The following is a 144179-nucleotide window of genomic DNA, read 5'->3' as shown; positions in this document are numbered from 1 at the left end:
ATCAGTAAAGACTTGAAGCTTTTTGTTTTTGAAGACACGGATGCAGGGATACGAAATGCAGTATATCGTGAAATCCTTATTTTTGTAAAATATGAAAAGAATGCAAACTGGAGCTTAAACAAATGTAAACTACTCGCAATGTCTTTGCAGATTGTGGATAGGTAGTTTGCAGTTGTATCTGTACAGCATGGACCCCATGCAGCCATGACATAATTAATAATGTATTTGCTTAATGAATTGACCTTGCTGAACTGCCAAAATGCTAAGTATTCAGCAAGTAAACTAAAAACCTAAGGAAACTTAGGGAAACTACAGTAATATACTTTTTTTCTGTAACCTAGGTCGTGCGTTCCAACCCCAACAACCCCAGTGAAGGAAATTCATTTTACTCAAACTGAATTTCATCATTTTGGATGAATTAATCTTTAAAAGAGGCTCTTTGACACTGTCTCATAACGTGAAAAATAGTTGGATATCTAAAGTAACCTCGGTAATCATTAATTTTCTAAATTAAGGTTAGAAGGGCAGTTTCAGATCCTTTTTTTTCTTCATCCTACTTTTCTGGTATTAATCAGCCTGTCCTCTGGCTCAACTGCATGGGCATTAAGAGTATCGTGTTACCATTGCAAACAAATGCAGCGATCAAAAAAAATATCTTTTCCACCTACATCATAGAAGCTCTGTGAGACAAAGACTCTTTTCTTGGTTACTTACTTCAACAGCGCAATAGAACTGGACTCCCAAATGGTTGTCAAAAATTATTCCAGATGAGGAAAGTTTATTACGTTTTTCTCTTAATTCTTTGCCCTTAAGATATGTCATTTGAAATCTGCAGTACTGAGTCCAGTTGTGGTAATTTGTATCTTTATGTAACTCATTGCAAAGGTTCACTGTTTGACTCTGCTATTTAAAAATGATAGCAAATATCTGATATCCACTCCCTAAGCCTCTGGAAGAGTTTCTCCATGTCTCTAAACAACTCATTTTCACCCAGCTCTCCATTCTTCTGTCTCCAGGAAGAACCAAGTGGATTAAAAATGTGGCTTTTAAAATATGCGTCTAACCAGCTGCTGTGTTATGTCTTTTTTTCTGTAATAAAGAGAAAAAACATTGCAGTTTGAGTTTGAGGCAAGTTATGAAATCTCTGATGTGCAACAACTGTGGTCCAGACAAGTTGAACGGTTTTGCCTGGTCACAAGACAGACAACATAAAAGAGGAATAGCAATGAAATTATCAGCTGGTGAAGCAGAACTTTTGGCTAAGAGGAAAGAGCTCTTAAAGAACACTGTAGCCACCTCAAGGCTTGACTAAAAAGACTAATAATACGGTCTAACTGCTTTTTATTTATTGTATTAAACCTATTCAGCAGCAACAGATTGTCTGACCTGTGCATGGGATTAGTTCCCAATGAAGCTGTTATATTTCAGACTCCTAAAAGCAAAACCCACTTGACATCTCGGAGAAAAGGGCAACAAATATATTACAAAATTTAATGAATCCAATAGAAGTAAGGGTTCAACTAAAGGTGAAAAATAATCACATTATAAATGTCAGTGGGTAGTATAGGCTATTACAATATTATTTTACTCTTGCTTTTACTAGTGTAGCGTTGCTGTTTTCAATTCAGTTGCAACAGTGTAAAACTGGAAAACAGAGCGCTTAGGCTGCTTTAATTTATAATAGGATATAAATTATTTGGAGCTGAAATTCCATCAGTTTAATGGCACAGTGTCAAGAAGTTTAAGCTACTTCCATGAAAAATATAGATTTTTCTAATTATGTACAAGTGTTAGCGCTTTTATTTGAGTCTGTATTTGACATGTCAATGAAGAAAAAAGCACAGATTTCTTTGCACTCAAAATCAAGCCCATCAACGCTACCAAACAATTGGACTCTGGTCTACCTCCATAAATCTGGTCTCATACCTTCATGTCTGTCTAAAGCCAGCTTAACTCAGGACCACATTGCAATAAGCCACTGAGAATGATAAACCATATTTTGTGAAGAAAGTATGTTTCTGATTACAAATGGAAGATGTGTACACAACACAGCTCCTGGAATGTCTGAATTAGCATCGCCACAGAGGACAAGGCGGCACAATTAAACCTGTATTTCACATCTTCCCTTCTTGTCCCAAAAGTGGATTTGGTGGAAAGCAGGACCCTCCCAACTGGCCTTGTCTTGTTGCCAATGCTCAGGTGCACCAAGGCCACACCAGCCAGCAGCCGGGAAAGAGCAGCGGTGGATCACCTCTTCCCTGCCTTGCCAGGGACAGCCAGCACTCCCCAAACATGGGGTATTTTGAGAGGAATGGAAATTGAATCCAAATCTCATAGACAACTGGACTTCCTCATGCCACATACCCGGGTAGGTATCCTAACAACACAGGTATGCAATAGTTTTCAGGATTTAGAACAAACCACCACTGGATCCAGAAGAGAGAAGGATCTCCAGAGCGCAGAGCTGGCATCTCAGTAAGGAGGCAGGGCAGCCAGGTCTGGCCACTGTTAGCCGCCAGAAATCAATCTCACACACGCCTGAATACTCCTCGTTTTGTGCCATTCAATTAATTCTGAGCATTTTACTGGATTTACAAATCACTTTCTTCAACACTTATTCAGAGAATTTTTTCCACCTAAACCACCTTAAAACTATTGAAATAAGGTTGAGAGCTTTCATCTCTCTCAAGTGGCATTTGCTGGCATCAAATCAATATTAATGTCTACCATCCAAGAGAAAAAATAGTTTCTGAAAGTGAACTGAGAGAAGAGTGTGCTTTGGGGGGGTGGAGGGCAGCAGAGGGACGATCAATGCCTATAAATACTTGTATATAAATACAGAGGAAAATAAAGACCTGCAGTGAGAAATGTGCTTTCTGTTACGTTTCGCAGCCTGTATAGAAGAAACATAAGATATACATGGAAACATACTGATTTTGGTTGGCTTCAATTGGGTCCAAGTATCTGCTGTGGAGGTAAAAATCTCCAGCTTCCAGTGCCAGCTCCCAAAAGACTTCAAACGTTCAAGATCTCAGGTGATCTGATCAAGGGGCATCTTTTCATCCCCAGTATAGTGGGCTTGGTACCAGTGGCTGCAGAAAGTGGTTTGCATGAAAAGGAAAGGCTGAATGAATCACAGCATTTGTGGGGAAAGGCTGTGGAAAACACTGCAAGGAGGAAAAGAAGGCTCTCCTGCCTCCCAGCCATAGTCAACAGCTATTTGTATAATTGCATTTGCTGACGTCTTTAAAAATAGATAATGCTGGGCATGGCTGATCTAAATAAAAAATTATTTTTACCATTAAGAGTATATGTAAACACTCACCCCTTGATGCTAAGGTTTTGCAAAACATAATCAGAAGTGTAATTCAATTGATATGTCTTTTGCTTGTCACTCTATTTCCAACAGTAAAATCCCATGCAATGTAACCACTATGGTGTCAAGTGAACTTTGCTTTGGTGAACAGCAAATGCTGTCAACTACACTGCAATTGCTGAAGCATCAGACACTGACAGTGTATTTTTCTTTCCCTTCGTAAAGAGGACGTGGTTAGTGACTGGAAGAATGTCCAGCTTTGAGGACTGGGCAGCCCACATCTCTTCTCCACTCTTCATGCCAATGACTAGCACGTGAGAGCTGAGCAGGAAAACTCCGTAGTCATGCTAAGAAGCTCCAAGTAAAAAAAAATCTGAAATATAATCCATACTTAAATAGCTCCAGTGGGATATTTCATGTAGCATTAAAAAAAAAGAAAAAGATAAATGATTCCACATGCTACTCAGTTTTCACAGAGCGGCACCTAAATTGCCACTTCCTATGTCGTAACATGAAGACGTAGGCCCTCCTATAGCAGTCTGAATAATGCGTGAAGAGGCCTACATCAGGAATTAGGGTAAAAGATTTTCTCTTGATATACTTTCTGAAACCGTTGGGAACTGCTAGTAAAAGAGAAGTTAGCTGATTTTTTAAAGGGGAGCCGTAAATGGAATTGATGTCTTCCTTCTCACAGCTGAGGCGGCTCAGAAAGACACAGACAAACAAGCATTTGTCTATAGCCTCCTGATAAACCGGATTGGAAATCAAGCTAGCAATAAAAATATGTCTCGTTAGCCATTTTCCTGTCCCAGTATCTTCATAACTTTTCCTGGTTTGCATGCCACCAAGCATGCCACTGATGGCCAAAGTCTGGTTAGTTCCTAAGCAAGTTTTACAGCTAGGCCTATTCCAACAGTCTGCGTAATCCAATGACGCTTTAGTATTTGCTTTAGTCCAGCCAATTTCTACACCTAGAACAAACCTAGATGGACTTTCTAACTCCGTCAGGAAAAAACCATCTGTCTTTAAAAAGAATAACTAATGTTATGATTTAACTGTGTTCTGCTAAAAATATCCCAAGCTAGTAGAATATTCCCTCATTGCTATGGAAGCTACAATGCTCCTGTATCCTTCAACGCGTCTTAACTAAATAACACCTATGATTAATTAAGGCAAAATTGCATTGGGTAGGATGGTTACCTTCAATACAATTAAAAAGAAATGTTCTGGTACAAAAGCAGCAGCATGCTATTCCTGTTCTCCCAAGCTCTGCTGAAAATATAGGCTGACAGGTTAATAAAAGCATTTCTAAACAGTTGTAAGAAATCAGCCATCTGACTCAAGAATTCTGTTCCTCAGTTAACTTATTATTCAGCTACTGAAATCTTCATTTTCCCATCTGTGAGATGACAAAATCCAACGAAAACAGTATTAATATTTATGTTCTAAATAGAAAAGGCTTTCAAAGCACGTTCATAAAGTGGAAAATAAAAGCAGAAGTTTATCCAAAACTTTCTGGCATTTCACATATTTAAAAATTTTCAGCCTTGCTGCCAGGATTTGCTGGCTTAAGAGCAAGAGGTTCTATTTTACAGAAGTTATTCATATGGGTGAATAGTGATTCAACTTCTATATCATTTGAATGGTAAGTTTCTATTATATGGGTCAGTTAATTTTAACTACAGTTCATTCCGTTAAGAATACGGATTCCAAAATTGCTCACAGGTGGACAAAAAAAAAAATATTATCGGTGCTATTTTAAATGTTTCATGACAGATCACTCAGTAGAACACGTGTGCATATGCATACGTCAGAGCTAGCAGTAAAAATGATATGGATATGAAAATCATTTGGAATTAACAGTGGACTTTTTTCTTTCATATACAGAGTCATGTTGTTGTTTGCTTATGAAACATGAGCAAAGTCCAATACCTTATATTAACAATACGAATTTGACAATCATTAGAAGTAGGTAATGGAGAATTAAATTTTTTTGTTTGAAACAATTTTGTAAGTCCACATACATGGAATACTTCTTTTGTATTGCAGCCTACCAATACTTCCCACTTTTCTGATTAGATATATGCTCAAAAATGGATACACCAATATGCCCAACTGCTAAGATTCCATGAAGCATCACTTTAACGATCTGTATTTACCCAGTGAGACACAAAAGAGCAGCAACTTCTACACATTTTTTCCTCACATTCTCATAATAGCAACTGTCAGCACAGGATATATCTATATTATTACATTAGTTTGCAGTTCAAGAGAGAAAACTCATCTTTTAGGCAAGAAACAGATGCCCAATGTGGGAACCCACTCACCCTCAGCTCTCCAGGTAGTACAAGCATAACTGGCCTAAAATATTTGGATCTTTGAATTCAAGCATACCTATCAACAGCAGCTCAAAATTAGCGACAGTTACTTCTGTGTGAAGGTTGACACTACTTTTTTCTTTTTCCATATTGAAAAAAAACCCACCACCACTGCACCCAGCACAAGGCAGAAAAACCCCAATCCTTTGTTTACAGTTTCCATGTGCAGAAGTGGCTACAATAAGAAAATTCAGGACGGTGAGTCCTGAAAGTGATGAAACGATAACAAGTAAGAGATTTCTTTCAGAATACTGTTACAATTTCAAAGCTTAATTTTGATCTTAAATTGCGGAGGGAGGGAGTGATGGGGTGTTTGTGTCTCAGAGGGAAAGTGAGAGATTCGGGTTTAGTTTTTACTATGGCTTTCAATAGTGATGCTCTGCTACCTTATTGCAAAAAAACTAAGTGCGTTCTTTATCTGAATTCCTAAAGCTATTCTAATTTAATGTGTAATGTATATTATTAACATATAAACCCAACAATGAAGATAAGGAGAGTCATTTGTGTTTATGCCCGTTAAAAAAAAAAAAAAAAAAAAAAAAATCTATAGCTGACCAGGGAACTGGGATAGCAAAAATGGTCTCGGAAATATTCATCCCTCCGACAGTTCATCAGGCGCTCTGGATTGCAGCTGCTGCTTTTGAGGCAAGGGGAACATGCAGTGGACTACAACAAATTCATTCCCGAAGTGGTGTATGTTGTTTATACAAGGCACTCATTTTTTACTGCTGTGATTTGGCACCATCATGTGGCCACTTTGAGTTTGCTCAATTTAAGTAACAATTTACATAGAAAAATGTTTGCCACAAATCAATTAGAATTTAAAAATTGTTTCAGACTACTTTAGAAGGAGATGGTACATATCTTAAATATATGTTCACTAAATTCTGAACACATTGTCTTCCAATTGTGCTTTTGTTCCCTGAATCTATGCTCATTTAATCATGCTTTTCCTCATGATCAGAAGTTGTTAGGCTACAAGACATTTTCTGTGGTTGGTCTTGGTCCAAACTTTACCAAGAGTGTACAAAAATTAGAATAATATTATAGTCAACTATCCTATTCCTCACTACAAGAGCTTTGGGAATGATTTGCAGGATTAAACAGGTCAGTATTTTCTGGTTTACATCAGGAATCCGAAATGATTTAGAATTTCAGTAAATCTCACAAGCATATTGTTTACATAGTGCCATCCAAACAGGTAGGGTACATATTAGGACAACTCAAGTTAGTCAGGTATTCCTTTTGCAAAGTTCCAGGGTCAAAATCACAAGTAAGGCATCACGTGATGTACATTTGTATTCTGATATGTTTGCATAATGTTTTTAGGTGGATATAAGAAAGTTTTACTAAGTGTTAATGACTAAAAGACTGAGGCAGAAGTCTCCATACATTCAGGTTGCTTACAGAGGCACAATTTTATGCTCACCAGCCAAAGGATTGCTATCATTTACTTCAGGGCAGAATAATGAGAAACAGCAGCTTAATTTATAGGAATGTATTTTCAGTATTTTTGTGAAAATATATACATCTAGAGTATTCAATAATGAAAAAGTTCATCATCTTTTTGAGTACAATAATGCTAAATTTGGTTCTGCTCTTTTTCTGATAAAATATATGGTTCAGCTGAAATACTTTAAAATATATACAAGTTATATACAAATACAAAATTACATTATAAAACTTCTAATTGCAGTCAAAAATAATCTAGATATTTTGCAATAATTTGTACACCCAGAGAGTTGTTCCGTTTCTAAAAAGACTGCAATAAAAGCAAATGTAGTTTTTCAGATTCCTCAGGCTGAGGTAATGCCCACTTCTCCTTTACATACTGTATGTCTATCTGTCCAGATTCTTTGGCCAGAGCAATGCCCAACAATCCATTTGTTTTTTCTGGTTCTCCCAGCAGAGCCATAGTCACAACACTGAAATCAAAAGAATGGGAGAGTGCTTTTAATTGAGGCAAAATGAACATAAATTGATGTTTTTAGCAGGTTACTTATTGTAGCAGTTAACTAAATGTTAACTAAATTATTCCTTTTTTCTGCTCATCACAGTGTAATAGTCCTCACTATTTCAAGCCCCAGCATGTTCTTCCGCTTTTCACCAGTTGCAATCATTTAAGTTAAACATAACAGGCAATTCTTCCCCTGTTCCGAGATTTCTAATCATGACTTAAAAATTATTTCAAGCATGTAAAAATGAACTATTTTTATGATATTTTCCAGTACAGTGTAGCAACTTTAAAAATTATGTTATTTTCTCCCAAAACTAGCAGCACTTTGCTATAGTTTACAAGGCTACAAGGAAAACTTTTAATTAGAGGGATATTCACCCAGACTAACAAGCCTAGGGAAGACAGAGTCTCCAAGTATGGCTTCCATCAGGTAGGAAAGAGAATCCTCAAGACTATAATTCAGAAAGAATAAATTAAACTACTTTTCTGCATCAGTCTACAGGATACCCAGATCTCTACACCGACTACAGGAACAGCATTGTGAGTCTTGGTGAATACATGCTAGCCAAAAATATTCTTGTTTACTTTGTGACAATGAACACAATATATTTCTTTATATTGGTAACCATACTATATATAGGCATTTTAAAATGTTGTCCAACATATCTTGCCTATTTTAGGGGTTGATCCTGATCCAGCAAAGCTATCTTTGAACTGGAGAACTCCAGTGATTTTAGTGGGAACAAAAAACTTTTCATATAAACAGCAACTGCTCCATGTACAGACGTCTGTCCCAACTGATAACACCATACATGATTTTGACTTATACTAACATTACTTCTCCTTTATCAGACTGTATAAAATAGTAAGTAAATAAGGATAAACTAGAATTTAGCTCGCTATGGTCTCTTTCAACACCTCCAACAGTTTAAAAAATATAGCTAGAAAAGCCAATTCCAATGAAGATTTCAAGTTAAGCAAAAAAACCCATCCAAACTCTAATCAAAATGTAGATGATAATAATATTAATATTTTGTTAAAATTAAAGAAATGTAATGTACTTACTGCTCTGATGGAATGGTCTGCTTTGCCACAGGCAGCAAATCATTTTCCAGAAGATCCCAAATGTAAATATTAGATGATGCATCCAGGACAAAAAACACAGCGGGTCTTGTTAAAGCCCACTGCAGGGCAATAACTGGCTGCCCATTGGTGCTGTCATTCCACTGCATGAGGGGATACTCTGATGTCATTTGGTGTAATCTAATACTTCCATCTGAACAGCCAACCTGTATCATAGTCAAAAAAAAAAAAAAAAACAACAACTTCCTGGGAACAAAGCAAAATAAGCAGCATAAAAATTGCAATTCAGTTCTTCAGAATATCAGGCATAGAAATAAAATTATTTATATGAGCCAAGTGGTACATCTCTTGTGTCTCACTCTATGGACTATCCGGATTTTAACTTTTAATGTAAATTTTAGTTCAAAAGCAGTAACTCTGTACTAAGCATACTAGAGTAATACTCTAATCCTGGGATGAAGTCCCAATTTCCTGCTTTAAAAAAAGTTCTCAAACTACCAACTTCACTAATACTATGATCCACCACAACTTGACAGTAGTCAGAACTGGGGCTAGGTCAGAGCCTGGAGACCAATTCAGATGGCTACTTAGTGACACATGTAATCTGTAAAACCAAAAATAGCTTTCAGTGGGACAGGCTGTACTTAACAGTATAATGATATTAAACTGATTCATAACGAACAGCTAAATCCAAAGACAGGCAGATGTCACTGCTTGCTGATATTTTGTTATAATCTTTGTCTTGCCTAGTATAACATTTACAAATTTGCCAAATTTGCTCTGATGCAGGTACAGAAAATCCTGTTCTATGAAAACAGAACATAACTTATTCTTACTACCCAGGGACATCTCTACATCAGGAAGACTTCCGAGAATTTTCAAATTATGATGACTTTTTACAGTGACTTGGCAAATTGTGCTTACATGTAAAAGGACTCTGCTGATACTGACTTCTAGAAGTCTGTGTCACTCTAAATAAATGCATTTGGGAAAAAGGTAAGAACATCCACACTGGTAAGAGAAAGTTCTGACTGTTCAGTGGTGACACAAAATACATACGCTGTACCCAAACACATTCATTTTATACCTTAGTCAATGCCAATGAAGTCATGTGAATCATGGCAAATTTAGAAAGAGAGCATTTTTAAGAGAAGATTAAGTACAAATATACGCAAGGATAAGCAGATGGAAAATCCTACCAAATTTAGATTCAACTTGCATTGAATAAACTTTCACAAGGGAGACAAATAAAAACAGTGGGTGTGTCAATACGAAGTGCTGAGGGCAGATTTGAACCCACCTGACCGCAGGGTACACTGCCAGGCGTACCCCAAGGGTAAGCCTGATGTGGAGAGGAAAGGAAAGCAAGGAATGCCCAGAGCTGCCCCACAGACTTTTATTTCACAGCAACACAGATATTGTGTCTCCAAAATGATTATGTCACTAAGACACATATGATAAGAGTGAGAAACAGCTGAGCAGAAGACCTGCTTGCAATGCTGAATTTCAGTAAAAACAAAGAATAAGTTATAAGGCTGAAGGGAGATTGCCATTTGTTTCTGTGAGCCAGATGGTCCACCTTTTACATAAGCAAAGTTCGAACACCAAGACACAAGATTCGTTGTCACTCCTCATGGCAGATTGGAATTAGTGAGGTAAATCAACTATCGCATCTAGTTAAATACATCAAATTAGAAATTCTCCCTCAGAAAGCAATTAAAAAACAAAACTTGTATTATATTAAAATGTTTTCATACCAAAAATAGTGGCTTTCCAAAAGGGAAGAAATCAATTGTGTTGATGCTTATTGATCTCAGTCCGCTCTCTTGGGGTCTGAATAGCTTTGGAAGAACTTTTAAATCATGTCTTGTACTATGGCCTACCAGCCCCTAAAGAACAATATAAAGAAAACTAATTAAACAAAACAAAATTTGCATTATTAGTATTACAAGAAAAAGTTAAATAATTCACAGAGGCGCTACCTTAAAAGATCTTAGTAGCTAACAAATTTTAATAGCTAATGGATTTTAATAATACTCTCAAACTACAAATTTTATATCACAGAATCACAGAATCACAGAATTATCAGAGTTGGAAGGGACCTCTAGAGATCATCTAGTCCAACTTCCCTGCTAAAGCAGGATTGCCCAGAGCACATCACTCAGGACTGCATCCAGGCGGGTCTTGAAAATCTCCAGGGAAGGGGACTCCACCACCTCCCTGGGCAGCCTGTGCCAGTGCACTGTCACCCTCACCGTAAAGAAGTGTTTCCGTGTATTTGAACGGAACTTCCTGTGTTCTAACTTGTGCCCATTGCCCCTCGTCCTGTCACTGGGAACCATTGAAAAGAGCCTGGCTCCATCCTCCTTCAACCCACCCTTTAGATACTCGTATGCCATAATAAGGTCTCCCCTCAGCCTTCTCTTCTCCAGGCTAAAGAGTTCCAGCTCTCTCAGCCTTTCCTCATAAGGCAGATGCTCCAAGCCCTTAATCATCTTAGTTGCCCTTCGCTGGACTCGCTCCAGCAGTTCCCTGTCCCTCTTGAACTGGGGAGCAATATACAGTGTACTGGTATAATTCCAAGTGGGGCAGCTTCCAAAACAAAAAATAACGAGATGAATTTCAGCACAGTACTCACAATGTTTGTTCCAACAATGAAATGATTAGGATTAGAAGGCAGAAATTTAATAGTCAGTGTCTGGGGCATTCTCTGGCGCATATCCTTTGGGAAAAGGCTAGGAAAAACATAAAGATGACATAAATACAGGAAGTTGTCTCCTAAAGCTATGCAAGTACATACAGAAACTCTTGATCTAAAATGTCTATGACCAGCTCTAGAAATAAGTGTATATTAAAAGAAACACAAACAACTAATGAAAATATTGTTAAATATATCTTACACAACAGCAAATGAATAAAGTATAGGAAAAATTAGCTTTGTGAGATACATGTGTAAAATCTAAATACTCCTGATTTCTTACCTGTTATTCAATTCCATAGTAGAGCTATGTACTAACTTCACTTTCCCTCCAGGAATTAAACCTAAAATTATATAAAATAATTATTTAAACTGATTCAAACACTTTGCATTAAGTAAGTGCTATCATCAAATAAAAACCTAAGCTAATAAGTAAAAGAAGATACTTCATAATTAAATTGTTTACTGTAGATGTAGCTTTTGATACATAAGAATTTTACACTATTTAGAACTATTCACTTCAGAATTCAAATCTGAAGAGTTGTAACCTTTGACAGAAATCAAAGAAAGAGGACAAAGGGAAACATGATTATATGTTTGCTTTATTTTTACAGCATGCATATAACATCCTGTAATATCACTCTATAAAACCCAATTCTATCAATGGTGAAAATGCACATTTATGTCACTTGGATCTTTGACAGTGAATTATAGTAATGAGAGACTGTAATACTTCCATGAAGTTGGTCTATGTTACTTCTTAATAGAGAATAACATAAATAATTTAAATCCTTCAACCACGAGAATTTTTGGAAGACAAAAAAATGAGTGCTGGTGGCAGTAAAACCATGTCAACACAAGACCATAGCTTTAAAATGTACCTCTCCACAGACATAATACCCAGCTTTAGCAGCTCAATATAGCCAGACATGGCACACGAGCTTGTAAATTAGAAAACTGATCAAAAAATCTAGTTTGTTAGTATTACTTCATTGTTTGTACAAGTATTTTAAAATGTATCAGGATTTTAATCAGTCTTTTCCACTTAGATAAGTATAAAAGTCTAAATTTGTTCAAAGAATAAAACCCGTAATTTTCTCATTCACATAACTCAAAAAGGGCTGAAAGGACTTAGTTCTTTACTTTTTTCATGGAAACTTTTTTCTCACACTAAATTAAGGACCTTACGCAAAGCAGAACTTTCAGGACAATTATCAAAACGGAGATATTGGCGACAACATTGTAACAGATTTGGTTAAAATAAAATAACTCTCATGATACCTAACCAATAACCCCACATATCAGATTCATGTCCTATTCAGAATGAATCTTTTCCTCAGTAATTTTTGCCTTCTAAACTATTTCCTGTCATCACTGACTCCTGCTTTCTTCAACTTCAGACTCAAAACTCAAACCCTTTATTCTACCTCTAATGTATAGTACTCACCTAAATCAGTTTGTGAACCAGCTAAATCCACTTTGTGTAATTCAACAACTACCTGAAAAGTCAATATTTAACATTAATAAGCAATAAATACTTAGCAGACTAAAATTTTTTTAAACTAGTTGTAATAATATATGACATAACTCTAAGCAAACCTTTAGATATGTAGGTCGGTCTAACATTACAATTACTACAGGTAGATTCCTTATCCCCTGCCAATGTCTGCAACGCTAAAAATAGCTTCACGTGCCTACTGGAAAGCAGAATAGGGGAAGTTACATTCTACACTTAATCACTACTTGGCTTCTTGTTAGTTTGGTGGGTCACAAAAAAAGCACCCTAAACCCCCACATAAGGGATTGTAACACTTTCCCGTGCTTTTCAGTATTCCGAAATAGAAAGGGTAGATCATTTGGCCTGAATCTATTGCTACTAAAGTTACTTAGAGCTTTAAGGGAGTTAACTAGCGATACAGAAGAGAAGTGCTTTTATCCCCTTATCATTCACTGAGCCTTTCAGTTCCTCAGGCAAGATCAATTCAGATGCAAACAAGTTCAGCAGCTAGGCCAAAGCTGCATCAGAAAGACTGAAAACATCTCATAGAAAGAAGAGTTGTCAGGACAGCAACTAAGAGCAACAGCCCTGGTGCTTACCTGACCATCATATTTTAGGCAGGGTAATCTTTTCCACAGATTTTCACATTTTGCCTCTTGAACATTTATTTTATATAAATTATGAATGTCATTTCTCACGTACATTCAGTACAGTCTCTGACACCACTGTGATTCAAATAAAATAAAGTAGGTGGGTGAAAGAGGACCGAGATCTATTATTCGGTTAATAGAAATATGTGAACATATATTCCTATAAAGCAGAACTACCGATTGCCTGTTTTCATGAATTCACGTACCTCTTTAATAGTTTCATCTAAGGATATCATTACGGCATTAGAGAGTCAGGTAAAAAAAATTGAGGAGGATTCCAACAGAACGGCTAGTGGTGCTGTAATTTTCAGGGAGGAAATTCTCATCAGAAATCCCAGATTTGGTTTGCTATATTTGAAGCATTTTGTTATTCCAACACGTGATACTCTCTTTTCATACATATATATTACTCACCCACATATTGAGGATTCCATTTTCATCCATTGAAGCTATCTGAAATGGAGGGCCTGACATTTCTATGGAAGGATTAGCAACAGTTTATAGTCACACACTGGCTTCATCCTGAAGAATATCAAAGGATTTGAAACACTTCCTAGGTTAATACATTCTCTGAAACTTCTATGATCCTCTCAGCTGCGTAAAAAGTGAAAGTGCCCTAATTCTACCCAAGATGAAAAAGGCATGAAACTTTCTTTACCAAGAGGGTGGTCAAACACTGGAACAGGCTTCCTAGAGAGGTGGTCAATGCCCCAAGCCTGTCAGTGTTTAAGAGGCATTTGGACAATTCCCTTAACAACATGCTTTAACTTGGTAAGCTCTGAACTGGTCCAGCAGTTGGACTAGATGATCATTATAGGTCCCCTCCAACTGAAATAGTTTATTATATATCTCTGTCTATTCTAGTATGTTCAGTTTGTCCTATCAGAAAGGCAGATGATCTCTGTCCGCATCTTTTAAAATGCCTGGATTCTGCATGGACTTTGGAATGGGACATAAAGTGCAGTAGATAAAATCTTGTAAAACCTGCAATATGCAGCACATTTCTTCGGACTACTATGGATTTCAAAGTGAAAATCTGCAATCGAAGCAATAACGTCACGTCTAGCACATTGCCTGAGAATTTGGGGGCACGAGAATTAAAGTTTCTTTGCAAAGGTTGCTCATAAAAAGACTAGGCAAAAGGCACGGGAAGAACGACCGAGTACAGTCACACATTTTAAGCGTTTGGCTATAAGCAAGTTGCTCCACTGGTTCAGACAGTGCTTCTATAATGTCTGAAAAAAACCCTAAGACTTCTCTGAAGGCAATTTTTGAATGATAACTTGTTTTATCATGGAAGAACAAAATGTCTTGAAAACAGACATTATAACAAGCATGCACCCACATCTGATGTGAAGCTGCACTGAATGAACATTACATAAAAATGAAAGCAGAAAATAAACATCAATGTTGTATGCAATTGATACTATAAACAAGAGGCAGAATGTAATTATAAAATGGATTTTGGCTTTGATACATTTGTTTTACTAGCCACATAAAGAAAGATCCAGACATATTGACACTTTGAAGAGCAGCTTACATACCCTCCCGATAAGAGAGGCTTGAGAGCCCATAATTCTGATCAGTGTCAAGAGAGGTTGAGACAGGTTCCACTGCTAGTATAGGAGAGGTGTGATTTACTGAGTTTAGAATGCCATCTGTAATTAAGGATAATGAAAGTTAAATACTATACTGTTCTCAACAAAAACAACAACAAAACCCTAATCACTTTTCAGCTTATGGAAGAATGGCGACTACAAAGAAAGAATGGCAAATAATGAACTTCACAAAGAATTACTTTGTAAAAGTCTCAAATACAATTGTGCAAACTGTTTCCTAAATTAACAAAATACTACTAGATAAATCAATGTTTCACCCTTTGTATTTACTTGTCATTTTCCAAATGACTGCTGCACTATTTATGCCACTGTACCAGACATTTCATTAAAATCTGCCATTTCAAGGTTACCATGAAAAGAATTATGTTAATTTCAAGCTCCATAAACAACCAAAGTAGAAATAAATCACTGCTCACTACACAAAAGATAAAATTGAAGAAAAATTACTCTTAATAGAAAGTAACTACCCTGAAACAAACAATTCACCACAAGAAAATATGTATTCACCCTTTCATAACATTTTAAAATAAATGTATATTTAAAGCAACTTCAATATGGATTCTTTGTCAGATATTCTTGATTTCTGGACTTGCCCTGTGCACTGAACTTAATCTCATTTAAGACTAAAGGCATAAAGCTTCCTAAGTATACAGCACTAAAATCTGCTGTCTTATATAAGCAACTACATGAAATTGTTTATATACATTTGAATACTAGCCCATTGTGCAACACAAGACCAACCATCTTTGATCTACTAAAAAAAATTAAGTCTATCAACCAACTAATGTTTATTTTTACATGGCTACTGCAATTAGACACACTTGTGAACAAAAGAGGATTTTGTGCATGTGTGGTGCGTTTTTTTTACAAAAAATATTATCTCGGTGTAAGTTAAACAGTAGCACATGCACACACAAAAAAAGGAAAAATACATAAAGAAGGACTTATTTTGCACTAATAAAATTATTTACAAAAATATTGCTATGTGTTATTTTTTAGTCTAGGGTACAATACAGTGGCAAGAAAAATGGCACCAATTTATAACTAAGACTGAGACAAATGCTGGTACGTACACCTCATTCCCAATCTCTCAATTTACTACTACATACAATGAAGACGTTAACAAGATTAATGACTTGCTCCTCTATTTAACTTTGCAATGACAAACATTGGTAATAGGCATAAAGATCCATTCATTTGCATCAGATCCATAAAATTTTAAGGATCTCGTTCACCAATTCAAATGCAGACTGAAGTACTTTGGACTACGTCTTCTAGTATGTCAGTCGTATGTCCTAAGTAAACTCCTGCAACTTTTGATTTTGTCGTCCATGGTTTATAAGAAAATTTACAAAAGCCTATGTTATTTTGATCATACATTAAAGGATCAGAAGCATAGAAAAAAAGAGAAATTCAATGACAAGAAAATGTCAAAGGATGAAAGGAGGTCACCCACAAGCACTTTTGCAAAGTAAACTTTCTTCTGGCTTCCCAATATGTACGCAACACTAATTTAGGCCATATCTAAACAATGCAGCAAATGAATTCCACATTATTTTTCATTGCTGTGCTTCTCTGACATTAAGAACCTGGAAAGCGCATGCTATAGCTCCTAACTGACCCCAGTGATAGAGATTTTGCTCATGTGACAAGCTGGATGACAGAAAAATGTATGTCCCGGTTTGGTTCCAACATGCAATTGGTACATTTCTAGAGATACTGAACCAGAGAGGTTTTGGGCACCAAAGTTTAGTTATAGCTTCAGAATTTCTTCAACAAAAGACTAAAAGTAACTGACTACTGACTGTGCAAGTTAGAATTCAACTTACTCCTTTATATAGATCGCCTCTGACATTTAGCCTTCAAAGACTACTTGTTTCCAATGATGTGATCCCCATACATGCTAAACCAGTAGTATCATAAACTAATGAGAACATGAGAAATTCCTAGATCTCACATTGCTACACTAATTGATAAATTGGCAATAAAACACCACAATCCTGACTCAACTTTTAGCGTATCTAGATAGAATCCAGAAATTATAAAGTTACATAAGTGGAATTTTAGAAATGAATAAGTGTGAGATTCAGACCAAAGATTATGGCACTTAAAATGGTATCTACATAAGACAGCTGGGTAATATCTGTAAGTGAACTAAATCTAATCAATACAATCAATCCAGCTAACCATATACAGATATCTCATCATTAGGATGAGACTAATAGCTCTCTAGATCCCACAGAGTAGCACTGCACTGTTTCCAACAGCGGTTACGCATGTATACACTTGGATCTTGCATGCAACCACATAGAAACATCAAAACTTAGGTGACAATTTATACTTATTGCGAATTTTAAATGATGTTTGAAAAGTTATATTTTACAGTCTTAAATTACTCTGATTTTTTTAAAAATACATCTAAATACGTGTGTTTAGATGTAGATAAAAAAGCAATGCAGGTTATATTAAGGGAGATAACATGATGAAAATTGACTAAGCTAGTAATTTCAGATGAGGTAATAGTTGAGTAGTCCATTGTAATATTACAATGCTCCTTAGGTTCTACATCTGGTCCACCTTTCTATCCTCATTGCTTGATGCATATTGAGCTTGCTTACATTTCTTTACAGCTATTACTGATTGGCAATTTTTACTAGACTAAATATAATCTCTGAACTGGCTAGACTAGGCTACAGGGAAAGAGTGTTCTTAGAAGAATTAGTAGTGGAATTGTTCCACTGCCTACAAAATGACTAATCAGAATGCATAAATACTAACCAGTGGAAAATGTTGGAACTCTAAATGTCCAGTCAGTTTCACTGATCATCATATGAGGGTGCATTCTTGAGTCTTCTCGAAGATCCCACACCAACAATGAACCATCTATTGTTCCAGCAAAAACTAATGTTGTTTTATTGGGACTAAAGCAGCAACATATCACCTGTTAAGCAGTAAAAATATGTATGGTTGATATTATGATAAAGGCCAGTGATTTGATTAGCCTGAAATATGTTTTTTTCTTCCTAGGCATGCAAAGACAGATTACAGGCATTTGCAGCAGAAGTACAGTTTATTTAAAAGGGAAATAGGATACAAGACTTTCAGTAGGCCTTCCCTTTTCAAGACAATTGTTGTGTAATCTGCATCTACTGCCACAAAGCTGAAGGGGGGTGACTCAACTCTATGATAGCGATGGGTAGAGAGAAGTCCTGACAACATCTGAACCAGCTGTTTTGCTTCCGTTCACTCTTCAACCATGAAATGGATTCAAAATTAAAAAAAAAAAAAAAAACACATAACAACAAAACACTATGACCATCATTACATTCTAGAACTGAAGCACAAAATGGAATGAGAATTCCAATCACTATGCTTAATTATGTTTCCTCAAAAGATGACATATCTTGCAGCAACACAAGAAAACTAAATACACATAATAAAGCCTTTTATTCAATGGGCAAATATACAGTGTTAAAACGTACCTCTGAGTCACATATTAAAACTTTCTGAGGACTAGAGGGCTGCCAGATGTTCCAAACACATATGATGCTCTTTCTGTTCAGTAAACCAACACCTGCTTTTTCAGGTAATCCATGAACAGAAAGGAGTGTCTGCCTCTGAACTTGAGAGACACATAGGCAAGATATTTTTCGGTCTAAACCATTAAAAAAAAAAAAAAAAAAAGAGAAAAGCAATAAATAAAAAAGTAAACACACTGCAGGTGAAAAAGCATATTTAGCTGCTAAGCAACAACCAAAGGAGCCAAGACGTAATTATGAAGAATATTTCTATTAGCAGTGGGTTGGTTTTGATTCTATGCAAGAAAAAAGGAGGGACTAGAGAAGAAATCCAAAAATCAGAAGTAGAAAGCAAAAAGGAAGAGAGCCAGAAAGTTAATAGAAGAATTATTCTGGGCATAAGCAAGCCAATCTGATCTGACGTCAGTATATATACTGAAAATGAAGCTAAGCCTCAAACAGGAAACAGCACAAGCCAGGCTTTTTCTGGTTCATCTCATGTGTTCACATTAGAATACGTATGGTTTTGTGTTATAATACGTCTTCCTAACATAATTAGAGATGCTTTATTTTTCATTTATCTTCTCAGCTGAACATCTACTGTTTATATGGGGAAGATATAACTGCAGTTCAAATATATCAGGCTATATTCTCCCTGTTCAATAACCTTGCTTTACTTGCAACTTTGGCTTTACTTAGGCATAAAGAGCCTAAATGAAATTACAGCCCTTGGGATGGCCCTCCAACAGCAGGGGCAAGAAACTACATCCAGGGCACCCCTATATCATGCTAATTGCTGGCTACGCATCTGGTTTCACAGCAGCTACGATGCTCTGACGTTCCCTACATGAAAACAATCTGCACAGAGTTACAGCAAGATTAGCACACTTAAAGAAAAGTGGGCTTTACATCATCTATATATCCTGATACGTGCTATTTGCACTTCAGTCATGACAAAGAGCATTTTGCATAAGGAAGAAGAGTTCACACTGAATACTAAAAGGTGTAGAATAAAGTTCCCTTACCATGTAGGAATGGCTGGTTAGTATTTAACTGGAAACAGCTATCACTAATAGACAGACTGGTTTGTCGAGATCTTAGTTTCCACCTGGGTTGTGTTGCAACTTGATCTTCCTCTAGCAAAACAGCAATCACCTTTCAAACATAATTACATTTATAGAAATAAAAGGGTCATCTTATCTTTCAGCTTTGCTATTTGTAGCTTTCTAAATTATGCGGATTAATTTAATTAACTTTTATCAACTCTTGTTAATTTCACATCTTTGCAAACACAGCTTTACAGACATAAAAGTTGCACAGCTCTGATTCCATTACTTTGCAGAGAGATGAAACTCACTGATAGTGAGTATTATTTAAGTAATTTATTTAAATCAGTCAGAACAAGTACTGTAAGTGATCTATCACATTGTATACTTATGCACACAACTCATAAGGGATATTAAGTACATAAGTGTACCTGACAAGCAGACCGGAGGAAACGTGCTAATCTTTGCGAATCAGTTTTAGCCATTAGAGCTCCATTCATTGACATATCTTCGCTGTTTGTGGGACCTAAGGAAAAACAAAAACCCAAACCAAACTTGACGTTTCCAAAGGGAATCAACTAAGAGAACCATAAGAACAATGTAATTTTTAAGCCAGAGGAGAGTGGTAGGAATCAACTTCTCTTCAGCAGAAGCAGCAGTACTGAAGAACAAGATCTGTTGGGGAATCGTATCTGCTGCCAACAGAAACAGCAATCCAGAAGGAAGAAACTATTTCTGCCATTTATTCTCCACCCCCTCTACAAGGAGATTCAGAGTGCCTACAGCAGTTTGCTATCAATGCAGCCCATTACATTACAAATTCTGACAATGAATTGGTAGAAAAGAGAAAGTTTACATGCATACATCCATAAATTAATGATTAAAATGTTCTTCACCTCCAGACACAAGGGCATTTTCTCCTGGATGCTGTGTCCATTTCTCGAGTGTCTCAACTTCCTCTGTCTGAACGTCTCTCTCAAGATTATCCTCGTTACACTGAACATATGCCTGAAGTAGAAAGATAAAGTGAACAATATATGGGTGACACAGCAAAGAATGACAGCACATAAATGAATAGAACTTAAACAGTCATTTTAATACTGATGTAAAGACTTTGTAAATTCAAACCCGATCATACTGACACAGTGTCGCTATTTGACATGCGTGCACATTTTACCACATTTCACACAAGAGTTCTAGACTTATTGCAAAAATAAAGAGTGCCTTACATGATGCATAAATAATAAACCCAGCATACTTGCGACAATGAGCCACAGACATATACAAAGTCTTTTAGAAAATGGGGAACAAACATGAGAAAGTCCTCTTTTAATACAGAAAGGAAGTGGCCTTTCTGGCCAAAAGTTTTTATATCATTGCTTTATGGTAATTAAGGGTTAGCTATTAGAATTATTACTTCATTACTTTACTGTCCTATTGGCTTTAGTAACTCTCTTTTGTAAAGAAAATTACTTCCCAGAACAAGAATCAGCACTTTCAGGATTTAAATATTACTTAATATTTGTTACCCACCTGTTTAGTGTTCGTTTTACCAAAATTCCTGATATACATGTCATACTCGTTTACAGGAGGCAAATCCAATAAGGAAAAACTAACTGAGAAGTCCAGATCAATTAGTGGGAGAAGTTCTGAACTCCGTTTTCTTTAGAAGGAATTACAAGAGAGAAACACAAAAATGGTTAAGACCAAGTATTTGGTATTCCAAAAGAAAACCAACCTGATTTTGTACAGTACGAGAGATCCAGCAATCCATTGATCTACGTGAATTGAAGCTGTACCAAACTTAATTAACAGATAAAAATATATCAAAGAAGTCCACATAATATTATTATTTGTCATTTAACGTTATGCAGAGATAATTATCATACTTGAAAAGGTAATACTCATTGCAAATGGCAAACTTATGTGGCTTATTATTAAACCCCAAACTGTCAAAGCCGAGCATAATCATCTTGCCTAAGTATTCAAAAGCTGTTCTGTGAGGTAACAGAAGAATATCTCTGTCTTCCTACAGTTAGGATGGTGGCTAAGTCTCCTAAACTCATTTTATTAACTTACATCACCTACATGTGTACATGCTTTATAAAGATCATCTATAATGTTCTCGTTTTGTTAGACTTATGCAAATGTATTTTGAATGACCTCCACTGGTAACAGACTGCCTGAATTCCTACCTCTTTACACCACTAGGGAAACAAATAACAATAGCAGCAATCCTAAAATATATTTTAAATATATACATGAAATGAATTTACTGTTGATAAATAACCTGTGGACACGAATGCTCACCTCTTCCCCAAAAAGCAGACCTCCAAAGACCATCACTTACTGGACTATTGAACTTGATCTAAATGGTACGAAAAGGAGTACTCGAGATCGAGGTATGTATTCTTCCACTTGTATTTTTTGTTTTAAATAAGATTAGCACATTGTACAGTATTTGAGATAACTGAATCTCTTTGTCCTGTGAAATACCAAATCTTTCCATCTTCCTAAATTCCCTTACTGGAATGATAAAAAAATAAGTCAACTGCCTTATCCAGCTTCCCTCAGTCCTTTTACTTCCTGCCTACCTCAATTCTTAATTTTTTAAACTTTACTCACAAATAAAACTATATTTTGATTCTTAATTGGAAAACAAGCCTACCTTCATTTGTTGCATCTTAGTCCGACAAGTAAAAAACATTTATGTGATATCAAAACATTTTTGTGACATTACTTGTTATCATCAACTACAAAGATATTCCTACCACTCTACTTGTATGGATGTGTGGATAATGAAGACACAGTCAATCTTTGTCACAATTCACACAACTATCTATCTATTTTAATGTCATAAAACTGTTAAGATATTTTATTTTAAGAGTTAACCACTTAAATTACATACAGATGTATGTTTACAAGTTAATTCCACGCTCTTGCTATAGAAGAGATTCCTTGACAATGAGAAATTTTTTTGTAGCCTTCCTCTCTCTCTCTTGCACTTTCAGGATTTTTTTAATATACTTAATATAAATACAAGCCAGATAAAATTATGGGTCTGCAGTAATTTAATATCTAAACAGTCTTACAGATGCATATTCTAGCTGCAGTTTCTTCTCAGTAAGACAGTCTTTGAACCAGGAAAAGATCAGAGCAACATGAGCTGGAATTTGTCTTCCAATATTTTAGGCTGTATTTTTCTTTATACATAGGGATAATTTTCACATCTCTTTTTTGCTGCTTGATGACATCTCTTGCATTTTCTTACCCACATTTTATTTTTACTTCTACTTCCTAATGCACCACCTCTTCACAAATATTGAGGGCACAGATTGCCGAGATCTAATTCAAACGTATTAAAGTTACTTCCTAGTTACAAATCTTAATGATACAGGCAGACAAATCCTTAAAATAAACTATTAAGCCTCTTATTAATACTTACAATTCCAAAGTGCCACAGGTCATTTATGGAATACTTTCAGTCTATTCACTGGTACCAATGTATTATCACAGCATTAAATTCCACAAACTCTTTCTCTTTCCATGAAAATGCTAGTTATCTTCACAGGCTACATACATTGTTAGCATGTACACAAAGTTATATGCATAGTCATAATCAGTCATAGCACATAATCAGTAAAGGCTGACAAACATTTCAGAAGGCAATTCTTCAGAGAGATGCCTTACTGAATTTCCTACTCTGTCTCCACTATCTAGAGAGGAAGCCCAGACAATGAACTTGTGTAAAATTTGGGCATATAAATTTAGGCAAGGTGAATTAAACAGCCTAGAAAATAAAATCTCCCTTATGTGAAGGTTAGCCATCAATGTGCAGCCAAGAAGCAGTGGAATCTAGTATTATAAAAAAAATATTAATATTCTTGCTTTATACATCCAATTGATGTAACAGAAAATTGGAGATCTATACAGTGCTTTAGATAAATCTGGAGCTCCTGGCAAGTTCCGCAAGAAACAGGCGTCAATTTGTTTCTTTAATACAGAGCTGTCTTAGATGTCTCAAATCTATATCAATTTTAGATCAGTAATAACATGTTTTTACACCAACTGGTGTTATCTCTGAAAGGGAACATGCTATTTTGGCAACAGCATGTACCATATAGAGTCTTAGTTATTTCAAGAAATTACAGTTCTGCAGAGCCCTGAGAGCAGATAAAAGGCTTGCTCTTTAGTACTATAGTCCAATTAAGTGACTGAAGAATAATACAAAGAAATTATAATCCTGACAACTCATTCTGTAATAAAACGATACACATAAACTGATATATAGATAAATTTCTGTTATCAAATGGCCTGTAGATTATATTTACTTAAGAACTAAATACTGTTAGCTTACAAAATAATATTTGCCTCTAAAAGTCTCAGGATTATAAACTGCACATATTTCAAATATAATAAAAAAATTACATCTCACATAGCATGGTGCCATTTTGTGTGGATTATTTAAAATGCACTTACTTCTGCTTACTAGCCATACTTCGGCTACTCTGTCGTTGGTTTGCCATTTGAAAATCCATGAATATTCCACAAGAGTTTCTGACAGAAGGGTATTCCCTTTCTGTGACAGTATAAAACATTATTAGTGTTATAATTCACACTTTACACTGCATTAAAATGTAAAGCAGTAAGTCTAAAAAGCAACAGATTTACTATGACACAGCTACTAAAAGTTACTAGTTTGCACATTACACAAAGTGCTCTAGCACAGTTATCAGTACAATAAGCTGCCTAACTTCAGTAATGGGTCAGCATTTTTCCCTTATTATGGTCCTTTATCAATCAATTCAAAATGACTATAATTTTTATTTTAGAAGAAAGTGCCTCTTTCTTTCTCCTGCCATTAGCAGGTCCTTTGTTCCCCTGTGTACAGTAAAACACTCTATGACCAATTCTAAAAATCCTATCAAATTCACACAGACTACACCATGTGCGTGTTACACCTCTGAATTCATCATTACAGCTAGTGGAGAAACTCATCAACACAAGCTTAACTGATGCCCTTGGATGAATAAACAAAACATTGAAAACTGTTGCTTTAAAAGCCACAGTTAATGGAACGACTACAATATCTGATGTCATGTGGATTTTACTCCCTTTCCTGGATAGGTGGTAGCTAATTGACCTTAATATCCAACTTCCAGTCAGGACCAATGCTGTTTCACTCCCTCAGAAGAAGACTGCCTTATTAGATAGTACTTGTAAAATGCTTTTAAACATCTAAAAACCACTACCAAAATGATCAACAATTTTAACCAAATGAGATCAAAACTTTATCCAAAAAGAGTGTGGTATAATTTACAATAAAGCAGTAAGTGCTACAATTCAGAATTTAAAAAATTGATTCTATATTAGAATTCCATCCTGTTCATTAGATCTATAACATTAATTGAATTATTTTCTTGATTTGACATTGTTTATTAGAAAAATAATAATTGCATAAATCTTCTGCATGAAGACATTCACAGAATCACAGAATCTCCTAGATTGGAAAAGACCTGTAAGATGATCTGGTCCAATCATTAACCTAACACTGACAAGCCCACCACTAAACCACGTCCCTGAGCGCTATATCTACACGACCCTTAAATAACTCCAGGGATGGGAACTCCACCACTCCCCTGGGTAATACGTTCCAAAGCCTGATGACCTTTTCAATAAAGAAATTCTTCCTAATATCCAATCTGAACTTCCCTTGGTGCAACATGAAGCCATTTCTTCTTGTTCTATCACCTGTTACTTGACAGAAAATGTCAACAGTATTACAGTATACAGGTTCTGACTTGCAAAGACAACTTAACTGAAAATCTATTGATACTGTAAAGACTTGCAGAAACTCCATGCTATTCTTCTGTGGCTGTACTAACTTTGTACAAACTAGAGTAAAAAGCTGTTTAAAATTCTTTTGCACAGTGATTCCATCCTGACATTCACATGAGTGGAGAGTGCAAAGGAGAACCACAGCTGCAGTTAGTTAACTAAGTACTGGCACTCACAGGTATCATCAGATCAACTGAAAACAAGACAATAATTCCCTACTCACATTTCAGAAAAAAAAAAAACAAAAAACCAAAAAAAACCCCACACAACTGAATTTTAAAAGTGATATAGAAGTACATTTTTAACTCGTATGTGTATTTCTCTTGCCTTCCCACCCAGAGCAGTCGCTTCAACTTTACTTAAAAGAAAAAGGCGAATTAATGTCACCGGAAGCCCCAAACTGTTCTAGCACTCCTTCAGTTTTCAAAATCCAGACTCTCATATCCTCCTCTTACCCAAAATAAGACATATTAAATGTCAGTCTGTAAATTTTTATACTTCACATTTTAAATGATTAGTAATGCTCTGAATCATTCTTAGGCAATGTGAAAGTTACAGTACTTACCCACAAACTTAAGTGACTCATCCAGAGGACCAGATTTCTGCCTCTAGGCAGACTTTTAGAAAAAATGGCCTGTTTACTCCAAAGTTGTATGTGTTACTCATACATTTAATAAAAAAAGACTGGTATCTAGTCACATACCCATGATTGGTTCCTTTTTTACATTTTCAATTTTCTTTGGCAGTGAAGTACAAATTCTATCATTTTCTGCACTAATTGCTCTTTGGATTTCTTCAATTTCTGCTGTTCTGGAAAATAGAATCTCTCGTACGTTTTCTTCTGCATCTCTTTCTTCACCACTTTTGTCTTCATCATTATCAAAATCATCTTCATAATCCTTTAAAAGTAACAGGACTTTCAATAACTAATAAACATAGATTATAGATGTATTTTTCAAGATCTTTTTAAAGAAACTATAAAATACTGCCAAAATAAAAATAAAATTCTCATACAGATGTCTATAAATCCTCTAACTGAAAGGCATTTTAAAATAACCGTTTGACAGAAAGAAAATGGTATGTCTTGATTGTGTGATAATTTTAATCAAGAGAAGACAATCGCACAGTGTTATTCTTCAGTGCTCAAAATAGATTCATTTGGGTTTTTTTTTTTTAAAGATCCTAAAGTAGGAAGTATATGTTTAGATTAATTATTTTTTATTTAAAGGAATAAAATGACAGATCTGTTTGCAGGTCCATGCACAAGGCCCATACTTTAATAATTACGTTAACTAAGACAATTCATCTCATGCTAAAATAATCACCTAACACAAATGATATGAACAAGTCGTAAGAGTCATTTCTCTCCACTGAATGGCAAAGGGCTACTACAGTGAACAGCTCAACAGTGGACATCGCTCCTAATGTAAGTGGAGACGAATTCTAGTTTCACTGAACAAAGATGTGGCTGGTTCAGCTATCAATGAAAGCACATTCAACACACTCTTCTATCTTAATAACTTTCAAGTAAACAACAGAGAGCTAAGAGTTCAATTAAAAAAATTAGTGAATTAAACAAATCAGTGACACACTGATGTGTATCAATACTTTTTCCTATGATATTTTTGCAATGAAAAACAATGAGAATATTTTTTCCTCCTGAAATTTATTATTTCCTAGCATTATTTAAAAAAAAAAAAAAAAAAAAAAAAATCAGCATTTTTCGCAGAAAATCCTTTCCATAATTGAAATTCAGGAAGACAGAAAGAGAATCTTGCGAAGACTTGAACTCAAAAACAAAAGTTGGTTCCAAACCCCTGATGAAAACTAAGTAAACACATAGCAGAGTGTTTCTAGATAAGATTTTAGTTAGTTATTATCTCTGTGATTTTTTTTTCTGTGAAAAAAATTAATCACTATTTTGATGCTTAAGAATTACTTCAAAAGGACAATTGTATGCTTTTACTTACTTCAAAATCATCTTCATAATTTGCTGAAAAGTTATCAAATCCTGTATCTGAATTATAGATGTGTCTATCTCTCACTTCCTAAATGAGAAAAATAAATGAAAGTGGAAAATAATCTTATAAAAAAAATTAAATCTTTATCTGCCAAATCTTAGCATAAATATAGATGTTCTTCTCAGATATTTCTACATTTTCAAGCAAACATACAACAAATTCAGTTTAGAAATATAAATAAAAGTGTATTAACAAGTGATAATTATTGACTTAAAATAATAATGCAGGAAGGCAAAACAGAACTCACCCTATGCAAAAGGATGTTTTCATTAGGTTCTACTACTTTTTCCTAGATTACGACCATAATCCTACAACGTTCCAAAACAGAATTTGGATTTTCGGGGATGGTCATGAATGGTTGAAAATATGACAAAATATTTCAAAACTTTTTATGGTAAAGTTAGGCTGTATCTGCACAGACTGGTCCAAATAAACCCAAGTTTTTACAGCGTGCACTTCAGACTTGCTGAAAACTTGGTTCTCTCTCTGCACTTGTCCACTCAAACATATAAAAATATCTTCCTCTTTCTTATGGCAACTGTTTTAAGAAACACGTATGAATTACATTGCTAGCTGCATTTTACTTGGTTTACACTACAAATTATTTGCCTATGCCCGCTGTTTATAGAAGGAAATAATATACATTCGGTATGTGTAAATTATTTGTAGATTATTTGTGCTACACATCTAAACTCTTTCCACTTATTGAGAATTATTTTTTCAAGCATAGAAGATAGTGAAATACAGTTGAATAGATGGCTACCTTCAATGCTTAGCAAATTTATATGGAATAAATCAACTTTCTAATGCTGTATCCAGAAACAGAGGTTAGGAGATAGCTGAAGACAAATATACATAAATCTTATCTTAGAATGGCATTATATTGAAATACATATTGTAATTGTTACTAATCCCAAGAAAAGCACAACATTCTACGTTCCAAACCCAAATAGTTTTACCTCTTGTCTTGTGTCTCTTTCCTCTTTTTCAATGAGTTTTCCTTTATCTCTTACAGTCCTATTGAAAAAAAGAACATAAATCTTATTGGTTAACTCAGAAGAAAGCACTAGTTTTGTTTTGGTTTTCTTTTCTGTTGGTTTTTTGTTGTTGTTGTTGTTGCTATTTTAGAATAAATAGGTCTTTTTTCCTGAAAAGGAAAAAATAGTTGAAAATTTCCAATAAATTGAAATAGTTCTACAAATACTTTTATAGATTTCTATTTATGATAATGAAAGAGCCAAGTGATTAATCATCTAAGAACTGCAAAAACCTTGTACAAATTTAATGCCTATAATTGCATCAAAGTGGAAGAAAAAGTAAAGAGGAAAAAACCTATTAAACCCACACATCTATTAGTTGTATTAACGGCTGCAGTAAACTGGAGATCAAGATCAGGTTGGTGTAATGTGCTCTAAAGCTATAAATAATACCGACATTCAAACCTGGTCTTTCATTCCGGGATTTTATTTATGAGGACAATACAATCAGGGTCAGAGAGCAGGAGAAAATCAACAACCAGCTCTGCTCCTTAATGATCTATTTGATTATGTTATAAGTAGAGTATTGGACTTCAAGAAGAGAATGTTCTGACTTCTTAAGTAAGAGAGTATCCATATATACTTCTGTTGGGACTGACAAACATAAGAAAATGCAACAATATAAATAAAAATGTGGCTGGAACCTCTCATAACAAATAAGAATGATTCAACGTTGACAGTGCTTGAAGCTGAAGCAGGGTTTTGGGACATCCCAATAAATCATATTGCCCTCCTTGCCTCCTTGCCATTCGGAAATGCCTATCCCCCCCACAACACCTTGACTCCCCCACAACACCCCATCAGCAACAGCTTCAAAATATAACCCGTATATTTGGCACTGCTTGACACAGTTGAGTGCTGCTGCTAGGAAGCATCCCAATATATGTATTCTGAACTATTTAATTTTCATCTTTTGTACAGGAATTCTCTTCCACAATGACAAAATCGCTTCAACTAGGTGATCTGTTCCATGCTTAAGAAACAGTAGTAATACTTAGCCAATAGTTGTAGTGACTTCCCTACCTCTGTCAGTGTTCCCAGAAGCCAGCACACCAGCCTTCTATTTAGCTAGGAAGCTAAACTAGGGTTTAAGAATGAGAATTGTGACTGACAACATATCTGGAGAGTTATACTTCAGAAAGTTGTATAGGAATTTCACATGGCTGAAGCATTAAAGAACACAAAGAGAACTAGAATATATACAGAACTTCTGTAAGATTTTATATTTGCTAGTAACAAAACTTAGAAATATCATCCTGAAATTTTACTGATCCTACTGAGGATGACCTGGACGTTTCCATTTCACATACAACAGTAAACTTGCTATATATATATAATGTTTTAAATGCTATCCAGAGCAGGAACTAAGTAGAGAGATTCAAATTAAAATAAACAATATAAGAGAGTCCTATGTAGTTCGTCATGAACCTTGCATCTGACCACATGACTGCATAGCGAATTTCCAGGTGATAAAATACAGCACTTCTGTCTCCCAAACTAAGTGCCCAAATTAATACATATGTAGTTTGCAAGGACTGCAAAATATGTCTTGCTGTCCTGGGGTAGGGAAAAAAAAAAAAAAGGAATACAAATACATACCTTTTTTTAATGAATCCTCTTAGAGGCAAAAAACAGATATTTTTTTTTTATTGCTATAGTATTGTACAAAGGGCCTACGAAAAAAAAATTATATTCACCCTACATATTTGAGATCAAGAATTCATTCATTTATGGTAGTAGATACCATACAGTATATACTTATTTTTAATATCTGAATTTACCTTGCATGTTGATGGCTCATTTCTTCTTGAATCCTCTCCTTTTTTTTGTATTCGCTGTTCTGGAAAAGAAGTCACAATATTAATGTGTCAGAAATGCTGGGAGGAAATAGATATATGAACCTGTATTAGTAGTAGTAATATTAAACAGTAAGAAAGGTTTCTAATGAATTATTTCAATGACATATTATTTTTTGAGTCATAGTTTGTAAGAAGTTCTGTGTAAGAACTAACATCAGAATAATCTTCTCCTTACATATATGGCAAGCAAAGGAAAATAAACACTCTTAAAAGATACGCTATACACATAATATGAGCTTCTCCTGACAATATTAAATACTTGGGAGAGAAGTTTAGCTACATCCCCTTCTGCAATGCATTTCAGAAAGGAAACAAGATGGGATCTTGAGTCTACTCCTTTGCTTATGTCCTGGTTTGCATAACACAGGACTAATTTCTCTTCTAATACTTGGGAAAACTGCACTTCTAGAAGACTCCAGTGTCTGAATTTGTGCAAATATTTACTTTACAGCCAGCTATGGTGTGTGGGTCTCAAGGTCTCAGTGTTTTCGAGCTAGCCAGGGGCAGGGATGAAGAGGAGCGAGACCCGGACACTTGACCCAAGCTGGCTAACAGGATTATTTCATACAATCAACGTCACAGTCACTATATATTAGAAAGTTTGCTGCGAAGTTCTCTCTCTCCCTTGATGACTGCCATCCTGAGAACTCTGTGCCCTGCTGCTGGAGCCCTGAGGCCTTCCCCTCCTCCTGAAGCCCTAGCGCTCGCAGTGTCCCACATTTGCTGTCCACTGCTGGGAGAGCACAGCTTCCTACTGATATAATTGGCTGAGTATAATCTTTGCATATTCTGTATTGGTGTTGGGATCAATATCAGTTCTTTAGTGTTGTTAATGTTAATTATCTAATCTTATTCTATTAAATCTGTTTATACTTCAGCTCCCGGGTTTCCTTGTTTTTCCTGATTTCCCTTTCCCAGGTGGGGAGGGGACATCAGGTGATAGAATGATTGTCTAAAAGACAACAAATTGTTATGGGTCTCTCAAACCATAACAGCTTAACAAAACCTTATAATGCTTTACCAGAGTAAATTCCAGCTTTTTTATAGGATACCTTCAAATTACGGCTTTAGTAACAATGGTCCAAAGTGCTCTGGATCCAGTGTACACTGCTTAAATTGTGAGCCCACAGCGCTTTTCTAAATGACCCCTTAGGTATGGCTGAGAAACTGACAGGGACCAAGGGCTGACCTCAGTAAGATGTGGCCAGCCTGTTTCAAAGAATGAGATTTTATCAGTATCAACTGTAACAATTCACACTAGTTGGACCCAAGGACAGAGAACAGTCTCAGGCACTTTTAATCCCCAGTACAGGGACTTGACTCTTAAATTCTGTATTATGAAGGTTTACCTAAGTTTGGAAATGTATTCAATAAGTTGTTTAAGATAAAGGTGCTTTTCTCTATCCATGAACATCAGAAAAAGAAACATAACTCTGAGACAGAAGCATCAGCATCAGTGTGTATATTCTGTAACAGCTACTTGAGTAAACTTCCAAGGAAGACAAACCTTGAGCAAGCTCTTGATAGACTTTTGAATTCTGCTGCAGAAAGTCCATTACAGGAATCACGTGTGGTGGGCCCCTACACTGAAGATGCCTAGTATTTTCACTACAAAATGTATTTCTGAAGTTTTCTTTGAGAAGCTTGTACACTTTCACTCTTTAGGCAGCAGAAGAAACTACCCTAGACCATCTGAATGGTTCTATGTTCCACAAAACTTACCTGATTTTAAGCGTTACAAATTAGTATATGTTTCTTCACTCCTTCTGGAATGAGTACTTGTATTATAAAAATCACTAAAAAATGTCGAAGTTTTGATTAAGTTTTTAGGATACAACATCATGCTCTGTATAAGAAACATAAAATATATTCTATGGCTTCAGAAGTAGAAGCAAAAAACATAAATATAAGGGATCTATACTCACGTGCCTACTTGTGAGTTAGATAACCATGCTCCCTTTATAGGCAACATTGAAAATAGCTTTTATTAAAATCATATTTACCTTCTATAAAGTCAGCCAGTACATTTTCACAGAATCACAGAATTTTCAGAGTTGGAAGGGACCTCTAGAGATCATCTAGTCCAACTCCCCTGCTAAAGCAGGATTGCCCAGAGCACATTACTCAGGACTGCATCCAGGTGGGTCTTGAAAATCTCCAGGGAAGGGGACTCCACCACCTCCCTGGGCAGCCTGTGCCAGTGCTCTGTCACCCTCACCGTAAAGAAGTTTTTCTGTGTATTTGAAGGGAACTTCCTATGTTCCAACTTGTTACCATTACCCCTCGTCCTGTCACTGGGAACCATTGAAAAGAGCCTGGCTCCATCCTCCTTCAACCCACCCTTTAGATACTTGTACGCCATAATAAGGTCTCCCCTCAGCCTTCTCTTCTCCAGGCTAAAGAGTCCCAGCTCTCGCAGCCTTTCCTCATAAGGGAGATGCTCCAATCCCTTAATCATCTTAGTTGCTCTTTGCTGGACTCGCTCCAGCAGTTCCCTGTCCCTCTTGAACTGGGGAGCCCAAAATTGGACACAGTATTCCAGTTGTGGCCTCACCAGTGCAGAGTAGAGAGGGAGAATGACCTCCTTCGACCTACTGGCCACACTCTTCCCTATGCAGCCCAGGATTCCATTGGCCTTTTTGGCAACAAGGGCACATTGCTGGGCCATGGATAATTTACTGTCTACCATGACCCCCAGATCCTTCTCCGCAGAGCTACTTCCCAGCAGGTCCACCCCTAACCTATACTGGTGCCTAGCATTCTTCCTCCCCAGGTGCAGGACCTTGCACTTGCTTTTGTTGAACCTCATTAGGTTCTTCTCTGCCCAGCTCTCCAGCCTGTCCAGGTCACGCTGGATGGCAGCGCGGCCCTCTGTGTCAGCCACCCCACCCAGTTTGGTATCATCAGCAAACTTGCTGAGGATACACTCTGTCCCCTCATCCAGGTCATTAATGAATATATTAAACAAAATTGGACCAAGCATTGACCCCTGGGGGACACCACTGGTTACAGGCCTCCAACTAGACTCTGTGCTGCTAATCACGACCCTCGGAGTTCTGTCCCGCAGCCAACTCTCAATCCACCTCACTGTCACCTCATCTAGCCCATACTTCCTCAGCTTCCTAATGAGGATGTCATGGGAGACAGTGTCAAAAGCCTTGCTAAAGTCAAGGTAGATGACATCCACGACTCTCCCCTCATCCAGCCAACCAGTTATAACATCATAGAAAGCTATCAGATTGGTCAAGCATGATTTACCCTTGGTAAATCCATGTTGACCACTTCCAATAACTTCCTGTTCCTCAACGTGTTTGGAGATGACATCCAGAATGAGTCGCTCCATTACCTTCCCAGGGACAGAGGTGAGACTAACTGGTCTGTAGTTCCCTGGGTCCTCCTTCTTGCCTTTTTTGAAGATCAGAGTGATGTCAGCCTTCCTCCTGTCCTCAGGCACCTTTCCTGTTCTCCATGACCGTTCAAAGATGATGGAGAGTGGTCTAGCAACGGACCTCTAGCCTAATCTCATATCCACTTCAAAGTCTTAGTAAAAATTTCAAAAGTTATAGCAATAAATAATTTTATGACGTTTCTAACATAAAGACAAGTTTCTACTTTCAATTTCATGGAAGAAATCAGCTGTGGGTTAGGATACTTAAATGCAGATGTAGTACTTTAATCTACCACTTTAGCCTCAAATTTCAGAAAATGTTGACTTACAATCCTAGTATTTTTATTATTCACCTTATCAATGATGACATATCAACAATTAAAGTAAGTTAAAAGGTAATGTTTTAAAGTCTTAAAAAAACTAACCCTTAGATCATGCTTCTTTCTTTCATTTTCTCTACTTTTTATTCTCTCAGTAGCTTCTGCTGGTTGCCCTTCCCTGTCTCCATGGGAAGATGCCTCTTTAGATCTCTTTAAATTATGCTTTTCTTCCTCTTCCTTTTCATAACGTTTATGACTTCTCTCTTTTGAAAGCCTCTCTTTTCCTGGCCCAACAGAATATTCTTTTTTTTCTCTGTGTCTTCTTTCTCCCTCTTTATCCAACTCTCGATCTTTCTGTAATTTGTGTACATGTCCACCTTCTTCAACTTTGTAGGCTAAAAATTTGTCAATACTCTTTTTAGTATCCTTATCCTGGAAAAACAAAAATAACATTAAAGAGTTCAAAAGCTCTCCAAGACTGTTTAATCTTCACAAATCTATGCAATTTTGGCCATTAGAATGATGGATTTATAAGTGCCTAATCTCCTTCTGTCATGTGGATCTTCTGACCATTTTTTTAAAATCTCTTACGATGGCAAGCTTCAAATTATCATATTACTTGAGTTTCTGATATTTATTCTGGGACATCACATACTCTGCTACAGAAAAATCTTTCTATTACATATTTTGCACACAAAAAAATAATTCTTTGTTTACTAGGTGGTCTAACATAAAATAGGATCTATATTTACCAAAATCCTTGTAATGAAGGCATAAATAGTACATGGGAAATGTTGATGTAGCTGTATGAAAATAAAGCAATGCTTGCTATGCAAATTTTATTTTACTTTTACTTTAAAAAAAAAATGAGGTATGTGCTTAAAATCAAATGGCTGGGATATATTTTTGTGGTGTGTGTTTTGTACACTTGTGTGGACCTTATTATCTATGCATCTCTTGGATTTTTTGGGAACTGGAGTCTGATCCAGTTTCTTCATTATTCTACAGTTTTATCTTATTCCATTATGATACACTTCATTCCCTTCCCTTACCTTCTTTTCCATATGTCTTCTGTCTCGCTCTTCACTTCTTGTTTTCTCCTCCTCTAGAAAATATATTTATAAAATAACGAACAAAATTTATTATACTCAAACTCTGGACATAATTAACCCTAGCATGTAGAAAATAGTATTTCAGTGATGTGGGTTTTCTAAAATATAAGAGCGTTCTGAAAATAAATTAATATTCTGTTGAAATCCTCTCTCCAAAGTTGTTTACTACTTTTTCTTTCCTAATGAATCCCTCTGTTCTCAGTTGTCTCATGTAATGGCAAGAGTAATGACACATGCTACTAACTTCAGCAAACACCCTGCAACGTGGGGACTCAAATGGATCACTCAACAGAGAATGTCTAGGCAGGAAGGTACTTATTCTCTTCAAGTCGAGTGATCTTAAAAACCAGTCACATTCACACTCTCTTCACAGGAATGGAAACAAGCACCGATTTTTTTAAAAGCACCAAAATAAAATGAGGTTACCACAAGATTCCATAAAGATACGCATTTCAGTAGGTACTCACACCTGCCTGTCTTTATCCTCTCTGAACAGATGGAGTACAGTTTCAGAGTATTTCTATTTAAATACCAAATATTTCAAAGTGCAACAGGAACCCAAAACAACTTACCTAAATGATGTCTGCTTTCTCTTCTTCTGTGATGTTCTTTATCTCTTTCTTCAAATGATTTCACATTATTTTGTGTATCTATTTGCTTTATCTCATGTCTTTGATGCTTTTTGTCTTGTTCTCTATTGCTCTCCCTGTCTTTATCTTTTGGTACACGGTATCTTTCCTTCTCCAAACTTGGTTCTTGAAGCTTATCTTTGTATCTCTCTCGGTCTCCTTCTCTCTGGTGTTCTTTTCCCCTTTCTCTCTCTCTCATTTTATCCCTGTCTCTTTCACTAGATTTAAATCTCTCTCTCGTTCTTTCCTTACTCTTCCCTCTGTCTTTGCGTTCATGTTTATGAGTGTCTATGTCATGAACTGACTTCTCTTTCTGCAGTTTCTTTTCTCTGTGCTTTTGGTCTTCATTTTGACTATCTGGCTGTGATGCCTGAAATAAAAAAAAAAATAAAAATTCTATTATTATAATTCAGCAATCTATTTAGATATAGTATATTCACGTGAACAAAAAAAATAGTGGACTGCTAACTACAAATTTAATTTCCCAAACTGTATTAAAATGCTGATATATTTCCAGGCTTACTTTGTAAATTGCTAACATTATGTCTGTACTTATTGTAAAAAGAACTAATAAATAAAATTATTAGCTGCATTTTCCATGTATTTGAAAAGAATTTGGTAAAAAAAAATTACTGTGAAACTGTGCATTCTGTTTAGAGCTAGGCTGAAAAATTGACTAAGCATCTTAAAGCTGTTAGCTCATGTAGACAAAAACTATGCCATCTTGCAAAATATGTTACAGCTATAAACAATAATGATAGATAACTGGGCATCCTGCAGCTGCCTTTAGAATAGAAGATTAGCTTTTACTTGAACAGAAAGCAGCATATAAAGACTGTGAAATAAAGTTTTTGGCCTGTATCCCTTGAGGATGGAACTATTCTTATATTTTTCTAAAGCCATAACAGATTATATTTTAACCTTCCTGAAGTAAGTAGCACAACTCCCACTGTTTTCACTATATCCACAATTTTGGCTATTTACTCAATGCAGAACAAACAGCACTTGGTTTGATTATACTCAATGAATAAAGTGAATTAAACCTTATCCATCTGTTTCACAGAAATGGAAGTCCAACCACACCACTTCTGTTGTAATTAAAGTATTTCAACTCAAATATTTCAACTCAAATTTGTTAGCTTTAGCCCACATAGAAGTAGTGGAAATGTTACTGACTATCTAAAAAATACAAAGTACTTATAGTGCAGCACTGGTACTGAAACAATGGGGAGCTAGGCAATAGAAAGCTAGGTAATAGATAAACAAGTAGGATGCTTTAGTCTATCAAAGGACCCATGAAGATCTGCACAAGACATAGAAAAGAAGATCCATATTGGAAAATACCTTTTAAAAAAATATAGCACAAAAGTAATACGAACATCAGTATTACTGACTGGAGCCTGAATGCCTATTTGACCAGTGAATAAATTAACCAGTTTAAAAGTGCATGACAAACATGATAGGTGACGATAATAAATGCAATACATAATATACATGCAGGAAACCTAGTAACTATATATAAAGCAGAGCTGTAACTTGGATTTGGGTGGCCAGCAAATCAGACCCCATTGTGTGCCATGTGATTACCACAACAATGGTATTTGTTCCATTTACCTAATTAAGAAATCTGTGGAGTAATCTTACATGACTTGTGTAGCTAGACGGTTGAATGGGCCAGCCTCCGGACACACTTGGACTGGACAGATTCCAGAACAGTCAGTTGTAGCAAGAAATTTAACAGCTACATATTAAAGACCCATACTGTCTGTATTCAGTGGTGCACATTTAAAGCGCCTGGTGTACCAAAAAGCCTTAAAGAGCTATTGGCTAGTAGAACAAGCAGTCAACCCTCTATGTTTAGACTGTTAATGAATTTCATTGCTATAAAGTAATGTAAATCAAAAACAATAGAAATAAAATAAAATTACCCTAAGATGTTTCCTAAGTTCTTCTGATTTCCAAGTATCTTCTCTGGTTCTTCTCTAGAATAGAAAAGACAGCAAAAGACTGAGCAATTTGCAATGAGAAGTAAACCACTCAAAGAATAGTTTTCAAAGGAAAGGATCAAGGTATTTAGGCAACTACCACTGAATTTTGTTATGCAAACATTATAACTTGATTCAGCTTTAATGTGCATACTTACAGTGCACTTGATCTGACTGGACCTGGAAGAAGCCTGAAGCTCAGACTATCCAGCTCTGGATACACACGGTAACCAGTTTTGAGCTCAGTGCATATGGCAGATCACAGTGTGGCGTTTCATAAAGACTGAAATTGCCCTTCCAATGATAGCCATTCAACTATGTTACAGAGCAAAAGGGTACACACAGTCAGGCTACTTTTGGAAAGTAATGAATGTATCAATGTCATTAGGTTCAGCCTCCTGCTCTGTTAGATCTAACTTCAAAATAAGTCCCAGTCAGGAATTTATTCAGGTGAGGTTTTAATATCTCTGAGGTTGGAGTTTGTCTGGGAAACCTGGTTTTCAGGTTTGATTACTCTCATTTGAAAATGTTTTCTTATACTGAGTGATAATTTCCCTTACTGATAGTTAGGGCCACTGCCTTCTGTCCTCTCACTGTACATCTCAGAGAAGAATTTGGCTCCATCTTTTCCACAGATCCCCTGTACATACTTGAAAGCAGCAGTTAGATCCGCTCTTAGCTGTCTTTTCTCTAGCCAAAAGCGCTCCTTAGCCTCCTTCTCACATACATCAGTGCTCCAGCCCCATAGCCATCTCAGCGCCTCCCTCTGGAATCTCTTAGTACCGGGGGCCCTAAAACCACACACAGTACTGCAGACAGGGCCTCGCAAGTGCTGAGTAGAGAATAGTCTTCCCTACACCTGTTAGCTATGGTCTTCATGATACACATAACCAGTATGTGGTTAACCATAACCACCTGAAGAGCACCCTGATGACTTACGTTCAAGTTTCTGTCCACCAGGACCCCCAGATTCTTCTTCTGCAGAACCACTCACAGAACCCATTCGCATGGCAAAGAATAAATACAGTATTTTCCCCTTAGATATATCATTTGAGCTGCCCCAAACTCAGCTATAAGAACATTTCAGGGGACAACTAACATTGACAAGTAGTGAATCTAAAAATACCATGACGAATGTAATCCTTTTTTTTTTTTTCCCCACCAGCAGGGACCTGGAATAGCCAGAATACATTTTTGTTAGACTTTTCAAAAATAAAAGTTAAAAATAGTTAGATTACTATGCATTTCAAGTGAACCAAGGAAGCTTCTGGTTTAGTAATTGCATGCATCTCAAAAATGCTGGCACTATTTTTCAACCAACTGTCACTTAATATTTTTAAATGGTTCAGACTACACGTGTAAGTTGATTGCCATATGAAATATTTGTATGTAGCACTGAAGAAAAAAAAGGATCATGAAAATAATCAGAGTATACATGGACGTTGTTTTACTAGTCTTCTTCCTAGTTAAATAGCTTATATTTCTTCTATCATCATTTGCAGAGTTACTGCCCTTAAACACTTCACTAAACTAAAAAAATCATATTGTCTGAGTTCACTAATATATTGATTATTTTTAACTATTTCATTGAAGGATGATGATTATATTCAAAGTGACACGACCAGGCTACACTTATTCTCAAATTTACACTTGGTAAAAGTTACTAAAGGTTAACACAATAATTGCTGATAAATATTTAAATGAGGAGCTGCACTAGTAGAAGGAAATAAACATATGGTGCCCATTTTTTGCTAAATTATTATACGGAAGCAGCATTTTAGTACTACATTTTAATTTTTTAATTTTTCTATATGAAAAAATTCTTGTCTCTTCAAACTTAGATTTTATAGAAGATTGTAGTGGACTGGTAAACTTCATCTAAAGTCAATCAGAAGTATGAAGAAAGCAGCCTTTGTAACAAAATGAAAGTGCCCTTTAAGTTTTATTCTCTTCTGATCCTTAAAAAAAAGTCAAAAAAGTACAAATGCTTACTACTGCAGAAAGTCAGATGAGAAAGGAAAACCAAAGTTGATTGTTTTCTTGAGTAAAGTTTTTTTATAGAGCCTAAGAAACTCAACAGAACTTGAATAAGGATAAGCTATAAGGAAGGATACGGATGGGAAGTGAACACTGCTGTATTATAGTCTCAAATAGTAACCTATTTAAAAATCCCTAATATATATGGTTATGTTTTGGTTTTAAACAATATTCAGGTACATATGAGCAAAGAAAGAAAGAATGCTAATGATGTTGATAGCCTAAAAACAGCATAACCAATAGACAATATCAGATAAGGTAGTTTGAGATCTATTTCAAAGCTGAGGCAAAAAGCATGCAGCAAACATTTAGAGATAATTCTCCGGTGCCCAAAAAGGTGCATGTGCCATTTTTCTGGGGTCTGCAGTTTTGATGTCCCCATCACGACTAGAATCTGTTACTTTTTATATATGATGATTTTCCATTTAATTCTCTGCTTTTGCAGGAGACTAACAAACAAACAAATAGAAAAAGAGAGATCTTTTATAAAGCTTAAAGAAACTTAACATCTTTGAGACCACTGTCCCTCTGTAAGTAGAGGAATCATTGTACACACAAAAAGAAATGTTTAAAACAAACTTTAAAAGGATTTATTGAAGTTTCTCACCAGTCTGCTAATTTAGAAGACCTTATATACTAACTTAAATCCAGATTAAGATTAGTTATTTAAACCACATTGGGGTTTAACTTAATTCATCCACCTGAGAGCACAGGGAGCTCATCAGCTGACATAAAATGCCACAGATTTACTGAACTCAAAAAGCGCTATGAAAATTTTTAACAGTTAAGAATCTGTCCTTTAAACTAAACAATAAGTATGATGCCTTATGAAGTCAGAGGAACAACAGATCTTGTTACTTTAGATAAAACCTTTAAGAGAGATCAAGTGGGGTTTCTTCACTCACAATTTAGAAAGACTGGAATTTTTCAGTATTCAAACTTAATATTAAACCCAGTTAACTATGATTCTAAATAAAAAGAAGCAGAAAAACAGTAAAATGTCTGTGGCCTTTAAGCCAAATAAAAGTGCCTTATTTTTTTACATATAAATATTTATCTTTCTTATTTCCAATAGGAGTTGCCTATTTCAAAGCCCTCAAATAAGTAAACAGCATAAGTGATAGACTTGTTTTGACAGAAAAGAAACAGCAAAAGGAGGCTTTCTCATGCAGTGTGGCTGTTAGTACAACTGCCTGCGGGTCACTGGCAGTCTTACACCAACACACCTGAAAAATTTTTGGTCCAAGTTTAACTTTGCATCACAATTCATTAACTCACCTCTTTTCAGTAAAGAGGTTATTGACGTACCACAGCTACTGAAATGACATCCAAACAGAAGTTTTTAGAGTGGTCCTAACATACTACTTCTCATACCCTGCCCAGCCACTCTATTTCCTACTCCATTCTCTATTCAGCATGACCACAAATTAGTTATCTGTAAAACCCAGATTCACACAACAGCAATAAAAGTTATTTGATACTTCTGCTTTTTCAAATGAATATGTAACACAATAATTGATGTTAGCATGTCCATGTGGCTTTGTTTCCTTTATTTTGGAGCTCTACAAACTTTTCATAATTTCACACAATCATGCAAAAGTTGTGTGGGTTCCTAAAGAACTAAACCTCAACAATTAGTGGTTACAGGAGTATCAATTATTAAGTCTGAAACATTAACAGCTTTGGAGATTTTCATTAACCACCTATCCTCTTCCGCAGAAAGGTCCATGGCTGATACGGCCTCATCCTTCAGCTACAGGAATAAGGACCTCCTCAATACCACTATTTGAGTGGGACTTACATCAGCGTGCTGACAAAACAAGACGACTTGAGCTGTCACAGGAGTGCCACGAGGGTTCTCAGGGCCAGCAGAAGAAACACTGGGGCTGTTTCCTACCTTTGCTCCCTCGCACTCCCTGGCTTATCCAACGCCAGGGGACACGAATGGCGGCAATGAGCCGCGGCCGGGTGAGGGGACGGCTGTGGCAGGCACCAAGGCACATACAGCATAAAGTGCCGGGAGCAGGGGGAAACCAAGCAGAAGAACAAGCCAGACCGGGCGGCGGCCGTGCCGTGCCCCGCTGCCGCTGGCGCCCCCTCAGGGCCCTCCTGCAGTGGGGCAAAGGCGCGAGGCGGGACGGTCCCTCGCGCGCTGCCCGCAGGAGCCGGGCCTGGGCGGCGTCGGCATACTCGCCCGGCTCCCTGGAGCCCCGACCGCTTCCCAGCGGCCCCTCACCTTGTCACCCTCCATAGCTGAGAGAGAGGGGACGGGACGAGCGGAGAGGCGCGTCCCGCCTCCGCCACCGGCCGCCTCCGAGCGGGCAGGAAACGGCGGCAACTGCGTCCGGGCCTGCCTAGCAACAGGCGGCCAGGGGGAAGCAGCCGATCGCCCGAGCGATGGATGAGCGCCGGAGCCCGTCGCCAGGACGGGCGGATGCCGCAGAGGATTGTGGGAAAGGGAGAGGGTGCCCGGTGGTGAGGGAAGGGGGTGTTTCATGGCGTAGCTCGCCGCGGCGTGGCAGGATGGTGCCCGGTTATCTCCAGCCCTTTCTTAGCGAGAAGCGGCGGTCTGGGATGTCTGCATGGCTGCAGGAAGGTTTTCCTCCTCCAGCCGGTGCCCGGTTGGGTTCCCTCGGGTGGCGGAGGCGGCCCGGACCTCGCCGAGCTCCATCCCGTGAGGCGGGATGGGGCACTCACCCGCGCGGCCTGCAAAGCACCGGTGTTCCCCTGTTCTCTACCGAGCTTTTGTAGGCCAAGGATACCATGAAACAATTTCTAATCGTAGCTGATTCACTTCTGGTGAAGTCATGCATGATTACTGGGGGAAAAATAACGTTACGGATAAGGGTGATATGCTTAACTTAATCTACCGTTTACCTAGATGTTAGGTAGAGGCAGGTATGAAGAACGCCTGTAGAAATAAAAGTGTTGATAACACTCCCACAGTAACAAATACCGGAGCTGTTTTCTCCACCAAAGAGCAAGCGGCAGCTTACCCAACACGTGAAACAAACTTGACGTGAACGATGACTGCCTGCAGGAAAGGTGTGTGCTATTTTCACAGCAAATATTTACAACCTATTAACAAGTGCGATTTAAAAGACCAGAAGAAAATTCCTCTAGGCACTTTTAACTTTGTTGCCCACTTTTTTTCTTTTTAGGAGTAAAAAAAAAAAAAAAGTTAATATGTAACATACTGCTAGTACTCAGTATTAATGTTTGTAGAAAACTGACTACTGAGGGGAAAAAAAAACAACAAAGGAAGAGGCATTTTTGCATTCGAGAAACATTCTTATGGTTCAACAGCAAGTCAGTCAGCCTGACTTCAAAGATAAAATTTAACCCTTTGTACTTGGCCTTAAATAGTTGACAAATACATACAAAGCCTTGATACAGTTGCCTCCTATTCATGTTTCCAGAATAAATTAAAAATGCTGTAAAAGTTGCCTCACTGTCCAGGCTATGACATACTTTCCTTTATCGTGTAGCAGAAAAGCAAAGGTAAGTTAAGCAAGCAATTAGGAGGAAAAAACCCCAAACCAACAAACCACCATTAACTGTGAGTATGACCTTTAAGGGCCAAATTATATCCACTAAATATAAGCATCTATGGATACTAAACTATTTATAAACATTCTTATGAATTATTTAGCTGTCTTTGGCAAACCAATAATAATCTATAAACATTTTATATCCTCTTCCCTGAACAAATAAAAATGCACTTACAAGCCCTCTCGGATTAACTCGAAGAGCTCTTTGGCCAAAGTGGTGACAGTGTTACAAACTCATGGAACTAGGCATCTGCTTAGTGAAGGATACGCTACAGAAATGCTGTCCTACTTATAGAGGCTGAAGGACAAAAATTACCTTCAAGTACTCTAATTGACTTTTGTTTTTCACAACAATATAGCAAATACACATAACTAAAACTAGCAACAGTGACAGTGATACCAAAGACTGGATAGAAAAAAAAAGGTTTTTTTCAAGTTCTGGTCTTACCATCTACTCTTAGAATATACATATGTATTTGTTAAAAAAAAAAAAAAAATCAGTTTTGGCTGCCAATAATTTGGCTTTTTCTTACCCCTATTAGAGTATACTAGTCGGACAGCTTTATGGAAAGAGAAAAATTACAGAGGTATGAAGGCACCACTAGAGGGTTTGGAAAGAACTCAAACCTTAAAGCCAGGGATCAAAATGAAGTTTAACTGCCACATGAGAATACAAGAAGGAGTAACCCCTCTGGGATAACATAACTAAAATTCATGCATGTTAAAGTGTTTCCACCATGTATTAAAATAAACTACAGTTTCTCACCAATGTAGTGCAAAAAATGAATACAACAGTAGTTTTACTGTTTATATAAAAATGGGTGTTAGAAATGTGTGAATACAGGCAATAAAATGGCACATATCTGTTGTATTACTAGACAGCATAGAAGGATGCCCTATCTTTTCTTGGAAAGAAGTGTTGTAAACGAGGCTTTTGGTAGCCCTGGGATTTTTAATACAATTTTAGCTTCTACATGCTTTTCTCTTGTTTGGCTTGGTACACGTATCTTATTCTTCACCTGCACTGTTATCTGAAAAATAGAAATATAAAATAACTCAGCTTTTGACGTTCTGTAGTAATAAGCTATTTTTTTGTCTTTGGATGTTCCTCTAATCCTGTGAAGCAATATTGTGTTTTTCTGCACCTCTGTATGGAATGACACACCACAGCATTGCACCAAAAAATTACTGGAAATATCAGCCGTCATACGGACAACATGACAGCTCTCCACCACACTTTAAAATTATGTTTCTTTTATCGTTATTAAAAAAATGGGGGGGGTGGGGTGAAGGAAGAGACTTGTTAGGATCAAGGCTTTGTAGCTATATTTTTTCCCTTTTTTTAACCAATTTCTGCTGAGGCCTTATGAAGATGAGAAGAAAACTCAAATATTACTCTCAGCAGGGGTGCATAAATGACCTCTTGCAAAGCGTTCAAAATGCTTATGTTCGTCAGTCCTCCAGGTTCATAAATAGAAACAGCAAAAATGTGGATCTCTGAAGTAAACTTTGTGCCTTTAGTTTTGAACTATAACTTGTAAGAATCCCATTAAGAAAAAAAAAAGGAGATTAAGGTTATTGTGCAAACTTCTTAAGAAACACACTTTAGTGGGAAGTATTTCTGTCTTCAGGAACAATAAATATTTGAGGCTCTTAGAATGAGAGTACAACTTATGTATTCAGTGAAACTGAAGCCAGATCGGGTGATACCAGGGATCAGACACGTATGGGTTTGTTCCAAAGAACAGAAGCTCTGTATACTGAACAGGTATGGTACAGTCTTCTGACTCTTCTTTGTGCTATATATTAGATAATTTGAAGCAGGGAGAAAATATTCTATATACTAGACAATCTGAAGCAGATTGAGATGGCTGGATAAAACCAAACACAGAAGTAGTGAATATTCCATCATGAGAATTTACTAGGATGAAACTTCACGTAAACTATGTTTCCATTAATAATTCCAAAATTTTTAGGAAAAAAACCTCCTGAGTAAACATTCTCAGATTTCTATTCTAGTTAAAAACCTGTAGAGAAAAGCATTAGACTGAAATAATGGTGTTGGGTAAAATAAGGTATAATATCAAATACTGTTCTTCAGGAAGGTTAACTGTTACTGAAAATGGTCAAGAAGCAACAACTAACATTGCTTCCAAAACATGATCCAAGGGCTGGAGCACCTCCCCTATGAGAAGAGGCTGAAAGAGTTGGGGCTGTTCAGCCTGGAGAAGAAGGCTCCGGGGAGATTTTATTGCGGCCTTCCAGTACCGAAAGGGGGCCTACAGGAGAGCTGGGGAAGGACTTTCTACTCAGGCATGTAGCAATAGGACGAGGGGGAATGGCTTTAAACTAGAAGAGAGCAGGTTCAGATTGAACATTAGGAAGAAGCTTTTCACTGTGAGGGTGGTGAGGCACTGGAACAGGTTGCCCAGAGAGGTTGTTGAGGTCCCATCCCTGGAGGTGTTCAAGGCCAGGCTGGACGTGGTCTAGGGCAACCTGGTCTAGTGGGAGGTGTCCCTGTCTATGGCAGGGGGGTTGGAACTCGATGATCTTCATGGACCTTTCCAACCTAAACCATTCTATGATTCTATGATTCTATGTTTTCTTGTGTGAAATCCAATGAAGTCGGGGAAACTTAGATTTTCTTTTTCACCATATAAACTGAATTTTGCCAATTTTTCTCATCCTCAAAACCCCAGATGTATAAATAAGATCTTTTGGGAAGTTATTCTGAAGAATAGTGCTGGTACTTACTGGAAAAAAAAAAAAAGCATCATGGCAAACTGATGTAATGCAAGGTCAAGATAATCACAGGACGACACTACCTTGACTCTAATGGAAGCTATTGAGTTTGAAAAAGTAAAAAAGGAATCCAATAAAAAGGAGGAACAAACAAATATGGCTACGAATGGGTATAAAGGAATAATGCAAGCAGAAAGTATTAATTAAAATTCTAAGATGGCAACAAAGCAGGATATGAAAAGAATAAATATTATCTAAATGAGATAAATATAATCAGGTCTGTAGGTGATACAATTCACTATAGCATACATGAGGAAAAGCCAGAGTAATCTCTGTGCCATAAATTAGAATCTTCAAGAGTTCCTGATGCATTGAAGACTGCTATTGCAAGTATTAAAAAATAGGATCACAAAATACATGAATTAACAATTCCAAGATTCTCAAGCAAATTATTAAATAATTTATCAGCACCAAAAAGATTAAACAAATAACTTGTGTTTATCCAGAACATTTTTTGAAAAACTTTATAACAGAGTAACTGACACTAATTTATCCCCTAGCAGCTGAGTTTATATCTGTATTTTAACAAGACTCCTTTGTCCCTATTATAATAGTGGCATGCTAATTTCATACCACCCAGTTTCTGCATCAAAATACTGTGTGGGGCCAAGTCAGTTATCTACAGAAGTTCTAAGAAGTCAGCAGTAACCTCATTATCAGAACTTTCTCTTGATGTTACAGATAAATGCTATCAAAATAATGCTACAAGATCTTGCTTCTGTGTTCCTATTTGATTGGCAGAGTATCACCCACCTTCAGTTCTGATTAATCAAAGTTCTATATCAACTAATTAATTACTCTGCCTGGGATCAATGCTAGGCTGTCAGGCCTACATTTATGTTTTTGTCATCCTAAATGCTACTACAAGATTAATATTTTTTTTTTCTGATGCACTTCTCCAGTGTATTAATACCGACTGTACAGGGTACTCCTCTACAAATTCTATATCCAGCTCATTTGCAGACTACACACTGAGACATAAAGGAGAGCAGAATAAGATGCAGCATATGGTAAAGTGTTAGTTGGCAAACATCATGTTAATTCAATCACTTTTTTTTTCTCATTTTGAATTTTCATTTTGGTTTGTGGTACAGTTGTATTCTGCTTCAGATACTGTGAACCAGATAGGGAAGTGAAATGGAACAATGGGGTCCAAGACTGAGAGCAAAGGGCTTGAAAAAATGAGAAAATATTAATAGTATTTGTTGTAATGGAGGGAGCCAACATACAATATGGCCATTTATATTAGGAGTTACTGAACCTCAGGAGTGAAGAATTCACAAGAAAGTCTATATGAGCAAATTAAGTAATTAGAAGAAGAATACAATAAACACACAAAAAAATCACCCACATTTACTGTAGTTTGATATTACTGGTATCCAAAGGAATCACGGAGTCATACTTGATACCGCCAGTTTAAAGTAACAAGTTTTAATAGGGTCTTACGCTGCCCTTCAGTGTCCCCCCCACTGTTACAGCCTGTAGGTGTTTTGAGTTCTCTAGAACTAAAGACCCAAGGTAAATAAATTGTCGTTTCAAAGCTTGGATTACCCTATAGTTGTAAATTGTTGAATTTGTTACTCCTTTTTTTATCATTTGATCATTCTGAATTTTCATCCTGACTAACCTAATTAGACAAGTGGAGAACACATGCTGTCAACAGTAAAGAGGGAGTAAGAAGAGCAACACGAATCTCCGGCGAGAAATTGTTTTTGCTTAGAGTGGTCCATTATGTCTGATCGCAGACATGGAGGGAATTTGGACAGATGATACAAGAGAACAGCACATTCAGTTGTCAAACTATGGATTCTTTTTCCAGTTCTGCTATGCAGCACTGAGCAAACAACTTTTCTTTTTGCACCATTGCCTTCCCAACTTTCCATTTCTCTGGATAATTGAGGTGAGGTTGCTTTCACTTCTTCAGGAAATGAAGCTTACGCGGCTTTCCTATTTGACCGTTTGTATGCGTTTTCATAACTTTTCAGCCTACTGGCTACATTCATTCTCCCTTCGTCCCTGCCTGCAAATACCAGTCTCATAAAGTCGTACCAGTTTTGTGAAAACTAGCAGCTGAAAAGAGGAAAAAGCACCCTCATTCCCACTACGTGAAAGGTTGGCTATTTAAAGCCGTAAGAAAAAAAAAAAAAACTCCTGGTAAATGCTGATTTTCATCAGCAAGTGCGTATCAGCAAACTGATTAGTAACACAGCTAAGGACAAGCAACAGGTGGTTACACCAAAATTAATGAAAAGATAAAGGAACGGTGGGAGGAATGATGTGGGAACCAGGTGTTACTGTGACAAGGGGATACAGGACGCAAGCCCGTAAAAAAAATCAGTTTCGTTTCACAGACCAGGGCTTGTGTAACCCCCAAGAGCCCGAGCGGCGGGTGCCACCCCGGGGACCCCTCTGCCTCAGCGAGGCGGCGGCGGAGCCAGCCCCAACCTGGGCATGTGAGGCAAAGCCTCAGCAAGCGCCTGCCGTGACTACGGAGTGGAGTCACCGGCCTCTGGTCCGTCCCATCGCTCGGTCCTTTAATAACCCTCAGTTGAGACCAAAGAAAAATACGAAGCTTGTTACTGAAGGCTGTAAGGGGTGGGAGCCGTCTCCCCGCACACACGGCTAACGAGGGCGGGGAGGCGCCGCGGGTTGCCCCTGAGGGAGTGCACACCGGCGGGGCCGCGGTCCCCGACGCCTCGGCCGGCGCCACCCAGCGAGAGCGCGCTCCGCCGCCGCGCTCCCTCTCCAGACCGCCGCGCGTTGCTCTCCTCGTCCCGGCGAGGCCCAGCGGCGATGGCCGGTGGCCCTTACGGGCGGGCGGTTGGGCCGGGTGCCCTCAAGCGAAGGCGGGCGGGGCTGTGAGGCGATAGAGGTGCTGGCGGCGCGGCTCGGATCCCCCGCTGGCCCGGATCCTGTCGCGCAGGGCAAACCCGCTCTTCCTAAGGCGGGCCTGGAGGGGAAAGGATGAGAGAGAGTCACCCCGGCCCAAGCCCGGCAGAGGGGAGGGGGCCCGCGGGAGGCCCGGCTGCCCGGGGCGGGGGGAAGCGGCAGGGCGACCGTTCCCGCGGCGGCCGGGGAGGAGGCGCCTCCGCGCTGTGGCACATCCCGGCACAGCCCACCCCTCACCCCCCCCTTCGCCCCCGCCGCACCGCCCTCCCCGCGGCAGCGGTGGTGGTTTGGGCCGGGCCGCCCCGAACCCGGAAGCGGGCGGCGGTTGGTGTCGGTGCGCGGCGAGCGGGGCCGGGCGCAGGATGCGAGGCGCCGCCGCCGCCCTGCCCCCCTGCCCGCTCGCAGCCAGCGCCCGAGGAGGAGGAGGAGGAGCAGCGGGAGGAGCGGCAGCAGCGGTAGTAGAAACCGCCGCTGCGATAGCATGAGCGGGGCCGCGGCTAAGCAGCCCCCCGGCGCGGGGTCCGCCACCGATCCCGCCGCCGCGGGGAAGGCGGCGGTTGGGGACCCGGTGCCGGAGCCGCCGCCGCCGCCGCTGCTGAGCGTGGACGTGACGGGTTTGGTGTCGCAGTTTGCGAGGAGCTTCGTGCTGATCTTCCCCGTGTACGTGCTGGGCTACCTGGGACTGAGCTTCAGCTGGGTCCTCATCGCCCTGTGCGGGCTCTTCTGGATCCGCAGGCACCGCGGCGGCAAGACCTCCCGCCTGGGCCGGGCGCTCGCCTTCTTGGAAGACGAGGAGGAGGCGGTTCGGCTCAGCGTCTCCTCCGCGGATCTGCCTGCGTGGGTGAGTGGCCAACACCCTTCGGCGCTTCCGAGGGAGCACCCGCGCCCGGCGGGCAGCGCAGCCGCCGGGCGGGCCGGGGCCCGGCACCTCCCCGGGGACCCGCGGGGCAGCCCCCGCCTCGCCGGGCTGCGGGGGACGAGGTTCGCTGCAGGCCGGAGCCGGCCTGGCGGCAGGAAGGGAGAGAGAGGGGTGAGGAGATGGCATCTCCCGCGCCCCTGGGCTGCTCGTCTCGCTTTGCCGGCCCCTTTCGGGACTCGGCGCCCAGCGGCGGGAGCGGCGTTGCCGGACGCGGGCAGGCGGAGGGACCATCCCTCCGCCGTGGGGGGGGGTCTGTCGCCGCCGCCGCTACCTGGTCCGTTAGCGCCGGCCGCAGCCGCCTCTGCCGTGTGGTGACAGCCCCGCGGCGCTGGACCCGTCATGGCCGGGCTTTCCCTCACAGAAATAAACTTTACCTCAGGGTTTGGGTTTTTGGTTTGTTTGTTTGGTTTTTTTCTCCCCTCAGATGGGAGTGATACGCGCGTGGTGGATGTAGCCGAGTCCCCGCGGCGCACAGATTTCGCCGCTCGGGCAGGAAGCTTTTCTTAAAAAGTTGAGATTAGAGGCAGCCAAAATCGGTATCTTAACTGTTTTACGGTTTTCAGTGTTATTTAATAGGGAGTGACGGAAAGATGAGGCGGTGTTTCTGGCTGGTTTCAGGTTTGTGACGTTGAAGATGGAGGTAAAGGGGTTTTGGTGGCCTTATCTGTGCATTGCTGTGGTTGGTTCTAAAAGGCTTTCTTTGAAAGTGGAGTCTTCCTTTGAAAGTTTCGGGCTTTTTAATAAGTCTTTAGAACAACTTTTTTTTTTTTTTTTTTTTTAGCTGAAATTCAGCTTCTAAGTTGAATACTCTTTCTTTGTAAGTTTTACTTTGGAGGTTTAATAATTTTTTTAAGTACGGCTGACAGCTAGCCACTGTACAGCGTCCGTCAGTGCTCATCCAGGCCTCCGAACGCCCTGGTCTGCCCCGGTGATCTGCTCTGCGGCTCTCTTGGTCTCCGTACCTGAAGTTTTGAGGGTTTCTGTTAAATCTTTCCCTGTGATTTCTTTGTTGCCTGCACTCAACTCCTCAGTAACAGCCATCCACATCTCTGCTAGGTACTCTTTGCGGTGACTGTGCATCCAGCAGTGTTGCGATGATAGATGATAAGTATCCAAGTAGCTGTTTTCGTGAGATCAAATTGCTGTACCTGGTGTGACCTGTCTGAGCTCTATTAAGGAAGTTAGAGGAGTTCCAGACATCTGGAGAGAATATGGTGTGTAGGTATGAAATGGGACGGTTTTTTACTCCTGTTTCTTCATGTCTTTTACCCAAGTTCTAGTGGAAGATCATGGTAAAAATGGGGACAATGTTTAAAAGAGATGAGGTAATTTTACTGCTTGAAGCTGAGATGTGAGTCTTAAATAATGTGGTGAATACCGTTAAGCCTATGTTGTTTTTCCCCCCCTGCAATAATGCAGCCCTATAATGCAAGTGTTCTGATTTGACGCATTTAAAACGAATTAACTGAAGCTAGATTTGTTGTGGAGAGTTGTATATAGTAACTATCTGCTGGTAACTAAGCAGTAGATAGTCAAGCTTAGCACTGTGTGTAAATTTTATTTTAAGTAACAGTTTGTTACCTTTGATAAAATGGCAATTAGTTCCTGTGTGGAGTTGTTCAAATAACTAAAGATTTAGAAAGGGGCCCCTGGACTGAAGTCAGAAGCAAAAAATCATAGAGAGGAATGAGTGCTGGCTGCGAGCACCTGCATATCCTATGCTGTTATGAGAAAGCAACTGATCAATATGCAGGCTTTCCCCAAAAGTGTGACCTTCTGATACAGCAGTTGGCAGACGTATTGTAAATCACTCTTGCGTTTTTTGTGTTGTGTTTTGTTTTGTTCCCCCCCCTCTTCTTTAATCATGTTCTTAAATTTTAAAGGTCTTGGTTCTTTCCTTTCTGCTGACATACACGCTGTATTCTGGAAGTATCATGCTTCCAAATGTAGCTTCCAGATGAAATGCAATCTGGAAAAGAGAAGTCTTCTGAGAACTGAAGACCCACTTAAATCAAAAGTGGTCTTCAATGTCTCTTGTCATAGTCATTAGGCTTTATATGATTCTTTTTGCTCTGCCCGTAATGTGTCTTGGAAAACTGCTCTTTTCCTTCCTTCTGCTTAGTGTGTTGTCTTGGAGATTCACGGATTTATATCATATTTCAAATAGGAGCTACTGGATGGTATATGGAGCCTGACATCTCTTTAATAGCTATTGAGTTTATCCATCTCAATATGAACTCCAAACTGGCATATGTTCCTTTGGTTTCTGGTCAGGGAAATAAACTTTAAATCATTTGAGTAGGACAGTGCTGTGTTTTAAATATAGGATTTTTTTTTTATTCTTCTGGGACTGAAACTGAGATGTATAAACCATTTTTCAACTAAAATTATGTAACATCCCAAACGTTTATTTGACACGTGATCTCTTTCTGGATATTTTTGATTGGAAAAGAACTTTAGCGGTGTATGTAAGGTGTGATTTCCTTCCCTCCCCACCTTGGGATTGATTGCTGCTTTAGTGATTCATATTAAGTATTCAGTAATACTGCATCGAGTTATTTATTTTTAAGAAAGCGGTTATTGCAGGAGAAGATTTTGCTGCTGGTAATATGCTCAGTTACGATTTGAAAGTGATGCTGTTGTGCTATCACACTAGAGTTCATAACATTAATTATTAGTTTCCTAAATTAGATTCTACTTCTTCCAGAAGTGGGTGGTTATACAATACGAATATTCTGTACTGTGAATGTGAAATGAATTAATTCAACATGAATACAAGTTATGTTATTTAAAATGTCAACACTGAATTCTTTAAAAGAAATATGAATGTGCTGCAGAAATGTTTCATTTACTGTCTTTAAAGAATAAGATCTGTACTCATAGACTTGCTAACATGTAGTTATCGCTCTGCTGTGTGTTTGGAAGATGTCACTGATCATATGGGGTAGGAAGGAGCAGAGGTGGGTGCTTTTCCAAGTCACTTAAAACGAGGCAGCAGAATTTACAAAGAGAAAGGATTGGAGATCAAAATGGTCTTGAAGTAAATTTGACATTTCCCCTTTCTTAGGAACGTTTTTATACACTAGATGTATTTTATACTGGAATGAACGTAATTAAGATGCAAACATATATAAGGAAAGTGGCAATTAAAGTATCACTACTTAGAGGATAGAAGGTAGGAAACCAGGACTCTCAATTTTTAAAGGCCAGGTATCAGGTTGCCTTTTATTTTTAAAACAGTAATGGAATTTCATAATTTAAGTGATATAACAAATTTACTTCGTTTTTATTCTCAGAGCAACCAAAAAAATTAGTTTTGCCATTGTAGGGGTTTTTGGTTGCTTAATGCGACTCTTATAACATGCCAACATATCATGTTCGACATCTTTTTGGATAAGTGAAACTTTGACTCCTGTTTTCTTCAACATGCAGATAAAAAGCTGTGCTGAATTTTTTTTTCCCAGATTAATAGTAAATTTGGCCTGGTACCAGGAGCTGTATCTGTGTGCAGTCTGTCAGCGATCAGCAGGAGGCCAAAATAAGAACAAATCTTAGCGTTTTTAAATAATTGATAGTGAAAACAGATTTAGACAATTTTCTTTGTATCTCTAAGCATGTATTATACAGAGACTGCAATACTGTACATCATTGCAGTAAAAGCAATGCCATATTAAAACATTAATTACAAGTCTGATGTAGCATTTTGTGTCCTACAGACTCACTTCTGTTTCTGCTCTAGTTTGGAGTCACTTTTAGGGTTTTGTTTTTGTTGTTTTGTTTTCTCATCTACTTCAGGTAAAAGGAAAAATCTGCCTAAACCTGAATAGGTGTTGTCGCCTTTTTAACTGAACTGATTTACAGTCCTATTGTAAAGAAATCTGGTAGATCTTTTTCTTGGGAAGCTGTATGAAATTCTGGCAGACTGAGTATTGTGAATTACCATTGAACTGCTATGCCACTGCTACACCTATAGGAAGGAGATAATGTCAGCATGTACTCTTTTCACTAGATGCTGATGTGTAGCTACAACAATCAATAAAACTATTATCAGCCCATGTTTTGTTGAGTGTTTTTGCAATGGTGATGTTCAGTAAAGCATGACTTCAATGGCAGTTGCGTATTTCTTAGTTGAATGTTATGTTGAACAAACTCCTGGTGTTTAAAGGATGAGGAGCCATTCTGAGTAAAAGCAGGCTTTAGAACACCTGTCTGAAAAAGGAAATTGTGATTAACTATGAAATTATTTGTATTTAGTCTCATGTGTTAGAATAAAATATGCATACGTACTTTTGTCCCCCCAAGCTTCTTGTCAAATACTCCAATTATATGGTTAAAGCAGCAAAGACTTAGGTTTTTACTGATATTGGGAAGGCAGACTCAGTGTCTGTAGAAGAAAAATGATTAGGTAGCTCTAACAGCAGGGTCATATCCTGTCCTGAGTGACATCTCAGAGAAGGCCGAGGTGGTTACGCTGTTATGTGTATTTGATGTGAAGGTTTCTTAATGATGTAGAATAAAACTTGCTAACTGGATCTTAGATAGATAGTTCAGAACAAGAATCTCCAAAGAATCCTTGCTAATGGCTAAGTATGTTCTCAGTAAACCTGATAAATAAGTGAACTTCGGCAATACAACATGTGTTTTTAATTGCCATAGAACAAAAAGATCTTCACTTCTAATTATACCTTTGGCTAGTGCTGTTACTTCTGTAGCTGTAGGAATTGTAGATGGGCTCTTATACAACATACTATGAAAAGGAAGACTAAGAAATTGTGACACATTCTTCTGATCCTTTCTCCAAATGTTAGTTGAGCATGTTAGACTGAATTTACCAAGGAGTGATTAAGAAGAAAAATTACTTCCATGTATGGCTACTTAGTGCTAAGATGGATCTAATCAGTTTGTATGGTTAGTACTGCAGATGGCCATATACTCTGTGCTGCCAGCCTGCATCTGGAAAGTATGAAGGAGTGTGAATTAGAATAGAACAATAACTTGTGAGTACTTTAACAACTGAAGTCCATGTCTTCCTTCTGCCTGATTATTTTCTTGCAAAACTGCCTTCTGTTCTATGTGCCTCATAGTGTATGTATACATACATACGTGCATTGTGGGTTTGGGTTTTTTTGTGGTTAGTTTTTTTTTTTTATTATTTTTGTTAAAGGAGGAGTTTAATGTGGTTCAGTATTACTTCTTGTAGTCAAGAAGGTAACCTGGGTGACTTTCTAAGAGCATCCCATAGTTAAGACATGTGAATTATGGTTTTAGGAATAGAGAACCAGAGGAAAAAAAGGCGTTTATGTTGGACCACTGATCGTATCTTCCTGTTTCTCAAATAAAGTTTTCAAATTTAATGTGTTAAAACTCTGCTGAGATGATGTCTGCCATGTAACACATTCTGTCACGTAGTAATGCGGTAAGCATCACGGTGATTCACATGTAAAGATCCTTTTCCAGAATATTTATAGAGGAAAGCCACATGATTAACTGATGTTTATGAACATGATATCAGACTACTAAAGAAAAATACTAACCTGACAGTATTAGTATCCTTCTTGAACTGTTTTTATGTGCCACAGGCCTTCTAAATATGTACGTATAATACATTATTTTTTCATATAACAAATTGATGTTACATAACAGTTATTACTGACTTTGGGGACTACTGCTAATATGTTCTTTAAATGTGCTCTTTTTCGGAATAACTAAGATGTGTACCAGCCATTTTATTTTATTTTTTTAATTTGCATTTTAGTCTGCTAATGTTGTTTCCATGCCTAAATAGTTTTGCATATAAGTGCTGGCCCAGCTTTAGCCAGATTTGAAAACGTGGAGTCCTCATGATCTTGTCAGTAAAGGCTGAGATTTTGTGGAAGGAAAAAAAAGTCTGGAGTAGCAGTTGACCCTTTCTGCCTCTTCTATAAAATTCTCATTTTAAATTACTGCTGCATTTTGAGATTGTTGGCACATCAGAGTGTGGTTGGATATGCATTCTAAGATTTTTATTTTTTGCACACGAGAGCCTGCTGAGAAATAGGAATATGAATCAGGGTTATTGTCAAAACATTTTCATTGTAGTTTTCAGTCATGAAAGTCTGTTCTAGAGATTTTAAGTATTCAAAACAATTCTTTGGTATACTGTTCTTGTTTTTTAAAATGAAAGAAGAGGCAGCATTTTGTTTCTGGTGAGATAAAAATCTTTGACTTAAATAATTTGATTTATATTGCAGTTTATCTCCCATTCATCAAATCATCACTAATTATGGCACGGAAAAGGTTCTTCAGTTGCTGAAATTGCCTTTAGCATAACTTCTTTTGAGCTTTGCAACAATTTTGTGCTGACCATATGCCTGTACTGAATCTGAGGTGTGGATTTGTGGAAGCTGTTTTTAAAACTTATTTTAAAATATGAAGTTTAAAAAGAATGCTGATTTTTTTAATATACTCTGTAGTGTCCGAAACCAGTTTGTCAGAGCCTTGTAGTAGCTTATCAGATTCTGAAAGCAGCAGTTCATGCTTATGAATCAACCAATGCCATTGATTTAGTTTGTTTCGACATGTAGATACAAGGGAATCAATAAAAGAGTGTGATCCTTCTGGAAGGATTACAGAAATAATTTTGTATGAGACGCTGGCAGTTTAGATACAGAGTTTTTTGGACCAGTGAAGTCTCATCTTTCTCTTTGTTTTTCCTTATTGTTGGATAATGTAAATTATATCTGATACTACCTTTTCCTAAGGAAGTTTAGAACAGATGAGGAGCTTTGGAGCTTTTCTGTGGCCTAGCAGGGGTTGGCTTCAAAGTTTTATGTACCAAGCTTGACAGGCCAGCAAAATTTCAACTGTAAAGAAAATTAAATCCTGGTGTTTGTGAGCACTTAATGGAAATAAAGGATATACAGAGATGGAGTATTCAACATATAATCGAATGTGAGTAAGAACAGTGGGGAAATAGTATTTTGATAAGGAAGGGGGAGAGTGTTTTAAACAACTGTTTGAATTAAGTGAATTATGAAACTGAACTATTTAGGGAGGTCTGGCATTTTATCATTTGTATAATTTTTGGATCATAGGGCACTTTGATATTTGTGGGTAAGATTTGTTTCAGTGGACTAAGGTGAGAGTTCTTTAAAGTTTAGAAAGAAAATGTTGGATGGGGAATAAGAGGGAAGAATCAAATCAAGAATTTGCTAAAAGTGACCATGTGTGAAATGCTGGAAGGCAGTTGCCAGCTTGATGTGTTTGACAGTTTATAGTTGTTCAAGATGTTATGAACTGACCCAGGACCCTTCTTCAGTCCCATCTGCCCTGCACTAAATGCTTTTCTCATTTTGCAGCAAAAGAAAGACGGGATTTGGACAGCACTTGCATTCTTAGGCAGTCTTAATACCTTTTTTGAGGAAGCCTTGGCTTCTCACTGGATGAGACTAGCTCTGTAGCAAGTAGGGGAAGATGATAGTGTAATCAAAGGTGTGTGTGTGTGTTTTTTGAAAATAGCGAGTGAACTTAGATTTGTTTTCTTTCCGGCACTTGCCACCTTCTCTACGTGTTGATTTCATAGATGTTGTTCCTTTTATTATGTTTTTAATGTAAATTTTATGACTTTTCTTAGCTGGCAGTTGAAGAATAAGTCACAAAATGGATCATTGTCAGGCCTGGAAAGTGAGGTTATACAAATTTGCCACGTCTGCTAATGGAATAACTGACAGCAATAGTAGGTTTCTTCTCCATTGACTAGAATTAGTCCAGATTAAACTTGGTTTATAGGGAAGTTTCCTTATGAAAGTGAGGCTCAGGAATCCTGACTTTGGGGGCATGTGTTCAGCAAGTGCACTGGCTTTGCTAAGTCCATTCCATTTACCTGAACTTCTCAAGATACTTTGTTTTGATCCCTTGTTCCTTAACATTGTTCCGTATTTCTCTTGAGTCTCTGTCTTTATGTCAGGGTTTGGGTGAAGAGCGGTGTCCCACGTCCTCTTGAATCCCATTGATACAGTGCCTGAGAGGGGGAGGAAGAGAGGTGCTCCTCAGCCTTCTTGCAGAGTCATTTCGTCCCCATCCCCAATAGCTTCTACCAAGCTTCATGTACCAGTGTTTGTTAGACTGGTGAAGTTCTTTTCTTTGCTGTTTAAATGGTGAAGCCTTTTTTTGTTTTTTGTTTTGCTCTCTCTATGCGCTTCCTGTGATATTGTTCAAAGTTAGTGGAGCAGTGAGAATTTTAAAGCTTCTTCCCACTAGCAGTTCCTTATTCATGCAAATATGTATAAACAGTATCCCTAAATTTTATTTGCAGACTTTTCTCTGCACTCAAACACACTTATTGCAGAGAGAATCAGGGACTTTAATAGTTAAAAAGAATGATCCTGCAATTTCAAAACAAAGTAAATGTGCGCTCCTGACAAAAGGGGTTTTCTGCATCCAGTTGCATTTTCCCAGTGCCTTTTGTGCCAGCGTTACAATTAGGCGGCCAAATAAATTCTAAGCTTTTTGCCAGGTTTAGTGTTCAGCTGGATCAGTTCCTTGAGTTAGTTTACTGTGCAACCATACAAGTGCTACTGCCTACAGAAAGGAGTTTATGGATGGAAGCCTGTGGCCAGGTTTAAAGCGAAATGGGACAGTAGCCTGCATGAAGAGGACCTTCTTAGAAAGAGGTGGCAAATAACACTGCTGAGGTGGCAAATAACACTGCTGAGGTGTCTTTGGCAAGCAAAGTTTGGACTTGAACAGTTTATAATGTCAAGTTGCATATCCATGTTCTTTTGTAACATTTCAGTAGACCTGTTAACATACTTAATCATCAAATATATAAACCCTCGGTACTTTGATCCAACTTAAAAGTTGGCCCTGTTTTTAGTGTGTGGCTGGTTCAGGTGACCTCCAGAGGTCTCTTCCAACCTGAATTACTCTATTGTTTCTGTTTTTGTTTTAAGCTGTCATTTAAATTAGCTTTCAGTCTACAGTTGTGGCTTACAAATGGTAAGAAACTGTTTCTGCATAAAATACCAGTATCTATTTAACTATTAAGTGTACTAGGAAAAAAAAAGATGGCTGTCTTTAGAGAGGTGTTTCGTGAGAAGTAGTGAGACTTTTTAAGTCATTCAGAAGCCTGTCAACTAAACAGCTACTATTAAAATTCAATGCAGCAAATTGCTAAAACATACAATTTTTTAAATGGAATTCCTGCTATATAAATAACCTTTGGAAGATGAGTGTTGCCATATGAGTCATTGCTCAGTTTTGTCTGCTACACCCTGATGTGACTACAAAATTCTCCTTAGGAGTTGAAAATTTGAAACAGGGCTAACGGTTTTCAGCTGAAGCAGTCTAGAATTTTGTACCATGAAGTTGTTACTAGAAATATGAAACTAGTTTTACTTGGCTGAAAATAACTGTCATATGACAGACAAGCATTACATTGTCATTTGGCCGTCCTTATCATATAGCAGCATGGGTCAAGTTTACATTAGTTCAGTTGCAAGCACTTTCACCTAATGTTTATATTTGTGATGTAAATTGCATACCTTTTTGCATCTGTTCTAATGAAGACTTTAATTGAGAGAGTCTAGTACAGACTCTAGCACTGTTGTTTTCATAACCTCTGCATTCATTCGGTTAGAACTGGCTCACATGAATTATCCAAACTGACTGAAATAGTTTCCTTTGGGAAGATACTGAAAGATGTAACACTGAATGCAAAGCTAAATGTATTGGCAATCCATTGTGTTGTATTCCATCACTGTCTACCTTTAAAAGGAAGGTGGGAAGAAAGAGGGTGAAGCTCTAAAAGTGCAGCATCTTCCTGTTTCATTTTTAAAAGTAACCACAAGATATGTTGAAGCATGAAGGTTGCTATAAAACCTTAATTGTTCCAATTTGAATTAGTTGTGCAGTATTATGATCCACACTTCTGCTCTTAAAGTTTGTGAGTGTTCATTTTAAAAATAGGTTACTAAAAAAAAAAAAAATAATGGTTCGTGGGGAGGAAAACATTATGTGGGGGAACTCAAATGGAACTTACCAGCTCAGGAAGCTCATAGTTTGCTTTATATTTGAGCATTATTAAGCAAGTTTGATCTGTCTGCATGTTTCAAGCAGACTGTTAATGTAATGAATGTATGATACTTCAAATGAGGAAATGTCTTTTCTTAGTACAGTAAGCTTCCTGGCCCAGAATTTTGAAAAATTGCAATTTGTGTTGAGGCAGGTCTCTTCCCTCCTCCCCCAGTCTACTGATTCATCTTGTTAATTGTTGAGCTAGAATGCTAAATTCTCTTTTATGTGTGGCTATGAAGTTGTCTTAGTCTAGTAATCAATTTTATAATGCAGACTAAATTTATATTTTTGAAATGCTGTGTTCCTCATCCAATGACTTTCTCCTAAAATACTTGAACTAGAAAAAGAATGCTTTTCCATCCACCCACCCTCTGCCAGTTAAATGTCAAATAGCAGCCAGGAAATGATAAGAGAGTGTTTCGTGGAGGGAACAAAAAAACCTGGTGTTCAGTCATTTGACTTGCATGTGTTATAAGAATATTCAATAGTGATTGATATATTAGTTTAAATTGAAGTAATTTCTTGTTTTCTATTTGTTCATGATAGTCTTCATTTTGGTTTATATTTTAGGAAAATATTTGGGCTTTTTGAAAGTGTTCTTGGTTTGTTTTTTTTGGTTTTTTTTTTTTTTTTTCTTTCTTTCTTTTTAGGGTGTATTAGGTATGAGTACTGTGTTGATGTGAATGTGCCTAAACTGACCATGTTCCTTTGATAAAATCAGTTTTCTTATTTCTGTCTTGTTCATGTAAGTCCTTATAATGAGAATTAATTTTCTACTAAATTTGGCTATGCATAAGGCTTTTTAAAGAGGTGCGTATAATATGTGCTTGTGCTGTTTTCAGTTCTTAATATAGGGGTATGATAACAGAAAATGTATTTGCCAACAATTTTTTTTTTCAGTTCCTTTGTGTTTTGAAAATTTTGCAGTTATAGTCTGAAGTTTCTTTCCTATATGGGTCCTGTCTTTCATGAGTTTTCTAAAGTGAGTAACAAAAATGTTACCCATCTGTTCACTTTGTTGCTTTGATTTACCAAAAAAAAAAAACCAATGGAGTTTGGGACTTTTTTTTTCCTTTTTCTTTTTAGTTCATTAGGGTAATCTGTTACAGAGCCATAGTGACAGACTGAAAATAGGTTTGATTTGGGAATCACTTTTTTTACAAATCAATTTCTCATAAGAATACAAACTCTAATTTTACTATATGAGAGATGAGGAATGACAAAAGTGTTCTTTTAAAACAGTAATTCAGGGTTAAGTGGTTTGTTCCAGCACACACCTGTTGTTATTGGTGTACCTGCTTCCTTTATACTGAATTTTTTGATTTTCTGGGATAGCTAGGAAGGAAGCCTGTTGTACTAGTAACACCGTACTTCTGACAAAGTTGTCACTGGAAATATAAGTGTGTATACCTGAAATTAGGTATTTTTCCTCTTTTTTTTTTTTTTTTTTTTTAAATTTGGGGGATTTTTTTTGCTAGTGCTTAAACCTCTGTTGGGTTTGGGGAGAGGGTCTGCACAATGTGGCTCTAGATATTACGCAGGAGTGGTAGGCAATTGTAGTTGGCAGTTCTTGTTTAGGGATAAGTGTAGACAGGACCATTATGGCCTAATGGACAATTTTTTAAGGTCTTCAAACATTTACTTGGTAAATGGGTAGCAGGAAAACTCTATGGGATACCAGGGGACAGCCTGTGTTGGTTCTGGCTGAAGGAATCCAAACTTTCATCTTCACTTCAATTGAGTTTGGTATTAGGGATGTAGAATATTTGGCAGATATTTTATAAAACTTTTTTTAGATTAAGAAGTGGAGGCATTTGTGCTTGAAGTGAAACTGGTAAAGGGGTGGAAGTGATTGTAGTTTTTACTTAGCAGCTGCTTTAAAGCATTTATCCTTGACTGTAGTAACATCGATTCACATCTGTGTCCTCAGAGTGCAAGCTAAAAAAACTGCAGAATGTCATTTAAGCTTCAATTTATTGAAAAGCAATAGAAATGTATCCACTTGCCAAAGAGAGGAGATTAGTTCCTAAAATTAATGGGTTTTAAGCTCTGACAAATCACTTTGGAATTTCCTCTACTGTAAGGTTAGGATTCTTGATTCCCATGCAACATCTAAGCATCTAGTTTAGATGTAACCTATAAGAATTTAGAAGGTCATTTGCTTTCTCGCTTGAGACTTAGCGGTGCTTGCGGAAATGTTTTTTCTTTTTGTCAGCCCTGGTCGTTTTGTGGGTTTTCATTTCTTCTAGTTTCTTCTTCCAACAATCGAAGTGATGAACTCCAGCTCTGCTTTCTGCTGCTGTGATTGTTTGCATTTCCAGGCACATGGAAATAACATTCCTGTCTGTCATACTCTAGCAAAGAACGCAATGTATAAGTAAAGCTGTTACATTGCGATCTCCTACTGGGTAAGTGAAAGAGCAAAAAACCCTCTGATTCGGAGCAGCTTAGATTAGTCGATGATGTGGGATTTGAAATGTCACTATTTTAATAGAAAGTAACTGTATGAGCTCCTGAGGATAAAAGAGAACATTGAGAATGAGACACTGAAATACATGTCCCAAAGACTGTTTTAATTTTTTCCAATGTAGTTTCAAGTTACTTATAACTGCAGACATTTCCATAGACAAATATATATTCAAATATGTAGTTAAAACAAAAGTCTTCAGTTTATTTAGTCGTTTGGTTTTCTTAAAAAAAGTCTCATAGATGAACGTTAAGCTTGCTGACTACTTGATGTCCTGACAATTTTTCAAATACATTGAGCAGAGTCAAGACTGTATCACATGCAGCAAATCATATATGGCAACAAGAATGGTGGATTTGATTTCAACATCCCTTTGATAATGAAAAGAAATAAAATCGTTGCTTTTTTCCTCAGAGGCTAGTTGTACATGGAAAACCCTTTACAAAATTCTTGAAAATACTTTTTTCAGCTGGAATAATATAGTTGCAAATTAACTGCTATTTGTGCATTATCTCTGAAAATAACTGTGGCATTTTACTCGGGAGGTTTTAATTTAATTTTAACTGTCATCACTGCATTCTTCTAAACTCAAGTGATGTCTTTTGCAAGAAAGCGATTACATGTGATTAAGAGCTGTGTACAGATCCTACTGCTGAAAATATCTGTTAGCTGTGCTGGGCTGGAATTCAGGCCTAAAACAGCACAATCAACAGTAAAAGCCATAAAAAATTCTATTGCCAATTAGTGCACTCAATGAAGTTCGCTGTAGCAAACTGAAATGTAGATTCATCCTACTGAACTTGGACACCTCATTTCAGAGATGTCTCTTTCTGCCATCTGTCAGTGGGAAGGGATGAGCTGAATTTTTTGCAAGAGGTCCCTTTTCTCTGTATAATAAGAACCTAGAGTAATGAGGTCGCAACTTCACTGCTACTTTTTACGTGCCTGAATTTAGCAAGGAATAATGTGGGCCACAGCTGTTAGATTTTAATTAATACGTGTAGTAAATATTCTGTTGTAGAACTTCTAAAAAAATATTAGCACTGTGCAGCAGCATCTGTTGTAAAATCTGCTGAGAGTTTAGGAGGTAACAGTGACTTGACTGCATCTGTTACTCCTTGCATGTGCACAAACAGTAACCTCTCCTTCAAGAGAAGAGCAGGCTAAGGAAGGTTCTGCCTAGAAGCAATCAAATAAACTGGCATAGTTACTTTGGCATTGCCATGGGCAAGATTTCTTGAAGCTAGATTTTAGGGAACTGATCAACTAGGTGGTTGATTATTTGCAGTTGTCTTCAATTGACAGAAACTTCTTTCCACTCATCGAATTAATATTCAGTTTATTTCTAGGCACAAGGTGTTTGGTTTCCACCTAGAAGTAGAATCTGCTTAACCCAAATTTAGACATATAAGTCCAAATCCTCTTGAGATTTTCTTTATGATCAATACAGGCATCTCCAGAGGACTTTATCTGACCATAGGAGAGATGTTTCAAGAAGTCAGATGCCTCTCCGGAGGCCCTTATTTCTCTCTATTAATGATACAGCAGGTATAGAGTGACTAGATAATACCTGGACATGTATAAGACAGAATTTTGAAAATCAGAGAATAATTCGTCAATTGCAGTTGCCTACTGTTCACCAATATGGGAATCTTCAAAATGGAAACCTTTGAAATTGCTGTGAAGCCATATATAGGTAAAAAAGGTTGCTGAGATGTAAAAAGAGTCTTCCTGTTGTTGTAAACTGCAACCAGGATCTAGTAGGTCTGAGCTGATTATCTCTGTTCCAGCTATACTGTGCAGATATCCGAAGTGGGACACTAGGTGTGAATTAAAAATGCAAAAATGGTGAGCTTAAGTATCAGTTATAAGCAACTCATTCTTTAGAGAGTCTATTGTGTTCTTAATGTTATGATTCAATTGTAGGCAGTATGTTTATAAAGTGACTTAATACTGCTGTCATTGATTAAAGTAGTATTGATTTATGACGGTTATTTTTACTGCTAAATTGGGAAGTGGAAGAATATAGACTCTAATGGTTGCGTTTGGGGTAAAAATATTCGGGAGATCCCTGAATGCTTTGGTTGTCTTCAACATTGATGATAATCAGGAATGAGAGAAGAGGTGACAGCTCTGTGCTGCTTTTATAAAAGGAAGAATGTATCCAGCTCTTCTTTCTTCACTCTTGCTACCTCTCCACCCTGTCTGTCAGACACCCAACGCTGGAACGTTCCTCCTCTGTGTCCAAGAAGATACCGAATCTTGATCACTCAGCTACTTGCTACCCATCATGTGTTTGAAAGGCAGTAGCTGCCTTTTTTACAAGGACTGGTTTCAGTTGTGGGTAAACATCTTCATGCAAGCACTTGCTGAGCGTAAGCAGTGATTGTGGGTATAGAAACAAGTTTTTGTGGTTCAGGTGAGCAACTATGGATACTTGATTGGGCATGCTACCTGGAAGTAAATTGATGGTATTATTGAAAATCTTTGGTATAAGCTCATGACGGTAGTTTTTCTTCACTATACTTTCTGCTGAAGGGCTGGTGTTGTAACTGCTTATGTAGAAACTACAGTATATTTTACAAAAAATATAGGAACTCTTCTCTTTATTTGCGTATGTTTGAGAGTTTACATTAAAAGCAGAGAAATTAAAATGGAGTATCATTTAAGATCTACATTGTCAAACATTAAACTGCCCAAACATCAGGGGAAGGCAGATTCTTTAGTTTCTAGTATTGTTTTAAAAATAGCCGAGCTTAGAAATAGGGCTTATGTTTTTTAGAGTTTATGATAGCTTTCTTTCCCTATTTTTTAGAAAGGAAAAACTCTTTAACAGAGACTGGAGAATGTTTTGATGCAGAGCGGTGTAAGATGACTGTTTTGAAAGACGGTATCAGTGATGGTTCACAGTCATAACATAAGAGAAAGTGTCTGTGTCTGCAGGAAGCTGGAATCTCAGGGGATGTTTCCTGGAACCAGGGCCTGCAGGAATTATGGCAGGGTGAAGTGGAGCATTGCAAGCTGACAAATGGGCTTTTTGTTTCTATTTAGTCATTTGTATTTTTGTATTTACTATTGATATCTTAAAAGATGTCATCTTTTTAGAACATGGTCACTAATTTAACAAACAAAAAAAGTCAAATGTTGGTTTTAAAGTCCAAATTTCCTACTTATAGCAGTATTTTTTTTTTTCCCCTTGCCTTTGTTGATTTGTAAAGACTTACACAGAAGGACAAGTGACTGAACAAATGTTGCTGTTTACACAAGTCAAAGGATAAACAGGACTGTCAAATATCTGGGCATGTTTTAACTAAAATATTGCAACATGTATTAGTGTGTTAGAGAAAAGGTCCTGCATGCCCTTTTACTCATTTGCTTCAATTCCGCTTGTGGGGCTTCATCTTCCTTTTTTCTAAGTGTAGACTTGATTATGTTGCAAACTCGGAGGTGTGTGCCAGGCAGTGTTCATCTGTTTGTGGATGATGATGATGATAAATCTTGTAGTGTGTGAACGGTGTGTTTTGGTATTGAATTCACTTTCTGATGAAAATTATTGTACAGTTGTAGAGAAACATCGCAAGCACACTCCTGCTTGTCCGGTGTGTAGTCCAGAACAGCAACTTCTGCAACTGTGAAATTCTGTTTATTTCAATTTTTTACTATTTTTAAGGAAAATTGACTTAATTGGTGTCAATTTTTAGTCTCAATGCTGGGCTGTCAGTCTATTTTTAATGTTGTATTTGTCTTAGGCGCTGTATCCACATCCCAGGGCAAAACTGTACGTGTTGTGTCCCCCTGCTGAAGGATTGTTCTTTTGATGCTACTGAATTCATAGGAGTTTGGCATCTGACTTTACTTGGACGAGGATTTTACCCACTTTTCTAATTTCAGAATAAAAGAAAAGAAAAAAAACCCTCTGCATTTATATATGAAAACCTACTGCTTCTGAGCTTCCCACAATATTTTTCTGTTGATGACTGTGTGGCTGACAAAGTCTTGCAGGGGATCTGCAACTTGCTGGCTGTTATACTGTACAGATGCCATATGTGTCAATCCAGTAGCATAAGCTGGCATGTTTTCCTCAGAGGATGCGGTTTGAGTAGTATCCTTTCCTTCTGCGGGTTTGATTTAAGTACACTTACTCTGCTTTTTCTAAAATAACTACTTGGCTAAGAGGTGCTAAGCTCAGTCATGGGACAGATATTCCAGCTGAAAGATAGGCCATTGAAACAGATCCACAATTTGGATGTATACAGGAATTGGAAGCTGTGGGTGCAGATTGAAAACGTGCTTGTTAAACCTTTTCAATATATAATGAAAATACCATTTCTACTTCAAAACCAAGTGGTATTAGTGGGTGAGGATTTTTGTGTTGAACATTATCTTCTGTCATGTGATGAAGTGGTTTGGTTGTTTGTTTTTTTTTTCCTCTAAAGTATCTTTTCTTGCTAATGCATAGAGCCGAAATAGTAAGACTGAGGCAGTCTGGCTTTTGGTTCCACCTTGTAACTCAAACATATGATGTGGCATACCTAAGTTTAGAAACTTGCTTTAGCAGGGAGTGCTTTGGTGTCTTTCCTTAGCAACCCAGCCTACCAAAACCACACCAGAGCTGCCCTTCCTGGTCTGTGCTGAGGAATGGTAGCAAACTCTGTGGTTTTAAGGTGGAGTTTATAAACAGAAATAGGATAACGATGCCTGCAATTGCAGAGGATTGGAACTCCGTGGTCAATGTTTTACAGTTATGTATTTCATTGGTCTCTTATTTTCAGCATGATCCTGCATGAGGGTAAAGGCTGCCCTAAAAATCTAGAGCATCAGTTTTGCCTCAAGTAAACTTATCTGATGTAAGGGATTTATTAAAATGGAGTTAATATTTTTTTTGTTGTTGTTTTTTGGGGGGGATAGAAGGGGTGAAGGAGGATGACAACAGCTGCTAAGAGTTACAGCCAGCCTTTGCAGAAACTGAGAGAATATTCAGGGAAGGATGACTCCATAGTACTGCTTCGTTTTTTCTTTTTCCTTAGACATCTCTTCTGGTTGCTGTGTTAGCTGGACCTTTGATCTCTAGCGCAGAAGTTCCTGTGTTATGAGTTGCCAAGGAAATGTGTGACATATTTTGAGTATCTTTTTCTAACAAACAACACCATACTGTATTCTGTGCTGAAATACGGTCTATTGGGAAGTCAAAGCTGTTTTAGAGAGGGTAGAGAACAAATGTTATGAATCTTAGAAATTTTAGTATGCACCTGATAATTAGAAATACTAAGCTTTTTATAATAACTGGTATAAGAGTCTGGTTAAATGCTTGAATGGAAGAACCAGAAAGAGTTAGACATGTAAGCTGTTTGTCATCTGATACCCGGTGCTATCAGGTGTTAACTAGGGCTTTCCTCCCCACCATTTGTTATCACTGCGTTAACTGAGACCCGAACTAAACTTTACCACTCCTTTTTTTTTTTTTTTCTTCACATTTTTAGAAGGTTGTGTTTTCTGTTACTTTCTCAGCAGAGTTTTATAGTTTTGGCGAGAGTTTATCACTGACTATTTACAGGTTCAGCAAAACTGCCAGGAAATTTCTAGTGTTTCAGCTAAAAATGATACAGGGGGATTTTAAAATGCCTGTTATACCTTGAATGATTTCTGATTACGTTTAAAAAATGTTTTGATACTAAGAATAAACTCTGGCTGAATAGTACTGGAGTGCAGTAAATAGAAGTTACGCACTTTTGCTGATGTTAGGAGTCAGATTCAGTCAAAACAGGAGTGTGTGTATGTTTTCTTTTAGTGTAAGAACTAAATAATAAGCACATAAGAGCTAAATAATAAGCATATTCTACAGACTTGTTTGACTTCTTAGGATGTAGGTTAACCCAGCTTGAATTTGCATGCTCTGATACTGAATACCACAAAAAAAATCAAGTTCTCCCTTCTGTGGTTTTTTTTTTTTTTGTATTTTCAAACACAGATTTGCAATTTGCTCACCCCCAAACCAATAAAAAGTAAATGAATGATGTCTGTCTTGTTGGAGTTCACATAGATTTGTTTCAAATGTATTGTGAGTTATAGGTTACATTTAAAAAGAAAAAAAAAAAAAAAGAAAAAGGTTAACCTATAAAATTTGGGGTTCAGTAGATGGAGATGCTTCATGCTAAAATATGCACATTGAGTCATAGGAGATCATTTTACTCTTCAGTAATTAGCTGCTGGTAAGCCAGTTAGAGACAGGAAAGGACAGTTAGTCTGCCTGAGAAAGAGGACAGGCAGTCCTGCAGAAGTTGGTCAGTACTTCTTAAACACTTACCCTTCTTGAAAATTGATGTCCATTTTAGCCTACACAGACCACCTGCACGGTTCCCTTAGAGAGTTTAGCTATGTAATCTAGCAAGTGTTAACAGGAATAAGATCTCCCTGGTGAAGGAACCTTAGTCTTAGTGAATCAGAGCTCCTGACTACAGGGGTTAGTAAAGCGGGTAGCATGGGTCAGTGGAGTGAAAGGACAAGAAACCTTCAATGTTTCAGTCTAGACAGCAACAGCAAGGATGGCTGACAGTTTGGTGCAGAGCCCAGCACTTCTTTTCAGAGCCGTAGACAGTTCAAAGGATAGTAAGTTGTGCTGTGGCGCTGATTGTATAAGCTATTTTGAAAGGTGATATTTAGCAATTCAGAGAGGAAAATTGTTCTTCTGTTGACCATCAAGAGAGCTAGATGCTCCGGCATGCAGTGGGGTAGGAACATGCCTGGATTCTCAAGGGAACTGAAAAGGAATTTCTTACACAGGCTTAAAAATACAAGGGATGTCATCTTTTTGAAATGTGACAAATTGGAAATAAGGTGCTAATGCCTTTATGCAATTTTTTAAGACCTGAAAGCTCAAATTTCAAGTTATTAAGACTTTATTTGGGAAAGGAGGAGAAGGAATGAAATTATTTTTGAGAATAAAAGGGTAAAATTGATAATATGTGAAACAGTACTATTATGCAAGATTTTTCAAGTGCTAAAATTCAGTGTGTCCTTGCAGCTATGGTTCATGCTACACCTTTCAGCAGTTTAAACGTTTAAATCTGTGTCTCTGCTTTCAGTAATGATCGCAATGTTTGTGGGAATCTGGAGATGTACTAATGTGGGCTATCACAAAATGTTATTTTGTAAACATTGGTTGCACTAGGTCTCTGTAACTTGGTGTGACAGCAAGACTTTAATAGTATAAATCCAGTTCTTGATATTTTGCTTGTGTAGAGTATTATTATGCTATTCAGTTTTTTATTTTATTTTTTTTTAACTCTGCTTGTCCTGGCCTTTCATTGGACATTAGTATTGAAAATGTAGTTTATTGCTGTGAATGCCCACTGCAGGTGAGATTGGAAAAGGGCATCCTGCTGTCCTAAGAGTTGATAATGATTTCTGACCTTCTGAATAAGGAAGTAGTGTAGCTAACAGCACTATTGTAATTTTGGTAATAAGCGATGAAAATGTTAAACCTAAGTTCTTCTGTTGCCTCACTTTAAGAAGTGCTCGTATCACTTCTGTTCCAGCTGACAATTTAGAAGAATGGTAAACGGTTAGATGAAGAATGCCTTGAAATGTTTATGTTGGGAGTCTTCCACTCCCTGTAAGCTTGAAGATTCCTATCTTTCAGTGAGTCTTTATTCTTGATGGGTTCTGAATGGTGAATGTGAACTTCAGCGGTATAATCAAAGGGCTGGCTTTTTGCAGGTCTGCCAGGCAGCAGACACCAGTCAGATGTCAGGAAAATGTGTATATAGGTGACTTGTTAGGTCTCGGTGGACCTGCATGCTGAACATAATGATGGTTTTAGTCCTTGCATTGCTGGTACATCCAGTGATTTAATGAGTGCTTTTAAATATAAATCCCTTGATATGAAATATAAAGGATTTTTTACTATTAAGTTAAAGAGATTTTTTAAATTAAAATGAAAAGCCTAGCCATCAAATTGTGAGAAGCATAACTTCATTCCCTCGGTCTATGCATTTATCATGATAATTTTTTTTTCTTGTAGAGAAAGATTAATTATATTTTTTGGCAAAATTAAGTTTTAAAGACTCTCTTTCTTGTTTGCAGTAACTTCTTTTGAGTCTTAGGAACATTCCCTGTCAAATTTGACGTATTGTGCCACGCTGCTGAAGTTACTTGTTGGAAATCTCCCACCCTGGGAAGCTGAGATCTTGTTTTAGACATGGTCCAGAAACCTTAATTAAATTCTAGAGGAAAAATACTAACTAGGTGTGAAAAATACGTATGTTCCTGTGTCAGAATATCATCTTATGTCAGAGGTTCTGCATGTGCATCCTTCAGAAAGTGGAAACCATTAAGGTTCCTGCAACTTCTACTTTTTTTTTTTCTTTTTTTTCCCCCAATCCTGTCCCAGTGCAAACTGATCACTGAAAATTTAGTCCTTTTCCAGCTGGAAGGTAAAAAAGAAGTGTGAACACAATTTAGGCAAAATTACAAGATCTTCTTAAACTGCAGTGAGAATAAAGCAGTTTGGTTACAGAGTTGACAATCTCTGTATTGAAGCCTGAGTTGTGATATATAGTGCTAGTATGTTGGTACTTGAAGATAATTCTGAAAGATGAATCTTAGGTAGAGGACTGAAGGCTTAAAGGTTTCTGTTTAGAGAGAGGTAACAGCCAAACAAAGGAAAGCTGCGTGATTCACTCTAGCAGACCTAGTAGGCTCTGTTTAGGGTAGATTCTGCATCCAGATATGACAGAAACCCATGTCAGTGTATTTCCAGATGTGTAGAAGGAAGTGGTAAAGCAAGGGATTTTTGTTGTGTGTGGTGTTCTTCAGGTTTATACCATGATGTTCTTCAGATTACGCCACGATGCTTGTAGAAGTTAAATGGTGCTCAATTTTTAGTTTCTAGGCTGAACAGCTTTCCTCGAGTTGGGGTTGCAAAAGCTGAGTGTCAGGCTAGAAGTAGGATTTCCCAGGTCCCTTACTAACAGACTACTATTCTGTCATTCCTCTAGAGCAGCTGCTTGTAATGCCTGTTCCAGAGGATTTTGTTATGGCAAATTGCTGCTAAGTGGGAGGTTTTCTGGGTGACTTTGTATTGCAGCATGCTTGCTCCATCTGCAAAAATAGCAGCACTTAGGCAAATTTTATCTAGTTTTTGTAATGGTGAGTCAAACTGCTGAACAGTAATGCAGTTTTTGACAAGCCTCACTGCTAGTATGAGTGAAGCGTATTTAATAGATGTTGAAGTGACAGATATGCATGGAGAAAATGAAACTTGTGCTTTGTAATGTCTCGGCCTCCTTCAGTTCTGAATTGCATGACTGGCTTCTGGGCTGCTGTTTCAGTTTATCAGAGCTCTGGAACCTCTTAGGCAGGACTTTTCTCTTGCAAATACATCATTATTTTGCATTGCCAAAGACATTGTTTGCCATAGAAGTTCAGGGCAATGTCCAGGTGAGAATATTCTGGTGGTATTGTGGGGCTGCAGAGGGATGGATTCTGAATCCACAGCTGCCACAACTTCAAGTTGATCAGATTTTTGCTAGGCAGCTAGCAAAAACTGGAGGCTTGTTAATTTTCTACATGCTCTTCCAGTGAATGCTGTAATGGTAATGGGAGGAAAAACAGACGGACAACTTTTTCAATTACAGTCATATATGTATTTTATATATAATATATTTTTTAAATCTAAGCAAACTAGCATCTTTATATTATTTACATGAGAAACGTAGGTACATTTATGGTCATTGGTAAAAATTAAACGAGCATTAAATATTTTGAATTTAATTTTATGTTTCAATTCTAGCACAGCAGAAAGGTTGGATGTGAGATCCCTCTGTGTAGTTTGGACTTCAGTTAAGTTGAACAGTGTGTTTATGTGTAGCGGTGACTTTTCTTACAGTGTTGCTACCATTTGCAGCATTTTATGAAGTCCTGTTTCATGCTAGTTTAGCCTAACTTTACAAAAACCAGCCTATGTGCTGCTGCTAGTCATTTTCCTTGTCTCCCAGGCATTTTATCTACAAATGTATGTTAGGAAATATGTCCTTCAGGGCATACCAGGATCCTGTGTATGTGAGCTGCTGTTTATTCCGGGTTTAAACTGGTCAGTAAATTAGGGCTTTCTTTAGACGTTAACAAGGGGAGAGGAACAGAAGTAACAGAAGGCTGCAATGAAATAAAACTTTCTAGACCACGTAAAGAATCCAAGTTTTATTACTTGAGGTATATTAATTTTATTATAGTGACTTTCCTGTGTTAGTACTGAAACCCGGAGGTGTTGAAAAGCTGTTTGTTTCAGAGTTTCCACAAGCGCCAACTTGTTTTGTGTTTAATTGCCGTGCTGTTGAAAGAATTATTTTTCACCTTGACGCTCGTGCTGAGTCTGAAGCAGATAGCTTGTGAGGCAGGGGAGAATACAGGAGAGATCACACTGGAAACCTTGTGCTGAATAGCTGTCTGTAATTTGTTGTGGCAGTTCTTAGGACTTGCTGAACTGATAGTGGCAGTTCACGTGGGATGACTGTGTTTGTGCTGGTGGAATGCTTTAGGGACACTTGGTGGGACACCAAGTATGTGTTTCCACTACCACTCTGGTCTCATAGGTGCAAATCTGACTTAAAGGGCATGTAATTCCTTCTTTTTAAAAAGGTTTATTTTGTTTTCCGCTGTGTTGTCCAAGCACTTAAATGGCTTACGTTCAAGTGTATAAATAAGTACAATCCTTAACCTTGCTTGGCATTACAACTGTTTCTTCCATTTAGATATGTTTCCACTTTTTTCAATGTTTCCATTTCACTTGCAGGTTTTGTAGTGATCAGAGAGCCATGGCAACAACTCGAGGGCCCTTCCTCACCTCCTTTATCTCCGTAACTTTCTTACTCTGTATGTGTGTATGGGTGTGGTTTTTGTTTTGTTGGGTTTTTTTCTTCCTCTTAATTTTCTGGTGTTTGATTTTATTTTACTGTTGTTATTGGCTTTTTTTTTTTTTTTGGTTTATGGGCAATTACAATCAAAACCTGTACTGCTTATTTTATACAGGTTTGATTTTAGGTTAGTCGTACTGATTTACATAGGTCCTTCTAACTACCATTTTGTGAAGTACCCTTTGGACTTTGATAGTTATTGTATTTGACAAAACTGATTTTCTGTATTCAGCCTGCTTCCAGATCTTTCTGTTGAAAGATATTAGATACGCAGCACACCCCTAATGATTCTTAGTGAAACTGTTTCGAGAGTCCTTGCTTAATTCCCATACTGAAAACATACAGCATTTGTAATACTGAATAGGAATTTTGCTGGGCAAAGGCAAACCATTTTAATATATGTAAGACAGCAAACAAAAAATCCATGCCAAAGCATGCTAAACAGAATCAGATTACCAAAAATAATGGAAATATGTAGTTGTTTGTTAATTTAGTAGCAAATACCTGTGGTTAATTGCAGCATTTTTGAGGAAGCCTAATTATTAACAATTTAACCTTCTCTTTCAGGAAGACTGAATCCTGCAGTTCTGCAATAGTAAATATTTAGTGCGTTTTTCCTTGTAATTCAGAAGATCTGAGAGCTACAGTATTTCTGGGGTTGTAGAAGTTAGGAAAATTGCTAGGATAACCCTGGAGGTGGGTTATTGGAATAATAGGAGACAGTCTGGGGTCTCTGCTTTCCCTTCCAGCCCCCTCCCCCCCTTTCTTTACCTCCTGTTAGAGAGGAGCGGCTCTCCCCCTTCGCTGTGTTTGGGGCTAAACCTCTTCAGGTTGTCTTGAGTAGCTGAAGGCTCTGCATCGGTTCCTTTCGGGAAGGAACAAATACTTCACCTACTGCTGCTCCTTGTTTCTGCAGAGAAAGGGGGGGTTGCTGGCTGGAATACGTGGGATTAAGCCGTTAGCCCTGCTCAGCTCTTTACCTCACACGTCCTTAGGCCAGACTGCTTTACCGACTGGAAACACTGGAGCAGAGAGCTGTTAAATTGAGCTTGAATATCACTGTATGACACTCTTCTTTCTCTTCACGCTGGGATTCTTCTGAATTCTTTCACTAAATTTCTCCGGTCTTTTTGAGTTACAAGTGCAGTAATTTAGGCAAATTAACCTGGCAGTTATAAATCAAAGGATAATTTAATTTCAGTGTGTTTCTTTTTTGCCACACCACCTGGCTTTAGGCCTAGTTAAATAACTGCTTATGCCGTGTGTTCAGAAAGTGATTGAGAGCAGCAAGTTGGGCTTCTGTTCTGAATTTCCTTTTGTGGGATGCTTTCCCTCTCCACTGATGATGCATGAAGAGACTATGAAGACTAATTGCAATAACCTTTTATACTTTTATGTTTAAGACAAATGTGCTTTTGATAGAGAGAGGAGGATTTTTGTATGTAACACTAGCTTTCCAAAGTAAGCAGAAGGGATCGATATCTAATATGAGAGATATTTGTGAAATAACTGGTAAACTGTTCAAGAATGCTTAGTTACGTTGTAACTATATGAAGAAACTTGCTTATGTTGTGTGGCCTTATAATTAATCAAAGAGTTACTGGTACAGTTTCTTTAAGATTTTCATCTGGAGCAACAAGTAATTAAACAGTGCAAATGGAAGAAACTAGACATAAACTAAGTAATGCTGACTCAAACAAGTATCTATTAAACATAGCTCTTACAACATTATTTTTAATGTAGTCTAAAATTGAATTTTGCCTTTAAATCCTTGAGGTGAAATAGAAGGGGGGAAAAAGCCAATATACAGTGGTGTGGGGACTTTTAGTTGTGTTTTTGGTTTGTTGGTGTTTTTTGAATCTAAACTGCTTTTATTTCTTCCTTTTCTTCCTTTGCTGTAATTCACAATTCATGACAAAGTGATTAGTTTGTAGCAAAAAGCTTTCACTTTATGGAATACTCTGGTCAATAGCAGTAGTCTTGTACTTTCAATGTAGGTGCCATTTTTGTTGTTTCAGTTCATGTAATTAATACTTAGGAAGTTAAATGCAACAAGAGTTGGTTGATAAATAGCTTTAAGGATGGAGAAGGCTGCAAAGATAATCTCAAAAAGAAGTTTTTTACGGTGAGGGAATCGGTGAACAACAACTACTGTGCAATTTATATTTTAAAGTAGATTATTAATACCTGTAACTTTTGCTGAGAGCAGTTCACCATTACTTCCAGAAGGGTGCTGTAACTTCTTGCTTTCTGATTTTCTTGTGAATGCTTGCTTTTAGTGACACCTTATGTAGGTATGTGAAACCTCCCTTATGTGAATGAAGAATTATATCTAAGGCAGCAATATTATTAATACTTGCTCTTTGAAACTCATTTGATACCATTTGCTGATTCTTGTTTGACACTTCAGTATTTCCCATTAGCCCTTAATCCATGGGGTTTGAGTTTAATGGTTATTATTCTTTGTCTAGCCTTTTTTCCTTAGAAAGATGCAGATGATCATCTGGGCAGAAAACTGAGTTAATTTAGCCAATATGAAGAGTGTATATACAGTTTGTATAATAAAATAATTGTGGTTAAGAAATGTTTCTGGTGTTATTACGGAAATAGGAGCTTGTTAGTGGTTTTCTTTTGTCCCTGTTTTGTTTTATTATCTTCCAGGACAGAACAAGGAACTGCATTCCTTGGGCTCTCTCTGGTATTTTATTGATCATTAAAAGAAATAAATAATGTGTTCTGAATTGAGTTTTTGATAGCACAGGATGTGAGCACATCAGCAATAGGAAGTAAACATGAGAGCTGCTTAGAGCTGAGCACAAGCAGTTTTTTGAGAAAGCTAAATCATGTATTTTTAATGTACAGAAACACTTCCAAGTATATTGCAATATAACTTTTAATGTTAGAACGTTGCTGCAACATGTAATATTATGCTGGTTTTAGTGTTGATCGTGGTCGTTAGGGTATTTCTTGGAACAAGTCTCTCTAGTTATACTTTCCTTTGAATAATAAATAACTATGCCAAAGTGGTTGAAATGAGACAGTACTTATCAAACCTGTATGAGCAATTTAATGACGGAAACCAAGTGAAATATGCTTTTAGTCTTTGCTGAAATCTTGACTTCTGTCTCCTTCTGTCATGCTTGTCTAGTAGATTTTATACGGGAGTTAACAGATTTTGCACATCAGTTAGTCTGATTCCTGCTTCTGTTTCTGGCCATAAAATGTTTGTGCAGTTGCCTTGATGCTCTTGTGTCAGTCCTGACTGATCCAGAATACCAACTTCCATCCCTCAGGCTTTCCCCATTTTTTTTTTCACAGGATTGTGCTTGATATCAAAAACACTTAAAGTAAAATATAATGTTGCCAGTAATATTGCAGTCTCATATAGCAGGCTAAAAATGTATGGAATTAGGAGATTGATAAATGTTTATGCCTTGTTTTGAGCCTCACTGGTTGTGGACCATGTAAAGATTATATAAGGCTCAACTTCTGATTCAAGGTTGGCTGGAATCAAAATTTCAGAGTCTTGAAGAGGGAAGATTGTATTCTCTTCTTTCTGGTTTTAATGTCAGAATAGATGCTGAATACAAATAAATTATGTTAAAAATGGAGTGAGTAGAAGAGCAAGAATGGAAAAGGGATGAGAAACAGGAAGGGAAGATGGAATTCATTCTATTATTTGTTGCCTATTGTTGCCTACATGTGCAACTGCAAAAGTAAACTAGGCTTATATAATTAAGGAATTGACCTAGTGCTACCTCAAATAACAGTAGGAGCGTGATAGGTGTGGCGCACTAACAGGCAAGTATTTATTAAATCTGTGGAAAAATTAAGAACCATATCTTGTTAAGCAAGTTCTTAATAAAGACTACGCAGTAATAAACTAGCATGTATGGCTAGATATTAGGGTATGTGGCCTCTTGTTTGTTTCCCAACATGTCTCGAGTGATTCTGCATAATTCAGGACTGAATGTGAAGGGTGCCTGATGGGTGCCAGAGAGATGCTACCTGTTTTATTCCATTCAGCTGGATTGAATATCGGCTATGTGCATTGCGCAGGGAATGTGCCCGATGCCTTGGGGACTTGGTACCCTAAATCTGGGAAGTTGCATCACTCTATAGAGGAAAAGGAATTTCATCTGGGCTGAGATTATATTCAGGACGGGAAGTCTTTCTCAGTTCAGTGTCGCTCTTCTCTGAATGTCAACTGGATACTTGTACAAAAAACTAAAAATGCATTGTGAAAATGGTAACTCTGTTATGTCTTGTATTACTCACAGCAGATAGGTTTACTTTGGGTATTTCCATGAATTTTCTTTTCCTTTCCTCATCTGTGTGTTTAATCTGTTGTTTCTTTTTAATTTATTTTGTTGCTGTTCACGTTCTCCCTTGTATGGAACAGTTCTTGAGTTCCCACCCTGTGAACATCACTAATCGCTCTCCTAAGCAAATCAGAATGACACATTTATGTTGATCCAACATCATGCTTAAGAGAGAATTAATTATTGAGAACTGGATATTTTACATCTTCAGATTCAGAAGGCAAATATTTTAGGAGAAAGGTCAAAATGTTACTTATTAGCATCAGGATTAACATAGTGATTGTTCTTTCTATTCCTTTAAGTTTTTGATCACTGGAAACAACTTGAGAACCCTACAAGACAAAAATTGAGTGTAAGCTCTGTTCAGCTGTAAATTCACGTACATACAGAAACCACATGTCTTATCCAAATGCATAAAAAGTTAAGTATTTTTTGCTTTTAAGAAAGAATAAAAACCCTGCCCAACCCTCTAAATACAGTCTTCTGATGTTCTATCAACCATAATTTTCTAGGAAATTAATTTTAAATACATAAAATATAGTAATGTGGTTCCCAAATTGCTCAATCCATTATTAGTAATTCAGTTTTTTGAAGTCACTAATTAAAATAAATCCTCTTGAATGTTTTTGTTACAGTCAAGCAGACTATTGGTCATTCTTGTGACACTTGTAATGGTTTTCATAGATAAGCGATATACTTGAAAAAAGGTATTTGAAAAAGATGCCAAGAACCTCTCTTTTGACAGTGGAAGGAAGCAGTATTTGAAATTCTTTAAGAATCAGTAACATTGTATGGCTTACCTTAGTTATGGACCTGGGAATATCGAGAGAGACCGAGACTGGAGAAATAACTGACAATATTGATTACGCTGTAGGGGCCAGTCCTCCAGCATAGCTAAAACATGAATGCTTAGATGAAATTAAGGACTTCTCTGAAGGCAACTTGAGTATATTCAAGAATATGATAGTGGTGATTGTTAATGCAATAATTTAATAAAAACTAAACGATGGAATCGTTAACGGGGCTTGCCTTCATATCCAACTTGTTGAAGATACAGTTAAAAAAGTGTGTATTTAACTGACTGTTCACATTTGGGATATATGCATAATAAAAATAACTGGTAGGCACTGCTGTTAAAACCAGTGGTACAATCTGTTATGCTATGAAGAGATTAAGACTTCACAATTTCAGTTAAGTAGAGACATTGCTGCATTGCTTCACGAAAGTCACTATATGTAGGTCACAGTTTTTTAGTGTGTTCAAAGGCTCTTTGTGTTTCAGAAGTGTGATCTGCATTTCATTGTAGAAGCTGTTAGTTTCTAAAGAAAAGTTTAACTCTGCTTCTACTGAGCTGCTTCAGGTTTTCATCTCTTTTTTTTTTTTTTTTTTTTTTTTTTGGTGCATGTCTAAGGTGTAAAGCTACTAACTGTGCTCTTCTGTGTCTGGAAAACTGTGTTTGTTCTTCCAGCGTTTAATTGGTGTTTTCCTGTGTTGTGATGGGTACTTTCCATCCTGTGTATATACCTTCATATTTCTGTCTCTTACTGATTTCTGCAGAAAAGAAATCACTAAAAATGTATTTTGAAGGGCTTTTGGTGGAGCGTAAATCCATTTTTCTGAGCTTCAGCTTCGCTGTTTAAATATTTCTAGCCATGATTTATTGATACTGCAAAAGATCTGGCATGAATGAAAGGAAGTAAAAGTGCAGTCGGGACTCTGGCAGTCGTGTGTGTCACGTAAAAGACCTCTGAAACATAAGAGGTAAATTTGGTTGACACTAGCTGTGTCAGCTATGGTTTTTTGTTTGGTTTTTTTTTTTTTTAGTTCATTTATGGTGTTAAAGCAATCCTTTATTCCAGATGCCAGTATTAAATATATGCTTGGACTTGTCTCCGTGAAGTTCAGAAATTAGTTCATATTTTATCTGATTGAATTCTAATATTCTTGTCAACCATGTTAACTGCTTAATATGTTGTTCACTGTGTACATTGCTCATAGGGAGATCCCTAAGCTTTCCTGTATTATAAATGAATGGATATTATTAACTAAAAAGGGGTTTGTATATTTATTAATTTTTTTTTTGTTTGTTGTTGGTTATTTTTTAGGTCCATTTTCCAGACACAGAGAGGGCAGAATGGCTCAACAAGGTAAGGCTGGTCATTAGCGTCTCTTCCAAATGGGAAGGGGGAGGAGGGAAATCTGTGGTTAAACAAAACAGTGAGACAAGAATCTGAGAACAGAGTAGTTTTAACTTTCTGTGCTCTTCTTACACTTGCAGCTTCTGGTTGTTGATCCAGTTAGTCACAAGGAAGATTAAATCTATTTTCATGATCTTGAAATTGTGAGTTTTGGAGAATGACTTTAGGTGGCATTAAAATAATGACAGCTATAATTGCATGGAAGTCACAGCAGCTGTAGGCACAGACTTTTATGTTTTACTTGTCTGGGATTCTATCCAGTATACTGTAGGTTCCTGACCTACAATCTAAAAACAAATCAGTTTTGCAGTTTTGATTTATATGTGTGATCATCTAAAACATAGAACTATGTAGCTTTGGTTTTCTAAAAATATCTTTCATTCAAAGACCATGAGTTAATTAGAAAATAGTGAGGAAAAAAACAAACAACAAAGAATTTTCAGATACCACAGTAAAATACTGTAATTTTGCATTTACAAACCTGATGTGTATATTTATGAAATACACTTCACCCATTTTTTCTTATTCCTCTCTTTACATGCAAATAAACTTAACCCTCTTCACCCTCCTCCCCAACATTCACCATCAGTCCTGGCTGCATATGCATTTATGGGATAAAAGAAGAAAATTTTTATTATTGTTCTTCTCCTCTTCCATGCTTCAGATTTGTGCAAATGTATAAAACACATGAACTGAGAATTCCAGAAAGCTTTCCTGTATGTAAAAAGGAACCAGTTTTTTTGTCTGAAATGAACTGTATAGAAAACTTGTATGTTTAAAACTTTGTACAAAAGAATATTTTTAGTTATGTGTGAAGTTGTGTTCCATGTAAATTTTTTTTTTCCTTAGACTGTAAAACAGATGTGGCCTTTTATTTGCCAATTTATTGAGAAACTCTTTCGGGAGACCATAGAACCAGCAGTAAGAGGAGCAAACAACCACCTCAGTACCTTCAGTTTTACAAAGATCGATATTGGTCATCAGGTCAGTGTCTGGTGAAGTTTTTCTAAGAGACTCTGTCTTACATACTGTTTTCATGTAACCTGCTTAAATCTACACAAAAATATTTCTTGGTGACACTTGGTGGTAAGTCTGATTCTGATATCTTCTGTAACATTCAAATAAAAATGCGTGTGGCTTTTTTAGTAGAGGCTTCAATTTTATTTATTTTCTTTCCTGGGGTCTCTGCTTCCAAAATTTGCCTGAGAACTGGGAGAAGACTTAAAGTATAGTAACTCCTAATCCTATGAAGAACTCATAGCAACACAATTTTAATACTGTTCATGTAATGCTTTACATTAAGTGAGCAAGCACCATTATCCTTTTCTTGTAAGATGATCCAAGTGCAATTACCTTTCTTGTAACAGGTGAACTTTTAATTGTGTTATGGTCGGAGTCCGATGACAACTTTCCAAAGAGTTCCACATAACATAGTATCAAGGAGCAGATAGGTGTTTACCTCCTGTTTGGTCCCATGAAAGAAGGGGTTATAATATATAGCTTTTACTTGCCTGCAGAAGTGCCCGTTTAACCACTCCAAGCTAAGAACGTTACCTCTGCTTGGAATAAGTTCAGCACTACTTATTCTTACCTGCATCAACCAAAGTTTTACTTCTGTTGAGATGTAGCTTAACAGCTTTTTCATGAAGTTGTCTTTTGTGTTCCTCTTGCTTGTCATAAATGGGATTTTAAGTAAGGATTTAAAAAAAATCTCTCAATCCCACCCCTGAACACAACTCCCCTCCCCCACCCCTGAATGTTAGGAAAACTGAAGTTTCAGGTGTGATGGAAGGGAATTATTTTTTCTGTCTTTGTGACTCTTTCATGAATATTACAGTTCATTACTGTGCCTTTTGTGTGGTGGTGGTTTTTTTTTGTTGTTGTTTGTTTGTTTGTTTTTAAAGTGGTAAATCCATTTACACCAGGGCTCTGTTCTAGATACACCTGTATTACAGACTGTGGAATACCATTCCTTTTAAGCAATACTAATTTTGAGTGGGGTAAACACCTCTGTATGCTTTTGCAGCTGGACTGAGTTATCTTGGACATGAGATACAGCTGTTCTTACTTTATATTGCAGCTGTGATTGAGTTGCATCCTGTGAGCTGCACAGCCTCAAACACGGTGGGAATCTGACAGCAGTGAGATTTCCATTTTATTTAGATTCCTAAAAAGGTGTAAATAGAAATAGAATATTCCAGAAAGGAAAAACTCAAAACGTGACAGGAGGTGGTTCTAAGTAAGGTCATTGGTCATCCTCTTCCACCTAGTATTTGATGAACATTTTAGTCTTGGGAATGTTTGATTAATATGTGTTGTTACCATATGAGAGAGGGCAAGTGGTTCAGTGGTTTAGAGAGAGAGCACAGAGTGCTTGACACAACTTTTTGCGGGGATTATGGATTATTTTCCATCCATTCCGACTAAATTCCACTTAAGGCAGCTACATTTTTGTGAATTAAATTTAGCATGTTGTTTTGTCTGCACAGAGAAGAATGCTTTGTATGGGAATGTTAGATATCTAATAGTAAGGAGAAATGAGATGTTTATTGAGTGGAGAGGGAAAGCTTGATATTAAATCTTCAGTAAATTTGAAAGCTAGTGGTCTAAACCCAGGGTAATTGCCAGAAGGGTTGTGGTTGAGTGGATCCTAGCAAGGTAACTTTTACCCTTGAAATAACATTTTGAGCTAAATGGATAGCTTTGTTTCACACAGGTGTTTCACACCTTTGCTTAGAGTAAATTCTTAACTTCAGGCATGAATGTGTGTATATTCACCTTTATTTTGAAGTTAAGGATTCAGTATGGTATAGATCAGTACAAGGATCCAACTTTTACTTGCTTCATTGTTTCAGCCTCTGCGGATAAATGGTGTAAAAGTGTACACTGAAAATGTGGACAAAAGGCAGATCATTCTGGATCTTCAAATCAGGTAAACTTTATTATTGTATTACTGTGGTGCCCATGCTTTGTAATATGTGCTTTGTTTTATTCGGCAGTTATGTTGGCCTAAAAGGAGAAGAATTGCTTCATTACGCAAATGTAGTTAGTTCTAATTGTGTATGAATGCAGGAAGGAACTGCGTGCTGTAAACAGCATTTATCTGAGGGAAATAGTATATCAACTCGGTGTGACTGCATCATTAAAGTAATGCCAGTTAATAAAAAAAAATTTCCAGAGCTAAAGCACTGTCTTTGATTTCCCTCCCACCCCCCCAATGTTTTAAAAAATTGCCATGAAGTTTAGTCTAGTCTAAAGTTTAGGATATAAGATGCTTGGGGTTTTTTACTTTTCTCAGTCACTTAGATATTTTTTTTTTTTTTAATAACACATTATTGGCAAAAGAGAACGATAGCTACTGAAGTACTTGTGCTCATACCACTAACCGAAATAAATCTATGTATTACATAATGCCAGAGCGACTGTGCTCCACTGCTTCAGGTTTCTTTGCCCTTTCATCATGACCCCTTTATATAGGTTTATAAATAGATCTAACCAGCACTTGCCAAAGTCCTTCTCGACACAATCTGCAGTTACAGAGTTTTTTGAAAGTTCAGTCAGTGAACCCAGCAATGTTTTCATATTTGACCGTCATGGGTATGTGTTACAGTGACTGCTTCTGCCTGTTTGTAGCCTGTGGAAAGGACAGCCACTGACGATCCAGTAAAGAGCAGCCTTCTGGGTTTTTTGCTGCTTCCCTGGCATTAACTGGAAGGGTAGCTGGTCCTCTCAGCTTTTCTTTTTCAGAGTCAGTTCCAAAGTCTGAACTTGGTCATTCTTAATTTTGAATTACTTATCTAAATCTCAGCTGTATTGACGACTGCTTCTTTTTCAAAGCTGGCCCCAGACCGATAAGAGAAGCTGCTGCCGCATCCTTTCCTGGGTTTCAGAGGGGGGTGAGGGCTACATCTGTGAGCAGGGCCCAACCTTCATTGAATTGAATCACTTTATTTCTGTAGGAAAGAAACAGCTATCCAAATCAGGGATTGGTGTTGCTGGACAAAATGCAGCAGGATTCTCTTTTTGCGAGCTTGTTTCACTGGATGGATGCTGTTAGCACTAATGGAGAAATTTCCTTTCTTTTTCCCTTTGTTGCCACTTTTAATAGCAGCTGTGAGAACAGCCCCACCTGTTCAGACTTAAGCCCTCAGGAAAACAGACTTGTCTGACCACTATGGACACAGCGCAAAGAAATTGTTTATGAGAACGTATTTTTGAGACATTTGAGGGGCCAAGTCTCCCAAGATCACCTCTTCCCTTTAAAGCAGTGTTATTCCCACAGGAGGGGAGGCTAAATCTAGTGTTTCTTTTTTTCTTTTTTTTCTCAGCTCTTCTTCATGAAGTAGGTTGAGACAGATAAACATAAAAAGGACAATAGGTTTGTACAAAAATTTCAGGAATGATGTCCTATTAGCTAGACCTGAAGGAAATCTTTACCCGTATGTCTCGTATTACATTGCAACCTACTTAGAGAAGTGGTAACAGCTGGGCTAGAATCCAGTCTAAAAGGCTGAAATAAATTCCTTGAAGTGGTTTAAATAACAATAGTGCTGAGTCAGCTAGGTGCCCATTTACCTTCCACCGCCAGTGGCGTAGGCTTCCAGGAAGAAAATGGAGACAGGAGAGCTATGGAGTGACTATCATAGCTTCTAGCAATTAAGGCTTAGACAAAACCACCATCAAAGGAAGTCCCATTTCGTATTTGACTTGTCCTTGACACCTTCTCATTGGGAAAGGGATCTGTTCCAAAGTCTTTAACTTATGCAAGTTTAAGGCAGATGACACTCTAGTATCAATTGTTACTGTTTGATTTTTATTTTTTTTTAATGTTTTCTAAGTGTCCATCACTGGCATTGTTTCAGTAGTAACAGGAAGGAAGAATAAGAGTCTGTGTAGTAAATGTTTAGATACAGAGTTATGTACAGATACCAACCCTAAACTATTTTTTAGGGACTCAACTTCAGTTTTGCAAGATTATAGAAAAACAGTCTTAACTGTGGAGAAAAGTCTGTCCTTCGGAGTATTTATCCCTGTAGATTTTAATCTCCAGTTTAAATTAGTTTGTTCTAATTTTAATTTATTTTTAAGTTTGAAGTTAGGAGCTTTCTATAAAACCTTCATTCCCTAAGTGCAGTTGAGAAGGGAAACAATCTCTCTAAGCATTCATAAGAATAGCTGTATGAAGCCAAGCACTGTAGGGAGGTGTAGCGGGGGGGAGGGAATGAAAGAATTTTATTTTTTTTAAAGTACATTAATTCTTTTAATAATCTCCTTTTATCCTGCTGTTTGATCATTGTGGCTTCCTTTAGCCCGTTGTGTCGTCAGTTGTTTGTGACGGCATATATGCATTTGCTTTGGACCTTCTATACAGTACATTTAAGTAGTTTCAATGTGTCTCCAAAACACTCATTTAGTATTTTTTGCAGCTTCCTTGGCTTTTTTGGGGTTTTTCTGTTGAGTTTAATTGCAAAAGGAGCATGCATTTCTACGAGGATATTGAGTGCATTATGATCATTGCTTCAGTGTTTCTTTCAGAACCTTTTGAAACAGGTCCCATGCATTGCTCAGGATCCAATTAAGAACTTTACTCTTGCAAGCGGCTTGACTAGCTAATCCACAAAGCAGTCGTTGGAAAGTGTATTTAAAGATTCAATTTCAGGACCATGTTTGGAAAGGGTACACTTTACATTTCTCTTACTGTGGCAAACCAGGACACACACTTACTGTGAGCTTTATGTTATGAAAGTTGTCAAAATTCATGTTACAATTTAAAAGTCTAGTTTCTGGTGACAAAGATGTGTGAGGGAAAATTTAACTGCTTGAGCAAATGAAGATAAAGTCTAAATGAATTCTTGATAAACAGAAATGTTACATTTGCTAAAGTGCATGAATGTAGTAAACACTTGGAGAAAATTAAATGTTGTGGATCAGTAGAAAACAAGAGAAACTGTCAAATTAAATGTGAACTGTAGTAAAGAAAGTGAAAAAAGATTGAGAAAATGTTTGTTAATAGCATACAACTGAGTTTTTCCACCTTCTGATGACAAAAAATAGAGGCACTAAAAGAAAGTTTTGGGCTGCAGATTTAAACACATGGAATTTTTTTTTTTTTTTTTTTCCATGTGGCATATGTGAATGAAGAAACTCGCTAGCATTGCACTGGTAGAAGACAGATGTGAAAATGTGGTCAAAAGACCTAAAAAATAATGAAGATAGTCCAAAGTACAGAATCACGGATCACTGTAATGGGGTTTTTTGTTTATTTTCCTTCTGGGTATCTTCTGCTGGCTACAATGACCACATACAGTATACTGTGCTCCTCATCTGATTCAGTAACGCTGCTGTTATATTCTTACAAGAATGTCCTCATTAAACTGTAATATATCTCAGTGATCTGTACATTACAGGGATGATAAATATTTCTGGGATATTATGATCTGAATGCATAGAATTTGCTTACTGAATGAGCCTTCGAGTCATGTGTTATGTACAGTGTTGACTGTTAATGGACCCAGCCAAATATCTTGGGGCATAAAACCATGTTTAACTTTATTATAAGGTTAAAAGTTGTTAACTTATTACCCTCAAATGCAGTTTGTTACTATTTTTACTTCAATTTGTCATCATGTTATTATGGATTTTCAAACGAGCATATTGCTTCCCAGTCTTCATAACACAAATAGTTCTCATGCTACAAAGTGCCAAGGATGAGGTTTCAGTTGCAGGTTTTAATTGACCTTGCTTCTCTGTCATGTTGTTATGCAATTATATATGTGTATCTGTGTCTTTATATAGATATCTACTATCTCTATATATAGTTAGATAGGTAAAAATAGAAATCACATTGCTTTAAATTGTGTATTAAAAATTATATACCTATTTTTAAACTGTACAGTCACACTACATTCTTTCCAGGGAAAGCAACAGTCACCTTCCTTTCCCATGAACCCATGTCATGTTGTTGTCTTCCACCTCCCCAGACTGGTCATTGTACCAAAATGATTCTGCATAGTGTTATCTTTTGAATAGTCTAAAACAAATTCCAATCTTGGATGTTTACAAGAATGTCTTGGTACTATTGTTTATTTCAGTTTAAGGCATTGATAATATTTGCATTTGCTTGAAATCCTATAGACAGCACCATCACACACAGAGCACAGGAGGCTACAGATGATTTGAACAATGGTTATCCTGAATGCAGCAACTCTCACCTTTTTCTTTTGAAACCTCGTGGCCCTCAGTTGTCAGAGGGGAGTGGGCAGCAGTCCTGCTGTTCTGCTCTTACCGTAATTTATTTTATCTTGACTTGATCCTAAAACACCCCCATGAGGAGCGCAACTCTATTTTCTTCATAATTTCCCCAATTCCATCAGACTCCTAAACGTGGCTGAACAGTTTTTCACCGTACAGGTGAGGTCTGAGGAAGCTAATGTGAGGAAGCCTGGGCTCTAGTGCAGAATCTGGAACAGGATGCCCTGTAGAGGAAACAAATTTCCCCCCACTCCCAGCAATATCTTGGCTTTGTTCAAGCAGCCTTATCTCCTTCCCACTTAGTTCCTTCTTCCATTTTCTTTAACTGGGCAGTCTGTTCAGAAAGGTCTTCAGATTTCATTTGTCCTTTCTTTATACCCCGTATCTTTGTAGCCAGTCTCTGTGCCTAGCTAGTCTCTCCCTAGTTGTAGCTCGGTGTTCAATCTGTTGGGTTTTGGTTTTAGCTCTCATTCTGTAGAATCATTGACCAATTCCCTTGCTAAATCAGAGTCTCAAGCTTTCTTCCTAAATTCTTTGTTGAGTCTGAGTTAGTTTGTTTTCAGACCCAATGTGGCTCACAGCAGCAGCACCTTTTGGAAAAGATCTGCTCAGCTCTGCTGGTACATGCTTGACCTGTGTGGAGCTTCAGGAAAAGCAGCTGCTAAAAACTGAGCCCGAGTCGTGTGCGAGTAATCTTTTAGCCTTTGTAACATGGGCAAAATAGATGGGTCTTTTTTTACCATCTTCTACAAATATATCTCTGAGATATAGCACAGCATCTGCAAAATTTCAAGCCCTTGACCTTGCATCCCCCAAAATGGGAATCAAGAACAGTTCAGGGAAAAACTTGCATTGTTTTTAATATATTATTTTCTAGTTTGCTTCCTGTCTCCTCTCTCCCCTCAGAAAAGGCTCAGCTGTTTTTGGCTTAAACCTTGCTTAGTGCATCATCCAGCTCAGCATGCACAGCTTAATGAATTTCTAAATATGACTGGTTTTGCAAGTCTCTTGATACTTCAGACAACTTTGATTTTTAGCAAAATAACCATTTCTGTCTAGTGCTTCTCATGATTATATTAGATGAGAGTGGATTTGGGTACATGTAATACCAATGAGACCTGTGTAGTGTTTTCCTGAAAAGAAGTAGGAATTCTGTGTCTGTTGGTTCCCAAAAGTAAGGCTACTTCGCGTTTTCATGTAGGTATTCTTCTGGAGATGATAACAGACCTCTGTATTAATTTGACTGATTTGATGACAGTGGTGATGTTTTGAGATTTGCAATTTTTGTAACAATCTCAACTTTGCTATATGTTGTCATGTTTTAACATGCATTTTTTGTGTATAGACTGAGCTACAAAATACGTTGTCATGACAGTGCAAAACAGAACTAACGGTGTATTGAAATTTAGTCCTTAAAAATGAAATGTATACTTTCTTTTTTGTTCTAGTTTTGTTGGAAACTGTGAAATTGATTTGGAAATCAAGAGATACTTCTGCAGGGCTGGTGTTAAAAGTATACAGGTGAAATTCAATTTTTTTTCTTTGGATTTTGATATCACATCATCACAGAATCGTTTTCTGATGAAATAGTTCATAAGAAAGAATGAGTTATTGAGTAGTTTTGTTGCTTACTATTTTTGCTCAGTTGCACAATATTGGTATCGCATAATAATTTCAGTAACATGACTTAGCTGAAAGGCTAAATTTCTTTCAGATGTAGAACTGTCTTAAATATATAACGTTTTCTTCTGCAAAAGATGGAGATAATTTCACGTGAAGCCAATGTTCACGTGATGTATAGGTTCATAAAGGGAACGTGGAGCTTAAAATTTTGTTTTACTTAATATTTCAGTGTTTCATGCTATTATGAGTTTAGATGCAATGATTATTAGCAGACTTGCCTTCTAATATTGTTTCTCAAATTTCCTTAACTTTCTGATAACAGATCTCTCTAATGAGGACACATAGTATGCTTTTTTGTCTGTGTGTGTCTTGACATAAGCATTTACCTACTTTTGTTCTAGTTTCTGTGGATGCCATTATATTAGATTGTGCCACATTTGTTCACATTGAGTTGTATAAATAATCTACTTCATATTTTTAGCCACATTACCACTAATATTACACAGCATTATGTAGATGAATGTAAGAATTTGTAAGCCCAACTAAATAGTTAAATTTAGTGTCTGTGTTAAATTTTGAGGGTTTGGATGACATGTAAAGCTATATATATAAATTCTTCTGTAGTCAAGAATTTAATGAGTTAGAAGTGTGAGCATTGTCAGTGAATAAATTTTATTGCAAACTTGAACTGAAGTCAATTCCATTGTCTTTTTTTCCTCCCCTTCCACAGATCCATGGCACTATGAGGGTTATCCTGGAACCACTAATTGGAGACATGCCCCTAATTGGAGCGCTGTCGCTTTTTTTCCTTAGGAAACCTGTAAGTACTTTTATCTCTGTTTCTGTTCTTTTTAGAGTGCTGATGACAGTAGTCAGAACACAATGGAGCACAAATTAAGCAGCAAAAGGAAAGAATTTGGGAATTTGCTACCATTTGGTTTAACTTTCTCAGAAAAATACTGGACAAATTTTATGAATACTAGAAGAAACCAAGATGAATAATAATTACCTTGGAATTATGAAATGTGTTTTGTGAAAGCTGTCAAATTTTTTGTACAAGTCTTCTGGATAAAGGAAGATCAAAAGATACCATGTAGGTTGTTTGTTTGTTTGTTTAAAAAAAAAAAAAAGCTTTGGTTGCTGTTTCTCACGACAGTCTGCAGGAGAGTATGGTCTAAGTGAAAATTCCACAAGGTCTGTGCAAGGTTGTTTTGAAAACCATGCTGCTGTTACCACAACTTAAAATCAGAATGGGTTTATTGAGATTACCCACTACGATGATTGAAGTTTTTATCCTAGATACCAGGTGGGCAATTTCTATTACTTTTACCAATGACCCAAGTATGAGAATGCATGAAATGCAGAGTGAGATGGAATTGGAATTCAAAACGATCATGACAGTAGCAGAAGTTGGAGGGGGAGAGCGTGTCACGTAATTCAATTGGAATATGTGCTAGCCCAAAGTGCATGTTTGGGCAGGAATAATAGTGAAACAAAGGTAAGCCAACAAGGTCTTGCTGATACGAAAATGATATAGCTAGACTGGCATGTGTAAAGAATAGGATAACCCACAAGATGCTTTCAGTTTTAGGCACAGCACTTCAACAAAGATGCTGACCAGTTGGAGCAGGTCCAAATAGGGACATAAGATTATAAACTTGACCCTTGAGGATGGACCAAAAGAATGGCAATTGTTTAGTTTAGAGAAGACTGAGGAGAACATGCTCTTCAAAAATGTGAGAGGCTTTTGCAGAAAATAAACACGCAGTCTATTCTGCAAATCCATGGTTGATAGGCTAACAAATAATTGCAGCGAAGGAGTTTCAGGCTGGACGAGAGGGATGAAGGAAGGCCTGAATGGTAGTGATAGTGAAGTGTTGCAATAGGCTGCCTGGAGACACTGTGAATCTCTGTCGCTGATGTCTCTGAAGAACAGATTGGACCTTCATCCGTTAGGATTGACGTAAGTATAGCTCTTCCAGAACCACTCGCACAGATGGGCTCTTGAGGTTGTATCCAACTTACAGAGTCTTGTAGAAGGTGAGATCCTGGGCATTCTAGCTGGCATTACCTGGAAGGGTTGATCATGGCTTAATAAGAGTTGAAATACTTTTTAGTAGTTAAAAAAGGTTTTGATTTTAAATAATATAATTATATACAAACTAAAATTACTTTCAAGGTACTGTAGCATTTGTATAGGATTCTACTGTGTTTTACCATCTTTTTTGTAGAAGTAACTGATTGCTTTATCTAAATGGAACCATGATATGCTTTAGAAATCTTTCCTAGGATTCCCTGTTCTTTACTACCCGAATGACAATGAAAGTGGCTGGGGATTTTTTTTTGGCTCAGCCAGTATCAATTTGTATCACAGAGTCTGGTACTAAAATGATGAGCGTTCTTGCAGGATTCAGTAACTTGTAGTCATTCCAGACATATTTAAATTCCCTTGAATTAAGAGAATTAAAGAAGATGCCTTTAAATTAAGAGAATTAAAGAAAATTATGCTTATCTTGGGAAAAGCACTTCATTATCTGAGTAATTCAAAGAAAATGAGTTAAGGAAATTTTTTTGAGGCCACAAACGTTTCTGAATTATGGTCTACCACAAATTACCTGATAGAGTTAATTTTCATGAGTAGTTGTGGTTTAGATGGCCCTCTTGCCTTTTCGTGCTGAACTTAAATATGTTCTTTTTAAAATACAGTAAGCATGAAGTTTGAAACTAATGTAGTTTTTGGAAGCTGCGAGCCTGGCTGGTGTAATCATACAATTTCAGTTCAATACTTTACATAAAAATGGTAGATGTACATCTTTGAAGTTTGGGCTATGATAAGGCACTATAGATAGTGGATTGTCAGTCCTTTAAGTGATTGTTTCATTTCAAAAGCTGTAGTCTGAATTTCGCAGGTAAGATTCACTGAAAAGCACCAGTATGTCTGTCGGTAACTTGGTGCAGCATTGGTAGAAGAACAGAGGACAGATAGAAAATGTAAATTTCAATGCCTGAAAAGGAGGAACAAACAATCTACGTTTTTAATTAAATTAAATCTTATAAAATATGACAGTGATTCTAGTCTAGGTTTTACTACTTCCAGTAAACTCTTTTTAATCTACAAATGCATCAAGAAGAGTTCACAGATGTTGCAAAGTCTGTACAACAATCTTATTTTAGAATAATATCAAGGACAACATAATACACATTGCACATTTGCTTGTGGAAACTTCTTTGATGTTGTATATGTGTGTGTAAGGCAGTTTTAGCAATGTGAAGTTTGATACTGCTTTTAATAAGTACCAGTAATAGAGCTTAATGGAAAATGTGAACAACATAGAAATTCTTATGCTACATAGACCTCTTTAAAGAAGTCAGTTGTTTCCATCTCTTAGAAGTACGTTCTCCATTGGAAGCTTTTGTTTCTTGGATGTTCTAATTAAATAGTCACACTTATGATGTCAAGATTTAATAGTTTCAGGTTATGCCAGGTGAGAAATTACAAGTATATGGGTTTAGGCACTTTGAAACAGTCTGATCACCTTGGTTTCCTCAACAGTCTGCAACTCTAAAAAGTGGGTCTAGTTTTCAAGGTTTGAGGAGTAGGAGTGTACTCTTTACCTGAACAGCTTTAGAAGGCACGTTATTATTTTATTCAATGAGATCACATTCTTGTAACACAATTCTTTTGAACAAATGTCCTATGATAAATTTTTGCTAACTTGTTGAAAAGATAGGCTTGTATGGGTGTTCATGTATGGCCTAGGAATAGCCTCTGGTGTCACTCATGTCATTCATGGAGCTTGTTTCATTTGTCTAGAGCAACCATGAGTGCTTGAAGGGTAGAGGGAATGCAGACTTAAATCTTAGTAAAATATGTAAGAATTTGAAAATGTTTGTGGATAATTCAGTGAGCTTTTTTGTAAAAGTGAAATAGTTCATGCCAAACTGATAAAACATCACGGCTCTTATTTGGAAAAGGGTTGGAAGTACATTGGGATGAACCAAATCTGGATTTCCACACATTTCTTTGAAGTGAGTCTAAACATTAGGAGATGTCTGCTTAAGTTTTGTCTCATTTGGCTGAGCAGTATGAGTGTAGGGCATCTGCTAATGTTCATGTTTGGACTAACAAACTAAGGAGGGCCCTGACAAGGATTGAACACTGCTCTATGGTAGTCTGCACTGTGTAATTGTTAGCATAGTCTCTGATACTATTTTGGTATTTACTGCTCTCCTAAACAATTTTGAGACTTAGTACAGTGCCCAGCTCATTACAGGGACCATCCAATAAACAAGTTAAATGCAAACACTATTTTTGAAGAGCAGGGACAAGAGCTTAGCTGTGTGGACACAGACTTTTAATTTTTTTCTGCAGAATTAGGAATGACCTTTCTTCGTGTTGTAGGTGTGGTTGGTGTAGTCGCTCTAACTTCAGTTTTGTACTCACTGAGAAAGAAACCAGCGTGCACTTCTCCCGCTGAAACCGTTCTCCTGGCACACTTGGTGCCTGAGCCATGACGTGATGCAGTGTGTCAGGACTGCTTTCCTGGGGTACCTCCTGCAGCCACTGCTTCTCTGGTGCTTTCTAGGGGAGAGGTAGGAAAGCTGGCAGGGGATGGGGAGGGAGAGATCAGCACCAGTTCCTGACACTTTCTTTGTTTCCCACTCCCAGCATCATGCTCTGATAGCATTTGTCTGAACCTTTCAGTTCTGGTACTCCCAGATGCTTCTCCAGTCAACTTTTAACTCTGGTACCTGCGCCCAGTCCTTTCTGTCCCTGATCCACTCGAAGTGCCATGCGTTTGTGCAGTGCTTAACTCGGACAACTTGCACCTGAGACAGCAAACTGAAAATACATCAAATGAAACACCTCTCATTTGTGGTCAGTAGCTTTCTGAACGTGTCACTTTGGGAAAGACTTTGTCCAGAGTAATTTTGTTTTTACTCCTACCCCCATGGCACTTTATTAGGGATCTAGGTGACTTAATGGGACAAAAATGGGTGGGAAATAGACTGGAGTACAAAAATGAAAAGTCAACCCCTCCCCAAAAATATTCAGTTACAAAAATATTAAAAGTATTTTTCACTGTCCTTTCATTTAGAAACTAAGCTAGTGGTCAAAGTCTGAGCAAACTTAAGGGTGGATTGTTCAAAAAATATATCTTTGAATCGAGTTATTCCATAATTTTGACAGTTATACGTGAATGTTTAGTTTTTTCCAAGCAGACTTCTCTCCCTGCTGGAGTTTGTCGTCTTGGTGTTTATTTTTCTAACTTCTGCAGAAAAATGTAAAATAATGTTTATTATAGCAATAACCAAATTCTGTTCTCTTACTAGAGAGCAAGTGGCTGCAGCCAAGGAAAGCTTTTCTTCCATATTTTTGTTAGAAGAGAAGAGGAATTAGTTGGCAGCTAGCATTAGATTTTGTTCTCATATTTTCCAGTCTAAAGTAACTGGCAACAATTCCTCTTGCTCTGTATCATCTGTTTGCTGGCCTTAATGACTATATAAGGCAACACTGCCTAAATTAATAGTTCCAAACATACTTGTTTAATGAGTTTACCAGTCTCATATTTCTGAGTAATGCATGAAGTTTTTGATGCTGCAAGAGTTCATACTTTACATGAAACTTTTTAAATACTGCATTTTGTTGTTGTGAAGAAGGTACTAAAAGTTTCATCAGCTTATAAATTATGTCCAAAATGTAAGGGATTTCAAGACAGAGAAATATGTGCATTCTAATGTATGGAAGCAGTGTTTTAAATCTCTGAGCTTCAGTTCTAGAGGGAAGTTAGCACTGTGTAAACAGTCAGGATTTCTAAGGTTTATCACATTACTTCTCATTATGCTAATAGTATCTATGTTTACTGTATATTTTGCTTCTGTAGTTTTTTTTTTTTTTAACTTTTAGAACAAAATAGCACATAGTTAATTATTTCGTGGGGTTTTTTTTGTTCAGTTTTAGAAGCGTATATGGCTTATAGCTGTACTGCAAATTGGTGATTTTCAAAAGCTTGTTTAGTGGCATGCTTCATGTTGAAGGTGTGTCCTAACTCAATTTTTTTCTCTTTTTAAAAAACAAATAAACAAACCAACAAAAAAGACACATGAAAATACCAGTATTACTGTTCTAAAAAACAATGGCTGGAAAACAGGATGCCTTCCAGGAAAAGTGGGCAACTCTTCTAAAGCTGTCACTTTCATATTTGCACTTTTGCCCTCCGCTTGCTGATTTGAGCGTTGCTCTCCCTCTACTCACTTTACAGATTAGGTCTGTCGTCTAGTTTTGATTTATTTAATATTGATTTAGTTTCATTTAAGATTGTCTGCCTTTGGAAAATTCAGTGCCGGATGTGATTTTTTTCAGAATTATCAGTGCTGATGAAAATTAGACTCAAAAGGAGCACTTGCACCAAGAATGTGCCCTAGTGAAATGCCTGGAAAAATACATAAAGTGGTTATGTAGAATGCAGGAGAATGTTGGTTTGGTTTGCTTTTAGTTGATCAAAAATGCCTTCATACTGTATGAGACTGTCAGTATCTTTACTTCAAAACTTTAACCTCTATTAAAGGGGTTTGTGGGACACCTGAATAAATTCTGAAGCATAGGTCCTGCTCTAATAATTGTTAAGAATTAGTCTTGTTGGTTATAAAGTCAAAGTGATTTGCAGTGTTACTTTGTATACTTATTATTTGCTGTAACTTAAGTTATCAAAATAAAAATCAACAAAATTTATGGAATGTTTTAAGTGCCATCACAGTTGGTGCTTGCACAATACAGTATTCTTTTCTCCCTGTGCCCTCCCATTCAGTGTAACTGTCTCTCTTATACTGGTGTTGAAACTTCTGCTCCTGAAGGAAGCTGGTTAAAGGACATCAGCTGGCAGAATATTAAACACAACAAGATGTGACTAGGTTCCTGTCCTTCGGATGTATTTTAAAATCTTGAGCTGGCTCGCGAAAGAGTCAGGAGAGTATCAGTACTAGCATGAGGGTGTGAACACAGGATTGGTAGAAGTGTAGAAAGCAGTAGAAAGTAGCTATAGCTTTGAGTATTTGACACTGTGGAGAACAGAAAGGTGCACTGGATTTTGTAAGACCAACTGTGATCCTTCTTTTGGTCACCTTAACTCAAAAACCGGCCTGCTCTCTCTCTTGCCCCCACAACTGTACGTTTTATCTCTGTAGCGATTGTCTCACTTTAAATCTGTAGACAGTTGTCACTGAAAAACTACTGCTAAACACAGTTACTGTGCAGAGATATGCTATGTTTCCTATAGCGATGGTGAAAACCAGTGTGATTTCTACTTTCTATGGTATTGTATAGTCAGGCCTTGTTTCAGTGACTGAGTTTATTATATGTTTACTGGGGAAATCCACTGGATAATGTTCCTTATTAAATTAGTACAGTAATGTTAGCACTTCAGCGTTGTAGTGGTAATGGGCTGCACTCTAGTACCAGAGAAATTGTACTGTTTCTGCATGTACGTTCACAAGTAACAGAAGAGGGCATTTTGGTCCCCTTCTTGTAATAAATTTCTGAGAAGAACCACAACTTATCCCATGGAATTGTATCATCGTGCCCTGTAGCAGACCTTAAATTTGTCCTGCAGAAATCTTATACAGAATCACAGAATCACAGAATGGTCAGGGTTGGAAGGGACCTCTGGAGATCATCCAGTCCAACCCCCCTGCCAGAGCAGGGTCACCTACAGCAGGTTGCACAGGACAGCGTCCAGGCGGGTTTTGAATGTCTCCAGAGTGGGAGACTCCACAACTTCTCTGGGCAGCCTGTGCCAGTGCTCTGCCACCCTGAAAGTAAAGAAGTTCCTCCTCATGTTAAGATGGAACTTCCTATGTTCAAGTTTGTGCCCGTTACCTCTTGTCCTATCACTGGGCACCACTGAAAAAAGACTGTTCCCATCCCCCTGGCACCCTCCCTTTAAGCATTTATAAGATCTCCCCTCAGTCTTCTTTTCTCCAGACTAAAAAGACCCAAGTCCCTCAGCATCTCCTCATAACAGAGGTGTTCTAATCCCTTAATCATCCTCGTAGCCCTTTGCTGGACCCTCTCTGGCAGATCCCTGTCCTTCTTGAACTGGGGAGCCCAGAACTGGACACAGTACTACAGATGTGGCCTCACCAGGGCAGAGTAGAGGGGGGGGATGACCTCCTTCGTCCTGCTGGCCACACTCTTCTTGATGCACCCCAGGATGCCATTTGCCTTCTTGGCCACCAGGGCACATTGCTGGCTCATGGTCATCCTGTTGTCCACCAGGACTCCCAGGTCCCTTTCCACAGAGCTGCTCTCCTGGAGGTCAGCCCCCCACCTGTACTGATGCATGGGGTTATTCCTCCCCAGGTGCAGGACCCTACACTTGCCCTTGTGGAATTTCATAAGGTTTCTCTCTGCCCAACTCTCCAGCCTGTCCAGGTCATACTGTAAGGCGGCACAGCCTTCTGGTGTGTCAGCCACTCCTCCCAGTTTTGTGTCATCAGCAAACTTGCTCATGGTACACTCTAGCCCTTCATCCATGTCATTGATAAATATATTGAACAGGACTGGAGCCAGTACTGACCCCTGAGGGACACCACTCGTTACTGACCTCCAACTAGACTCTGCAACACTAACCACAACCCTCTGAGCTCTATCTGTCAGCCAGTTCTCAATCCACCCCACTGTCCCTTCATCTAATCCACACTTCCTAAGCTTGCCTGTGAGGATGATGTGGGAGACAGTGTTGAAAGCCTTGACGAAGTCAAGGTAGACAACATGCACTGCCCTCCCCTCATCCACCCATCCAGTCAAACCATCATAGAAGGCTATCAGATTAGTCAGACATGACTTCCCGTTGGTGAATCCATGTTGACTACTTCTGATAACCTTCTTTTTTTTCAGGTGCTTTGAGATGCCACCCAGAACAAACTGTTCCATCATCTTTCCAGGGATGGAGGTGAGCCTGGCTGGCCTTTAGTTTCCCAGGTCATCCTTGTCGCCCTTTTTGAAGACTGGAGTGACACTGGCTTTCCTCCAGTCCTCAGGCACCTCACCTGTTCTCCAAGACCTTTCAAAGATGATGGAGAGCAGCCCAGCAATAACTTCTGCCAGCTCCCTCAGCACTCGCAGGTGCATCCCATCAGGCCCCATGGACTTGTGGATATCCAGTTTACCTAACTGATCTCTAACTTGCTCCTCGTCAACCAAAGGAAAGTCTTGCTTCCTCCAGACTTTCTCTGTTACCCGCAAACTCTGGGTCTCCCGAGGACTGGCCTGAGCGGTGAAGACAGAAGCAAAAAAGGCATTCAGCAACTCTGCCTTCTCTGCATCATGTGTCACCACGGCACCTGTCTCGTTCAACAGCAGGCCCACATTTTCCCTAGTTGTCCTTTTGTCTCCGTTATACTTAAAGAAACCCTTCCTATTGGCCTCGACATCCCTCGCCAGGTTCAATTCCAAGGTTGCCTTGGCTTTCCTTGTTTCATCCCTGCATACCCTGACATACTTCCATAACTTGATTAGCAGGAAGTTGTTCATCAGGACTTTAAAATACTTTGTGGCTTCTCTTCTGAGAATTATTAGTGCTTATGGCAGCCAAATCAAGCCACAAAGTTGGCAGTGTTTAGAGGCTGCCTTTTGTGCTGCTATGAACTTCAGTAATGGCCCTGTATATTCTACATTCCAGTACATTCTTTTCCCTTCGTAAAGGCATCTAGGGTATTGAGAACACCAAATATGTAAACATGCACATCAAATTTTAGTCTGACTTTTCTTACAGGCTGCAGGGATATATATGTTTTTTTAAAACTCTTTCAGTGTAACACAGAAGAAATGACAAAAGAATGAATTGTGAATATCACAAAAGAAATGAATTTTGGTGCAGAACTGAAGGCAGTAGTCCATCCTGCTTGCGTGCCGTACAGCCAGTGTAATTCCATGACTGAACAGAATAGAAAAAATGAACTGAGCTGTTACAGTCTCTGTTCAGAAGAGTGAAAGCTCAGTTACATGATTAACTTTTAAAAATTGATCCTACTTTGTTACCTTCAGTAGTGTGTTGTACCAGGAAGTTGTAAAGGCTCACTGCTTGCTGGACTTGTTTCTTTTTCTATTGCACATAATAATAAATGGTAGTGTAAGTCACAACTTTGCAATATTTTTTTTCCTGCATTCTAACCAAAGGTGAATAAGTTTGTCCTATCAGTTCTGTCTAATTTGTATGCCTCATTTTTCCTCTTTAAAATCCTGACTTTACAGGCTGTTGATCTTCAGAGTTTTAGGAAGATTATCCTATTACTGTTTGTTTAAATGTATATGAACATCAGAATTAGTCTTGTCTCTACTATTTATGCATCCTGACATTGTTCTGTGTTGTGTTTAACTTATTCAGGGATTTATCAAACTCAGTAACGTAGTAATAGATTGAAGTAGAGCTTTATGTGTTTACTGTGACATCTGCATGGCTATTTCCCCAACAAGGAATTTGAATAATGTGTGTTTATAAATTTGCATTATTTTGCTGTATCAACACTAAAATATAGACCTTGCACATTAGATGTTCTTGACCTTTTTCATAGTCTCTTGAAATAGAAGCAGCAACATGGTAATTAGCAAATTCTTTTGTTTTGTTTTCCAGTTCTGTTTGCCATCACTTTTCCAGGTGATTAATAAGCATTACACGTAACCAACTCTCTCTCTCTCTTACATATAAAGAATATATGGAGCTTTCAATTTCTATTTTGCAAGCTCTCTGGAATAAGCTTTGGAAACTTTCCGCTTTTCATGATGCTCCTGCCACTGTGTTATGTAGGTGAATCCCAGTGTTCATGGGTTCGAGGGCTTTTTTTGAAGCGTACTTGAAAATCTCGAATACCGTGAATAAAAGATGTAAGGAAGGATGAAAAGAGCAAACACAGTAAAACTCAATAAATAGAAATCATAGCTTATGCTGGTATTTCCACCATATAACATGATATACAATATGATTCTACATGATATTTGGTCTTGGTTGAATGTTTGATAAATTCCAAAATTACATTACCCTTTGATGAGACCTTTAGTCAGCCAGGGTTTTGAGATACCCCTAAACACTTCTAATTAACTGGGTTTTCCTAAAATGCAAAATAGATAGGGTATGTTTTAAAACAGATCTTGGCTCTAATATTTGCGTCAAAGTCAACTAGTAAAGTTTGAAAACTAGTTTTGAGTACTTTTCCATTGTGGGGTCCTTCCCCCTTGCACAAAAGGCTAGGAGAAGGTGTTTCATCAGTACCCTTGCTGCAAGGCTGCTCACACTATCTCCCCCTCACCCTAAACACTTCTCTGCTCGGTAGGTTCAGCTGCTCTTGGGAAGGATGTAACTTCTGGCTCTTAACTAGATGGTGCCCTGATCGGACATCCAGTAGCCCAGTGAGGAGCAACTAGCAGCCTTTCTTACCTGCATCTCCCCTGCCTACTGTGGACAGCTTCACTGTGAACTCAGCATATAAGTAGTCCTTTGTGTGTGTTAGTAGTTCCAAACTTTATTTACCTGTGCGTCCAGACTCCTGTGTCTGCCTCATAAGGTCACAGCTCTCCGGCTACCTTTACCACCAGCCCAGGGCCTAAACCAGTAAGCCTAGGACAGCCCACGAGCGTGAGCTTTGGTCCAGCTCCGTATTTAAAAGTAGCTTTGTTGGTGGAACAGCAAGTGCAATAACAGAGTCGCTGTACCCTATGAGTACAAAGATGTCTAATCAATTTTTAGCTATTAATGATGTTGGACAACCACAGGTTCCCACGTAAAGATTCTGTGTTCCTTTCCCTTCCCTCCACCTTAGATAACAAAATGTTTACAGGAGTAAGGATTTGTGTCTTGATATGAGTACACTTTAGTATGTGTTGCATTAGTTCTCAGTACAGAGCCTTGATACGGCACACATTTCCTGGTTTTCAGGGAGGAAACATAATTTGTTTTCACTGCTCTGAGCAGAGGAAGAACTGAAAGAGCTTTGAGTAACGTGACACACATGCCGACTGCTGCATCGGAAAGTGTAACTGGGGTCTGACATCTCGCTTTGGGCCAGAGAGCTGGCTGTTCGCAGTCTCTGCGAGGCGCATCGCCTCTCTCGGTTGCAATGTGCTGTGGAAAGACACCACATCGTTTCTGGCTCCTGGCGGAGTTTCACTCGGTGACAAATCCTCAACGCAGTCTTTCCAGTGCCCCGTTAGTTCTGCCACAGAGAACCAGCTGGCATTCCCCGAATTTAGCTAAACCAAGAGAATTATGCATTGCTCGAAGTGGTGACAGAGAAGGAAATGATACCGTTGAGCTATTTTGGAGATTCATAGGCCAAAACTTTTTTTGAAGTATGGAATTTTTTTATAGTCAGTGCTTCAAAAACTGATTCATCAGCTGGCAGTCTTTTGCTTGCTCCCTTTTTCTCCATAGGGTTCTTCAGTTTGATGGGGTGGTGGCTTTGCTTTAACTTACCGTCGGAATCACAAGTTAAGGGGTCTTTTTTTTCTCTCCAGCAAGTCATGGCAGGGTAGTGCCCAAAATATGGAATGAAAATCCTTGTTGTTTGGCTGAACAGGCTCCCTCTTGTGTATGAAGCAGTACTGTAGTGTTGACTACTTTCTTTTCTCTCTACTGTGAGCTTGTCTGCTGTCAGTGCCATTTCCGTACTTCTGCAGGTATAAGCATTTTTTGCCTGAACTTGGTGTTGCTTTTTGGAAAACTCGTCTTTACATTATAAAAGGTGCATCTTATGCTGAAATCTGATTAAGTTTGGAAGCCAAAAGTGCAGACTGGAAATAACCTTAGTGAGAGGAAGTGTGGGTGGTGGGAAGGGAGAACACCAAAACCAAAGAAACATGAAAAGAAAAAAGCATCTGTCACTAATATCTGTAGACTAAGATTAGAGAGCGTGTGTTACTGCAGTGATATCATTGCTGCTGGGCTCTTCTGGTAGGACTGGAAAGGAAGCACTCTGGTGAGTAAATGCAGCAAATCTTGTCTGCAAGGAGAAATTACCTTCAAAGCCCAAAGTTAAGGCTTGATTTATGCTAGGAGTCTGAAGGCTCATATTCCTTCCAAAACATTTCATGGATTAAGACTTATTTGCAAAGCTCTTCTAATAATCCTGTAAAGTGCTTAGCCTCAGTAATGTTTTTTTAATTTCTTAGCTCCAACTTCGAATGGAGAAGGATTTGTCTCTAACATTTCTGAAATTGACCTCTCTCTTTGTATTTATTCCTGTACAACGAGTGGATGAATAGAGGTTTCTGATAATGGATGTACTACCTGCATTTCTTGTCTAAATGGCCACTCTTAGTAGCACTATTTTTTCAATTTTGTTGTGTGATTATTTTTTACACGCTTCATGGTCTAAGGACTGATGACAGGATGACTTGGTAGCCTACTTTTTGAGAAGTGTGTAATAAAGTATCAATAGTGATGACATACCGTAGACACTATATGTGTTTCATATGCTCTGTTGCAACATTTTGAAATGCTTTTTGGTCACATAATTTGAAAATCCCAGTTCTCAGTGGTGTCTCCTAGGTTGTTCTTTGTTTGTTTTGGGTTGTGGCAGTTAATACAAAACCCACTATCCTATAAGTTTCAGTCTAGTGTAAGAGATGTTTCTCAATGCTGAATTTCAACATGTGTTATGTTGCTCAATTAATTTAATTTGATTAAGTCTATTTAGGAGACAGCACAGGACTTTGCATTGTTAACTGCTGCATGCAATATACTAAACAAAACATGAAAACATCAAAAGGAAATGCAAATATTTTCTCATTTTCTATTTATTCTGAAAGCATCAGTATGCAAAACTTAAATATGGGATGCAGATATGAACACCTTAGAATAGGGACCACCTTTTGAGGTATTTATGGTGTGTATTTGCCTTCTGATTTGCTTAGGAGTAAAGAAAAAGGGAAGAAATCATGTAATAAAGGGTTCTTTGTCTTAAAACGGTATAAAATTACTTCTTCCAGAGCCTTGGTAGCATACATAGATTTTTAAAGTGTGACATAATGTAATGTTAAAACTTGTGATTAAAACATTATAACCACTCTGAAAACGCAAGTTATAGTTAGTTTTATCATCTACTACCAAACTACTTGTATTTTGTGTTACTTAAACGTTTGTGAGTTTTCAGGATTGAGGAAGTAGAACAAAACTGAAGTTCTTCATGCTAAGTTGGACTTTTCAGCCTGGTTCAATTATTTATTTCTTAACTAAAGATTAGATGAAACTTAAGATAAACATGAGGTTCGAGAACATATACTAATAGTTTGCACCATTAATTTTCAAAGACAAATACACTGAAATTGCCTTCAGTTTTCTTAAATATAAATATTCTGTGTGTTCAAGCTCATAGTTTGTTATTGTAGAACTGTACAAGTAAAACTTACATACCAATGTAAAATAACCTGTTTTACAACAAATTATTTCTAACAGTTTTTCTTTTCATTTCGAAATTAAAAAACCTGATAGCTTTAAATTGATATTCATGCAGACAAGAAATCATAACACCTTAAAAAAAAAAAAAACAACACCAAAAAACCCACAACAACAAAAAACCCAAGACTGTTCCATGTGCTGTATGAGTTTTAGGTAAGATCCCATCCAGTCCTGGAGGTATTACTGCCACTTAACCTTGCTAGCATTCCATAAATAGATGTGCCTTAGCAAACTGAGCCTCCCACCTACCTGAAGAGGATCTTTTGCAATCCAGTTATTAACTGTGCATTCGCTTGCTGAAAATGTTAATGACAAAACTGTTTTCCCAACGACTGTTCTTCTCTCGTGCACAACTTCTTGTAAGTGCTTGGCTTACAGCCTGAACTGTAGTTGATAGAGGCATTGTATGCTAATGGCAGATAAATTTGAAGGAAGAAAGGCAGAGTTTTTGTGTAAACACTGGCTCTTGAGCAAACTGGCCAAATGGTTTTAACCTTTTTGTCTGTCTCTCAAAGTCTCTCAAAAGCATTTTCTGTGTTTTCAGAAGTATAGGAAACTTTCACATGTACTAGTTGAACTTCCAGTATGTGTATTAGAATATGGATAACAGTGTGGTAAGTGATGATGTGAATTTCACAGCACATCAGTTCCTCCATATTACGTGCTCAAGTATGGACTTATTCTTTTAATAAGGTAGCTTAGCCTTTTCTCACTAAAAATAATCCGGCTAGTACTCTAATGGAAAGTGGGCAAATTTACCATTTAATGAGATATCTTAAAAAAGATATTGAATACAAAATGGTACTGGAGCCAGTGATATCTTCATGCTTTCACCTGAAGAATGATGGAAGTCAGCAGTCTCTGTAAAATCTCTGTACAGCTACTAATGATAGTATTTTTCACTTGAGATTCTGAGAGTCTGATTTCAGATATGACAAATGTGTAGATGGCTTAGGATGAATTTAGTTACTCTCATACAAACATCTAGTGTGACCCTCTATAGAGGGGGGACACCTGAAACAGGACCTCTGACCTTCTGGTTACACTGCTGGATGGGATTCTCCCATGATGGGGAAAGCTGGAGATTTTCTGGCACAAGGAAGATGACTCGTACCCCACCTGCAGCTTTACAACTATGGAACAGATTCAGAACCAGTGTAGCAGAGGAGCACGTGAGAGCATCTGAGCCAGCAGAGCCTAAGCCACACTGAAGCACCAGGAGGAAGTGGCAAGTGATAGTACTGAGCGACTCCCTGCTGCAGGGGACAGAGGCCCCCATCTGCCATACTGACCTGTTGTCTTGGGAGGTTTGCTATTTGCTTGGGTCTCAGATTCAGGATGTGGTTGACTGTTAAAGCTTATCTGGCCCTCAGACTATTAGCCACTGCTGCTCTTCCATTTGGGCACCAACACCACTTCCAGGGGAGCTCTGGGGATGATTTAAGGGCACAGAGATCCAAACGGTGATCTCATTCCTGCTGGTGAGGGAGAGGGGACAGGAAAGTGATTGGGAGCAGTCAGGATGGATTTATGAACAGGAAATCACGGTTAACCGAGCCAATAGCCTTCTATGGTAAGAAGATTGGCTTGATGGATGAGGGGAGAGCAATGGGTGCTGCATATCTTGACTTAAGTAAAGCTTTTGATACTGTATTCTGCAACATCCTCATAGGTAAACGAAGTACAGACTAGACAAGTGGGCAATGAGCTTGACTGAAAAGTGGCTTAACTGTTAGGGCTGAATGGGTTGTAGTCAGTGATATGAAGTCTAGATAGAGGACAGTCAGTAGTGGTATAGCCCAGGGTTAAACATGGGAGACCACACACCTTCATGGCTGTCCTGGATGGTGGGACAGAGTGCACCCTCAGCAAGTTTGCTTGCTTAAAACTGGAAAGAGTGGTTGATGCACCAGATAGTTGTGCTGCTATTCAGAGCGACCTTGACAAGCTGGAGAAATGCGCCAAAAGGAATCTTACAAAGTTCAACAAAGGGAAATGCAAAGTCCTTCCCATGTACCAGGAAGACTCGAATCTGACCAGCTGGAGAGCAGCTTTGCAGAAAAACATCTGGGGTGTCCTGGTGGACAAAAAGGTGAACAGAAATCAACAATGTGCCCTTAGGGCAAAGGTGGCCAACAGCATCCTGGACTGCATTAGGAAGAGCTGGTTGAGGGTGGTGATCTTTCCTCTCTGCATGGCACTGGTGAGGCACATCTGGAGTGCTGGGTCCAGTGCTGCGCTCCCCAGTACAACAGAGATATGGACATACCAGACCAAGTCCAACAAAGGGCCACGGAGCATATCTCATTTGAGGAGAGGCTGCAAGAGCTGGGCTTGTTTAACCTGGAGAAGAGAAGGTTTGGGGGCAAGTTGTCAATGTACGTAAATACCTGATGGGGTAATGGTGTTTGAACACTGGAGCAGGTTGCCCAGAGAAGCTGTGGAGTCTCCATCCATGGAGATACTCAAAACTCGACTGGACGCAGCCCTGAGCACCCTGCAAGCTGCACAACCTGATTCTGCTTTGAGCAGGAGTGTTGGACTGAATGATCTCCAGAGACATTTTCCAACCAAGCTATTCTGTTTCTGTATCCTAATGACTCTCAAATGGAACTAGATGTCTGTGTATGGTCAATTAAACCACTGGTTTTACTCTGAGATTTTAATTTTTACTCCCAGCATTCGTCCTAATTCTTTTGACTTAAAAATGTACTAAAAATTAATAAAAGTTAAAAAAAAAATCTTGAAATACCATTAAGTTTTAGGAAAAAAAAATGGATTGACATATAACAATTTGCTGAAAGTAACCATGTGCTCAGGATATAGGAGCCTGTGATGGTTTTATGGATGGTGCAGAAGAAAACTGAGTGAAGTGATGCAGAGCCTCCCTTCAGACTGGCAAAGATGGTTCTTTGCATATGTCTTCTGACAGTAGGGTCTGTATTGCTGTCTCAGAATCAATATCCTGTATGTCTTGGGCAGAAGATAAAAGTGCTTTGCAGTATTTTGTGCAATGGAAACCAAAGCCCGGCTATAAAGTTTTCAGTTTCCCAGTTGAGGGAACTCTCCACTGATGCAGAAATTAAGTGTGCTGTACGTGACATTAAGGGAGAAGTAAACTCAGTTTGAAAAGTTTTCTGAAGATGTTTATATCTATAGCATTGTTTCACATTTTACCATTGCATTCATCATTTAGTTGGTGTTGTGTACAGATTCTTCAGTTAATTTAGTGCATATTCATCCAGGGTTTGTGTCACTTCATAAGTGGAAAACTAAATCCAAGGCTGTCTATATTTATTGCATGTTTTAGAATGACTGTTGTTACAAGTAATAAGAATGTGATCTGCTTCATTATTATGAAATGTGCTTTAATTATTAATTTCTACCGTGATGTTCACTTAACGCTTTTGAGTGTTGTAAAAGCCCTTGTACATTTCAGAAAAATATCCCGTTCTGAGATGATGACACATTCTATGTTTTGAAGTTATTTTATAATGAGAACAAATATCAGCTTCACAGATATGAATAACTGCAGAGTACCCTTCTAACATTAATTGTTTATATCATATAAAAGAGCAAAGATACCATAACTGTTTAGCTTGTGTTTATAAAAGTTAGGATTTTAGAGGTATTTCAGCCTTTGGGTAAGGATACTTTTAATTAAAATGTCTGAAGTCCAAAAATTCAATTATTTTATCACAGAACTTATTTTTTGAAAGCTTTATTTCCACCTGTTCATGCAATTTGGTTACTAGAGCTACTATTAGTTTCAGAGAATATCTTTCCTAATAATGTTATTTCGTTTCCCTCCAATGTTGTGTGCATCTGGAAACATGAAAACTTGGAAACTTGGAAAAACTTGGAAATTCGGATTTATATTAAATAGTATCTGATGCTATATTTCATTTTGTCCTGCAAGATAATTTGTTTCATTTTGTCCTGTAAAGGAATTTTAATACACAGAATCAAGTAAATAAACGACTAAGTGAGAGGATGAATTTGGAACATACTAGTTTTAAAGACAAAATATCTTGTGAAATGTAATTACCAGCAGACAAATAAAATTTTTCGTTTTCAATTTATCCAGTGGCGCATTTCACCAAGTGAAGTAAAGGCTAAAACAGAAGGGATATCAGCAACTAATACAAGAAGTATTTTATCTTTGTTTCTCTATGCCCTATTATGCTATTTAGCAAAAAGTTTGAAATTCTGTTACTTGTTTTTCCTCCTCCGACATACTATTTTCAAAGTCTGGGATATTGTGCTAAAAAGTCAGTCAAAAGGAAAAATTACCTTTCTGATTTAACTTGCAAAATATTGTTTTAGAAATCTCTTTAAAATTATCCTGAGTTTTCACAGTAGCATCAGTTTTGCAGTCTCCTATTAGAAAGCTCCTGAAATTTCTAAAGCCACAGAATTAAGCTTATAGGAAAAATGTTACTCATAGTTCAGTGAAGTGCCTGAAGCTTTACATTTCAGTTCTCTGTACTGCAGCTGCTTTACTGTGGATACTTTGGGAAAGTGTTTTTTAAGGGTCAGAGTAGAACAATAAAAATGTTGATTTTTTTTTTTTTTTTTCTACTATCGTATCTTTGTCATTATTGTATCTGTTGAGATACTGAGTATGATTCCTGGGAAAAAATCAGTGTCTGAACTGGATGTATAAAGGAAATACTCTGTAATTGAAAAGGGCGAATGCAAAGTCATAATTAAATATAATAAAATACACACAACTGGCAGGAATTTATTGTCTACACAATATAAAATAATGTGAAGTAAGAAAATGGATTGAATAGAAATAAACCATGAAGTTTAGCTGTCATTCTGAGAGCTCTTCTCTTCTGTCTGATGCTGTAATGACAGACTGAAGAATTGTTTTGACTTTCATTCGTTCTTTCAGAGTCTGGGAAACTTGAATATCCTGAAGGGTTTAGAAAATTGCATTTAAAAGAAGCAAACAGATAAACTGTAATGATCTGTGTAAATTTATAATTATTTTGTTCTAAGTGCATTGGTTTCTAAATGTTGTAATATAGCTGATCTCCACTGGACTCCTTTTGGTTGATGGAGGCAGACAGAAAGCTGCTTTCAGCCATCCTCTGGAGGTAAAGTCAGGTGCCGCTATTAGAGGAATCTCTGTTTCTGTTCTGCCTATACAGAGACACAGAATGTAGTACAGTAAAAGGAGGAGGCTAAGAAAAACCTTGCAGCAATTTTCTGAATCAGCAGGGAAAGTGCTAAATTTTAGGCATTCTGTTGAAGTCTGTAGATTTAGTCACCCTTCTGAATGGCACAGCTAGGAAGACACTAATCTTATTCCCTGGGTGGGACCAAATCCTTTTGTTCTGTTGTAATATGTTCAGACTCATAGAATAGTTGAGGTTGGCAGGGACCTCTGGAAGTCATCTAGTCCTAGCCCCTTGCTCAGGCAGGGTCACTTGGAGAAAGTTGGCCAGGACCATGTCCAGATGCCTTTTGTGTATCTCCAAAGGTGGAGACTCTACAACCTCTCTGGGCACCCAGTGCCAGTGCTCAGTCACCCTCAAAGTAAAGAAGTGTTTCCTGGTGTTCGGAGAGAACCTCCTGTGTGTGTTTGCACCCGTTGCCTCTGCTCCTGTCACTGGGCACCACTGAAAAGAGCTGGGCTCAGTCTTCTTTGCACCCTCCCTTCAGGCATTTATAGACATTATTAAGATTTCTCTGACCCTTCTCTTCTCCGGGCTAAACAGTCCCAGCTCTCTCCACCTTTCCTCATAGGAGAGATGCTCTGGTCCCTTAATCGTCTTCATGGCCCTTTGTTGGACTCTCTCCAGTATGTCCATGCTCTGAGGAGCCCAGTGCTGAGTGGAAGGGAAGGATTACCTCCCAATGGTTTTCCTAATGCGGCCCAGGATCGCGTTAGCCTTCTTTCTGGCAAAGGCATGTTGCTGGCTCATGTAGATTCTTGCAGTACATCCCATGATATGTCTTGCCTTTTGTTTTGGAATATTCAGTTATAAAATTTACTACCTTTTCTGTTGAAAGCATTACAGTTTTTTTCTGCTTAATTGTTTGTTACAGGTAAGGTAGGTGCCTCTTAGATAACGTTGCTGAAATATTTTGCCACCATTACAAAAGTATATTAAGTAGCAATGCCCCTTATGTAAGTAAATGTATTATGTGCTGTCTTTAGTCGAAGTATTCACAAAGGAAATCACTAATTAAACTAATTATTAATAGATCCTTTATAAAAGAATGGTATGTGCTGGGGTTTTTTTAATAGGAAATGAATGTAGGGTGATTATTCTTGCTTGTTTGTGGAAGGACGCAACGTACGTTCTCGTAGAGTTTTGTTGTTTTGTTTCAGCCTTTAGCTGAACCACCGCAGTTAGTTTCTTAACTGAAGAATCTCAAAATCCTTTTAACTTTTTTTGTGCAGTTGTTCTCAGATTGGGTTAGTTGGATTTGAAAGCATGGTGGTAGTTGGGTGGGTTTGGTTTTGTTTGTTGCTTACATTCAATTAACTTCTATGTAGTTAATAGAAAATTTTCAGTGAGAAGGGAAATGAGGAAACCCAGTTCTATTAGTTTACTTATCTAGAACTGGAAGATTGTAGGATTGAAAAGGACATTAGAAATTAGTTGTTCATGCCAGAAGCCCTGAAACAGAATAAGTACCTTTATAGCATTTGCATGTCTAATTTTCTGTAAATATTTTCGGTGAAGGAAGTATATATGATCTGGCAATGAGTTATCCCTATTAATTATTTCTGATTATTTTTTTTTCACTTTGATACCTAATCCTGTTGATACCTTTCTTCTTTATTGCATCAGTGGAAGAATGAATTTGTCTCTTTGTCATTGAAAACAGCCTCTGTGTTTGCAAGCTATTACCACATGCCCCTTCCACCTTCTTAATCCCAATCCTTCATTCTTTCAGTTGATCATGTCTTCTAGTTCTCTTATTTTCCTGATCTCAAATGGGATTCTTCAGCAGTGTATTATACTTTGCAAATTCACGTTGGTGACTGTTAATCTATAAAAGGTCTATGGTGAATATGAAAATATTTCTCCAGAAAATAGGACTGCATTTCATTATTTGATATTGGTTGCATGTAGTAGATACTATGTACACACGTATATTGGGGTGTGCATGTGTGTATTTATACGTATGTGTGGAAGGATGGATAAGGGGATGATGGGTTGTTTTTATAACTCTGTTTTAAAAACCATGGCTAAAAATTATTTAGAACGGAAGAAGTTTTGGCTTTCTGTTTAAGAAAATCCTGGAAACTGGTTATTAGCCCTCCACTGATCAGAATCTACACTGATGAGGTTTATTTCTTCAGTGTTGTGAATTCTAAGTTGCTTATTTTTTTTTCCCCTCTCCTCCTTTTCTCTGTAATTCACAGCTTTTGGAAATTAACTGGACTGGACTGACAAATCTTCTGGATGTTCCAGGACTGAAGTGAGTATATGTAAAGCAGTGTTTGATATTCCTCCACCCTAGTAAACCCCAGAAAATCTGAAGACCATCAGCTAAATAATTTTAGGTAAATGACTCTGAGCAGTTATATCTTAATTTAGAATTACATAAAGTTGCTCAATATGCAGAAAGTAGTGATTTCACAAGTGAAAGAACATTAAAAGTATATCTAGTAGGTCTTATTAAAAACATTCTGAAAAGATAATTTTTAATCTGCTTTTTTTAATGTTCTCAGCCTTTCCAGATTTCCAGAGTCTTGTGAATTTTCTATCTGCCATCTCCTAGGACAGCAGAAAGACAAAGAGGCTTATTTTTTATGCCAGTGGGTTGACAACATCTTGGCTCGTAACTTTGTATGCCGATACGTCTCTAATTGCTTGTGTAAAGGTAGCTAGAAATACCTTGAGACAGTAGTCAAATTAAATAAACTTTTCAATCTCTTCAAGTACTTACTTTTAAAGCTTTCAGCTTATTACATGAAGATCAAATGGAGCAGCAAAAATATTGGCCATATATAGATAGAAAAAATGCTTGACTTATTCGGAGCTTTTCAAATAGTACATGATAAAGCCCCAACAAAAAAAAAAAAAACAGAAGCAGAGATGAAAAACAAGCTGCTTTGAATCATTGCCATCCTAATAAGGTTAAATCCGTGAATATATTCATAATTATCAAGTTGTAATAGTTACCCAGGGGCTTTTAAATATTGAGACAATGGTTAAGGGGATAATGGCAGATCTGATACATGCTTGAATTTTGTATCTACTTCTTTTATTGGATCCCGTACTCTCAAGAGTTGGCTGGCTTCAGAATTATTTTTTATTATTTAAAAACAAGAGTTTGAATTTAGGTATTAAATTAATCCTTTAGTGCTCAATTGTGTGCCTGAAACGGTTTTTGCTTTACTTAGACATGTGAAGCCATTGCATGGAATCCCGGCTGAACAGTTTGAAATTAGAACTTGCATTAAGTAGGTTAATGGCTGCAAGAATTGCTTATGTTTCAAGGCTGCTTAAGACTGCCTCCGAGGAAAGAGGTTTACTTCATCAGTGAGAAAATGGCTTCCAAAATACAGCTCTTGAGTAATTGTTCTTTTGACATAATGCTAATAAATTTACGTACTTAAGCTTACTAGGCTCCTGAGATTCATATCATGCTGCATATTTGCCTGACTGCAAACAGAAAACCTCAGATGTAAACAAAGTCTGGCTGAATATCTCAAGTTTATGGTTTCCAGAGCAACCAAGCTTGGCCGCATATGCATATAATGGTGCCATCTAGATGTGGTATAGTTTCTATAGTAACTGTAACTGAGGTGACTCACACTCTGCCTTTCCAAGAGATTTCTCCACTGATGTATTTGTTTTTCTTATCTGTATAGATAGATTGTATATTTTGGTACAACAGCTTGGCATATTGTAGTTGTTACAAAGAATGATGAACAAGAGATTGCTGCCACCACAGGTACCTTTTTCGTCCTGCAGCTGTTGGCAGCACACTAAGCTGCTTACTGGTACTCTGTTTGCAAATGTCTTCCGCTAAATGAATTTCTGCATTTGCTGCTGGAAGTTTCCCTATCAGATGTTAACAACTTCCATTGCTCTTCGTATGTGACTCCACAAGGAGAAGGACAAAAAAGTAATTCATATTCCTTCATATTCCATCATATTCCACTCCATCCACGAAGGAGTGGAATTAAAATCTCTATGTGAGGAGGAACCAGGCTGTAAGAACGCTCAAGTGCTGTCAGAAGGGGATGCGGATGATGGGAAGGTGAATTCTGTTGTAGTTGCTTAAGATATAGTAAAAATACTCTGTGCAGTCAGGGGTGTGCTGTCTCTGCAGTATGAATAAAGGCGATGCAGGAAAAATAAATAGCTGCTTATTCTGTCACTAAATAGAGAGTAATGCAACAGAGTAGGTAACTGCCAATTATTTTTCTGCAATGAAATTGAGCTTTTGAAGACATTTACTATAATATACTATCTGAAGCATTTCACACTTCTCTCATTTTTGTGAACTGAAAAAACGATTGGACTTAGAATCAATGACTTGGAGTTTTATGATCATAAGAGGCTTTTTATTGATGATGCATCAACGTAAGGGTTTAAATTGATACATATTTCTCTATTGCTTGATCAGTGATTTGTCTCTGTTTTCCACAGATCAGAGCTCTTAGTTTAAGTAATAAAAGAATAAAAAGATTGTCATTTTTGCCTTGTGTTCATGAAGAATACTTTCCAGCTGGGAGTATCCCATTTGGCTAGTATTTGCTTAGATAAGTTTTAAACAGCTTGAAAGTGTCATGTTGTTTTGGAATCAATTTAATTCATTGCTTAGTTATTATCTTTGGTATTCTTTTTCAGCTCCCTGTTTTTAAAAACAGAATATCTGCGATCTCCTATGAGTCCAGTTTCTCGGTGTAAAATTCTGTGAAATTCCATTAATGCCTGTTCATTTTTCATACTAATTTCTCAGATGTTTTAGGGAACTCAAGCATTTGTGTTGGGATAAAATTGTGAAACTGAGCTTTGGAATCACAGAGTTGGAGTTTGGTCCTAGTGTAAAGCATCGCGAACCCTCCAAGTGACTGGGCTCTGTTCTGCTTCCGGCTGGTTCTTATTTAAGGAGATCTCCTGTAGCTCCACTTGAACATTAATCAGTGTCTGAACCTTTTGCTAGTCTAGGATAGGTTTATTTTGCCTATAGCTTATTTCATAATGTATGTCACCTTAACTAAATACTAGAGAAGAGCACGATAACCATTCTTTCAAGGCAGCTCAGGTACCGTTGCCTCTCTTGCACTGCTCATTTGCTTTCTCTGACCTAGGTCAGTTAATTAATCCTATGTTCTTAAGGTGTGGGCTTTACTGAGCATAAAGGCAGAGCTTTCTCATCTTGGCTGGTAGGAACACTAACAAAAAAAAAGCACGAACAAAACAAACTTTGATCTCTGCTGGAGATTCATCGTCAGACTTGTATTTTGAAAACTGTGACTGTTGCTTGGGTACTTACCATCTCGTCAGCTTTTTTTTTTTTTTTTCCTTTTAATGTTAAGACTGTTTGGGATGTTTATCTTAATTTTTTAAGTCAACTCAAACAAAATAATGGCTTCCATTTTCTTGGCTCGTTTTACAGAAAGTTGAACATACGTAAGTTGAAAATGTGATGTTTAGCAAAACAACTGAGAAACTTGAAAAGCAACATGTGTTACCATGACTAAAGGAAGCTACTTATTTTCAAATAAAATAATTACCTTGTAGTAGTTGTCTGAAGAATTACTGAAACTATAAATTTATAGGATTCAGTGTTCATATAGAATGAAAATCTTTGTAAATGTATCTGAATAAGCTCTGCAAGCAAGGAAGGGGAATGAAGATGATTCCTCTTTAGGACAGATGTGAATTAAGTCACAGAAGTTGCAAGGAAGCTTTTCCTTTGAGCAGTATCTTAACATTGTCCACTGTTGCTTCTTTCAGAGAATAAACAGAGGTCTGCACAGACCTGTCCATTGATCTTGATGCAATCTTGAGTTTCTTCTGTTCCTATTGTACTGGATGCTATTAAAAAGTCAGCTGTGTTCTATCATGTATCATAGTTCATCTGGATTTACAGTGGCAGTGGGCAGCTGAGGGGATGCAGGCTGTACAGGTTGCAAATCTCCGACACGAAAATTCAGTGGGAATTTGAAATGGGCCAGATTGTATTTAATGGGCTAAATCTGTTACCCATCTCTACCATAGTAAGTTTATTGCTCAACATGAAATTTTCTTCCCAAATTAAAATGTAATATATATTACATTTCACTGCAGCTTTTGTGTTTGTATGCTGCCAGTGAGTCAGAGCTACTCCCAACTGGAGACTGATTCTTAGAAAAACTTCACAAGGTGACTACACACAAGTGCTTATTCTGAACACCGTTCTAAGTAATCAAACATTATCGGCATCTTAATTTCAAAAAGACTGTAAAAGGAGAATCATAAAGTGTGAGAGTGCATCTGCAGTTCAGAATATCTCAAGTATTTTTATAATTTTCTCTATGAACCTTTGTACATGCCCCTAAAATCTTCCTGGATACTTGTCTTCCATGGTGAATTGTACCACCCCAGTTCTGCCCTTTTGCCAGCGTAGGCAACGTGTGTAACCAATGGTGTTGGTTTGTTGTCACTTCAGACCCAAACTGGGTGAACTCGTAGCTTAGGAAATCTTTTTCTTTCCTGTGTTTGTGGGGGAGTGTGGGGTTGGGTTTTTTTAAATGATTCATGACCAATGTGATTGTACTGCCACTCCCTTTTTGCCAGAACAAAACCTGTTTTGCTTCCCTAGGCTATATTTTACTCGGCCACGAGCATGTTTTCTTTGTTTCTGTTTGAAATGACAGTCCTCCAGCTCAAGAGGACAACATGTTTCGTAACAAAATGGGAATGGTTGGCCAAACTTTCAGCGACAGTTAAATCGTTGCTGAAATACAAAAGTAGATTAATAGTTAACATCTGCATGGTTACATGCAACGCAGGCAAGAAAACTTACGCAACGGCCTTTTACCCTGGGTGGCTTTAAAAGCTGGGGGTGAAGGGGGAAATGAGAACTTTATCTTCATAGCTGTGGTTTCTGCTGTTCAGTGTCAGCTGCTTCCACCTGGTGGCCATTTTGGCAAGAACCCTTTATTTTAAAAAAAGCGTTTAAAAAACCATGTGTCTTCTACTTCCCCAAAGGGCGTTTCCCTCATTTAGGTTGTTAAGCAGCAAAAGGAGTGTATTACTGTGACATAACATGTGTTTAATTCTTATGAAGTAATTGAGGATTATTTTCTCCAACAGTGGCTTATCAGATACAATAATATTGGATATAATATCCAACTACCTGGTCCTTCCAAACAGAATTACAGTCCCCCTTGTCAGCGAAGTGCAGATTGCTCAGTTGCGGTTTCCTATACCAAAGGTATGCACGTTTCTGTTAATACTAATGATCTGGCATTTAGTTTTTCCTGTAGTAATTAATAACTGTTAAAGATATGCACATTTGTGTGAATTTCTGAATACAGTTATTGCAGTAGTAAAAGTTATCATGAATCCAGTCACTTAAAAGAATTGATACAATTTATAATACTTTCTGTGCAGTTAATGTTTCATAACACCAAGAAAGATTTTTTTGTCTTGCTACAATCTTAAACGTATTACTTGTTAAAATATAGTTCAACTGTATAGACTAAAAATTAAGTAGCACATGTTTTATATTATCACTGCAAATTATTGTCAGTGCTCTTCACTTGAAAGTTGTTACTACTTACTGCTACTTGCTTCCAGCAGGGTGGCATTTCTTGATGTAACTGGCATGTTTCTGATTGTTGATGACAGTTTTTCTTTTCAGGAATCTCTTTAGTGATAAGTCTGCTGTGTATCTGGATCGTCATTTATATCTCTCCATTTACAGTGTGTCCAAATTAAGTTTCATGTTAAAGAAATCACAATGGAAATTATAAAACATATATATTGCAAAAATTGTGATGGCATGGGGCCTTTCAGGTTACTACATAAACTCATCTTTTCCTTTTTCAGGGTGTTCTAAGGATACACTTTATTGAAGCTCAGGACCTGGAGGGGAAAGATACTTACCTAAAAGGGATTGTTAAAGGAAAGTCAGACCCCTATGGAATCATCCGTGTGGGCAACCAGATTTTCCAAAGCAAGGTCATCAAAGAAAACCTCAATCCAAAATGGAATGAAGTTTATGAGGTATAATGAATAAAAATACCTTGTTGTGCGTTGTCTTCTAAAGTTTCTTTTGTTAAAGAATACACTCTGGGGACTTCCTCGAGAAGCTTCTTGATGTCTCCCTCTAAAACCCAAAGTTCTGTAACAAAACAGAAATTCTCCATTGATGTATATGCTTCTTTTGTCTAGACTAAGCATCAGTAGTTCCGAAAAGCAGTCTAGTCTCTTGAAGCCAACATTAGCAAATCACATCTGAAAAGCTCTTACACTCGCTCTACTCATTAAATTTTTTTAAAGCATTTCCTTATTGATATGTTTTAATACACAAAGGGACTGTAGTTTAATGTTTTACTGTTACTATGCCATTTAAAAAAACATAGTTAGTTTTACCGTTGACAGTGCCAACTTACTGTACTTCCAGGCCTTAGTATATGAACATCCAGGACAAGAGCTAGAGATTGAGCTCTTTGATGAAGATCCAGATAAAGATGACTTCCTGGGAAGGTAAATGTTACGGAGAATATGCTTGTAGGTATTGAAAAGAGATGAAGTATTTCGATGTAATCTTTTTATTTCTTTTTTTTCCTTTTTGCATTTTATTGCAGTTGTAGTTCTGCTACATTACTATATTTATAAATTCATTATCTTTTCAAATTGATGGTAGTAAGCAGTTCCTTAAGTACTTCATATATGTGAATATATGTATATAGAAATGTGCTTGTGCGTATATATACGCATCTATATGTTTACATATTTTTTGAAAAATAAGGTAAGTGTTGTGGGTACCCAGAAAAATAAAGATTGTTTATTTTGTAGTAATTGTATACCCTACCTGCTTTCGTAAGCAGCACTAAGTCTTAAGTATTTCTTCAGGGAAGTTAATTTAGCTTTATAGCTGTGTATCTTCTTCATCTTCATAGTTTTTAAATGGCTGTCGGACAGTTTATTTTTTCTAAGAGATTATCTTAACTATATGATTAAAGAAAAGAAATTGCTGTAATGCTTTTGCAAACATTACTCACTCTTAGATTCCATAGGCCTGCCTTTAGTGTTTACCCATAAACATTTCAGGGTTTTAGTCAGCTTCTTTCTCCAGTAATTTGTCACCTTTATTTCTTGCAGAGTTTTGGAGCTTCCCATTGTTGCTTTCCATACAGAGTAGAACTCCCTTATCTTTCCAGCTCCTTCTCTCTTAACAGGAGCAACAGTACCTACTTCTCTTCTCATTAAAATAAAGAAGTAGGTAGTACGAAGGCTTCTTTTCTTTGCACTTCCCTAATCTTACACTGAAGTGGTGGGGGGGGAAAGTGGCATAACGTGTACATCAATACTAATAAAATAAAAAGCCACAACAACTCTTCGTGCACTGGCATGCAGTTCTCTGCCCTGTTTAATTTTTAGCAGATTCCCTGGTACATTTTAGCTTGTGTGAACTAGCACTCTTCCAGACAATGCCAAAGCATGAATTTGGTCATAGCATATGTCCAGGGGCTATTTGCAGTGGGTAATTTGGATGTAGTCACTGCTCTGAGAGTTTGGTCATACGTATGTGAGCCATACTGTGCCAGTCACCCCTGTTGCTACAAAACGGGCTCTAGTATAGGCATATTTTCTGTTATCCTGCATTCATCTTCGTTCAGCCATTTCATTCCCTACTTCTTCCTCTCTTAGGGGCTAAAAGAATAGTATTCTGCTCTTTTTGAACCCAGTGGAAGCCTGGATACTCAGCAAGCACAGGGTGGGATTTGCATTCTGTATTAAACTTTTTGCTTCTTGGCTAAGATACTGATTTTTCTTTTGTTTTCTTTTTTCTAGTTTGATGATAGATTTAATTGAAGTTGAAAAGGAGCGTCTTCTAGATGAGGTAAGTGTTCTGTAAGTTTTGCTTTAAAAAACCCGTATGTTGTATATATAGTTGTTCTTGTATTATTATTTCCTGGGGACAGTTCCCATATGTGCGTGAATTACCTTAATGCTATAGAAATAGATTCCTTGATGATCAGTACAGTGTTTTAAGGGATAGCTGAATTGGTGAAATCTGAAGAATAATGGCATTCTTCTTCTGTCTTGGGGTTTTAAGATTACTAGTATGTAAATGCAAAAAAGCAGTAACTTATATATTTGGTGAGAGCTTTTTCTTGCAGGAGAATAGAATTTCTTGCCCAGTTTAACTATTATTCGACTTAGCAGACTAATTTTTGTCCTATACGTAAGAGAGATTGTCATGAGATCTTATGTATTGTTAAGAATTATGTTATGCAGGGTTTGTATTTCCAGAACATCTTTACAGAACTTAAAGAATTCTCGTGGTATTTTAAAAATGCATTTACTATATAACAGAGGGTTGCATGGCTGTTTTTGTTGTTCTGTGTTGTAATATTTAGTCTGGAATAGGAAATTTGAAACAATGAATCAGATTTTTTCTGCTTATGCAGACTTCAGCTCTACAAGATTTCTAATCAAGTTTAGCATTTCCTAAATGTCCTGAGGAGCCAATTGCAATCATGTACTTGTTTGTTGTCAGATGACTTCACATTATTTTGCTTGACTTTTAGTGGTTTACTTTGGATGAAGTGTCCAAAGGAAAATTACATTTAAAACTGGAATGGCTCACATTGATGCCAACTGCTGAAAATCTAGACAAGGTATTAAAGGAACACATTACTTCTATCCTAGTCTTAATTGTTGTGGGGTGTTTCTTGTTGTGGGTTTGTTTGGGGTTTTTGTATTAAGCATGTAAGTAATTTAATTCTTTATCCAAATTCACAGTAGCTAAACCTGTAACTTTATTCCAACCTGTTTGTCTTTAGAAATCTTAAACCAGTCATAACTGTCAATGTACTCTTGTGGCATGGGATTTTAAAATCCTTTTGTCATCCTCTTCTTTTCTTTTAATGTTATGGTTTGAGAATATCAGCTGACATTTCATTAGCCTGGGAGATAAAGCTGGATTTGATATTTTAATCTGTCCAATCTAAAAAACATAATTAGGAAATGGGGTGGAAATTTCCATAAAAAAATATTTATACGAGTCTTGAAAACTTACTACTTAGGCTTCATAGCGTGCATTTGTAAATGTTTGCATTTTGGGAGATGTTTTTAAAATATTTTTTCGGGAATGGGACAGAAATAATAATACTATTTGATTTTCAGAAAGGTTTACAGTATGTTTTTGGTTTAGGTGCTAACAAGCATTAGAGCTGATAAAGACCAAGCCAATGATGGGCTTTCTTCTGCATTACTTATTCTCTATTTGGACTCAGCAAGAAACCTGCCCGTAAGTTATATTCTGATGGATACCCTTTTGTCATGGGTATCCCCTGCGTACTTCCAGCATGTCTTGCTTGGTAGTATGGCACACTGCTTTACTAACACACATTATGCCATGTTTTCTATACTTTCTCTCATTTCAAAGCGTGTAATGTAAGGTCCACAAGTCTAGTAGTATAGTATTCTAGATATATATTTAATAAAACATTACTTTTTATCAGTGTGATTTTTCTTTAAAGAATGCTCCTTTCCTGGACTTGAAAGGCTGCATGTTTTTATTACACAGTGTTTTCCATAAATAGTATGGGATTAGCATGAGGAATTTTAAGGAACTAACTGGGAAAAGGCCCACTTCCTTCAGTTCAGGTAAACTTGCTTGCTTTCGTTTAGGGTATCTGTGGTAGATTTGAAGGTATTGAAGTCCTCATTGTGAAATTAATACTGTGCAGTTGATGTTACAGTGGCAGAATACTTGTATGAGATCTCTGTCAGGTTGTCATTTGGAGTATTGTTTATTTGTGTGTGCAAAACATAAAACCAAAAAAATTAATGGTTCTGTCATTATATGGATTATACGATGGGACTGTGAAATAGCCTGTTTATGACAAGCACAGACTGGTAGTTTATTTCAGGTTAATAAAGTACTGTTCCTGGTTGTAAATGACAGCAGTGGTAAAGTAAACCCTACCATAAATAGATATGTGAAGCATAACACTGAGTTTTGCTGTTTTTCAGCATTGCTACTAGATGAGAAATTCTGGAAGTGATGACTAAAATACTAATCCAGAGAATAAAGTTTTCAAGCTTCAGATTTTTTACATGCATTTTAAAATTTGCCCGCTCATCTTAAATTTAAGTTAAATGTTGCATCAAACAGAGTGGTAACAAATGAAAGCTTAGCAGCCTAAACAATTTACGTCACTGACTAGTGATTTCACGTCTGTTCCAGGGTGTGTAGAGCAGTGTTTGGAAGTAATATTTATAAGTTAATTTAAAAGCTAAAAAGATGTAGCTCATTTGGAATAGAACCCCACATTATCTTTTTAACCTCACTGTACTGAGTTCGGGGGAACTCTGTAACTTAGCAGAAAAAACGTAGAATTACTCTAGTACAGAGTAAGCAGAAATAGAATAGAATTATGGTGTGCTTAACATCAGTTTCAGAATATTGCAATACACAGAAAAAGTCCGTCTGCCACCTCTTCTGTGCATTAGGGTAAATTGAACCCGTTTCTGTATTTTCTTGTTCGACCACTGGATTTTACTCAAACTGTTACAAGTTTAATATATTTGTTAAAATACCCTAAAGCCTCTTACTTAAAATGAATAGTTTAAAGTTCTGTGATCCACAATTTCCAGTTTTTTTCCATACAACTCTGCTTCTCTGTATTAGATTAGGTTCTCCAGCAAACACTTGGAGGCTTTGTTATAAGTTTAGTTTTTTCCCTTCCTGTTTTAAACAAACGTTCTGTAACATTTTCTCCTTCCTTCAGAAAGGTTAGGCTGCAAGTCTTGAGTTCTACCTACTTTGGGGGACAGTATTTTAATTTAAATGTCTTAATCAGTACTTCTAATTAGTAGATCTCTAAACTCTAGGGCACAGAAAAGGGAAGGGGAAGTTCTTTGCACAGTTAGGAAATTTGGGAACAGGATTCTTATTACTGTATCTGATGTTCTGTCTATAGTACAAGATTGCCTGGGTGGGTTGAGAATAAGGATGGGTATAGTGTGGGACCTCTTTAACCTTCATTTTTTCTTGCTTTACCAGCCCAGAAAAGCAGTAGTTACAAATCTAAAAACGACTCAGTGTTTAACTTCAAGTAATTTTCTTTCCAGAAATATGTTATAAAGAATATAATGGCCCAGGTTGCCCAGAGGGGTTGTTGAGGCCCCATCCCTGGAGGAGTTCAAGGCCAGGCTGGACATGGCCTTGGGCAACCTGGTCTAGTGGGAGGTGTCCCTGCCTATGGCAGGGGAGGTTGGAACTCGATGATCTTCAAGGTCCCTTCCAACCTAAACCATTCTATGATAGAAAGTAACACTGAACACTTGAAAATTCCATTTACAACAATGAATTTAACACAGTATTGTATTATTTTAAGTTGTACAAAACCAGATACAAAAAGGCTTCACAGTTAGATGCAGGGGAAAATATCATGGGCTTCTTCATGCAGGAGAACTGAAAAGTTTCCTATAGATTATATAAAGACAATGCTTAGATAATGTCATGGAGCTGCTAGACAAACTGCAGTGAATTATAGCAAATACACCTTTATGTCCATTTGATTCTAATATGGAACAAGATTTACGAGACTAAAAATAGAAGTCTGCGGGCTTCTCATGTTGTGTTTGTATTCACTGATAGGTGTCATGTAGTGTAATAGCAAAATTAATTGCTCTTTTGGATTGCTTGTATTTATGGGGAACAAAAAGTTTGAAGAGAATGAAGTGTTAAAATTACACTAACCATTCTTAATAGTTTTGAAGACTTTGGTCCCCAACTTCAGTGTTACAGCTGAAATGTTTTTTAGATGAGTAAGTACTTCTTATTACGTTCAAAATGGATTTCTTAAGTTAATGCTTATCACTGATACATTTTAGATCTTGTTATCAGCCTTGTTTTGTTTGAGTTATAGTGGATAATTCCCAGCACAGGCATTTCTCTTGCACGGATCCATCATAGTGGTGGCTTTCTGAGACACTGGGATGATGAATCTGAAATATGTTTCAAGTGCAATAGAAACAGTGTAGAAGGCCGGTCTCTAAATTTACTTAGTTGGGTCTGCCATATAAATCTGAACTACCAAGAGTAAACTTGGAAAGTGGGTTAATATATTTGAATAACTAATAAAAAATAAAAATAAAAAAACTTTCACCTTGCTACACTACAGAAAGTCATTTAACTGATGAAACTATTTGTAATGACAAATATTTACTTTTTGTTATCTGCTGTTTTCTCTGGAATCCTTTGACTGTTTTCCTTAACTTTTTTGTGTAGTAAAGCTGCTTATGCATTCATTCTGCCACAATCCCATCACTCTGCTTTCTCCTTCCATTTCCATCTTCCTAAGAGTATCTACGAGGGAAACTTTGGGTGTGGATACTTAAAAGAGAGGAGAGCATCGGGACTAGTCTTTTGTGAAAACACTACCTCACTCTATAGAGCACTATTTGTGAGTTCTCTGGTATTATTTGTATTGTACCTTTTATCTGCCAGAGTGTGGATTAGTGCTACTAAAGCCACTCACTCTAGTGGAATGAGAGCATGCAATTTGTTTTGCTGCATGGTTTCAACAAGTGTGCATTGTTTTTGTGCTATTTTTATTGCATTTTAAAGGCTACTTAAATTTCATTGATCAGCATATCATTGGGTAAGTAATTAACTTTTTATGATAAAAACCCAAGATAAGTTTATTGTAAAAGCTCTTACATTTAACTTAAATTGCTGATTCATTGAGAAATAAAATGCATACTATACTAGCACGCTGTGTGCTGGTGAATTGTTGGCTTTTATTGCAAAGAAACTAATAAATATTACAACCAACATCCCTGTAGTTTCTTTAAAAGGTGATGTACTCAATGTTTGTAAGAACTTGCAACCTCTCCACACTGGTTCAAGTATTGCTTTAAAAATGGGTGTGGTTCTTTGTGCTCCCCAAAATAACAATTCCCTTGTAAATTCTATTTCACTTCATGATGCTCCTTGTTTTGCAAATTCCCAGGCTCCTTTTCTTTTTTTCAAATTAGTCTGTAGTCAGGAAAATCCAGGCTAGGGAGAACCACCAATAAATAGTTTTTGCTTGAATTTAATGTTACAAGGTTATTACAAACTAATGAGCCTCTTAATCTCTTAGTCGTAAATCTGTAAACACAACCTTGGCAGCTTCAGAAAGAATGAGAATCTATCTGTTCAGAAGAACTCTTTTGCCAGAGAGAGGTGGGCATGCCATTGTGCATCGTGCAGATAAATTTGTTGCTGGCTGGCTACTTGTGGCTCATATCACAAACCTCGATTTAAAAACACCTTCTCCCCTGCCCCCCTCCAAATCCCAACAAAATCTGTTTCTGTGGTCCTTTCAGTTAATTTCACTGTAGAAGTTCTTTGTAAAGTATCAAAAAAATTAGATCCGTTACCAAATCTTGTTAAAACGTAATGAATGAGAAATGCAGTTCATAAGCTATGGTTCAGTTATCTTGGTATTAAGACTGATAACTAAAAGAAACAGCAACTACTTATAAAACTGCTAGATAGATCCTAAAAATAATAATAGCTTTTTTAAAAAATCGAAATGCTTGTTAAAGATTGCAGCCCTGATGTTTGTGTTGATCTCAGGGTCTTTGCATTAGGTCGTGTCGTCTACATATGACAGCATCTATTTAGACATCGCACAAAACTTTGCAAATCCCCAAAGCGATTTGTGAGTCGGAGTGGAACAGCAACCATTTTAAGATAGCCAGGTCTGGATTTCGTCCAACAGCAGTGTTAACTGCCTTGTTCTGCAGTTGGGTGCTAGTCTTGCAGCAAGCAAGAGCACGAGATTTGTGGCTGGAGGCTGGGAGAGAGGAGAGGACTGTAACAGCCCAGAGGTAATAACAGCTTCAGCAGTCATAAAACTGTACCTTGTTTTCAGGGCATCTTCAAACACGAGGTATTATACACACATTCACACCTGCAAGTTCAGATACCTAACTGACATGTAACAGGAGTTACTTGGGGAAGCGGGGGGATTATTAAAAAGTGGACTCACTCTATATAGGGAGAGGAAACTCCAGTGCCCTGAGTGCTCTCCGTTCCTTTCTAGACAGTTTTATTGGCTGCTGGGAACCTAGATTCATGACACCTAGTTCAGACATTTACCCATTTAAATCTGATTTATCTGAAGTTAAGGAGTATGAAAGTGTTCTTAGTGTAATTTCTGAAAGTGAGTAACACGAGTTTTATGATACACTATCATTAGCTCATAACACGTTTTTTTTTAATTTAGTGTCTATACAACATATAAATTATCCGTATTTTAAATCAGCTGTTACAGATTGGGGACTGTCTTCTGGTCATCAATTGAGGATGCACTCAGAGATTTAGAAATGTCTAAAGCCTCGTTTTAACCCCAAGCAAGACTTAGTGAGTCAAAAGGAATAATAAGTTGTACTCCAAAGCATAGTGAATTAGGTTCTGGCTTAATAAAAAAGCAGCTTGCGGTATAATTTATGGGTTTGTTATTAGGATTTACTGCAAATGTTGCTGGCTGTTACAGAGTGTTAGCCTGAAACCTGATTTATTCCACTCTGTCAGTTATCAATATATTTCTTGCATACCTGTCCCCTTTTACTAAAACTGCAGAGACGCTCAGAACCATAGCAAGACAATTTTGTCACCCAAGGCAGGACCTTTTATTGGCTTTTTATATTGAATACTCCCTTTTCTTCTCCTAGTCTCCTCCCGCCCAGCCTTTCAGCCACCATCCTCATGGACCTGCAGCTCCTTCCCTTGAAACCTGAAGTCTGGCTTAAACATATTTGCCCCAGCTGATGTCCCTCTTGGCCTTTCCTTGCTATGATTCCAGAGGAATTGAGACATGTTCAATATCCAGGAATCATTGGTTGCCTGCCTTTATAATTGATCACATAGGTTTGTTTTTGACTTTTAAAATTCTTTGAAATAATAGAAAATAGAAGTGTACTGAATATGCAGGTGCAAGTGTGAAGGAAAGATGGCCAGTAAGTTGAGGAGCAGTTTAGGATTCAAAATACTCTTGATTAATTGCAGATGCTATCTGGAAAAATAAGGTATTTTTCCATAGAGGTCACTGCACCCATATAATTATGGGATGGAAATAGCTGTCTGATGGATAGCTCTACAGAAACAGATCTGTAGTCTTGCTGTATCATGCTGTTATGAAAGACAAACACCATACTGTATGTAGAAAGAGGAGTGTAGCCTGTAAGATGTATGTGCTAATCTGTCTGTTCTACTTAGCTGTTACTAAGGCCCCAATTTTGGCCACAGCGATTTAAGATCTGAAAGACAGCAGTGATGATAACGAGAAAGCCAGTAAACATGACTAGCAGAGGAAGAGGAACTAGGATGAGTTTAGCCTTAGGAAGTAAAGGTGGGGATGGAAATGATACAAGGCTGCTGCAAACAACGTGACTTTTTCATCTCTGTCAGAATTCAAGAAACAGTGCTTAAGCTCCAGCAAGGAACATACCTGTTAGGCATTAACAAATTGCCCTAATTTTCTAATTTTTCTAATGAAAAGAATAGTTAAACATTAGGATTGATACAGCTAGGGATATTGTGCAGTCTCCATCTTTGAAGGTCTTTCAGTACAATAATAAGTCCCAAACATATCAAATAAATAGCTGTGGGAGATTACTTGATTTTATTTTAAGAAAAATAATGATTAAAAAAAAATCCCACAAAACCAGCCAAACCTTATTTCTGGTTTTCTCCGCTTTCATCATGTGGTATATTCATTCTGAAATAGAAATGTTAAAGCTGAATGCCAGGGATCTCATCATATGTATTGGCGAACTTCAGGATATGACATTCCAAAAGAAAATGTAAAAATGTGTTTCTGCACAAAGGTTAAATCTCTATTCAAATTTTAGTCACTTTTGGATTTGAATTTCAGGAAGGCATTTCTTTTGGCAGAGCATTAACAGTGTTGGTTCCTGTTCATAAACCAGCATGTTTAAAGAGGCCATTAGGCAATTTGTTTGTTGCCACACAGTACAGCTTTTAAAGCAGAATTCTCCCTCGAAACAAAAATTTGTGCTTGAAGAAAAAGCCAGCCATAAGTCTACTAACTTGAGGGCTGATTTATTTCAAAATTGTATTTCCTGAAATTATTTCTTATGACTTGAATGCAAATTTTCTGTAATATTTTTGTACTTTACATGTGTCACTTCAAGGAGAATATGTTATTCTTAAAACAAAATTGCAAAATGTGCTTAGTTAATGGAAAGTAGTCAGAGGTTTTGTCCTGCTAAATCAGTTCAAATTCCTATTGTTAGTGTATTTGCATGTCTTCATTCAACTGAGTAAAGTAGTAGACTTTCGAGTTAGCATGCTGTATGTGTATCGTTCATCTGCTGAAGAGGCTCAAATGACAGATTTTTTTAATTATCTAAGTCCTATCAATACTTTTAGCATAGTAATTTCTCCCATAAAAGGACTCCTTTGCATACTTACTGACATCATCAGAGAAGCTTCTATGTTGTGAAAATATACTTAACCAAATTTTAAAAAGATTCATTCAGAAGGCAGTCCATAGGACATCAGGCATTCAATAAAACCTATTTTGTGAAGTTTCCGTATTATGGTAAAAAAAAACAGCTAAGGGAAATATAAGTGCACTGAAAATGAGTATAATATTTTTAAAGCAGAATACAAACATTCAGAGAGGACAAGAGGGGAAAAAAAAAAGTTTTGTTGGACTTTTGTTGTTGTTGTTGTGGTTCCTTCATTGTTTCATTTGAAAGATTTCTGGGTTTTTTTTTTAGGTTGATTTTTTTTTTTCCCCCACTTTGTTCTATGTTGTCGTGTCATAATTAATTAACCTAGTGAAATTGCTTCATTGCATGACTTACTAACCCTTCCTATGTTCATTCTCTCCTGACTTAAAAGCATAATCCATTAGAAATTAACCCTGATGGCTTGAAGAAGGCTGCTGTTCAGAAAGCCCTAAAGGTAAAACTAATGTAGTTGTCCATTTAAGGTCACAAAAGTAATTGGAAATGCACAAATGCCTGCAACGCTCCTCTTCCAACAGTGGATGGAATTTCTGTGGCCAGATACATACTTAGTGCAATTTGGTTTCAAGCAGCGGTCAAGATACTGGTAAAATACTGTGGTCTGTGGGAATGTGAATTTTAGATCAGTTGAGTGGAGTATAGACTGCTTTAGAAGACTGGGGGAAAAATTAGTCCTGAGAACTAATATGTAGTGGTAACTAAAGAACAAGGCTGACATGAAAGCTAAAACATCTTTTACATACTGAGTGATACTTTATTGGTCAGTTCTGAATGACTAACCAATAAAATCACTCTCTGACATGTTTTGAAATAATCTTGTTTCTGCTAGATGTTTTTAGAAGGCTTTGCATCTTTTATATAAGTGCTGAATAAATTTAGCACAGCTTTTTGATACAGAAGACAGAGTTGAGACTTGGAAGGGATAAGCCAAGTTCTCACCTGGAGAAACTTGGACAAGAGGCAGTCTCTAACAGGCTGTCAACAGCAAATCTCTCAGTGGCAGGTGGTAGAGGTGCGTTGTAAGCGTGTGTGTGTATTGCTGCCTATTTAGCATGAATTAAAATTATTTCTATTTATGTATCAGCATAAGCAACAAGGGTCTTTTTGTCAACTTCTGTAGTCTCATTATTTTATGAAGAAAAGAGAGTTTGGGGCACCTTTTTATGAACAAACAAAAAACCGAAACAAATTTCACCTACCACTTTTACACGCCATCAGTTGGAGTGTAATCTGACTTTCTGTTCCTTAAACCTTTGTATTCTGTTGTCTTTGAGAGAGAGCTATATATTTTTTATTAGAAATCATGAAAAAAAGAAATGCGGCATTCATCCAAGAAAGGAGTGCTTTCTTAACAGCTTTTTTTCTAAAGGAAACTGTGTCACTAAAGGAGCAGTGTGTCACATTAAAGTCAAGTAAAATTAGTGGAAGTATGATGTACAAAATGTAAGTTCAGATCCCAAAATACCTAAAATATGCACGTTCCTAATTTAAAATAACAAAATCATTTAATCAATTGGTGGTAATTGTGACCTTACATGCATTAAGTAGATTTTAACTAACTTTCTGTTTACATACCTGATCTGTACGATTTCCTACATGGTAGAATTCAAAGTATATTATTAACCACATATACTATATTTTCTAGGCCTTTTAAACTGCGTTAATACCTGCTTGAGATGATTAACTTTCATGTCTAACTTTTCTTTCTGACTTAAATATTTGTTAGGTTAATTTAAAATTTGTGAAAGACGTGTAGTTGGGAATGTTCCTTTGTCTATATAATTTGTTTCTAAACTGATGTTTATTTTCACAGTTTGATGTAATGCTCTACACCTGGTGAGCAAGGCTCAGATATGGCAGATGGTTGATTCTCTAATAAAGAGTATTTGGTAAAGTGTAGAAATATACATCAGGCACGTTACAGTGCATCTTCTTTCTCCCCAGACTGAAAAGGGGGGAGTATCAATGTTCTGATAGTACATCCAATTTAATAATACTACTGCAATGTAAATGCAGTAAGCTCCCTGATTTGTGCTTTCTCCATATCTCCCCTCTGCATGCAATATTCATTTTGCAGTCTTAACTACGCTTCATTAGGTTTGGGGGTTTTAATGCTCATTAAAGGATAAGAATTTGCTCCTTACCTATTTCATTCGAAGAAAATGGAAAGGAGTCTAAGACTCCTGCTTATTTGTAGCGTTTTGTTTCAGCATATTTTGGGAAGTTGGATGACTTCATGTTAATGCATTGACAAGTTACTAGCCAGTCTGCCATTCAAGCCTGTTAAATAAACTACTGAGAATACTAGATAAGTACATAGTAGAATGCATATGATTTGTATTTTTAAGATGCAAAGATTTAAGTTTCAGAGGAGAGAGGTTTTGCTTTATTCTGAAGGCGAAGTTTTTGCTTTTTCTTTATCAGTCAGGAAAGAAAATAAACAGCAATCCCAACCCACTTGTTTTGCTGTCAGTTGGACACAAGGCACAGGAAAGTAAGGTAAGTTCCTACTCTTTATCCTTGGCTCTGTCTACAAATGTTTGGTGGCTCCACATGCTTGGCATTGGCTATCAAGCCATTGAGCACATCCACTGCAGTAAAAGTTACCACCAGAACTGAAATTGCCAGCAAGAAGCCAAGGATTGAATGGGTGCTTACTCCATTTAAACTGTCTGTGAGGAGAGACCAGATTTTTAACTATTTGTAGATGTCCTTCCACAGTAGGTTCTGATCTGTAACTGGGATTCCTACAGTAGTGATTATACAGTAGTGATATATTCCTACAGTGTGGGCAAACAGCAGGCTTCAAAATTCTGATCAAGTTTTGAAAATTTACAGAATCACAGTGTTATAGAAATGCTGCAGTCGAAAGGGACCACTGAAGAACATGGGCTTGAACCTTCTGTTTGAAGTAGGGCCTTAGATTAGCCAAAGTGCTGTGTAGCTCTCAGAAGCTTGTAGTTTAGACAGGCTACTCTTGTTATATCTGCTGCTTTTTCTGTTTTGAGGTATGGCCTACTTCTGTGCTTTGAGAAGGCTGTCCTGTAGCACTCCTGAGCTCCTTTGCCCTCCAAGGTAGCCACTCATGGAATCCCTTTTAACAGTTCCTAGGGCAAGTTGAAATCTGCTTTTCTGAAGTCCAAGGCTTTTTATTGTAGAATCATAGAATAGTTAGAGTTGGAAGGGACCTGCAAGATCTTCTAGTTCCAATCCCTCTGCCATGGGCAGGGACACCTCCCACTAGACCAGGTTGCTCAAAGCCTCATCCAACCTGGCCGTGAACACCTCCAGGGGATGGGGCATCCACAGCTTCCCTGGGCAACCTGAGCCAGTGTCTCACCACCCTCAGATTAAGAATTTCTTCCTAATACCTAATCTAAATCTACCCTCTTTCAGTTTCAAACTGTTACCCCTTGTCCTATTGCTATAGTCCCTGATAAAGAGTCCCTCCCCATCTTTCCTGTAGACCCCCTTTAGGTTCTGGAATGCTTCCATAAGGTCTCCCCAGAGCCTTCTCTTCTCCAGGCTGAACAACCCCAACTCTCTCAGCCTGTCTTCATAGGAGAGGTGCTCCAGCCCCCTGATCATCTTTGTGGCCCTCCTCTGGACCTACTAAAACAGGTCCGTGCCCTTCTTATGTTGGGGGCTCCAGAGCTGGACACAGTACTCCAGGTGGGGTCTCACCAGAGCGCAGTAGAGGGGCAGAATCACCTCCCTCGACCTGCTGTCCATGCTTCTTTTGATGCAGCCCAGGATGCGGTTCGCTTGCTGGACTGCAAGTGCACATTGCTGGCTCATGTTGAGCTTCTCATCAACCAACACCCCCAAGTCCTTCTCCTCAGGCTGCTCTCAATCCATTCTCCACCCAGCCTGTATTTGTGCATGGGATTGCCGCAACCCAGGTGCAGGACCTTGCACTTGGCCTGGTTGAACTTCATGAGGTTTTCATGGGCCCATCTCTCCAGCCTGTCCAGGTCCCTCTGGATGACATCCCTTCCCTCCAGCATGTTGACTGCACCACACAGCTTGTTGTTGTTGGCAAACTTGCTGAGGGCGCACTCAATCCCAACATCCATGTCACCAACAAAGGTGTTAAATAGTACTGGTCCCAATACTGACCCCTGAGGAACGCCACTTGTCACTGCTTGCTGCTTAGGCATCGAGCTGTTGACTGCAACCCTTTGAGTGGACCATCCAGCCAGTTCCTTATCCACTAAGTGGTCCATCAGTCAAATCCATGTCTCTCCAATTTCGAGACCAGGATGTCATGTGGGACAGTGTGTAGTGCTTTGCACAAGTCCAGGTAGATGATGTCACTTGCTCTTCCCATATCCACTAACACTGTAATGCCACCGTAGAATGCCACCAAATTTGTCAGGCATGATTTGCCCTTAGTGAAGCCATGTTGGCTGTCACTGATCACCTCCTTATTTTCCATGTGCCTTAGCAGAGTTTCCAGGAGGATCTGCTCCATGATTTTTCCAGGCACAGAGGTGAGACTGACTCGCCTGTTGTTCCCCAGGTCTTCCTTTTTTCCCTTTTTAAAAATGGGAGTTCTGTTTCCCCTTTTCCAGTCAGCAGGAACTTCACTGGACTGCTGTGACTTCTCAAATATGATGGTTAGTGGCTTGGCAACTTCATCTGCCAGTTCCCTCAGGACTCGCGGATGCATCTCATCAGGTCCTATGGACTTGTGCACCTTCAGGTTCCTCAGCTGGTCTCAAACCTGGTCTTCTACAGCGGGTGGTACCTCATTCTCCCCATCCCTGCCCTTGCCTTCTGCAACTAGGATGGTGTGGCTACAGCCCTTGCCTGTGAAGACCGAGGAAAAAAAGGCATTGAGCACCTCAGCCTTCTCCATATTCTGGGTAACCTGGTCTCCCATTTTCCTTCTGGAGAGGGCCCACATTTTCCCTGGTCTTACTTTTATCACCAATATACCTATAGAAGCTTTTCTTGCTGCCCTTGACATCCCTGGCCAGTTTTAATTCTGTCAGGGCTTTAGCTATCCTAACCTGATCCCTGGCAGCTTGGACAATTTCTCTGTATTCCTCCCAGGCTACCTGCCCTTTCCTCCACCCTCGGTAGGCTAATTCTGCTATTTGTTTTCCTCTTGCCTGTTAGGATCTTAAACTCTATGATCTTACAGTCACTGTAGGCAAGGCTGCTGCTGCTAGTCACTTCTGCAAACCAATACTCCTTACTTGTAATTAGTAGATTCAGAAGAACACCACTCCTGTTCAACACATCCAATGGTTGAGAACAACCGCAACACAACAGTGTTTGTTTCCTAGCACAAACTCTTCAATTGCTTGTGCACCTCTGTGCTGCTTTCCTAGAAAACGTTAGAGTAGATGAAGCTCTCAGTGAGAACCCGGTTCTGCAGACCTGAGACAGCTTTGAGTCATCTGAAGAAGGTGTCGTCCATCTTCTTTTCCTAATTGGGTGGTCTGTAACAAATGTCCGTCATGAGGCTGATCTTGATGGTGATCCCTCTGATTTTGACCCAGGGCATTCAACGTACCTGTGGTCTTGTCCATAACTAACCTCAGTGCATTCAAACAGCTCTTTAAAATAAAATAGCGACAGTGAAGTGATACCTGGAGAGGTAGATATATGCAATATGGGTGTGTTCTGGGTTTTGTTTCTTTTTTTCTTTTTTTTTAAAAGTAAAAGTGTCAGTGAGACAAAAGGAGAGGACATCTAATTTGGCTTCTTTGTATCCTCTCAAAAATTGTCACAAAGCCTAAACCAAATCTTATATAAAGTTTTAATTTTGATACTTATTAGAGAATGGAGATAGAAATGAAAGTAATTTGTTCCTGGAGATAGCTTTTTTTTTTTTATTTTTTTTTTAAAAAATGAGTGCGTCCTCCCCCACCACCACCCCCGGCCATTCCCAAATAATGGATTGTTGAAAGTAGTGAGATTTGGCAGTGAAATCTTCCACTTAGAAGGAAAAATAGTAGTAGGGAATGTGCCAGTCTGAAGACCTTGCATTTGTTCAAAGGCAGGTGTGAAGTAAAGTTTCTTTAGCAGGAGTTTTACTTTACATACAGCAACTTTAATGTAAAACATATTCTTTTACGTGTCCTGGGTATAATTTTGTATGTGATATTGTATGTGCCTTGGGTAGATCCCACTTGGCATTTGTTTAAAAATGTTGGGTTTCAGACATTAATTTTGCAAAGCCAAAATGCAAAACGTACTCAACTCTTGACATCGGCTTTATTAGACAAAATTGTTTTACAATTTGTGTGCGTCCTGTTCTCTGACTTTAGATTCGATACAAGACCAATGAACCGGTATGGGAGGAAAACTTCACTTTCTTTGTTCACAATCCCAAAAGACAAGATCTTGAAGTTGAGGTGCGTTGTCTCACTCTCCTTAGATACCTTTCTTTTCTAAGACGTTTCAGTAGTAACATTCAGACATTACAGGCTGTTATGAAATGAGATTGAATATGTTGTGAACACCATTAAAATTATACTTAAAGTGGTTTTTAAGACTAGGCTATGAAATGATTATTTGCATTTGCTACTAAAGGGAAGAAATACTTTTAGTGTTTAGTACTTTTAGACTCTCACCAGAAAAACATAGTTGATGATTGTCTTACTTAAAAAAAGGGGAAAAAACAGAAAAAAACTAATTTTTCATACCTGTTTCAAATCTTAACAGTCTTAACTGCTAGCAGAAATTGCTGTTACGTATGGCTGATTTGTTTCCTCTCTCATCCCAAGGAAGTCTTTGCTTTATCCAAATAATGTATCCCTTTACACTGCTGATATGTCATTTACACAGTTCCAGGAGCCTGGCGAGTAAATGAGTACTGTCCGAGTTACTATTCCTCTTAACAGTTGTGGGAATTCATTTTCACACAGACCGTTTGGAAACCATGTTGTTTGACCAAGGGTCAGGTGGATATAGATGGAGATGTGATGGTTAGTTTTCTGTCTTGCTTTTGTTGTAGAAGATAGGGATGAGCAAACTAGGCCTTGAGTATATTTGCTATTTCCTTCTTCAATGTAAAGGAAACTTACGATCAGGGAAATTTGGTTTAAGACCATTCGATACTGTTTGGATGTTTTGTTTTTAAATAAAACTGTCCTTTTATTTTCTTTCTCTGAATTCTTACAAAGCAAACGATACAAAATGACTTAGCTTCTGTGTTCCTTCAGGTGAGGGATGAACAGCACCAGTGTTCTTTGGGGAACTTCAAGCTGCCTCTAAGCCAGTTGCTGGAAAGTGAAGATTTAACTATGCATCAGCGGTTCCACCTGAGCAATTCCGGTCCAAACAGCACTATAAACATGAAGATTGCACTCAGGGTACTCTAAAGCTTTTCCCATTGTAAATATCTGAAAGCATACTTAAGACCATTGTGACTTCTGGCCTTCTAGCTTCATGAAGAAGGTAGTACATTTCCTTGGGTGTCACAGTGCTGCCAGGTGTCCTTAGTTGTGGCAGTGCTATCAAGTACACAAAGATAATCTCTAATTTAAATACATTATCTTTCAAAACCGGAAAATTCCCTGACCAAAACGGTGATCAGCTGCATTAATTAAGACTGAGGTTCCCTGTGGTTTTAGGGTTTTAGGTTTGGAAATCATGTTTGGAATCTGAATTCCTTCAAGTCTTTTATGACTCAGCAGGCTACAAATCAGTGAAATCACCATTATCTTATAGAAATGGAACTGAGGTCATGACGGTTTAAAAAGAATAAAGTTTATAGGAAAAGGGGAAGTACCTTCATAGTACTAGAAAAATTCAGACCAACTTTCAAGCACACTGGAGTTTTGAAGATGAAACTTGCATACCTGAAAGTTGGTTTGTCTTTTTTCCCAGCTAAATTATTTGGTTTAATAAGCTAGCCTATCTCTTTGCAAACACTATCAAACTTCTGTTAACTTCTGTTATTTGTTCTTTTCTAAAGCACTTTGTTGCTTACTTGTCATTAATAAATGAAAAAAAACTCTAAAAGAGACAGTAAGGACAGGACGCGTGAGAAGAACTTGTGATGTAGGATTAAATTTCAAAAGATTAGAAGAAAAAAAAATATAGACTAGCTTTCCAGGTGGCTAGAGCTGCAAAGTAAACAGCACTTGCACCAGAAGTGTGTAGAGTATGGGAAGGGAATAATGAAGTGAATAATTCTAAATTAATGGAAAATTTCACATTGCTTTATAGTTACTGCAATTGCCACAAAGAAGATGGAGCTGTGTTTTGCTGTGCAAAAAGTTTCCTATTGTAGAGTCAACGAGTATAAGTGTGAATATTTTTGGTCCTGCATTAGTGTCTGAACTTAACAACTTGTCACCAACCAGTACACCTGTAGAAACAAATTTGTTCCTGTTTTTTATACTGGAAAATAGTAATATTATATGTATTTTTACTGTACCTAGGTCCTTTCTCTCGAAAAGCAAGCAAGATCTCCAGATCATCAACACTCAGCCCAAGTAAAAAGGCCATCTCTTTCCAAAGACGCAAGAAAATCATCTTTTAAGCCTCAGGCTCCTGTCTCACCACCACCTGATTCAAATAAACCTGTTCCAGCTTCCCCAGTGACTGATACGGATAAAAAGACTGATACAGCGGAAAAAAGTCAGCCTCCCAATGCTAGCCCTCAGTGGCCAACAGATCTCAGCAGAAGTTCCTCCAGTCTTCATGCCTCTAACTTCTCTTATTCTCCCAGCCACCTCTCAGTCAAAGAACCTACTCCGAGCATAGCCTCAGACATATCTCTGCCTATCGCCACACAGGAGCTACGGCAAAGACTACGACAGCTTGAAAAGTATGGTGTTAATTACTTGGGTTTGCAGTACATCTAAGCTGATTTATAAAGAACGTCGTCTGTGCAGCCAAAGAGAAAGCGTTTAGTTTACTTTTCAGTGATTTTTTTCCTGTTGCAGTTTGAGCCTGGCGTTTGAAAATCAGTCACTGATTTTTCTGCTTCCTCCCGGTACCTCAGTTAGACAGATTCTGCAATTAGAAGTTACCTTACCCTACCATTGCAATGATCTGCAAGAAAAAGACCACCTTGTTCTCATAGCTACACTGTGTAGCGCTAAAAAGAGTGGGATGACAAGAGGGAAGGATATTTTTCGGTACAACATTAATCGTTTTCATGGCAATAGTTGCCTGTTTCACCACTGAATCCTATTAGCATTAATATTAAGCCAGTTAAGCTAAATATAGGTGGTCTTTTAAAATTGCTCAGAGGGATAGTTGACTATAAAAAATGTCAAATGAACAGTCAGTTGCTATTCCGTTAATGAGGATTGCTGCAGCCATGCTTCCTTAAATTCTCTAATTTTTTTTTTACTTGCCTCAACAGGCAATACTTCCCAATACTTCCCAATAAAGATAGCTGAGCCACCATTCTGCTCTGAATAGCAGAATGGAAACCATTAATTCCCTATTCGTGTAGCTTCTCTGTGAATCTAAGTAGAAAGATTTTAATTTTTTATTTGTAAGTGATTGAACCAATTGATCTTCTTAATCATGGTGCTTGCTTTTTATATAAGCGTAACCTCTATTTTTGAGTGTAAATTGATTGTAATCTTATTTTCAATGTGGCATGAGCTACAGAAAAGTAAAATGGCTGTGTTTATACTGCGATTTAAGCTTTTAAGATAGTAAGTGGGTTTAAGCATCACTATTTTAAGCCAAGAATACTTACATTTCTACATTAAGAAAATTTAGAAAAGAATGAGCTGCTCTTCTACTTGGTTCCTGACGATAGGTAAGAGTAATCACTGAGGTTTTCATTGCAGTTTGCACCGTTATTCTTTCTAATTTCCTAGATACTGCTTTAATGTTTATTATAGGGTAAGCAAGTTCTTTACTGATCATGGTTTTCAAAGTACTGAAGAGCAGCTGACCTCTAAACTGTCAAGAACACCTAGCTTATTTTGGAGAGCAGAGCTGTTGGACAAGGAAGTGAAGCGCAAGAAACTGATGAAGATATACTCATATGCTAATGTGTGCTCTCTTTCGCATTGGTCTAGGGAAAAGTTAAATGCATAATATATGATTTCTGGGAAAACTACTCAGCATATATTTCACTTAGGTCTTACTTTAAATATGTGTTTTAAAAACTAAGCATAGTGTTCTACCTTTTCCTGCAGTGGAACAACTCTGGGGCAGTCTCCATTAGGACAGATTCAGCTAACAATTCGGCATAGTTCACAAAGAAACAAACTGATTGTAGTCGTGCACTCCTGCAGGTGAGCATAAAATACCAAATTTCATTTCTGCACCTATTTCTTTATAAACTCTGTCATATCTTGATTTATCCTCTTAAATTGGTTGTCTGCAGGAGCTTTGTTATTTTAAAAATAACATACTAATTGTAATTACATGTAAATACAAAACTGTACAGAGCTATACTCAGAATCAGTAAAAACTTTGTTGACAGTTTTGCTGTGATTTTGTATTTGTCTATTATGCCTCTGTCAGATTGTAAATGAAAAGGGCATGTAGATTAGCTTCCAGACACTGCTGAGACAATCTCCAAGAGACTGAATTTTTCATGGGGTTACAAAAACGCATAGTTTTTGAAAAGCCATATCTAAACTTTGTATTGGAATTTAAGAAACATTGTATTCCCACCTCTGCTGTCTGCTCACCATTTATCTGACCTTGTACAAGTCACTGCTTGACTTTTTTTTAGTTTTTTTTTTTACAATTGCTGTTAGCGATGTGCTGTATCCTGCACATCATACTGTGTGCAGGATATCCCACAACTGATTCATGTGCTAAATTAAGTGACAGTAGTGTAGGTGCTTCTTTTCAGCAATGTCTCATTTATTCTCTACGTGTTTTTCCTTTTTCTTTTTTTCACTGGTCGCAGAAATCTAATAGCGTTTTCAGAAGAAGGATCTGATCCATATGTGCGAATGTATTTATTGCCTGATAAGAGACGATCAGGAAGAAGAAAAACACATGTATCAAAGAAGACCTTAAACCCGGTGTTTGATCAAATGTATGTTCTAAACCATGTGTAGTAGTTTTATATTGTGTAATTACAAAGCTGTCAAATTGAGGTTTCTCAGCTGAATGGATGAGCTGTTGAAACTCCTAGTTGTCACCACCAGACTTGGTCGTACCTTTCTCTTCTGCTATAATTGCTTTTCCCATCCTTCTGGTCCCTGTTAGCACTACAGCCCTTCTTACTCTGTTACCAGCCACTTCTCTCTTCTTTTCTGCCTTATCCTGTGTTAGGTACATCCCCTTTGTGCTGGTAGCGAAGCAGCAGTGTGCGCTTTTCTGACAGGTGGCCAGAACATGAGTGCCTTTCATCTGGGCAATGCCGTGGGTATCCCTTCCTTCCAGGAAGCGTGTTGATGCTGACTGCCCGATTGCCTGGCTGATAGATGCTGCCTCCTCGGTAGGCCTGGCCACCCAGTGTCCATCAGACTGCTCAGTCAGTCTACTTAGTGGCACTTCTCAGCAGCCAGGGGTCTGGAAATTTCCTCGTAGGTTATATCCTGGCCCATAGGTTGGGAGTTGTACAAGCTTGTGCAACATATTGCGTAAAAATCCTTATCTTTGCACCGAGCTTTTTGACGGTAGTTTCCCTCACGTGTACTCCTTCCTCCCCCACCCATCACTCATCAGTCAAGACGACCTTTTTCTACAGACAGAAACTTAATTTGGGGAAAACAACACTTCAGTCCATACTGTCTAAGGGAAATCTGTAAATCATTAGTTAGAGGCTCTGGTAGGTTTTCTTGGTACTGCAGCTCTCCTGTTTATTCCAGGTCATAGATTTGTTTTACTGTGCCTTTCCAAGTAAAATGTATTGCAAAGCAATAAAGCTGTTTAAGAACTGTAGTGACAAATAGATGTAGATTGTGGTATAATCTTGCTCTCACTTTCTGTAGATTTCAGATCTAGCAAACAAAATGTGTTCTTCCTTAAAAGTTGATACGTTTCCTTGGTGTGCCAGGAAAGAAAAAAAGCTCTGGTTCGAGAGAACTGAGGAGCAGTAAGACTGACCAGTCTCTCCCTTTTGGAGAATAATGATACTGAGCTGTCAAGATAGTAGGATTCCTTATTCTCGGTAGAGTCAGTGGTTGACCTCTTCCTTGTTTTGTTTGGGGTTTGTTTGTTTTGTTTTACCTGTGGCTTCTAGAGACCAAATCTAACAGAAGTCTCCAACGTTTGATGTTCATAGTGAGCATATTGAAGAAAAATTTTAGGCAAAACACTGGGGTTTTTTTCATTTATCTCAGACCTCATTTTTTGCCTGGGGAGGGGGATGGTATGGTTCTGATTGGAATTGTTGTTTAGCTGTAGGAACTGAACTTGCACTTCAGGTACAAAATTCTCACTAAAGCGTCACTTTGCCTTTCAGATTTGATTTCAGTGTTTCCCTGCCTGAAGTACAGAGAAGAACACTAGATGTAGCAGTGAAGAACAGTGGTGGTTTCTTGTCCAAAGATAAAGGGCTGCTTGGCAAAGTAAGTTGACAACAAGAAAATTCTGTTAATACAGCATGTTTTAATATAAGACTAAAATCCTCTTGTGGTATGAGCTTGTTAGTGTTGACTGAAGCACCTGATTCAGGTATGAAGCTTTTAAAAATTATAGATGGCTTAGATGTCAAGCTTCAGTAAGGGAAGGAATAAACTGCAGAGACATATGTCAGAAGATGAGGCAGTACTCTCTTCTAGAGAGTGGTAAGTTCTGAGGCTCGCAGTAACAAAAGAAACCTGCATGTCAGACTTATTAATCATACAGTCAGAGGAAGAAAATAACCAGTAGAAAACAGGTGATATCTCAGAGAATGTTCAGACAAAACTGGAAAGACAAACAAGAGTACTTAGAGAAGCACACAGAACAAATGTATGTTTAGTAATTAAAATTCCAGATTGTAAAATTCTTGAGAAAGAACTGCTACTGGGGACGTTCCCAATGCCAAAACCAGCTATTGCGTTTACAACTTCACTGTTCTATAGGCACTCATTAAATCACTCTATTTCCTACACATGTGATTTGGAGGATGCAAAATGGAATAGTAAATTCCTACACCCTTCCAAATTGCCATGTTAGAGCTCTGTAAAGAGAATGAAAGATACCAGAATTGTGGTCAGTTCATGGTGAATGGTGTTCTTAGTTTTCCTGTTTACCAGGAAGGCTGTTAGCATAAACACATCAGCTGATTACCATTGCCAAGGTATGCCATGTCCAGGAGCCTGTGAGGTGGTCTGGGACCGTATCACTAAAGGGTACAGATTTTTAGGTGAAAAACAGCAACTTGAAACTTTACGACAAGTTGGGCAGCTATGATGATGACAAGGATGTAAAATACATTGGTTATTAATGGCATTACTTATAGTATAGCTTACAGAATTGTCAGATTTGAACTTTAAAAGACATAGAATGAAAGGCAGACATAATGCATTGATTGCTAATTTAACTTTCCACAGTTATTAATACCTCTGGCATCTGAAGAACTTGCTAAAGGCTGGACCCAGTGGTAAGTATAATATTTCCTTTATTACTAATAATACTATATACTAATAACTGGTGTATTAATAAGAGTTTTAATAGTACGTGCTAATGTAAAAAAAAAAAATCCTTTGTTTCATTTTCAGGTATGATTTAACAGAAGATGGTACAAGGCCACATGGTGCAAGTTAGACCCATGGATACTGGGAACTCCCCATGCATAATTTTGCCAACCTTTATATATTTTTAAAGCGTCGTTCTCACAGATTTATCAACATTATTTTTATAGCTTTACTGATTTAGTTCTTAGACACATCCCCAATAATTTTGTAACACTCGGTCATTTTATGTAGACATAGCCCTTCTCATTGTTAAACTTTGTATTTTAATTTGCTAAAAAATTTTATGTGTTACTGTAATGTGCAATAGTACGGTAAAGTAACCTTCTGTGTTTAAATTGATCTTTATGATGGCTGTACCTAGTAGAAAGTGAAAAGATTATGTTCTGCTGTTTTCCTGCCTTGTTTTATATCTCACCAAGGTATACTGTACCATGTATATATATACTATTTTTTTATAATTCTTTCATGCTGGTTTGAATTCAGAAGAAAATTATAAAGGGTATAGATATTTTCTTCTAAATGCATGTTAATTTCTTCAGATGAATCTCTTTTGTCTTTGCAGCACAATGGTCTTAATCATTTTGTGATATTCTTCAAAAACAAACTGCAGAAAAACATTTTTACTTTATTGTGTTCCTGGCCCAGTGTGGCTAGCTTAAAATGTGCAAAACATTAACATTTTAATATTTATATACAAATGTATTATTGGGAAATCATGCTATAGAATATTATAAACAAAAATGAGAACTCTATAAATATTGTATAAATAGAGGCTGAGGTCCATGAATCATAGTTTCTAAATCCAAGTTTTCGTTTAATGGAGTAAACATAACAAACAGTAATGTTTTATTATACAGATTCGCTTGGATTTTGTTATTTATTCCTGTACTCTATAGTACTAGACATGTGACCTGTTGATGGTATGCGGACATGGATTTTTCTGTATTATAAACAAAATCTCTGACGACTTAAAACTGTCCTTACTGCCATGTTTCACCAATTTATAAGGCATACAAATCAGCTTGCAATATAAGTTCATATAGTAGGCATACATACAAGACATACATTATTTTTATTACACAATGCTGTGCTAAGTAGTATATTATGCTATACCTTCTGTAATACTAAAATTGAACACCAGTAGGTAAGAAAGTGTGAAACTGAGTTAAAACTGACTGTCTTTACAGTTGCTTCATTGCTACTTAGTGTGTTTGGTGCATGGAAAAAATGCACTGCAGTGGTCCACACAGGTTTCTTGAGATTTAATGGCATTCTACTAAGCATTGCCATAGCCTGCTGCAAGGCCAGCAGTGATACAATTAGCACAAACTGATAAAAGTTGACAGTTGAGAGTTGAAGGGGGAGTATCAGTCTAAACAGCTGAGCTCATACCTCTAATGGTATGAATTAGGGGGATTTATTTTATTTTTTTTTTTAATTCAGAACTGATTTTCCTTTTTCTGGTAAGTTTTCTCAGACTGTTATAAAAACCTGCATTAAGAATCCAAGAGAACAGTTCAGCTCTTTCAGAGCCAACGCCCTCATTCTTGGATACGTATGCAATTAGACAGACAAAGAATATTATTTAGCTAAGATTCTAGAATGTTCTCTCAGCCAAGAAAGAATTTTAAAGCAGAATAATAAACTCCTGAAATTAGCTTTATTGTAAGATTACTGATAGAACCTTAATTCTAGATGTAGAATATGCCTACATCACTAGATGTACCAAAGTGCCTACCATAGATGTAGCTTTTTGTCTTTTTCAATTTTAAGAATTGACTCATTTCAGTTTGTCTAAATTCAGTTTAACACGTCACAATGTGTGACACGCACACATACACCTCTATACAGTGATGGCCTTCTTATTGCCACATTTTATACAAGACAATTTAGCAAACAAACTTGCATTGTAAATTTTGCTGCTGTAACTTTCTGATGGGACTGGGCAATAGGGAGAGGTTCTTTGTAAGAAAACATTTCCATTTGAAGGCTTCACTCTATATTGGAATGTATGAGTATCTATATATATATATACACACACTCATCTGTTCATATAAAATTTAATATATTATGAAATACATATTTTCTTTGCTAGTTCTCTATTAAAATGTTAAGAATGGAAAGACAGAGAATTATTGTTAATGCAATGAAAATGCAGAAAGCGAAAGCTGATCTAAACAAAGGAGGTCTAAGTGCAGCAGTTCAGCATAATTGCCTTTTGCCTTGGTTCAGCCCAAGGTAGAAGGACTTTGGCTGTACATCTTGGCTAGTGACTCCCCAGAGTTTAATCCAGAGCCCACAAATGGGCTGTTAGACTGATTCAGCATTTTAAGTCTTAAGTGAAGTCTGGAGACAGATGTTAGAAGACTGCATGTAAACTAAAACAGTGCACGTTTGTCTTCTAAAGTGTCGGGGGGGTGGGGGACGGGACGGGAGGGGACAGACACTGTTTGGGTAAATGTGAGATGATAGCACAAAGTGAATAAATTAATAAAGTATATAGAACACGTTTCCAAAATAGCTCACAAGCTGAAATTAGGAATAGGTTCTGAAGAGAGCCCAGTTCCCATTCAGGAATCTAAAATTAAGAGATTGAATTGTCATTGTAATTCAGCAACAGTATTTCCCGTTGACTGTAATCAGTCCTGGATGCCAGACTCTTTAGAAATGTTCTCCTGAGTGAATTTGGATCAGAATATGACTGCCTAGATGAGACTGATTCTTTTGATAGTGGAAACAAACATCTGTATAGTTACCAAATTCTGATTGTTCGCTTTATATGGAAGTAGGAAGGACAAACATCATTTCTCCTCTGGGCGAAAATTGCACCTCATTATCAAGTCAATGTATTCAATATCAACTGATAGCTTTTCACGTAGTTCTTGTTTATCCTGTGCCTTAAAATAAGAACATATGAAGATGTTTAAGAAATGGCTAAAAATAAGCTTTGTTACCTGTATGTACCAACGCGTTCTCTACTATTGAAACTGTTTTTAGAATTACTGTGCTTCACTGACAAGAGAACCGGCTTTCTTAGTTATCGCAGTGGTATAACCCGAACTCAAATCAGCATGCATATCACCTGGATTTGGATTAAAAGAATTTTCATTTTCTGTCTTGAATCCTTTATCAGAGCTGCAGCAAATGGTGAGAGTTGAAATGAGAACAAAGGGTAATCAATTTTGTACAGATTGCCTTTTTTGCTCATGTAATTCTACATTATGATGCATGTATTTATTCAATAAATGGTTCATATGGAAGTCAGTGTGTTGCTTCCCTCTACACGCAAACTCCCTTTTCCCCTCTATTGCACGTCCCTGTCCTATTAATTAGTCATTCAAAGAGGTGAATTTTTTAAATATATATGCATGTAAGATATGTAAAGTATGCTGCCTACCCTAACATAGGTGGCCTCGCTGTAAGGTGTGTAGGCAGATTTTTGGGGTTTTACCTGAGAGAAAGTGGAGCGAGAA

At 37.7% G+C, this 144179-nt stretch overlaps 2 protein-coding genes across 2 annotated transcripts; one reads left to right on the top strand and one right to left on the bottom strand.

Moving 5' to 3' along the window:
- Positions 1 to 7240: 7240 nt before the first annotated feature.
- Positions 7241 to 42320, bottom strand: DYNC2I1 (dynein 2 intermediate chain 1). Its single transcript, XM_082480023.1, has 24 exons — positions 42226 to 42320; positions 37896 to 37949; positions 35911 to 36337; positions 35279 to 35331; positions 34332 to 34658; positions 30441 to 30499; positions 28582 to 28639; positions 27572 to 27649; positions 26305 to 26500; positions 24243 to 24342; positions 21297 to 21426; positions 20660 to 20771; positions 20195 to 20289; positions 19743 to 19872; positions 18682 to 18854; positions 17978 to 18140; positions 15125 to 15238; positions 13995 to 14056; positions 12880 to 12931; positions 11716 to 11776; positions 11373 to 11469; positions 10492 to 10623; positions 8717 to 8940; positions 7241 to 7619 (listed from the first exon to the last, which is right to left on the bottom strand). Exons 1-24 carry the CDS (start codon positions 42238 to 42240, stop codon positions 7448 to 7450), a joined length of 3084 nt encoding a protein of 1027 aa, XP_082336149.1. The 5' UTR covers positions 42241 to 42320; the 3' UTR covers positions 7241 to 7447.
- A 7352-nt stretch (positions 42321 to 49672) lies between these two features.
- ESYT2 (extended synaptotagmin 2) lies at positions 49673 to 142775 on the top strand. The gene is made up of 24 exons (XM_082479882.1): positions 49673 to 50072; positions 80008 to 80049; positions 80950 to 81084; positions 82956 to 83032; positions 88800 to 88872; positions 89705 to 89794; positions 110815 to 110870; positions 115709 to 115829; positions 116447 to 116623; positions 117024 to 117106; positions 118418 to 118466; positions 119158 to 119247; positions 119784 to 119879; positions 122944 to 123045; positions 127503 to 127565; positions 129554 to 129628; positions 133411 to 133497; positions 134308 to 134457; positions 135532 to 135920; positions 137257 to 137355; positions 137982 to 138113; positions 139488 to 139593; positions 140563 to 140612; positions 140731 to 142775. Exons 1-24 carry the CDS (start codon positions 49713 to 49715, stop codon positions 140774 to 140776), a joined length of 2748 nt encoding a protein of 915 aa, XP_082336008.1. The 5' UTR covers positions 49673 to 49712; the 3' UTR covers positions 140777 to 142775.
- The last annotated feature ends 1404 nt before the right edge of the window (positions 142776 to 144179 follow it).

The sequence above is a fragment of the Vanellus vanellus genome, assembly GCF_965231255.1.
Source record: "Vanellus vanellus genome assembly, chromosome: 2".
Classification (NCBI taxonomy): Eukaryota; Metazoa; Chordata; class Aves; order Charadriiformes; family Charadriidae; genus Vanellus; species Vanellus vanellus.
The sequence above is the reverse complement of the archived record's forward strand: the minus strand, read 5'-3'. Positions and strand labels throughout refer to the sequence as shown.

What these genes read in the sequence shown, in the direction of transcription:
- DYNC2I1 (XM_082480023.1), bottom strand. An exon ending in TCATTGTTGGAACAAACATT is followed by an intron (nt 10,624 to 11,372) that starts GTGAGTACTGTG and finishes ATTGTTCTTTAG; the next exon opens with GGGCTGGTAGGCCATAGTAC. An exon ending in TTGGAAAGCCACTATTTTTG is followed by an intron (nt 8,941 to 10,491) that starts GTATGAAAACAT and finishes ACTATGATACAG; the next exon opens with GTTGGCTGTTCAGATGGAAG.
- ESYT2 (XM_082479882.1), top strand. Translation starts at nt 49,713, where the DNA reads ATGAGCGGGGCCGCGGCTAAGCAGCCCCCCGGCGCGGGGTCCGCCACC. An exon ending in ACAAGGCACAGGAAAGTAAG is followed by an intron (nt 129,629 to 133,410) that starts GTAAGTTCCTAC and finishes CTCTGACTTTAG; the next exon opens with ATTCGATACAAGACCAATGA. An exon ending in AGACTACGACAGCTTGAAAA is followed by an intron (nt 135,921 to 137,256) that starts GTATGGTGTTAA and finishes CTTTTCCTGCAG; the next exon opens with TGGAACAACTCTGGGGCAGT.